The sequence below is a fragment of the Rattus norvegicus genome, chromosome 16 (assembly GCF_021556685.1).
Source record: "Rattus norvegicus strain SHRSP/BbbUtx chromosome 16, alternate assembly SHRSP_T2T, whole genome shotgun sequence".
Classification (NCBI taxonomy): domain Eukaryota; kingdom Metazoa; phylum Chordata; class Mammalia; order Rodentia; family Muridae; genus Rattus; species Rattus norvegicus.
Window position 1 is genome coordinate 21,394,060 of NC_141549.1, and position 144,179 is coordinate 21,538,238.

General features: G+C 40.6%; 2 protein-coding genes across 4 annotated transcripts; both read left to right on the forward strand.

Annotated features, from left to right (window-relative positions):
* The first annotated feature begins 52,873 nt into the window (after positions 1 to 52,873).
* On the forward strand, positions 52,874 to 88,052 carry LOC148000450 (uncharacterized). Of its 2 annotated transcripts, none has more exons than XM_087589347.1 (10): positions 52,874 to 52,936; positions 62,106 to 62,220; positions 62,949 to 63,122; positions 64,122 to 64,228; positions 66,239 to 66,291; positions 80,528 to 80,564; positions 82,722 to 82,783; positions 85,569 to 85,602; positions 86,060 to 86,102; positions 87,847 to 88,052. In XM_087589347.1, the coding sequence occupies exons 3-10, from the start codon at positions 63,015 to 63,017 to the stop codon at positions 87,991 to 87,993; spliced, it is 591 nt and encodes a 196-aa protein (XP_087445473.1). In that variant the 5' UTR covers positions 52,874 to 52,936; positions 62,106 to 62,220; positions 62,949 to 63,014; the 3' UTR covers positions 87,994 to 88,052. The 2 variants fall into 2 exon arrangements, with proteins under 2 accessions (XP_087445473.1, XP_087445472.1); XM_087589346.1 differs by lacking the exon at positions 52,874 to 52,936 and adding an exon at positions 57,189 to 57,616 and having other exon boundaries at positions 87,847 to 88,045.
* Positions 88,053 to 96,488: 8,436 nt separating this feature from the next.
* On the forward strand, positions 96,489 to 109,459 carry LOC148000451 (uncharacterized). 2 transcript variants are annotated; one of them, XM_087589349.1, is made up of 3 exons: positions 96,489 to 108,313; positions 108,416 to 108,738; positions 109,314 to 109,459. In XM_087589349.1, the coding sequence occupies exons 1-3, from the start codon at positions 99,180 to 99,182 to the stop codon at positions 109,334 to 109,336; spliced, it is 9,480 nt and encodes a 3,159-aa protein (XP_087445475.1). In that variant the 5' UTR covers positions 96,489 to 99,179; the 3' UTR covers positions 109,337 to 109,459. The 2 variants fall into 2 exon arrangements, with proteins under 2 accessions (XP_087445475.1, XP_087445474.1); XM_087589348.1 differs by having other exon boundaries at positions 96,489 to 108,738.
* The last annotated feature ends 34,720 nt before the right edge of the window (positions 109,460 to 144,179 follow it).

Genomic DNA, 144,179 nt, shown 5'->3' on the forward strand with positions numbered 1-144,179 from the left:
CATTTTCCAGTTCCATCCATTTGCCTCTGAATTTCATGAAATCATATAGTTGAGTAGTACTCCATTGTGTAGATGTACCACATTTTCTGTATCCATTCCTCTGTTGAAGGGCATCTGGGTTCTTTCCAGCTTCTGGCTATTATAAATAAGTCTGCTATGAACATAGTGGAGCATGTGTCTTTGTTATATGTTGGAGCACCATTTGGGTCTTTGCCCAGGAGAGGTGTAGCTGGGTCCTCAGGTAGTGGAATGTTCAATTTTCTGAGGAACCTCCAGACTGATTTCCAAATTGGTTGTACCAGTTTGCAATCCTACCAACAATGGAGGAGTGTTCCTCTTTGTCCACATCCTCACCAGCATCTACTGTCACCTGAGATTTTATCCTAGCCATTCTGACTAGTGTGAGGTGAAATTGTAGGGTTGTTTTGATTTGCATTGCCCTGATGACTAAGGATGTTGAACATTTCCTAAGGTGCTTCTCACCCATTCGATATTCCTCACCTTTGAATTTTTGTTTAGCTCTGTACCCCAGTTTTTGATAGTGTTATTTGGCTCTCTGGAACATAAGTTCTTGAGTTCTTTCTATATTTTTGATATTAGCCCTGTATCAGATGTAGTATTGGTAAAGATCTTTTCCCAATTTGTCGATTTCTATTTTGTCCTAACAACAGTGTCCTTTGCCTCATAGAAGCTTTGTAGTTTTATGAGATCCCATTTGTTGATTCCTGATCTTAGAGCATAAACCATTGGTGTTTTGTTCAGGAAATTTTTCCCAGTTCTCACGTGTTTGAGACAGTTCCCTACTTTTTCTTCTGTTACTTTCAGTGCATGTGGTTTGATTTGGAGGTCCTTGATCCATGTGTACTTAAGGTTTGTATAGGGAGATAAGAATGGACCCAAAGCCCTTGGTCCTCCGAAGGTTGGACTCCCAGTGCAGGGGTATGTGGGGGGGCAGTAAGGGGAATGTATGGGGTAATACCCATATGGGGGAGGATATTGGAGGGGATGGGGGCAGATGGACCGGAAACTGGGAAGGGGAATAACTTTTAAAATGTAAATAAGGAAACATATCTAATAAAAGATTAATAAAAAAGAACGTAACTATTTTCATTCTTCTACATGCTGTCCTCCATTGATCTAGAACCATATGTTGAAAACGCTTTTTTTCCATTGGATGATTTTAGCTCCTTTTTCAAAGATTAAGTGACCAACGGTGTGTGGAAAAATTTCTGGATTTTCAGTTTTATTTCGCTGATCTATCTGCAGGTCTCTGTACCAATACCATACAGTTTTTATGACTATTGCTCTGTAATACTGTTTGTGGTGAGGGATGGTGATTCCCCAGGAAGTTCTTTCATTGTTGAGTATAGTTTTTGCTATTCTTGTTTTTTTGTTCTTTCAACGGGCCTCTGTGTCAGCACTCAGGTGGAATTGTTTTCCTGTTTTCTTTCAGCCATTTCTGGGAAGAGGTGCTCTGCTCTCAGGTATGGAGGTGCTCCTGGTGACTGTCTTTGAGCTCTTGGCACAGGTAGGAATTGGAAGGATCCCCCACCCCCGACTGCTCCTATGTCCCTGCACCCAGCAGGCAGAGATGACACTAGACCATTCCCTCTTGGGCTGGGAATGTGGGCAGAGGGTAGTCTCCTTTGATTTCTCAGGAGTGTCCTCACTTCTGAGGGTCCAGCTATCTCCCCCACAGGATTTGGGAGCAGGGAGCTGTTTGACTCATTCAGTTCAGTTCTGGGCACCGACCAGAACTGCAGGTACCTGCTGCTAACAGTTCCTATATTACTGTGTCCAGAGGAACTATGCAGTTTCCTGTCTGACCAGGGATGTGGGCAGAGGTGAGCAGAAGTGTCCTGCGGTTTCAGGATGTTCTGCACTTCTCAGTTTTCAGCTCTCTTCCCCACGGGATTTGAGATTAGGGATCTACACTCTCATTCTCATTTCCTATTTTTTTGCTTGAAGGAGAATTGATGATACACCAGCATATTTTCTGAAGTCCACATGCTTCTTGATCATTTTGTTATTTTAGGGTGTTAATTAGTTGTTAAGGTAGAGATTCATGTAAATAATGCAAGGATGAATTATATTTGATATAATATAATGAAAATATTCTTTTGCTTATTGAATATTTTCTTTAAAACTCTGACTTGTCCAACTTTACTTTTTCATTCTGTCAGTCCATTTATTCCCCACATGTAACTTAAATATCTATTGTGTATAATACACATTCTAATATATCTCAAGATCTTCCCATTCCTCAACCTTTACATTCCTCTGCCCAGTCAAGCTTCCTTACATTATATGAATGTAAATATAACATGAAATGAACTTTGCTATTTGGAAACCTCGTTTCTTTTTGCTGAAACCTTTTGGACTCTCATGTATAGGAGATTGGATGCCATAGGTTATCTCCTTGTATTTATATTTACCCAATTTGTTGTAAGTCCAGGGACACATCGACCATTTTACCATAAAGCCTGAGGTCCTGCTTTACTACCTTTTAGCCCCTGTGTTATCATGGATACTTTATCTATAAGCAGTATGTGGTGATCCTAATGGCAGCAAATATGGAAACCTTAATCGTGGGTGTAAAAAAATGAAATTTGGAAATGAAAAGAGTCAAAGTATTGGTGACTGGGGGTTTCAATTTTTCATTTGTTGCTAAAATTTACGGAGATACAAATAGTCTGTAGATCTGCATCTGTAGGTCATGCCTATGTTGTGTCAGTCATCTAGCATAAGACCCACAACATGTCAGTCACCCACAAGTCATACAGGTTATCAAAAATCTGTCCCTAAAACCTACATAGCCTGTTAATTATCCAAAGGAAAAGCCCACAGCCTGGCAACCATCCATAAGAATTGCCCATGTCCTGTCAGTCATCCACTGGAAACCCCCTCATCCTGTCAATCATCTATCAGCAACTCACAAAACCTGTCAGTCACCCAGAAGAAATTATCACAGTCTGTCAATCAGACCTAACAAAAGGCCATAGTCTATTAATCACCCACAGGACATGCCCACAAAGTTATATACAAACCCCTCAGAGCCTGTTAGTCATTCATTAGAAACTCCCATAGCCTCTCATTCAATGGAGAGACCCACAGCTTGTCAGTCTTTCATAACATATCTTAGAGCCTGTCAATTATTCATAGGTAGAGTCAACAGCCTGTCTCTCAACCGTAGGAAACACATACCAACTTTGTCACTTGTCCAAAGTACAAGCCCACACTATGTCAGTCATTCACAGGAAATACCCACACCCTGTCCATCATTCATAAGGAACACCCAACGCCTGTCAACCATACATAGTACACATCTACAATTGTTCAATATGCATAGCAAACATGCACAGCCTTCCAGTCAGTCATCCATATTAGCTGACTGCTACCTGCAAATCATCCATAGAAAGTACCCACAACCTGTCAGGCATTCATAGGAAACACCTACAACATGTCAATCATCCGTAGGAAGGAGTTACAGCCTGTTTGTCACCTACATGGCAGACCCCCAACCTGGCAACCATCTGTGGGAAAAACCTGCAGCCTATCAAACACCCATAGGAATTGCCCACAGCCTTAGAACCATTTCTAAAAAATGCCCATATCCTCTGAAAATCCACAGAGAAAGTCAACAGCCTTTCAGTCATCTATTGGAAACACACACAGTCTGTTAGTCATCTAGAGGACACACACATTGCTTGAGAGTCATCCATAGGAAAAACTAAGTGCATGCCATTCATGCATAGGAAATGACCACAGCAAGCCAATTGTGCATAGGAATTTCCAATAGTCTGTCAGTTATCAAGAGAAAATTCACACAGTCTGTCAATTATACAAAGTAAATATCAACAGTATTCAATTAAATATTAAACATAGAAATGTTCAAAAACCCACAACCCCCACACACTCACAACATAAATAGGGACGTGATAAACCTGGGAGACAGCACACAATAAATCATGCTGATAGCAAAGATCCATCTCTGCCTCCGGCTCCTCTCCTACATCATTCAGACCTCAGGTTTGCCATGCAGAGCCGATCCTGTTACCATGCCTGCTTGAAATCAAATGGGGAGATGTTTGTGATGATGAACTTCATCAATGTATTCTAATAGCTTTATAAAAATCATGTAGTGAAGGAAGCGCAGGATTTTGTTTCTGTTGACAGCACATTTTCAGAAGGGTTTAGTCCACGGTTTTTCTGCATACAGTAGCTAATTCTTCAGAGCTCCTGATAAAGCAGAAAAGTGTGAAAACAAGGCCCTGCCTTGTGTGTCCATTCAAGAGTCCAACCTCACCTTATTTCAATTATATTGACAATAGCAACAAGAAACGTCAGAAAAATGAAAGGAAATGCCTCATTGTGAATATGATCACAGTTTACCAAGCATATAAACACAAATGTTTACACAATATGAACATAGAATTAATATTTATTTAATAAATCCCAGTGAGAGGTTTACAGCGTGCCTCAATTGTTTACATTCCTGAATGAAAGACACACACACACACACACACACACACACACACACACACACACACCCCTACACAAAGGGAGTATAAAATAGTCATAGGAGGGAATACAAAGTGTGAAGCAGAGACTGAAGGAAAGGCCATCCAGAGAGTGCAACATAAGGGGATCCATCACCAAACTCAGGCACTCTTGTGGATGCCAAGAGGTGCATGCTGACAGGAGCCTGATATAGGTGTCATCTGAGAGGCTCTGCCAGAGCCTGAGAAATTTAGAGGCAATGTTCTCAACAAACCATTGGACTGAGAAGTGGGACCACAATGGAGGAGTTAGAGAAAGGACCCCATAGGAAGAAAAACAATGTCAACCAACCAGATACCGCAGAGCTTCCAGGGACTAAAGCTCCAAGTAAAGCATACACATGGAGCAACCCCTGGCTCCAGCAGAATATGGAGCAGAAGATGGACTTTGTTGGGCATCAATGGGAAGGGAAGCCTGTGGTCCTGTGAAGACACAATGCCCCAGTGAAGGAGAATGCCAGGGCAGGGAAGCAGGTGGGAGTGGGTGGGAGGGTCGGGAGTGCCCTTATGGAGGCATGGTGTGGGGTGATGTGATGGGCTGAGGTTTTCTGGAGGGGAATCATTTCATATGTAAATAAAAAATCTTACGAATGAAATGAAAAAGAATAGAGGGCTATTCCTATAAAAACTGGAAATCAATGGAACTAAATATTTTCTGAGGGCAGTTTAAAGAAGAAAATGTCTGTGGAAATTTAGAAGATGGTAAGTGACCTCAAAACATTCCATGTTCTATGTTGAAGAGAATTTTGTCTTCTGAATTCTAAAACTGACTCTTTTTCCATTCTTAATCCTGTAGGAGAGCGAGGTCCACCTAATTCCTACTCTTTCATGCTTACTGATCAAGAAAATAGTTCTCTCCTTCTAAATTCACTGTTTATGAGTCTAGAACTTCTTTGTTGTTACTTTGGTTGCAACAATTGCATCCCCCTACACTCTGTTGCAACTCTGAGATTTTCAGTGCTCTTTAAAAATTGATTCTATAGTATTTTATCCTTTGGAATATTTTTAGGTCTAGAGATATGGCTCAGTCGTTAGGAGCAGTGGCTAACTGCACTTCTAGGAGACCTGAGTCTAATATGCAGCTGTACATTTTGGCCTTCAACTGTGTGTAACTACAGTTTGAAGGGGATGTGGAATTCTATTCTGGATGCTACAGACACTACATTCATTTGGTGCACAGAAATACATGCTAAGTATCTATACAGGTCAAATATCAAAATAATGCATACTTACCCATGGGTGTCTGTTTTTACCACCTATGTTGCACCTATAGTGTCCAGAAGAGAGGTTCAGGTCCCAGAGATGTAAGTGCTCTTAGGCACTGGATGATTCTGAGAATAGAAATAGGTTGTTGGAAAATGCAACCAACCCTTATCAATATTGAGTCATTCCTCTAAGCCCCACATTGATTTTCCCTATTTTATGGTGTAATTTTGCTTTGTTTTTGTCCATGGCAGTTGGAGCTCTTCAAGAGAGCACTACTTCTTAAGCCCTCCCAGGTCAGGCTTTCGGGTCCCTGGGTTTATCAATTAAAATTGGGGTACAAAGATAAGCAGAGAATTCTCAACAAAGGAATTTCAAATGGCCAAGAAGCACTTAAAGAAATCTTCAAAGTCCTTAACCATCTTTGAAATGAGAATCAAAATGATGCTGAGATTTCATATACACTGTTAGAAAGGCTAAGTCCATAATTTCAAGTGATAGTACATGCTGGTAAGGATGTGGAGCACAGAAAAGATTTTTTCATTGTTGCTGGAGTAGAAATTTGTACAATTAATTTGGAAAATTAATTTGGCATTTTCTCTGAATACTCAAAATAATTTTACCTCAAGACCTAGCTATACCATTCCTAGGCATTTACACAAACGGTTACCTACTATACAACAGGGACACTTGCTCAACTATGATCATAGTAGCTTTGTTCATAATACGCATAAACTAGAAACAATTCAATTGCCCCTAAAACAAGGATGGATAAAAAATAATGTGGTACATTTGCACTGTAGAATACTATTCAGCTATGAAAAACAAAGACATCTTGAATTTTGCAAGCAAATAGGTGGAAATTGAGAATATCATCCTGAGTTAGGTAACCCACACCCAAAAACATGCATTGAATGTACTGACTTATAAGTGCTTATTAGTCAAAATTACAGTGTAATCATAATATACCGTATATACAGAAAGATACTGAATATGAAGGAAAGCTCAATATAAAATACCTGATTCTCACTTAGGAGGGGGAATAAAATAGTCATAGGAGAAATATGTAGGGAGAGAACTGAGTAAGAGAGGGATAGGAAGAGGAATAGGGAATGAGTTGAGTATGAAGTTTGAGGAGAGACAGAAGAGAGGGCTGGAGAACCAGAAGTGTAAATGAAAACCTATAGCTGGAGAGAGGGAGAGAGAGAGAGAGAGAATAAGAGAGAATGAGAGAGAGAGAGAGAGAGAGAGAGAGACAGAGAGACAGAGAGACAGACAGAGAGAGAGACAGAGACAGAGAGACAGAGAGAGACAGACAGAGGCAGAGAGAGACAGAGTTGGGGGGTGCGGAAGGTGGGAACATCTTGAGGATATACCAGACACCTGGAGTGGGACATTTCCCACGGTAAATAGTGGTGACATTAGCTGATACTCCTGGCAGTGGGGATATGGAAACTGAAGATGCCACTTCTGTAGCCACACAGGAACTCCAGTGGGAATATAAGGACAACAACCCACAAGAAGACACAAAACTTTTGACCCCAAGTTTATCCTTCCTACAAGAAATGCAGAGAGAAATGTGGAGCAGAGACTATGGGAATGGACAACCTATAAAGGTCCTAAGTTTAGACCCATCCACAGGCAAGTAAAAGTTCCTGACAATATTAATGATACTTTGTTATACTAGAAGACAAAGGAATCACTTAACCCTCCGCTGACAGGTTCTACCTAGCAGCTGACTGAAACAGATTCAGAAACCCATAGTGAAACATTGTATCATGCCTACAGACTCTTATGGGAGATTTAGGGGAATGAGTGAGGGCCTGGAACAGAACATCAACTACACAGAATACCAACAGAGTCATCTAAACTGAACCTTTGGGACCTCTCAGAGACTGAACAATGTAGTACATGAAGCAGAACTTGTCTGACACACATTTGTTGAAGATGTGCAGCTCACACTTTATTTCGAGTGCTAAAAGTGGGGTGGGAGCTCTTTTTAAAGCCGTTTCTTGTCTGTGAAATCTGATACTTTTTCTAGACTCAGTAGGAGTGGATGAACGTAATCCTGCTGTTTCTTGATGTGGCAAGGTGCGGGAATACTCACGGGGCTGGGGAGTTCAACCTCTTAGAGGAGGAGGAGAGGTGGGATGGAAGGAAGAATGGTGTTAGGATGGTCTCAGAGGGGGCAATGATTGAGATATAAAGTGAATAAAAATATAAAAAATAAAACAAAAGTATATGTAATATATAGCAGAGGACCCCTTGGTCAGGCTTCTGTCACAGAAGATGCCACTAATCCTCAAGAGATTGGAGGCCCCAGGAAGTTTAGACGTTTTGTGGGTGTGGATATCCCCAGTAGAATTGGCGGGGGGTTATGGGATCCAGAATTCTTGGGGAATGGGCCAGGAGGGGAATAATATCTAGAGTGTAGAATTGATTAATTTATTTACTAATTAAAAATTCTTTGGATCTTTGTAGATGTAAAATTGTCAGTATAACCCTTTAAGAAATTATTCATATCTACATCAAAATGATAATTCACCATTATAAAGCTCTCATGATCCTAGAGATGCAGATAAGATCTTGTCTATCTAGAGGATTAAATATTATTTATTGCATTATTAAAGTCAGAGTCTATATGACCAACTGAGGAGAGGTAAAATGGTTTTGAAATTATTCAACGTTAGTATTGAAAGACATCCTTGAGAGAATAGGGATACCCAGTGTCCTAGTTAGGGTATTACTGCTGTGAATAGACACCATGACCAAGACAAATCTTATGAAGGACAACGTTTAATTGGGGCTGGTTTATGTGTTCAGAGGTTCACTTGATTATCATCAAGGTAGGGGTATGGTGGCATCCAGGGAGACATGGTGCAGGAGGAGCTGAGAGACTACATCTTTATGTGAAGGCTGTTAGTTTAAGACTGACTCCCATGCAGCTAGGATCAGGGTCCTAAAGCCTACACCTCAGTGACACACATTCCAACATGGTCACAACTTGGAATATTGCTATTCCCTGGGCTTCACACATATAAACCATCAGACCCAGGATACAGTTCAATATAATAAAGACAAGATAAGAATGGTACACAGCAAATATCATTCTAAAATATATATGCCCAAGCATTCACACTAAATCAGAAATCAGAAATGTGAAAAGTATATTTGATCTTCCCCTGTTCAATAAAATCATTGAAGTCTTAGCTAGAATAACAGCACAAGTGAATGAGATAGATGTACACCCTTGAAAGAATGAAGCCAATGTCACTTTATTTAGGCCTGGGTGGTTGATATACACAAAAGACTCTAAAGCCTCCACCAAAATTCCCCTGCAGCTATTCAATTGTTCAGCATTGTATTAGAGGAAAAGCAATGCATAAAACCAAGTTAGTTTCCTAAATCCAAATACCCAGCACACTCTGCAAATAAGCAAACTAACAGATTCTCACAGATATTATAGACTAAATATAACCAAGGAATTGAATGACTTGTATAGTTAAAAACTCTAAACTTAATGTAAATTAACAGAAGAAGATACAGTAACATGGAAAGGCCCCACGCTCCTAGGTCAGAAGGATTAATATGGTGGAGTTGGATGTGATGGTTTATATTTCCTTGGCTCAGGGGTGGCACTATTAGAAGCATGGTCCTGTTGTAGTAGGTGTGGCCCTGTTGGAGTAGGTGTGCGACTGTGTGTAAGGGGTTTAACACACTCATCCTAGCTGCCTAGAAGGCAGTATTCTGTAGGACCATCCAGATGAAGATCTACAGCTCTCAGATCCTCCTTCACCATGTCTGATTGGTGGCTGCAGTGATCCTGCTGTGATGATAACAGGTCTGAACCTCTGAAGTTGTAAACCAGCCCTAATGAAATGGTGTCCTTTTAAGAGTTGCCTTGGCCATGGTGTCTGTTCACACAACTAAAGTCCTAAGCTGAGGAATATTGAATGGCTGTGAAGTACCTATAGAAATGTTCAACAACCTTAGTCATCAGGGGAATGCAAATCAAAACAAAGCTGAGATTCCTCCTCACACCCCTCAGCATGGCTAAGAACAAAAACTCAGGTGATGACAGATGCTGGCAAGGATGTGGAGAAAGAGGAACACTCCTCCACTGTTACTTGGATAGCAAGCCAGTATAACTGCTCTGGAAATCAGTTGGGAGTTTCCTCAGAAAATTGGACATAGTACTACCCGAGGACCCAGGTATACTCATTCCTGGGCATAGAATCAATAGATGCTCCAACATATAACAGACAAACATGCTCCAGTAAGTCCATAGAAGCCTTATTTTTAATAGCTAGAATCTGGAAAGAACCCAGAAGTCCATCAACAAAAGAATGGATACAGAGAATGTGGTTCAATTACACAAACGCAGTACTACTCAGCTATTAAAAAGACAATGACTTCATGAAATTCATAGGCAAAAGGATGGAACTAGAAAATATCATCTTGAGTGAGGTGACCCCAGAAAATAACACAGATGGTGTGCACTCACTGATAAGTGAATAGTAGCCCTGAAGCTCAGATGAGCCAAGGTGCAATCCACAGACCACATAAAGCTCAAGAAGAAGGACAACCAAAATGTCTATGTGTCAGTATTTCTTAGAAGGGGGAACAAAAATATTTATAGTAGGAAATATGAAGCCAAAATTTGGAGAAGGGATTGAAGAAAAGTATAAATAAATAAATAAATTTAAAAAATCAAAATAAAAATAAAGAAAACATCCACAGTATATGGGGAATTGACAGCACTTTATCAAATTACACTGATCCATAGAGATAACTGCATGGAGAAGACAGAAACTTAGTCCATTTCAACACCAAGCACAGAAGTCAATGCCACATACATCACATACATACGGATCTGCATAATACTTCACACAACAAATGTGGCAGAGGAGAAAGTAGGAAATATGTTTGACTTTACTGTACAGAATGGTACTTCCTGAACATTAGTCCTATAGCACAGAGAATAAAAGCAACCATTCATAAATCATACCTCCTGAAATTTAAAACATGGCATAAATCAATGATCATCATCATTTGACTGAATATGATGCCTCTGCCATTCGTAAAAATCTTAATAGATTCTTATAAAAAATAAGTATATTTACAATACAAACCAAGATAAACCTCATCTATTAAGCTTCACACCTACCAAGTAGCATTCATGATACGTAAAGTAGTCTGCATGATTTCAGAACAGAAATGCAAACATGGTTATCCCAAAGCTACAAATACTGCAAAGTAAACCAGTTACTGGCTCGTAAGATGTTCTGGTACAGTAGTGGAACACATATTATGGAAATAATTCTATTTCCTGATTCTATTTCAGACACACTCTATGTGATGGAAGCCAGGCCTGAAACTGCTAAAGCAGCCAAAATCCTAAGAGTAGATATGTCCTGAGCCAAGAGGAAAACTCAGTACTCTTATCCGTATCAATGAAATGACTGTCATAGCTATAGATCTGTGTTTGGAACCCTCGTTAGAAAAGCATCATCTTCTTGTAGGCTATAGACACTAACACAGAGACCCCAACCTGGAAAGTGTACAGAGAAGGTGGTAACTCCATTTTAAATGGGATGACTTCTTTACGTCTCTCCCTCAAGACTTCATTATCTCTATAGCAAATAAACGTAGAGATTCTAAGAGATTGGGGTGATAGATTACTGTAGTGAGTGACTTACCGACATAATACCAAGTCCCTAGTAAAAGAGAAGAAAAAACAACATGGAATCTGAGAAGTAATACTAAGAAGTCAATAGGATTCAAACAAGGAATTGCTGAGTGGATGAAGGTAGAGGTCAGTACTTTCCCTTTCGTGCATTCAGAGGACCTGTGGGAGCATCACCTAAGGACGGCACAATGGCACCAGCCACCCTGTGTTTCCCTTCAGTATTTAGGTATTTTAGTAATATCTGCAATTTAATGAGTATAAATATCCTCCACTTGGGAGGACAGATGTGATGTTTGGATTCCACTGAGCATGGATGTTTGTTAAAATTTATTCTCAGTCTAATAGGTCAGGTCTGCACCTGAAGGGTGCACTGTGCACTCACTGATTTTGGTGAACAGGATTTTATGTGTGAAAAGAACAAATACTTCTCACGCACTTACCAGATGACACAATCCAGGAGACTTGACCCCCGATCAAGGAGAATCCATGTCTCTGTGAGACCACATTATCCTGAAAATGACTCATTTCTTCTGCTTTTTCGTGATTAGGCAGGTAGCAGGCCAGTAACAAGAATGAATATATATATATATATATATCCAATTGAATTAAATTTTTTCAGAGATAAGTGACATCATGAACAGCAGATGGCAATTGGAGAAATGGTATTTTATGGAGTCAGGTCTTCACATGTTATAAATTTGTAAAGGAAAGGCAGCAGAGCATTGTGAGAAAAACAGTCCAAGGAGATCAATGGACCCAGATATGTAACCATGTAGCTATCTGCCCAGGGTTTCAACAGAGGTCAATGTGTTGCATTGTTGAGATGGCAGCTCTGTCCCCCTTTGCACAAAATCAGATACCACTTAGGCTCATGCACTGCTTCCTCAGGACTTAGCCCTTCCTTTGGGTTAGTTGTCAGTGTCCACAGCCTGCACTAAGCCAACCTTATCAATCAGGCAACTGTTCAGTATTCATTTTAATCTCTCAGAGACTCTCAGTCCACTCCTTTGTAGCTTCCCATCACACATGTGCCTTCTTGCCTTTAGCTGTTTGTATGTAGTGCTTCTAGGTTTCTGGTTTGTGCTGTCTTCACTGTAACCCTCCACCATAGAGCCTATAGTTTGACCAAACACTGACCTCTAACTCTGTCTTTCAGTTAAATCTCTTCCCGATATATACTACATGCACTTAATATGTGAAGGGAGTGTACATTGCCTGTCCCTCTGATTTGTGAGGATATATCATAAAGTTGCTAAATAGAACACCTTGGTGTCACAGACTGTATTGTTTGTCCAAGGGACTTAGCATATGAGTTTTGAGTTAAACTGCTTGCCTCTTAATTGTAAGAGTTTCCCATTAAAATGTTCAAAGTGAAAGTCTTGCATTTTAAAATTTTTATTGCATCAGTAGCTTTTTAGTGTATTTTCAAGGGAAAACAATCTTTAACCCTACTCTTACTTCTCATATTATCAAGTCATGTGTTATTAGTTGGCAAAGAGAAGACAGTTGAAATGTGGCTTCTCTGAATTTTTGTTCTTTCCTTTCCTTCCTCCTTTCTTTCCTTTTTTTCTTTCTTTATTTTTGTAAAACGTTTATTCTGCTCCCTCCACAAGTGGCCATTAATGGTGACTTTATGAGCCATTCCAAATACCTGAGATGATGGTGATGCTCCATTCTCGTGTAGGGCGTTTTGAGGAAATCACCCTTATTATATTCATGACTGTCATTACTTTGTCACATCCAGAAGACCTAGTTTCACAGCACGTCTCCCCACATTTTGTCCTTATATCTTTTCTGACTCCCTCTTCCACAACAGTACCTGAGCCTTGGAGGATGTTGTGCTGTTTGATTTTAATGAACTTTCCATAAATCTACATATAATCTGGGAAGACTGAATCAGAGTAGAGGTTTCTTCTCCATCACATTGTCTTGAAGGAAGTCTGTGGGTCATTTTCTGTGGTTAATGTAGAATGTCCCCTGTAATTGTAGGTGGTGATACTAGATGTTGGTACTTCTGGGTGGATGGGCCTCAGTTGTATAAGAAAACAGGTTGAGGGGCTGGGGATTTAGCTCAGTGGTAGAGCGCTTGCCTAGGAAGCGCAAGGCCCTGGGTTCGGTCCCCAGCTCCGGAAAAATAAAAAAAAAAAAGAAAACAGGTTGAGCAAATCATGTGAACAAGGCAGTAATCTCTGCCCCTCCCCACTCTCTCTCTCTCTCTCTCTCTCTCTCTCTCTGTGTGTGTGTGTGTGTGTGTGTGTGTGTGTGTGTGTGTGTTTGTAAGTGACAAAGTCCATATGTAGAGGTGAGAGTGCAATGTCTTAGAATTGGTTTGATCCTCCTACCAAGATTGCAGGTCATCAGGCTTGAATGGAAAATGATCTTAGGTGCTGTGTCATCTCAATGGTTGCTTTTCTACAAATTTCTTCCCATTGACATTCTTTTCATTTAAAAAGCAGAAGCATTTCTAATATTTCTGTCACTTTCTAAGTACATCAAATCTTAGACAATATTAAGGAACACGTAAGGATGTGCAAGTACTTTAGAGGCAGTGCGAGTTTGCTTCACACATGGAAGGCAGCTCTCGAACTGTGAAGACAAGCACAACATTTTAAGGGAAGTAAATAATTTTTAGTACAATAAATAATTGTATAAGACACCAGGGCCTGACACTCAAGTTCCTGATTTTTTTAATTCATTTGTGTCCAGAAGAAGTCAGTGTGTTTTTCCTGCTGTTTGAAATATTTCCAGAAATTATGTAAAGGTATAGGCTTATAGCAATTTTTTGTCCAAAATATATAAAGATGTCTAAAATCTCAACAGTAAAAGGTCAGCATGGGCAATGGATTTCAAGACCTTTCTCCAGAGATTTCCAGCTAGATACCTAGCTAGAAGAACATACCAACCAGAAAAGCAACAACTCTTGGTCCAGCCCCTGCTCCAGTTGCTCAGGCCACACATGAATATCGAGCTGCATATCTTCTACACATGTACTGGGAGGCCTGTCTCCAACCCCTGTATGTTCTTTTGCTGGTGGTTCAGATGCTGAGAGCCCAAAGTGTCAAGTTTAGTTAACTCTGCTGGACGGCCTATGGAGTTTCATTCCCCTTGAGGGCTGCAATCCTTCTTCTGAATCTTGTATATGAGTCCTTAAGTTCTACCCAGTGTTTAGCTGTGGATGTCTGCATTTGTCTGAGTAAGCTGTTCAGTGGAGCCTCTCAGAGGACAGCCATGCTAAACACTTGTCTGTAATTGTTATAATTGTTATAAAATACTCTGTTATAGAGTATTATGAAATGTCAAGGATTGGTGCTTGCCCACGGATGGGTATCAAGTTTGGCTAGTATCCCTCAGTCTCCACTCTGTCATCAATTGCTGATTTTTTCTTTCAGTTTGTTTATATGGCAGATGACTTGTTGAGTGTTTGTAACTGAACCATCCCTGCTTTCCTGGTATAAAACCTACTTTGCAAGTATTTTCTGTAGTTGTTTTGAAGAGACTTCGATAGCTCAGTTCACAGAGCACTGGAGTGTAGTTGACACATACGTTTTATAAATACTCTTATAAGTTTCTCATTTATATATAACATATAGTATAATAAAATGATATATATATATATTCATATGCTGAGTGTGTAGGTCAGTGGTGGAGCACTTGTATGGCACATGTGAGACTGTAAAGGAACTGAGAAATAGCAACCTTCTATATTACTGTTGGAACTATATATATAAAATGGTTCAGCCTCAAGCAGCTGAATGTGCACAGAACTTATAAATGACAAAAGGGAGGAACCCCAAGAAGTATAGCATGATGAATAGGTAAACAAAGTGTGGCATATCAATACAATGGACTAGTATCTAGCAATGACAAGAGGTATTCATAATAATCCTAAAACATGAAAACACATTACAATCCGTAAACTCAGTGAAAATAGCATTTTTAATGACCAAAAAGCTTTATTTTTATATTAGATCATTAATTTCTATTAAATACCTAGAATGAACTGGTTGGTGGTGACATATGCCTTTAATCCCAGCACTCAGGAGGCTGAGACATGTAGTTCTCCATGAGTTTAAAGCCAGCCTGGTCTACAGAGTTAGGTATCGGACAGCCAGGGATGCTACACACACACACACACACACACACGCACACACACACACACACACACACACACACACACGGACATACACGCACTCACACAATCAATCAATCATTCAATCAATCAATCAATCAAACAAAAACCTCAAAAACAAGACAACAAAAAGAAATCAATCAATTAAACACAACAACTGCAGCAGCAGCAGCAGCAGCAACAACAGCAACAACAAACACTAACAGAATGAGAAACGTAAAGCAGAAGTTAGATTGGGTACCAGCTTGTTTCCTCATTAATCAAAGGGCCCCTCAGAAAACCATTCATATTATGGGCTATTGCAATGGCATTGGAGCTGTACACAATCTGATTTTAAGGTTGTATATTTGAAGGTCATACTTCTATCATCAAAGAGGGATAGTTGGAACTGGTGCCTAAAAAGTTGATAGGGGGTAGGCTGTGGAGTAAAAAAGAGTAACTTGTAATGGCCCAGGGTTTCCTGTCAAAGATGAGAATGTTTTTAAAACAATAGGGTGATGGGAGCATGACTTTAATAAAGTACTAAGAAACCACTACTACATTGTATGCTTGTAAGTAATGAACTTAGCACATAAGTTTACTACATACCTGTGAACCTATTATTATTGAAACATTATGCTTATTTCCTATGTGTGAAAGTTTTGCCTATGTGTCTGTCGGTGCACTATATGCATGTCTGGGCCTGTGAAGATATAAGAGGGGTCTAGATCACCTGGAATTAGATTTGAAGATGCTTTTGGGCTTCCACATAGGTGTCATTGTAGGTTGCAGGGTTTGTAGGTGACAGATATTGAGGATTACCTTTGCCCTCCAGTAGCAGACCGGTTATCTTCCAGTATTATGAACTCTGGTTAGTAGGGTGAAGAGTCTAGCTAGACCCCGGCTCAACATCTCCCACTGTGATGACAGAAGTGTTACCATCAGAAATCAGTCCTGAACATCAGATTGTGTAGACCAACCAATAGTCTTGACACAAGCCTGTGACAGTTGAGGCTTCCTATAGGACCCTATGGTTAATGACTCAGCAGTTTGTTACCCATTCCTGTTACTGGAGGTGAAATTGTGTGACACAAGATGTCTAGGTGGAGCCTTGTGTCTTCTGTTAGTTTTTGGCTCCGTATGTATTCCCTTGGCGCATGCATGCATATATATATATAAATATATATGTGTATATATATGTATTTATATATGTATTTTTTTTCATTTTTTTAACTTGGTGACAAATATTAAACTGTTATACTTGGCACTTTTTGCTTTTGTTCGCTGAGAGAAATGTAGAATAAACCCACAGTGTTTTTGGAATAGGTGAATGATTGCCTTTTAAGGTGACTGGCATTGACAGTAGTGGAAAATAAATAACCCCAAAATAACATACATGTATTAATAAATCATGTCAGGGAGAAAAGTACTGAGACAGAGGTCACAGAGACCTCTCGGTGATGATAAGAGAAGTGGCCTCGATCCTGGACATGCTTGGGGCGTTTACCTCCCTGGCCATTTTGAGACTGTCCATTCTAACCAGTGCTGGAGGACTCCTCCCCCGATCCATGTACTTCCGCTTCCTGGAGCTGTTGTGGGCCTTCACCAAGATGGCGGATGTGAGACTTGCTCCGTCTGGGCTGTCCAGTGTGGGTGAACCCCACATCAGCGGACTTCCAGAACACGCCCTATCCTTAAAGGCTTTGTGGTCTCTCGGGGCTGTCTGTCAGAACCAACAACTGCAGGATGGAGCTGCGGTCATCTCCACAAGGACTTCATCTGCTCAAGAGGTAAAGGGGCAGCGCGCAAGTCTGGAGTTTAGGAAGGAAGGATTTGGCCTGTGATACACAAGGAGCAAAGGCAGCCCTCACATACGTCCCTGTTTTCCTGCCTCATTACAAACAGCTCTGTAGCATCACATAAATCAGTCAGCAACCTTTCTACAAGGGCTCACAGAAGACATCTGAAGCAGATGACACCGTCTCTGGCAAGGTAACTTACTACTTCTGAGATAGAATCTCACTTTGTGGGCAGCCTGGTCTACAGAGAAATCCTGGCTCAAAACACCAAACCAAAGCAAAACCCCAAAAACATTAACAGAGCCCAGGCAATCTCACAAGTCTCTGCAGCACCATTTGCCAAACAGCAAGTCAAGGCGTTCTGCTGCTCTCCCTAGCTGCTTGTCTTTCTTCAGGATCCCTAAGCATCCTTTTCATGATGGGTACCAGGTGACCCATGATTTGAAGACAGAGCCCAAGCCTGGGGACTCCTGAGTCTATACCTGCTGAAAGCTCTTAGTCATATGAGACCTCAACCCTGTGTGACAGCAGGTCCTAGGCCTTAATGAAACTACCTAATTTTATTTTTATGTATAACTTAAGTTGTGTAAACATACAAAAAGGCACACAGATACAGACACACATGCACGCGGGCAAACACACACACACACACACACACACACACACACACACACACACACATACACACACACAATCGTTTTACCTCTGTGTATTTTCTGTGTACCATGTGTGGTAGAACATGGTGCTGGTTCCCCTGGGGCTGCAGCTATAAACAGTTGTGAGCTGCCCTGTGTGTCCTAGCAATCAGAACTGAGTGTTATTCAAACCAAAACTAGAGCTGGTCACTGCCATGCCCCCATGTAGATTTTCTTTTTGTTTTTCCTATTTTTGTTCTTTTTGTTCTTTTTTCTTTTTTTCTTAGATATTTTATGTATTTACATTTCAAATGTTATCCCCATTCCCCCTCCATAACCCCTGATTCTATGAAGACTTTATTAATATATAGAGCATTAATTATAATAGACAGCACTCGAAAATTTATCATAAGACAAATTGTCAACTTTAGGGCAATATCAATAATGAATATTAGATCAACATTACCTGTTTGCTAATGGATAAAAGACATTTTGAACAGGAACTGTGACCATGTCCCCCTCACAGAAGGTGAGTGAGGACCTTCTGTTCTGTTGATTTTGCACTGATATACATGTGAAGGTTAGAGATTGCCATTGTCTTTCTCTCACTTTCCAGTGCCCCACACATGTGGAGCTAAGTGTGTAGTGGTCAGAGGACAGAGCCAACTGACGGTTCTGTTCTGGCTTCTGAGGACTGAACTCAGGCCATCAGGCCTCCCTGTGGGTTCCACCCCTGGTCCCCCTGTTCTAGAGACAAACCTCACCCAGCCACGTCCCTCATGTGATTGATTTACTATCTTGGAGCACATTGATATTCACACTTGCAGGCAAGTAAGCCTTGGGGCTCCCCTTATCCCCACATCTACAGTCGGGTTTTCAGGGCAAATGTTTTACCAAGTGAGGTTTACCAACCGCAAAAGCGCTTCATTATTTTTCGGGGGGGGGCGATTTTTTCCTTTTCTTTTATTTCCCGGTCAATATTAAATTGGATGTATCTTATTTACATTTCAATTGTTATTCCCTTTCCCAGTTTCCAGGCCAACATCCCCCGAACCCCTCCTCCTCCTCTTCTATATGGGTGTTCCCCTCCCCATTCTCCCCCCATTACCTCACCCCAAGAATCCCATTACTTAAGGGTCCAGCCTTGGCAGGACCAATGGCTTCCCCTTCCACTGATGACCTTACTAGGCTATTCATTGCTACCTATGCAGTTGGAGTCCAGGGTCAGTCCATGTATAGTCTTTAGGTAGTGGCTTAGTCCCTGGAAGCTCTGGTTGCTTGGCATTGTTGTTCATATGGGGTCTCAAGTCCCTTCAAGCTCTTTCAATCCTTTCTCTGATTCCTTCAACGGGGGTCCCGTTCTCAGTTCAGTGGTTCGCTGCTGGCATCCACTTATGTATTTGCTGTATTCTGGCTGTGTTTCTCAGGAGAGATCTACATCTGGTTCCTGTCAGCCTGCACTTCTTTGCTTCATCCATCTTATCTAGTTTGGTGGCTGTATATGTATGGGCCACATGAGGGGCAGGCTCTGAATGGGTGTTCCTTCTACGTCTATTCTAAACTTAGCCTCCCTATTCTGGGGGTGGGGGGATTTTTATTTGATATTTTTGGTTCCCATTTCAAATGTTATCCCCTTTCCTAGTTTCCCATCCATGAACTGCCTATCACATTGCCCCTCCCCCTCTTCTATTAGGGTGTTTTCCCACCCATCCGTTCACCCCTTCCCACCTCCCTGTCTTAGCATTCCCTTACACTGGGAGGTGGAGCCTTGGCAAGACCAAGGGCTTCTCCTCTCATTGGTTCCCAAAAAGGTCATCCTCTGCTACATATGACCTGAAGACATGAGTGTGTCAATGTGTACTTTGTACATGGAGGGACATCTGGGTTCTTTCCAGCTCCAGGCAATTACAAAAAGGGTGCTATGATCATAATTTGAGCATGTGTCTTTGTTATATGTTGGAGCCCCTTTTAGATGTATGCCCAGGATGGGGTATAGCTGGGTCCTCAGGTAGTACTATGCCCAATTTTCTGAGGAACATCCTAAGTAATTTCTAGAGTTGTACCAGCTTGCTCTCCCACCTACAAGGAGGAGTGTTCCTCTTTCTCCACATCCTCACCAACATCTGTTGTCACCTGAGATTTTGTTCTTAGTCATTCTACTGGTGTGAGGTGGAATCTCTTCATTTTCTTGATTTACATTTCCCTGATGATTAAGGATGTTCAATAGTTCCTTAGGAGTTTCTGGGACATTTGATATTCCTCAGTTTAGAATTCTTTATTTAAGTTTGCACCTCCTCATTTTGTAATAGAGCTATTTGATTCTCTGGAGTCTAAACATAGATTTCTTTGTATACGTTGCATATTAGCCTTCTGTCAGATGTAGGAGTCGTAAAGATCTTTTTCTAATCTGTTAGTTTCCATTTTGTCCTAATGACAGTGTCCTTTTCCTTGCATAATCTTTGCAATTTTTTGAGGTCTCATTTTTTGATACTTGAAATTGGAGCCTAAGCTATTGGTGTTCTATTCAGGAAAATTTCCCCAGTGCCCATGTGGTCCAGGCTCTTCCCCAATTTTCCTTTTATTATTTTGAGTGTATCTGCTTCTATGTGGAGATCCTCAATTCACGTGGACTTTAGCTGTGTACAGGGTGACAAGAAAAGTTTGATTTGCATTCTACATGCTGACTGCCAGTTGATTCAACAGCATTTGCTGGAAATGCTGTCTTTTTTCCACTGAATGACTTCAGTGTCTTTGTCAAACATCAAGTGACCAAAGTTGTGTGGGTTCATTTCTCTGTCTCCAATTCTACTCCCTTGATCAACCTGCCTGTCTGTGTACCAAACCATGCAGTTTTTATCACTATTGATATGTAATACAGCCTGATACCTGGGATGGTGAGTCTCCCAGAAGTTCTTTCATTTTTGAGGACAGTTCTCACTACCCTGGATTTTTTATTATTCCAAATGAATTTGCACATTCCTCTTTCTACCTAAATGAGGAATAGAGTTGGAACTTTCATGGGAATTACATTGAATCTTAGATTGCTTTTGGTCAGATTTCCATTTTTACAATTTTAATCCTGCCAATATGTGAGCATGGGAAATCTTTCCATCTTATGAGATCTTGTTCAAGTTCTTTCTTTAGAAATTTAAAGTTCTTGTCAAAGAGATCATTCACTTGTTTGATTAGAGTCACAGCAAGGTATTTTATATCATTTGTTACTGTTGTGAAGGGTGTCATTTCCCTAATTCCTTTCTGAGCCTGTTTATCCTTTGAATAGAGGAAGGCCGTGGACTTTAGTGCTAATTCTTCAAGGTTTTCTCCATTTAGTTTGCTGTATATTGTTTTTACTATGTTTAGGTATGGGCCTTGAATTCCTGATCAATCCAAGAATTTTAAAATGAAGGCTAGCCCTCACTTTTTACTTTACATATATTATAGTTTTTATTGGATGGAAGATTACTTAGATTTGTGTTGATTGTTGTAATTTAACAGGCTCCACAGACATTGTTGTCAATTTCGAATCATTCACTAACTGTGAGCACACAGTGGCATTACTGAACTAATTAAAGTTCTCTAAGTGCCAGGAGCCATGTGGAGCTAGACAGGTTTAGTGTGTCAAGAGGGTTAGCTAGAAGCCCTGTTGGAGGCTTCCAGCCTATCCTACAGTGCCCATATTCAAAACAAACAAAGAAAGCAAAATCTCATAAATGAGTTAGTCAGTAAATAAATAGTGTGATACCTAGAAAAGCAACACACGGGTGTCAAGCTTCACTTTGGTTGCTGGTTTAGTCTCTGGGAGCTGTGGAGGGTCTGAATGGTTGATGTTGTAATTAATTTTATGGGGTTGAAACCCATTCAGCTCCTCCAGTCCGTTTTCTTCTTCTTCTTCTTCTTCTTCTTCTTCTTCTTCTTCTTCTTCTTCTTCTTCTTCTTCTTCTTCTTCTTCTTCTTCTTCTCCTCCTCCTCCTCCTCCTCCTCCTCCTCCTCCTCTTCCTCCTCCTCCTTCTTCTTCTTTTTTTTTGATGGGATATATTTCTTCATTTACATTTCAGATGTACATTCCTTTCCCATTTTCCTATCCATAAGCCTCCTATCCCCTCCTCCTTCACCATAACTGAGGCCCTCCCATTCATTCTCCCGTTCTACACCCCCAGACATTCCCCCACTCTGTGGTCCAACCTTGGCAGGACCAAGGACTTCCCCTTCCACTGGTGCCTAAGAAATGATATTCCAACTCTGCAACATATGCATTTGGAGTCCTGGGTCAGTCCATGTATGGTCTTTGGGTAGTGGTTTAGTCCCTGGAAGCTCTGGATGGTAGGCCTTGGTATTCTTATGGGGTGGCAAGAACCTTCAGATCTTTCAATTCCTTCTGGAATTTCCCCAAGGGAGTCCCGTTCTCAGTTGAGTGGGTTGGTGCTAGTGTTTACCTATGTATTTGACATGCTCTGGTTGTGTCTGTAGGAGAGACCTATATCTGGTTCCTGTCAGCATGCTCTTCTTAGCTTCATCAATCTTACCTAGTTTTGGTGGATACACACACACACACACACACACACACACACACACACACACACACACAAATTAAAAGGTGAGGAATATCGAATGGGCGAGAAGCACCTTAGGAAATATTCTTAGTTCAATATTCTTAGACATCAGGGAAATGCAAATCAAAAAATCCCTGAGATTCCACCTCACACGAGTCAGAAAGGCTAGGATAAAAATCTCAGATGACAGCAGATGCTGGTGAGGATGTGGAGAAAGAGGAACACTCCTCCATTGTTGGTGGAATTGCAAACTGGTATAACCACTTTGGAAATCATTCTGGAGGTTCCTCAGAAAATTGGACATTGCATTACCTAAAGTCCCAGCTATACCTCTCCTGGGCGTAGACCCAAATGATGCTCCAACATGCAACAAGAAAACATGCTCCATTATTTTCATAGCAACCTTATTTATAATAGCCAGAAACTGGAAAGGATTCAGATGCCTTAAACAGAGAAATTGATTCAGAAAATGTGGTACATCGACACAATGGAGTACTACTCAACTATCAAAAACAATGACTTCATGAAACTCAGAGGCAAATGGAAAGAACTAGAAAATATCAACCTGAGTGAGTTAACCCATTCACAGGAAAACACACATGTTCTACACTCAGTGATTATTGTATGTTAGCCCAAAAGCTCAAATTACCCAAGATGCAATCCCCAGACCCCATGAAGCTCAAGAAGAAGGATGACCAAAATGCAGACGCTTGCAATCCTTCTTAAAATGGGGGGGGTAGTATTCATAGGAGGGGATATGGAGGCAAACTTTACAACAGACACTCAAGGAATGGCCGTTCAGAGCCTGCCCCACATTTTTAAATAGTGTTATTTGGCTCTCTGGAGCCTAAGTTCTTGAGTTCATCTTTTTTTGATACTAGCCTTGTATCGGATGTAGTATTGGTAAAGATTTTTTCCCAATTTATAGGTTGCTGTTTTGTCCTAATGACAGTGTACATTGCCTTACAGAAGCTTTGCAGTTTTATAAGGTCCCATGTCTTGATTCTTGATCTTAGAGCATAAGCCATTGGCATTTTTTCAGGAAATTTTTCTCAGTCCCTACAAGTTTGACACAGTTCCCCACTATTTATTCTATAACTTCCAGTGTATGTGGTTTGATGTGGTGGTCCTTGATCCATGTGGACTTAAGCTTTGTACAGGGTGATAAGAATGGATCGATCTAAGATCAAGAATCGACAAATGGGATCTCATAAAACTGCAAAGCTTCTGTAAGGCAAAGGACACTGTGGTTAGGACAAAACGGCAACCAACAGATTGGGAAAAGATCTTTACCAATCCTAGAACAGATAGAGGCCTTATATCCAAAATATACAAAGAACTCAAGAAGTTAGACCACAGGGAAAGAAATAAGCCTATTAAAAATGGGGTTCAGAGCTAAACAAAGAATTCACAGCTGAGGAATGCCGAATGGCTGAGAAACACCTAAAGAAATGTTCAACATCTTTAGTCATAAGGGAAATGCAAATCAAAACAACCCTGAGATTTCACCTCACACCAGTGAGAATGGCTAAGATCAAAAACTCAGGGGACAGCAGATGCTGGCGAGGATGTGTAGAAAGAGGAACACTCCTCCATTGTTGGTGGGATTGCATACTGGTACAACCATTCTGGAAATCAGTCTGGAGGATCCTCAGAAAATTGGACATTGAACTGCCTGAGGATCCAGCTATACCTCTCTTGGGCATATACCCAAAAGATCCCCCAACATATAAAAAAGACACGTGCTCCACTATGTTCATTGCAGCCTTATTTATAATAGCCAGAAGCAGGAAAGAACCCAGATGCCCTTCAACAGAGGAATGGATACAGAAAATGTGGTACATCTACACAATGGAATATTATTCAGCTATCAAAAACAATGATTTTATGAAATTCGTAGGCAAATGGTTGGAACTGGAAAATATCATCCTGAGTGAGCTAACCCAATCACAGAAAGACATACATGGTATGCACTCATTGATAAGTGGCTATTAGCCCAAATGCTTGAATTACCCTAGATGCCTAGAACAAATGAAACTCAAGACGGATGATCAAAATGTGAATGCTTCACTCCTTCTTTAAAAGGGGAACAAGAATACCCTTGGCAGGGAAGAGAGAGGCAAAGATTAAAACAGAGACAGAAGGAACACCCATTCAGAGTCTGCCCCACATGTGGCCCATACATATACAGCCACCCAATTAGACAAGATGGATGAAGCAAAGAAGTGCAGGCCGACAGGAGCCGGATGTAGATCGCTCCTGAGAGACACAGCCAGAATACAGCAAATACAGGGGCGAATGCCAGCAGCAAACCACTGAACTGAGAATAGGACCCCCGTTGAAGGAATCAGAGAAAGAACTGGAAGAGCTTGAAGGGGCTCGAGACCCCATATGTACAACAATGCCAAGCAACCAGAGCTTCCAGGGACTAAGCCACTACCTAAGACTATACATGGACTGACCCTGCACTCTGACCTCATAGGTAGCAATGAATATCCTAGTAAGAGCACCAGTGGAAGGGGAAGCCCTGGGTCCTGCTAAGACTGAACCCCCAGTGAACTAGACTGGTGGGGGGAGGGCGGCAATGGGGGGAGGGTTGGGATGGGAACACCCATAAGGAAGGGGAGGTGGGAGGGGGATGTTTCCCCGGAAACCGGGAAAGGGAATAACACTCGAAATGTATATAAGAAGTACTCAAGTTAATAAAAAAAAAAAAAAAAGAATGGATCGATCTGCATTCCTCTACAGGCTGACCACCAGTTGAACCAGCACCATTTGCTGAAAATGCTCTTTTTTCCATTGGATGGTTTTGGCTCCTTTCTCAAAAATCAAGTGACCATAAGTGTATGGGTTCATTTCTGCATCTTCACTTCTATTCCACTTGTCTATCTGTCTGTCTCTGTAGCAATACCATGAAGTTTTTTTTTTTTTTTTTATCACTATTGCTCTGTATTACTGCTTGAGTTCAGGGATAGTGATTCCCCTGGAAGTGATTTCATTTTTGAGGATAGTTTTAGCTATCCTGGGTTTTTTGTTATTCCAGATGAATTTGCAAATTGTTCTGTCTAACTCTCTGGAGAACTGGATTGGTATTTTGATGGGGATTGCATTGAATCTGTAGATCGCTTTTGGTAAAATGGCCATTTTTACTATATTAATCCTGCCAATCCATGAGCATGGGAGATCTTTCCATCTTCTGAGGTCTTCTTCAATTTCTTTCTTCAGAGGCTTAAAGTTATTATCATACAGATCTTTCACTTGCTTGGCTAGAGTCACACCGAGGTATTTTTTATTATTTGGGACTATTAGGAAGGGTGTCATTTCCCTATTTCTTTCTTGGCTTGTTTCTCTTTTGTGTAGAGGAAGGCTACTGATTTATTTGAGTAATTTTAGACCCAGCCACTTTGCATAAGGTGTTTATCAGTTTTAGTAGTTCTCTGGTGGGACTTTTGGGTTCACTTAGATATACTATCATATCATCTGCAAATAGTGATATTTTGACTTCCTCTTTTCCAATCTTTATCCCTTTGATCTCCTTTTGTTGTCTGATTGCTCTGGCCAGAACTTCAAGAACTATATTGAATAAGTAGGGAGAGAGTGGGTAACCTTGTGTAGTCCCTGATTTTCGTGGGATTGCTTCAAGTTACTGTCTATTTAGTTTAATGTTAGCAACTGGTTTGCTGTATATGGCTTTTACTATGTTTAGGTATGGGCCTTCAATTCCTATTCTTTCCAGAACTTTGATTATGAAGGGGTGTTGAAATTTTGTCAAATGCTTTCTCAGTATCTAATGAAATGATCATGTGGTTTTGTTCTTTCGGTTTGTTTATATAGTGGGTTATGTTGATGGTTTTCTGTATATTAAACCATCTCTGCATGCCGGGGATGAAGCCTACTTGATCATGATGGATGATGGTTTTGATGTGTTCTTTGATTCTGTTTGCCATTTACAAGAATTTTATTGAGTATTTTTGTGTCAATATTCATAAAAGAAATTGGTCTGAACTTCTCTTTCTTCATGGGGTCTTTGTGTGGTTTCTGTATAAGAGTAATTGTAGCTTCATAGAAGGAATTTGGGAGTGCTCCATCTGTTTCTTTTTGGGGGAATAATCGGGATAGTATTGCTGTGATATCTTCTATTCTGATAGAATTCTGCACTAAATCCATCTCGTCCTGGGCTCTTTTTGGTTAGGCGACTCTTAATCACTGCTTCTATTTCTTTAGGAGTTACAGGATTGTTTAGATGGTTTATGTGTTCCTCATTTAACATTGGTAAATGGTATTTGTCTAGAAAATTGTCCATTTCCTCCAGATTTTCCAGTTATGCTGAATATAGGCTTTTGTTGGATGATCTAATGATTTTTTTTAATTTACTCAGATTTTGCTATGTCTCTCTTTTCATTTATGATTTTTTTGATTTGGCTACACTTCTCTGTGGTCTCTGATTAGTCTGTCTAAGTGTTTATCTATCTTGTTGATTTCTCAAAGAAACAGCTCCAGGTTTTGTTGAATCTTTATGTAATCCTTTTTGTTTCTACTTGCTTAATTTTAGCCTGGAGTTTGATTATTTGCTGCCTTCTACAAATACACCACTTGGGTGTATCTGTTTCTTTTGTTCTAGAGCTTTTAGGTGTGCTGTCAAGTAGCTGAGTATGCTCTCTCCTGTTTCTTTTGCAAGCACTCAGAGCTATGAGTTTTACTCTTAGCACTGCTTTCATTGTGTCCCTTATATTTCGATATGTTGTATCTTCATATTCATTAAATTCTAAGAAGTCTTTATTTCTTTAATTCTTCCTTGACCAAGTTGTCATTGAGGATAGAGTTGTTCAACTTCCATGAATATGTGAACGTTCTGTCAGTTTGATATTGCCCATTGGTTTGCTGTTCCTTGCTTTTATTATGTTTGGATTTGGGCCGTGAATTCCTGATTATTCAAGACTTTTAACATTAAGGGGTGGTGTATTTTGCCCAAGGCTTTTAATGATAATGTATTTTTTAGTTTGTTTATATAGTAGATTATGTTGATTGATATTCATATATTGAACCATCCCTGCATCTCTGGGCAGAACTCTGCTTTATCATGATGAATGGTTATTTTAAAGCGTTCTTGAAATAGGTTTGTTAGAAATTTATTGAGTATTTTTGCCTCAATATTCATAGGAAAAATTGGTCTGAAATTCTCTTTCTTTTTTGAGTCTTTGTGTGGTTTAGTTATCAACATAACTGTGGCTTCATGGAATTCCCAGAAGTTAAACTCCTGAGAGAAAAATAACCCTATTAAAAATGGGGTACAGAGGTAAAGAATTCTCAACTGATGAATTTCAAATGTCCAAGAAGCATCTAAAGAAGTGTTCAAAATCCTTAGTCATGAGGGAAATGAAACTCAAAATGACCATGAGATTCTACCTCATATCAGTCTGAATGGCAAAGAGTAAAAACTCATGTGACAGCATATGCTGGCCAACATGTGGAAAAAGAGGAACAGCCCTCCATTGCTGGTAGCATTGCAGGCTTGTTCAATCACTCCGGAAATCAGGCTGGAGGTTCTTCAGAAAACTGGACACCGTGCCTCAGAACCAGATATATAACCCTGGGCATATACCTACAAAGATTCCCCAACATTTAACAAGTACACATGATCCACTATGTTCCATAGCAGCCTTATTTATTTATTTATTTATTTATTTATTTACTTATTTTTAAATTTATTTATTTTTAATTTTTTATTATATGTTTCTTTACTTACATTTCAAAGGTTATTCCCCTTCCTGGTTTCCTGTCCATAAGCCCACATTCCTTCCCCTCCTTCTCCCCTATACAGGTATTCCTCCTATACATCCCCCTCATTGCCCTCCCCCATATTCCCCTGAACTGGCGGTCCAACCGTGGCAAGACCAAGGGCTTTCCCTTCCACTGGTGCCCCAACAAGGCTATTCTCTGCTACATATGCAGCTGGAGACCTGGGTCAGTCCATGTATAGTCTTTAGGTGATGGTTTAGTCCCTGGAGGCTCTGGTTGGTTGGCATTCTTGTTTTTATGGGGTTGCAAGCTCCTTCAAATCTTTCAATACTTCCTCTAATTCTGCCCAACAGGGTCCTCTTCTCAGTTTGGTGGTTTGCTGCTAGCATTGACCTCTGTATTAGACATGCTCTGGATTGTCTCTCAGGAGAGATCTATATCCGGTCCCTTTTTAGCTTCATCAATCTTATCTAGTTTTGGTGGTTGTATATACATGGGCCATATGTGTGTCAGGCTCTGAACAGCCATTTCTTGAGTCGCTGCTCTAAACTTCGCTTCCATATCCCATCACATGAATATTTTCCCCAATTTTAAGAAAATGTAGGAGCATCTGCAATTTGGTCATCCTTCTTCTTGAGCTTCCTGTGGTCTGTAGATTGTGTCTTGGGAAATTGGGTTTTTGACTAATATCCACTTATCAATGAGTGCATACCAAGTGTGTTTTTTGTCATTGAGTAACCTCACTCAGCATGATATTTTCTAGTTCATTCCATTTGCCTATGAATTTCATGAAGTCATTGTTTTTGATAGCTGAGTAATACTTCATTGTGTAGATTTACCACATTTTTTGAATCCTTTCTTCTGTTGAAGGGCATCTGGGTTCTTTCCAGCTCCTGGCTATTGTAAATAAGGCAGCTATGAACATAGTGGAGCATGTGTCTTTGTTGTATGTTTGAGCATCACTTGGGTATGTGCCCAAGGGTGGTAGAGCTGGGTCCTGAGGTAGTGTAATGTCCAATTTTCTGAGGAACCTCCAGCCTGATTTCCAGAGAGGTTGTAGAAGTTTGCAATCCCCCCAACAATGGAGGAGTGTTCCTCTTTCTCCACATCCTCACCAGTGTCTGCTGTCACCTGAGGTTTTTTTTTTTTTTTTTATCTCAGGGCTGTTTGATTTGCATTCACGTGATGACTAAGGATGTTGAACATTTCTTTAGATGCTTTTTGGCCATTTGATAATCCTCAGCTGAGAATGTTTTCTTTAGCTCTGTACCCTATTTTTTGATAGAGTGATTTGGCTCTCTGGAGTCTACCTCCTGAGTTCTTTGTATATTTTGGATTAATAATAGCTCTCTATCAGATGTAGGATTGGTAAAGATCTTTTCCCAATCTGCTGGTTGCTGTTTTGTCCTAATGACATTGTCTTTTGCTTTACAAAAGCTTTGTAGTTTTATGAGGTCCCATTTGTTGATTCTTGATCTTAGAGCATAAGCCATTTTTGTTTTGTTCAGGAAATTTTCCCCAGTGCCCATGTGTTTGAGACTCTTCTCCAATTTTTCTTCTATCAATTCGAGTGTATCTGGTTTGATGTGGAGGTTCTTGATCCACTTGGATTTAAGCTTTGTACAGGGTGATAAGAATGGATCCATTTCCATTCTTCTATATGCTGACCTCCAGTTGAACCAGCACCATCTGTTGAAAATGCTATCTTTCTTCCATTGGACAGTTTTAGCTCCTTTGTCAAAGATCAAGAGGCTACAGGTGTGTGGTTCATTGCTGGATCGTCAATTCTGTTGCACTGATCTACCTGCCTGTCTCTGTACCAATACCATAAAGTTTTGAAGATTATTGCTCTGTAATACTGCTTGAAGTCAGGGATGGTGATTCCCCCAGAATTTCTTTTATTGTTGAGTATAGTTTTCGCCATCCTGGGGTTTTGTTATTCCAAATGAATTTGCAAATTGCTCTATCTCTATAAAGAATTGAGCAGGAAATTTGATGGGGATTGCATTGACCTGTAGATTGATTTTGGCAAAATGGCCAACTTTAGCATATTAATCCTGCTAATCCTTGAGCATGGAAGATCTTGTCATCTTCTGAGATCTTCTTCAATTTCTTCAGAGATTTGAAATTCTTGTCATACAGATCTCTCACTCGCTTGGTTAACGTCACACCAAGGCATTTTATGTTATTTGGGACTATTGTTAAGGGAGCCATTCCCTAATTTCTCTCTCAGCTTGTTTATCCTTTGGGTAGAGTAAGGCTACTGATTTGTTTGAGTTAATTTTACACCCCGGCACTTTGCTGAAGTTGTTTATCAGGTTAAGGAGTTCTCTGGTGGGTCTTTTGTGTTCGCTTAAGTACACTATCATATCATCTGCAAATAGTGATATTTTGATTTCTTCCCTTCCAATTTGTATCCCTTTGACAGCTTTTGCTGTCTGATTGCTCTGACTAGGATTTCCGGTACTATATTGAATAAGTAGTGAGAGCGTGGGCAGCCTTGTGTAGTCCCTGATTTTAGTGGGATGGCTTCAAGTTTCTCTCCATTTAGTTTGATGTTAGCTACTGGTTTGCTGTATGTTGCTTTTACTATGTTTAGATAGGGGCCTTGAATTCCTGATCTTTCCAGGACTTTTATAATGAAGGAGTGTGGAATTTTGTGAAATGCTTTCTCAGTATTTAATGAAATGACCATGTGCTTCTTATCTTTGAATTTGTTTATATAGTGGGTTACATTGATGGTTTTCCGTATATTAAACCATCCCTGCATGCCTGGGATGAAGCCTACTTGATGATGATGGATGTTTTCTTAGATTTAGTTTGCAAGAGTTTTATTGAGTTTTTGCAGTTTTTTTTTTTTTTTTTGGTTCTTTTTTTCGGAGCTGGGGACCGAACCCAGGGCCTTGCGCTTCCTAGGTAAGCGCTCTACCACTGAGCCAAATCCCCAGCCCGAGTTTTTGCAGTTTTATGAGATCCCATTTGTCCATTCTTGATCTTAGAGTATAAGCCATTGGTGTTTTGTTCATGAAATCTTCTCCAGTGCCCATGTGTTCAAGACGCTTCCCCACTTTTTCTTCTATTAGTTTGAGTGTATTTGGTTTGATGTGGAGGTCCTTGATCCACTTGGACTTAAGCTTTGTACAGGGTGATTAGCATGGATTGATCTGCATTCTTCTACATGCTGACGTCCAGTTGAACCTGTACCATTAGCTGAAAAATGCTTTTTCCATTGGATGGTTTTGGCTCCTTTGTCAAAAATCAAGTGACCATATGTGTGTGGCTTCATTTCTGGGTCTTCAATTCTATTCCTCTGGTCTATCTGTCTGTCTCTGTACCAATACCATACAGTTTTTATCATTATTGCTCTGTAATACTGCTTGAGTTCACGAAAGTGATTCCCCTGGAAGTCCTTTTATTGTTGAGGATAGTTTTAGCTATCCTGGGTTTTTTGTAATTCCAGATGAATTTGCAAATTGTTCGGTCTAACTCTCTGAAGAATTGGATTGGTATTTTAATGGGGATTGCATTGAATCTGTAGATTGCTTTTAGTAAAATGGCCATTTTTACTATATTAATCCTGCCAATCTATGAGCCTGGGAGATCTTTCCATCTTCTGAGATCTTCTATTCCTTTCTTCAGAGGCTAGAAGTTTTTATCATACAGGTTTTTCACTTGCTTGGTTAAAGTCACTCCAAGTTATTTTATATCATTTGGGACTATTTTGAAGGGTGTCATTTCCCTAATTTCTTTCTTGGCTTGTATCTCTTTTGTGTTAGAGGAAGGCTATTGATTTATTCGAGTTAAATTTATACCCAGTCACTTTTCTGAAGGTGTTTATTAGGTTTAGTAGTTGTCTGGTTGAACTTTTGGGATCACTTAAATATACAATCTTATCGTGTGCAAATAGTGATATTTTGACTTCTTCCTTTCCAATCCGTATCCCGTTTATATTATTTTCTTGTCTGATTGCTCTGGGTAGAACTTCAAGAACTATATTGAAGAAGTAGGGAAAGAGTGGCCAGCCTTGTCTAGTCCCTGATTTTAGTGGGATTGCTTCATGTTTATTTCCGTTTAGTTTAATATTAGCTACTGGTTTGGTGTATATGAATTTTACTATGTTTAGATATGGGCCTTGAATTTCTGTTCTTTCCAGGTCTCTTATCATGAAGGGGGGTTGAATTTTGTCAAATTCTTTCTCAACATCTAATGAAATGATCATGTGGTTTTTATCTTTCAATTTGTTTATATAGTGGATTACGGTGACGGTTTTTCGTATATTAAACCATCCCTGCATTTCTGTGATGAAGCTGATTTGATCATAATGGATGATTGTTTGGATGTGCTCTTGGATTTGGTTTTCAAGAATTTTATTAAGTATCTTTGCGTCGATATTCGTAAGGGAAATTGATCTGAAGTTCTCTTTCTATGTTGGGTCTTTGTGTGGTTTAGGTATAATAGTAATTCTGTCTTCACAGAAGGAATTCGGTAGCGCTACGTCTGTTTTAAATTTCTGGAATATTTGGATAGTATTGGTATGAGGTCTTCTATGAAGGTCTGATAGAATTCTGCACTAAACCCGTCTGGACCTGGGCTCTTTTTGGTTGGGAGACTTTTAATGACTGCTTCTACTACTTTAGGAGTTATGGGGTTGTTTCAATGGTTTATTTGTTCCTGATTTAACTTTGGTAACTGGTATCTGTCTAGGAAATTGTCCATTACGTGCAGATTTTCAAGTTTTGTTGAATATAGGATTTTGTAGTAAAATCTGACGATTTTTTGAATTTCCTCTGATTCTGTTGTTATGTTTCCCTTTTCATTTCTGATTTTGTTAATTTGGACACACTCTCTGTGTCCTCTTGTTATTGTGGCTAAGGGTTTATCTATCTTGTTCATTTTCTCAAAGAACCAGCTTTTGGCTCTGTTGATTTTTTGTATAGTCCTTTTTGTTTCTACTTGGCTGATTTCAGCTCTGAGTTTCATTATTTCCTGCGTTCTACTCCTCCTGGGTGTATTTGCTCCTTTTTGTTCTAGAGCTTTTAGGTGTGCTGTCAAGCTGTTGACCTATGCTCTCTCCTGTGTCTTTCTGCAGGCACTCAGAGCTATGAGTTTTCCTCTTAGCACAACTTTCGTTTTGTCCCATAAGTTTGGGTATGTTGTACCCTCATTTTCATTAAATTCTAAGAAGTCTTTAATTTCTTTATTTCTTCCTTTTCTAGGATATCATTGAGTAGAGCATTGCTCATCTTTAATTTCTTTCTTCAGAAGCTTGAAGTTCTTATCATACAGATCTTTCTCTTGCTTGGTTAAAGTCACACCGAGTTATTTTATATCAATTGGGACTATTATGAAGGGTGTCATTTCCCTAATTTCTTTCTCGGCTTGTTTCTTTTTTGTATAGAGGAAGGCTACTGATTTATTTGAGTTAATTTCATACCCAGCCACTTTGCTGGAGGTGTTTGTGTATTTTATGTATTTACATTTCAAATGTTATCCCCTTCTTTGACTCTCCCATTCCTCTCCACAACCCCTGATTCTATGAAGACTTTCTTAATATATAGAGCATTAATGTTAATAGACAGTACTGGAAAATTAATCATAAGACAAATTGTCAACTTTGGGACAAAATATCAATAATGAATATTAGATCAATATTACCTGTTTGCTAATGGATAAAAGACATTTTGAACAGGAACTGTGACCATGCCCCCTCACAGAAGGTGAGTGAGGACCTTGTGTACTGTTGATTTTGCACTGATATACATGTGACGGTCAGAGATTGCCATTGACTTCCTCTCACTTTCCACACACGTGGAGCTAAGTGTGTAGTGGTCAGAGGGCAGAGCCAACTGACGGTTCTGTTCTACCACATTGTGGCTTCTGAGGACTGAACTCAGGCCATCAGGCCCCCCTGTGGGTTCCACCTCTAGTCCCTCTGTTCTGGAGACAAACTTTACTCTCCCACGTTCCTGGTGTTATTGATTTACTATCTTGGAGCACATTGATACTCACACTTGCAGGCAAGTAAGCTCTGGGGCTCCCGTTATCCCCACATCTACAGTCAGTTTCTCAGGGCAAATGTTTTACCAAGTGAGTTTTACCTGCCACCACAGCCCTTCATTTTTTTGGGAGGGGGTTGTTTGATATTTTTTTTATTTCCATTTCAAATGTTATCTCCTTTCCTGGTTTCCCATCCATGTACAGCCTATCACATCGCCCCTTCCCAATTTCTATGTGGGTTTTCCCCCACCCATCTACTCACCTCTTCCCACCTCACTGCTTTAGCATTTTCTTACACTGGGGGATAGAGCCTTGGCAAGACCAAGGGCTTCTCCTCCAATTAGTTCCCAATAAGGCCATCCTCTGCTACATATGCACCTGAGGCCATGGGTCAGCCAATGTGTACTCTGTAGATGGAGGGACATCTGAATTCTTTCCAGCGCCTGGCATTTACAAATAAGGGTTCTATGAACATAATGGAGCATGTTTCCTTGCTATATTTTGGAGCCCCTTTTGGGTATATGCCCACTAGGGGGTATAGCTGGGTCCTCAGGTAGTACTATGTCCAATTTTCTGAGGAACTTACAAACTAATTTCCAGAATTATTTTGCCAGCTTGCTCTCCCACATACAGTGGAGGAGTGTTCCTCTTTCTCCACATCCCCATCAACATTTGTTGTCACCTTAGATTTTGTCCTTAGTCATTCTGAGTGGTGTGAGGTCAAATCTCAGCATTTTCTTGGTTTGATTTTTTCTGATGATTAAGGATGTTTAATAGTTCCTTAGGAGCTTCAGGGCCATTTGATATTCCTCAGCTTAGAATTCTTTGTTTAGCTCTGTACCTCATTTTGTAGTAGAGTTATTTGATTTTCTGCAGTCTAAACTTCTAGATTTCTTTATATATATTACATATTACCCTTCTATCAGATATAGGATTGGTAAAGATCTTTTCCCAATCTGTTGTTTTCCATTTTGTCCTAATGACAGTGTCCTTTTCCTTGCATAATCTTTGCAATTTTTTGAGGTCCCATTTGTTGAATCTTGATCTTAAAGCATAAGCTATTGGTGTTCTATTCAGGAAATTTTCCCTAGTGCCCACGTGTTCCAGGGTCTTCCCCAATTTTCCTTTCATTATTTGGAGTGTATCTTCTTCTATGTGGAGATCCTCAATTCGCTTGGATTTTAGCTGTGTACGGGGTGATAAGAAACATTTGATTTGCATTGTCCATGCTGACTGCTGGTTGATCCAGCAACATTTGTTCAAAATGCCATATTTTTTCCAGTGGTTGGTTTTAGGTCCTTTGTCAAACATCAAGGGCCCAAAGGTGTGTGGGCTCATTTCTGGGTCTCCACTTCTATTCCATTGATCTGCCTGTCTGAATCTGTACCAAACCATACAGGTTTTATCACTATTGCTATATAATACAGCTTGAGGCCTGGGATGGTGATTCTCCCAGAAATTCTTTTATAGTTGAAGATAGTTTTCACTATCCTGGATTTCTTGTCATTTCAAACGAATTTGCAAATTGCTCTTTCTACCTCTATGAAGAATAGAGTTGAAATTTTCATGGGGATTACATTGAATTTGTAAATTCCCTTTGGTCAGATGGCCATTTTACATTTTTATTCCCGTCAATCCATGAGCATGGGAGATCTTCCCATCTTATGAGATCTTTTTCAAATTCTTTCTTCAGAAACTTGAAGGTCTTGTCAAAGAGATCATTCACTTGCTTGGTTAGAGTAACACCGAGGTATTTTTTTAACATCTGTTACTATTGTGAAGTGCATTATTTCCCTAATTTCTTTTTGAGCCTGTTTATCCTTTGAATAGAGGAAGGCTACTGATTTTAGTGGTATTTCTTCAAGTTTATCTCCATTTAGTTTGCTGTTGGCTACTGGTTTGCTGTATATTGTTTTTACTATGTTTAGATTTGGGACTTGAATTCCTGATCTTTCCAAGACTTTTAAAATGAAGGCTAGCCTTCATTCTTTTTTTTTTTACTTTAAATATATTATAGCTTTTATTAGATACAAGTTTATTTAGATTTGTTTTGACTGTGGCAATCTTAACTAGCTCCAGAGATAATGTTGGCAATTTTGAATCAATCCCTTTCTGTGAGCACACAGTGGCATTACTGAGCTAATTAATGTTCTCTAAATGCCTGGAGCCATCTGGAGCTAGACAGGATTAGTGTCTCAAGAGGGACAGATAAAAGCCCTTTTGGAGGCTTCTATCCTATTCTACAGTGCCCGTATCTAAAACAAACCACGAACAGCAAAATCCCATAAATCAGTTAGTCAGTAAATAGATAATGTGATACCTAGAAAAGCAATACATAAGTATCAAGCTACTCTTTGGTTGGTGTTTTAGTCTCTGGGGACTCTGCGATTCTGGTTGGTTGATAGTGTTGTTCTTCCTGTGGTGTTGAAACCCCTTCAGCTCCTCCAGTCTGTTTCCTCCTCCTCCTCCTCCTCCTCCTCCTCCTCCTCCTCCTCCTCCTCCTCCTCCTCCTCCTCCTCCTCCTCCTCCTCCTCCTCCTCAGGCTGCTGCTGCTGCTGCTTTATTCCCTTTCCTAGTTTCCTCTCCATATGACCCCATCCCCTCCCCCTTCCCTATAAGGGTATTCTCCCCCCAAACCCACACCCTTTACAACCTACCCCTATATTCCCCTGCACTGTGGGTCCACCCAGGGTAGGACCAAGGGTTTCCCCTTCCACTAGTGTTCAACAAGTCTATTCTCTGATACATATGCAGTTGGAGCCCTGGGTCCATGTATACTCTTTGGGTAGTGGTTTAGTCCCTGGGCATCTCTGACATTGTTGTTCTTATCGGGTTGCAAGCACCTTCAGCTCTTTCAATCCTTTCTCTAATTCCCCAAAAGGGAGTCCTGTTCTAAGTTCAGTAGTTTGCTGTTAGTGTTCACCTCTGCATTTGACATGCTCTGGTTGTGTCTCTCAGGAGACATCTATATCAGGTCCGTGTCATCACACATTTCTTAGCTTCATCAGTCAAATGTAGTTTTGGTGGCTGTATATGTATGGGCCACATGTGGGGCAGGCTCTGAATGGCTGTTCCTTCAGGCTCTGCTCTAAACTTTGCCTCTATTTCCCTCCTATGGATATTTTTGTTATCCCATTTCAGAAGGAGTGGAAGCATCTGTATTTTATTCATCCTTTGTCATGAGCTTCATGTGGTCTGTGGATTGCATCTAGAGTAATTCGAGGTTTTCGGCTAATATCCACTTATGAATGAGTGCATACCATGTGTGTTTTTCTGTGATTGGGTTACTTCACTCAGCATGATATTTTCTAGTTCATTCCATTTGCCTATGAATTTCATGAAGTCATTGTTTTTGATTGCTGAGTAGTACTCCATTGTGTAGATGTACCTTATTTTCTGAATCCACTCCCCTGTTGAAGGGCATCTGGGTTCTTTCCAGCTTCTGGCTATTATAAATAAGGCTGCTATGAACATAGTGGAGCGTGTTTCCTGGTTGTTTGTTGGGGCATCTATTGGGTATATGCCCAGGAGAGGTGTGGCTGGGTCCTCAGGTAGTGGAATTTTCTCAGGAACCTCCTGGCTGATTTCCAGAGTGGTTGTACCAGTCTGCAATCCTACCAACAATGGAAGAGTTTTCCTCTTTATCCACATCCTGGCCAGCATCTGCTGTCACCTGAGTTTTTTTATCGTAGCCATTCTTACTGGTGTGAGTGGAATCTCAGGGTTTTTTGATTTGTACACCCCTGATGACTAAGTATGCTAAACATTTCTATAGGTGCTTCTCAGCCATTTGATATTCCTCAGCTGAGAATTCTTTGTTTAGCTCTGAACCCAAATTTTAATAGGGTTATTTGGCTCTCTGGACTCTAAGTTCTTGGTTTTGTTTTTTGTTTTTTTTTTTTTTGTATATTTTCGATATTAGCCCTGCATCAGATGTAATATTGGTAAAGATCTTTTCCAAATCTGTTGGTTGCTGTTCTGTTCTATTGAAAAGTATCCATTGCATTACAGAAGCTTTGCAGTTTTATGAGGTTCCATTTGTCAATTTTTGACCTTAGCACATAAGCCATTGTTGTTTTGTTTAGGAAAATTTCCCCAGTGCCCATGTGTGTGAGTCTATTCTCCAGTTTTTCTTCCATTAGTTCCAGTGTATATGTTTTAATGTTGATGTTCTTGATCCACTTGGACTTAAGCTTTGTACAGGGAGATAAGAATTGTTTGATTTGTATCTTTTACATGCTAACCTATTGAATGAGCACCATTTATTGAAAATGCTATCTTTTTACAAATGGATGGTTTTTGCTCTTTGTCAAAGATCAATTGACCAAAGGTGGGTGGGTTCAGGTCTGGGTCTTCAATTATATTTCACTGATCTGTCTAGCTGTCTATGTTACTAAGCCATACAGCTTTTTTTCCACTATTGCTCTGTAATACTGCTTGAGGTCAGGAATGATGATTTCCCCAGAAGTTCTTTTATCATTGAGTATAGGTTTTGCTATCCTGGTTTTTTTTATTCCAAATGAATTAGTAAATTGCTCTTTCTATGTCTGAAGAATTGAGTTGGATTTTTGATGGGGATTGCAGTGAATTTGTAGATTGCTTTTGGCAAAATGGCCACTTTTACTATATTAATCCTGCTAATCCATGAGAATGTGAGGCCGTTCCATCTTCTGATATCTTCTTCAATGTCTTTTCAGAGACTTGAAGTTCTTGTTATACAGATCTTTCACTTATTTCGTTAAAGTCACACTGAGGTATTTTATATTATTGCGACTATTGTGAAGGGTGTCATTTCCCCTAATTTTACTCAGCCTGTTTTTCCTTTGAGTGGAGGAAGGCTACTAATTTTTTTGAGTCATTTTGTATCCAAAAATTTGCTGAAGTTAATATCAGGTTTTGTAATTCTCTGGTGGACCTTTTGGCGTCACTTAAATATAATATCCTATCGTTGGCAAATAGCCATATTGTGACATCTTCCCTCCCACTTTGTATCCCTTGACCTCCTTTTGTTGTCTGACTGCTCTGGCTCGGAATTCCAGGGCTGTATTGAATAAGTAGTTACAGTGCAGGCAGCCTTATCTAGTCCCTGATTTTAGTGGGATTTCATCAAGTTCCTCTCCATTTAGTTTGATGTTAGTTACTGGTTCACTGTATATTGTTTTTACTATGTTTAGTTATGGGTTTTGATTTCCTGATCTTTCCAGGACTTTTTTTTTTGTTGTTGTTTTCTCTTTATTACAAAATATAACATTTATGCAATGAAATATTGTACCTGAGCCATACCTTTTACATAATAAAGTATAAAATGTATGTGCTACTGAAAAAGATGAGTTCATTATCATATAATGGATAGAAGTTATATAATAATTATAAGATAAAACCATTAAATACACATATACTTTATAGTAGAGAAAACAATCTTTGAATTTTAGAAATGGTCCTGGGGTTAGAAACTTGTTGAAGTCAATTTTTTTTATTAATTTGAGTATTTCTTATTTACATTTCGAGTGTTATTTCCTTTCCCGGTTTCTGGGCAAATATCCCCCTAATCCCTCCCCCTCCCCTTCGCTATGGGTGTTCCCCCTCCCCATCCTTCCCCCATTGCTGCCCTCCTCCCAACAATCACGTTCACTGGGGGTTCAGTCTTAGCAGGACCCAGGACTTCCCCTTACACTGGTGCTCTTACTAGGATATTCATTGCTTCCTATGAGGTCAGAGTCCAGGGTCAGTCCATGTATAGTCTTTAGGTAGTAGCTTAGACCCTGGAAGCTCTGGTTGCTTGGCAGTGTTGTTCATAAGGGGTCTTGAGCCCCTTCGAGCTCTTCCAGTTCTTTCTCTGATTCCTTCAATGGGGTCCTATTCTCAGTTCAATGGTTTGCTGCTGGCATTCGCCTATGTATTTGCTGTACTCTGGCTGTGTCTCTCAGGAGAGATCTACATCCCGCATCTGTCAGCCTGCCCTTCATTGCTTCATCCATCTTGTCTGACTGGGTGGCTGTATATGTATGGGCCACATGTGGGGCAGGCTCTGAATGGGTGTTCCTTCTGTCTCTCTTTTAATCGTTGCCTCTCTATTCCCTGCCAAGGGTATTCTCGTTCCACATTTCAAGAAGGAGTGAAGCATTCACGTTTTAATCATCCGTCTTGAGTTTCCTTTGTTCTAGGCATCTAGGGTAATTCAAGCATTTGGGCTAATAGCCACATGTCAATGAGTGCATACCATGTGTGTTTTTCTGTGATTGGGTTACCTCACTCAGGATGATATTTTCCAGTTCCAACCATTTGCCTACGAATTTCATAAAGTCATTGTTTTTGATAGCTGAATAATATTCCATTGTGTAGATGTACCACATTTTCTGTATCCATTCTTCTGTTGAAGGGCATCTGGGTTCTTTCCAGCTTCTGGCTGTTATAAATAAGGCTGCTATGAACATAGTGGAGCACGTGTTTTTTTTATATGTTGGGGCATCTTATGGGTATATGCCCAAGAGAGGTATAGCTGGATCCTCAGGCAGTTCAATGTCCAATTTTCTGAGGAACCTCCAGACTGATATCCAGAAAGGTTGTACCAGTCTGCAACCCCACCAACAATGGAGGAGTGTTCCTCTTTCTCCACATCCTCTCCAGCATCTGCTGTAACCTGAGTTTTTGATCTTAGCCATTCTCACTGGTGTGAGGTGAAATCTGAGGGTTGTTTTGATTTGCATTTCCCTTATGACTAAAGATGTTGAACATTTCTTTAGGTGTTTCTCAGCTATTCGGCATTCCTCAGCTGTGAATTCTTCTTTAGCTCTGAACCCCATTTTCTAATAGGGTTATTTGTCTCCCTGCGGTCTAACTTCTTGAGTTCTATGTATATTTTGGATATAAGGCCTCTATCTGTTGTAGGATTGGTAAAGATCTTTTCCCAATCTGTTGGTTGCCGTTTTATCCTAACCACAGTGTCTTTTGCCTTACAGAAGCTTTGCAGTTTTATGAGATCCCATTTGTCGATTCTTGATCTTAGAGCATAAGCCATTGGTGTTTTGTTCAGGAAATTTTTTCCGGTGCCCATGTGTTCCAGATGCTCCCTTAGTTTTTCTTCTATTAGTTTGAGTGTATCTGGTTTGATGTGTAGGTCCTTGATCCACTTGGACTTAAGCTTTGTACAGGGTGATAAGCATGGATCGATCTGCATTCTTCTACATGATTACCTCCAGTTGAACCAGCACCATTTGCTGAAAATGCTATCTTTTTTTCATTGGATGATTTTGGCTCCTTTGTCAAAAATCAAGTGCCCATAGGTGTGTGGGTTCATTTCTGGGTCTTCAATTGTCTTCCACTGGTCTATCTGTCTGTCTCTGTACCAATACCATGCAGTTTTTATCACTATTGCTCTGTAATACTGCTTGAGTTCAGGGATAGTGATTCCCCCTGAAGACCTTTTATTGTTGAGGATAGATTTAGCTATCCTGGGTTTTTTGTTATTCCAGATGAATTTGCAAATTGTTCTAACTCTTTGAAGAATTGAATTGGTATTTTGATGGGGATTGCATTGAATCTGTAGATCGCTTTTGGTAAAATGTCCATTTTTACTATATTAATCCTGCCAATCCATGAGCATGGGAGATCTTTCCATCTTCTGAGGTCTTCTTCAATTTCTTTCTTCAGAGTCTTGAAGTTCTTATTGTACAAATCTTTTACTTGCTTGGTTAAAGTCACACCGAGGTACTTTATATTATTTGGGTCTATTATGAAGGGTGTCGTTTCCCGAATTTCTTTCTCGGCTTGTTTCTCTTTTGTGTAGAGGAAGGCTAGTGATTTATTTGAGTTAATTTTATACCCAGCCACTTTGCTTAAGTTGTTTATCAGCTTTAGTAGTTCTCTGGTGGAACTTTTGGGATCACTTAAATGTACTACCATATCATCTGCAAATAGTGATATTTTGACTTCTTCTTTTTCAATCTGTATCCCTTTTGCCTCCTTTTGTTGTCTGATTGCTCTGTCTAGAACTTCAAGAACTGTATTGAATAAGTAGGGAGAGAGTGGGCAGCCTTGTCTCGTCCCTGATTTTAGTGGGATTGCTTCAAGTTTCTCTCCATTTAGTTTAATGTTAGCAACTGGTTTGCTGTATATGGCTTTTACTATGTTTAGGTATGGGCCTTGAATTCCTATTCTTTCCCAGACTTTTATCATGAAGGGGTGTTGAATTTTGTCAAATGCTTTCTCAGCATCTAATGAAATGATCATGTGGTTTTGTTCTTTCAGTTTGTTTATATAATGGATCACATTGATGGTTTTCCATATAGTAAGCCATCCCTGCATGCCTGGGATGAAGCCTACCTGATCATGGTGGATGATTGTTTTGATGTGCTCTTAGATTCGGTTTGCCAGAATTTTATTGAGTATTTTTGCGTCTATATTCATAAGGGAAATTGGTCTGAATTTCTCTTTCTTTGTTGGGTCTTTGTGTGGTTTAGTTACAAGAGTAATTGTGGCTTCATAGAAGGAATTTGGTAGTGCTCCATCTGTTTCAATTTTGTGGAATAGTTTGGATAATATTGGTATGAGGTCTTCTATGAAGGTCTGATAGAATTCTGCACTGAATCCGTCTGGACCTGGGCCCTTTTTGGTTGGGAGACCTTTAATGACTGCTTCTATTTCCTTAGGAGTTATGGGGTTGTTTATCTGGTTCATCTGTTCCTGATTTAACTTCGGTACCTGGTATGGGTCTAGGAAATTTTCCATTACCCGCAGATTTTCAAGTTTTGTTGAATATAGGCTTTTATAATAAGATCTGATGATTTTTTTAATTTCCTCTGAATCTGTAGTTATGTCTCCCTTTTCATTTCTGACTTTGTTAATTTGGACACACTCTCTGTGTCCTCTCCTTAGTCTGGCTAAGGGTTTATCTGTCCCGTTGATTTTCTCAAAGAACCAACTTTTGGTTCTGTTGATTCTTTCTATGGTCCTCTTTTTTTCTACTTGGTTGATTTCAGCTCTGAGTTTGATTATTTCCTGCCTTCTACTCCTCCTGGGTGTATTTGCTTCTTTTTGTTCTAGAGCTTTCAGGTGTGCTGTCAAGCTGCTGATATATGCTCTCTCCTGTTTATTTCTGCAGGCACTAAGAACTATGAGTTTTCCTCTTAGCACAGCTTTAATTGTGTCCCGTACGTGTGGGTATGTCGTACCTTCATTTTCATTAAATTCTAAGAAGTCTTTAATTTCTTTCTTTATTTCTTCATTGCCCAGGTTATCGTTTAGTATATTGGACCATCCTTTCATCCCTGGGCTGAAGCCTAACTGATCATGATGGGTGATTATTTTGATGTGTTCTTGCATTCACTTTGCAAGATTTTTATTGAGTATTTTTACATCAATAATCATAAGGGTAAATGGTCTCAAGTTCTCTTTCTTTGTTGGATTTTTGTGTGGTTTAGTTATAACAGTAACTGTGGTTTCAAAGAAGGAATTTGGTAGTGCTCTGCCTATTTCTGTTTTGGGAACTAATCTGGACAGTATTGATATGAGGTCTTCTATGAAGGCCTGATAGAATTCTGCAGTAAATTCATGGAGTCCTGGGTTCTCTTTGGTTGGGAGACTCTTAATAACTGCTTCTACTTCTTTAGGAATTATGGTGTTGTTTAGATGTTTATCTGTTTCTGATTTAACTTTAGTACCTTGTATTTGTCTAGAAAATTGTCTATTTCCTCCAGATTTTCCAGTTTTGTTGAATATATGCTTTTGTAGTGGGATCTGTTGATATTTTTAATTTCCTCAGATTTTTTTGTTATGTCTCCCTTTTCCCTTCTGATTTTGTTAATTTGGATACACTCTGGGTATTCTTGCTAAGGGTTTATCTATCTTGTTGATTTTGTCGAAGAACCAGCTCCTGCTTTTGTTGATTCTTTGTGTACTCCTTTTTTTAAAACTTGGATGATTTTAGCTCTTAGTTTTATTATTTCTTCCCTTCTATTCCTCTTGTGTGTATTTACTTCTTTTGGCTCTAGACTTTTTAGATGTGCTGTCAAGCTGCTGAGTATGCGCTCTCCTGTTTCTTTTGGCAGCACTCAGAGCTATGATTTTTCCTTTTAGTACTGCTCTCACTGTGTCCTAAATGTTTGGGTGTGTTGTATCTTCATTTTTATTAAATTCTAAGAAATCTTTTTTTTAAACTGGCATTATTTATTTATTTTTTGGCTTGTGAAACTTCCTTAATTTGTTGATGTAGCAGCAAATTTGAACTCTGCTATGCAAATGACAGAAGAAATCTGCTCAGCAATTAACTTTAGAGTTCAATTTCATAAAGGCAACATGCTATATGTGAAAAAATTACTAACTGAACTACAGGTATTAAATACTGAAAAAAAATTAACAGTTTATTATAATTTATCTTATTTAACAATCTAAGAAGTTCACGGCCATCAGCAGTTCCAGTGCAATTTTAGGTGCAATTGGGAATTCAGGAATTTCAGTGGAGCTGTTAGTATAGCGGACCTTGTAGGTAAAATACATGCACACTTCCGATAGCACATGTGAAGGGTCTCTCTAAAGTTGACCTCATTGGTTTCATTCTCCGCAAACTGACCTGGACCACTCAACATGGCCTTTATTGTTCCTGATGTTAATGCATGTTCTCTTTTTACAATAAATTCATGACCATCAGAAGATATTAATTTCATATACATGGCATCAGGGCCTTCACAGCCACCATAGGTTTTCTCCTCTCCATCCATTATGTTCTTATAAAATTCTATTTGATCCCAGAGGAACTTACTAGTTTCCTGGCGAGGCCGAGAAGCAGTCATCTAGTAACTTGCATCCGAAGGAAGTGCTAAGAAATCTTTAATTTCTATCATTAATTCTTCCTTGACCAAGTTTTCATTGAGTAGTGTGTTGTTAAACTTCAATGTATCTGAGGGCATTCTGTCATTATTGTTTTTATTGAAGACCAGCCTTTGTCCATGGTTATCTGATAGGACAAATAGAATTATTTCTATCTTCCTGTATCTATTGATGCCTATTTTTTTGACAATTATATGGTCAATTTTCGAGGAGGTACTATGAGGTGCTGAGAAGAATGTAAATCCTTTTGTTTTATTATTTAATGTTCTATAAATATTTGTTAAATCCATTTAGTATATAACTTCTGTTAGTTTCTCTATGTCGCTGTTTAATTTCTGTTTCTCTTATCTGTCCATTGATGAGAATGTGGTGTTGAAAGTGGACAGATGTGTCTGTCTGTCCTGTGGTCTCAGGATGTTCCATACTTCTTGGTGTTTAGCTCTCTTCTCCATGGGATTTGAGATCAGGGAGCAGTGTGATGGGCTAGGCCCTCATTCGTATTTCATATTTTTTTGCTTGAAGGGGAATTGATAGCACACCAGCATATTTTCCGAAGTCCACATGCTTCTTAATCATTTTGTTATTTTAAGGTGTTTATTAGTTGTTAAGGTAGAGCTTCATATAAATAATCCAAGAATGAATTATAGTTTGAAAATATTCTTATGCTTATTGAATATTTTCTTCAAACTCTGATTTGTCCAACTATAGTTTTTCATTCTGTCAGTCCATTTATTCCTCACATGTAATTAAATGTCTATTGTGTATAATACACATTTTAATATATCTCAAGGTCAGGTTGGGGATTTGGCTCAGTGGTAGAGCCCTTGCCTAGCAAGCACAAGGTCCTGGGTTCGGTCCCCAGCTCCGAAAAAAAAATATAACTCAAGGACTTCCCATTCTTAAACCTTTATGTTTCTCTGCCCAGTCAAGCTTCCTTACATCATATAAATGTAAATATAGCATGAAATGACCCTTGCTTTTTGGAACTCTCATTTCATTTTGCTGAAACCTTTTTGAATCTCATATATAGGAGATTGGATGCCATAGTTTATCTCCTTCTACTTATATTTACCAAATTTAGTGTAAGTCCAGGGATACATTGACCATTTTAAAACAAAATGCAAGGTCCTGCTTTGCTACATTTTTGCTCCCGGGTTAACATGGATACTTTATTTATTACCTAAGCAATATGTTGTGATCCTAATGGTAGCAAATATAGAAAGCTTAATCATGGGCATAAAAAATGAAATTTGGATTGAAAAAGTCAAAGTATTGGTGACTGGGGATTTCAATTTTCATTTGTTTATAAAATTTACAGTGAAACAATTGGTCTGTAGATCTGCATCTGTAGGTCATGCCTATGATGTATCAATCATCCAGCTTAAGAAGCACAACATGTCAGTCACCCACAAGTCATACAGCTTATCAAAAATCTGTCCCCAACACCTACATCATCCAAAGTAAAAGCCCACAGCCTGGCTACCATCCATAAGAATTGCCCATGTCCTATCAGTCATCCACTGGAAATCCCCTCACCCTGTCAATCATCTACCAGCAACTCACAAAACCTGTCAGTCATCCAGAAGAAATTATCACAGTCTGTCAATCAGACATAACAAATGGCCATAGTCTGTTAATCACCCACAGGACATGGCGACTAACTTATATACAAACCTCTCAGAGCCGGTCAGTCTTACATTAGAAACTCCCATAGCCAGTCATTCAATGGAGAGACCCACAGCCTGTCAGTCTTTCACAACATATCTCAAAGCCTGTGGATTATTCATAGGTAGTGTCAACAGCCTATCACTCAGCCCCAGGAAACATATACCAACTTTGTCACTTGTCCAAAGGACAAGCCCACACTCTATCTGTCATTCATAGGAAATACCTACACCCTGTCCATCATTGATAAGAAATAGCCAAAGCCTGTCAACCATACATAGTATGTATCTACCATTGTTCAGTATGCATAACAAATATGCACAGACTTTCAGTCAGTCCTCCATGGTAAATGACTGCTACATGAAATCATCCATAGAAAGTACCCACAACCTGTAAGGCATTCATAGGAAAAACCAACAACCTGTCAATCATGTGTAGGAAAGAGTTGCCTGTTTGTCAGCTACATGGCACACCCCCAACTTGGTAGTCATCTGGGGGGAAAATCTACATCCTATCAATAACCCATAGGAATTGCCCATAGCCTTAGAACCATTTATAAGAAATTTCAATATCCTTTCAAACAGCCACAGTAAAGTCAACAGCCTCTCAGTCATCTATTAGAAACACGCACAGTCTGTCAGTCATCCACAGATCACATACATTGCGTGAGAGTCATCCATAGGAAAAGCTAAGTGCCTGTCATGCATACAAAGGAAATGAACACAACCAGTAAATCATGCATAGGAATCTTCAACAGTGTGTCAGTTATCAAGAGAAAATTCACACAGTCTTTCAATTATCCAACAGTATTCAATTAAGATTAAACAGAAAAATTTCCAAAATCCACAACCCTCACACACTGATATCATAAATAGGGACATGATAAACCTGGAGACAGCACACAATAAATCATGCCGAGAGCAAAGATCCATCTCTGCCTCAGGCTCCTCCTCCTACATCATTCAGACCTCAGGTTTGCCATGCAGAGCCGATCCTGTTACCATGCCTGCTTGAAATCAAATGGGGAGATGTTTGTGATGAGGAACTTCATCAATTTATTCTAATAGCTTTATAAAAATCATGTAGTGAAGGAAGCGCAGGATTTTGTTTCTGTTGACAGCACATTTTCAGAAGGGTTTAGTCCACGGTTTTTCTGCATACGGTAGCTAATTCTTCAGAGCTCCTGATAAAGCAGAAGAGTGTGTAATGTGAAAACAAGGCCCTGCCTTGTGTGTCCATTCAAGAGTCCAACCTCACCTTATTTCAATTATATTGACAATAGCAACAAGAAACGTCAGTAAAATGAAAGGAAATGCCTCATTGTGAATATGATCACATTTTACCATTGAAAGAAACACAGATGTTTAAACAATATGCACATAGAATTAATATTTAATTAATGAATTCTAGTGACAGGTTTACAACGTGCCTCAATGGTTTACATTCCTTTCTTTTATTCAGTATTTTTTCCTCCATCTTTATTAACTTGGGTATTTCTTATTTAAATTTCAACTGTTATTCCCTTTGCCGGTTTCTGGGCCAAATCCCCCAACCACTCCCCTTCCCCTACTATATGGGTGTTACCCTCCCCATCTTCCCCTGTTACTGCCCTCCCCCCAATAATCACGTTCACTGGGGGTTCAGTCATGGCAGGACCAAGGGCTTCCCCTTCCACTGGTGCTCTTACTAGGCTATTCATTGCTACCTATGCAGTTGGAGCCCAGAATCAGTCCATGTATAGTCTTTGGGTAGTGGCTTAGTCCCTGGAAGCTCTGGTTGGTTGGCATTGTTGTTCATATGGCGTCTCATCCCCTTCAATCTCTTTCAGTCCTTTCTCTGATTCCTTCAACGGGGGTCCTGTTCTCAGTTCAGTGGTTTGCTGTTCGCGTTCGCCAATGTTTTTGCCTTATTCTGGCTGTGTCTCTCAGGAAAGATCTATATCTGGTTCCTGTCAGCCTGCACTTCTTTGCTTCATCCATCTTATCTAGTTTGGTGGCTGTATATTTACGGGCCACATGTGGGGCAGGCTCTGAATGGGTGTTCCTTCAGCCTCTGTGCTAAGCTTTGCATCCCTATTCCCTCCCAAGGGTATTCTTGTTCCCCTTTTAAAGAAGGAGTGAAGCATTCACATTTTGGTCATCCCTCTTGAATTTCATGTGTTCTATGCATCTAGGGTAATTCGAGCATTTGGGCTAATATCTACTTATCAATGAGTGCATACATACCATGTGTGTTTTTCTGTGATTGGGTTACCTCACTCAGGATATTTTCCAGTTCCATCCACTTGCCTTTGAATTTCATAAAGTCATTGTTTTTTGATAGCTGAGTAGTCTACATGTTTACGTGAAGGCTGTTAGTTTAAGACTGACAGCCATGCAGCTAAGATCAGGGTCTTAAAGCCCACACCCACAGTGACATGCCTATTCCAACAGGGTCACAACTTCTAATACTGCTACTTCCTCGGCTTCACACATACAAACCATCAGACCCAGGATACAGTTCAATATAATAAAGACAAGATAAGAATGGTACACAGCAAATATCATTCTAAAATATTTATGCCAAGCATTCACACTAAATCAGAAATCAGAAATGTGAAAAGTATATTTGATCTTCCCCTGTTCAATAAAATCATTGAAGTCTTAGCTAGAATAACAGCACAAGTGAATGAGATAGATGTACACCCTTGAAAGAATGAAGCCAATGTCACTTTATTTAGGCCTGGGTGGTTGATATACACAAAAGACTCTAAAGCCTCCACCAAAATTCCCCTGCAGCTATTCAATTGTTCAGCATTGTATTAGAGGAAAAGCAATACATAAAACCAAGTTAGTTTCCTAAATCCAAATACCCAGCACACTCTGCAAATAAGCAAACTAACAGATTCTCACAGACATTATAGATTAAATATAACCAAGGAATTGAATGACTTGTACAGTAAAAACTCTAAACTTAATGTAAATTAACAGAAGAAGATACAGTAACATGGAAAGGCCCCACGCTCCTAGGTCAGAAGGATTAATATGGTGGAGTTGGATGTGATGGTTTATATTTCCTTGGCTCAGGGGTGGCACTATTAGAAGCGTGGTCCTGTTGGAGTAGGTGTGGCCCTGTTGGAGTAGGTGTGCGACTGTGTGTAAGGGGTTTAACACACTCATCCTAGCTGCCTAGAAGGCAGTATTCTGCAGGACCATCCAGATGAAGATCTACAGCTCTCAGATCCTCCTTCACCATGTCTGATTGGTGGCTGCAGTGATCCTGCTGTGATGATAACAGGTCTGAACCTCTGAGGCTGTAAACCAGCCCTAATGAAATGGTGTCCTTTTAAGAGTTGCCTTGGTCATGGTGTCTGTTCACACAACTAAAGTCCTACGTAAGACAGTGGCCATAACACAAAAATTTATCTAGATAATCTGTGCAACCCCCTAAGAATACTAACACGATTCTTTAATGACATTTAGAAATCCATCATTAATTTAACAGGTCAATATAAAGGAGCCATGTAGGTCAGCACAGTCATCAACATTAGCGCAGCTTGAGCCCTCACCGGCACAGATTTGGAGTTAATACACCATAGAGGTAAAGCAATAATGAAATCTGCAACAGTATTCAAAGGCTCATAGGTTGGGAAACGTAATTAAGCATCTGTCCATAAATTTGTACACAGACAGCCATGAGTCATTGAACACCCCTGTCTGGGTTCACGTAAAGCAGATGTCTACCCTTCAAGAGACTAGAGGCTCCAGGAAGCTTATACATATGGTGGAGTTGCTGGGCTGGGGATATCCTTGTGGAGGAGACAAGGGGTAGGGGGAGGAGGTATGCAATATTGAGATGTGGGACTGTCAGGGGGTGGATTGGGAGGGGAATGAAATCTGAAGTGTAAAAGTAAATAAATAAAAAATGGCTATCTTGCTGATAGCAATCTACTGATTCAATACAATCTATCAAAATTCCAATTCAATCCTTCATAGAGTCAGAAAGATGAATTTGGAAATTCACTTGGAATAACAACAAAAAAAAAAACAAGGATAGAGAAAACTATCCTCAACATAAAGAAATAATAACAATAAAAGATAGAATCACTGTCCTTGACCTCAAGCTGTATTACAGAGCAATAGTTTTAAAAACTGTATGGTATTAAAAACAGAGACAAGCAGGTAGATCAATGTAATAGAATTGAGGACACAGAAATGAACAAATACTCCTATGGTCCCTTGATGTTTGACAAAGGAAATATAACCATACAGTAGAAAAAAGATAGCTTTTTCAATAATTGTTGCTGGATCAACTGGAAGTTCGCACCCAGAAGAATGCAAATTGATCTTCTTCCCTAGTGCAAAGCTCAAGGGCAAGTGGATCAAGGACATCCACATAAAAAGAAAACACTCAAAGCCATAGGGGAAACTGTGGAGAAAAGCCTCGAACGCAGGGACTCTGCGGAAATTTTCCTGAAAAGAAACACCAATGGCTTCTGCTCAAGGACTTTCAAATGGGACCTCATAATATTGCAAAGCTTCTCCAAGGCAAAGGATACTGTCTTTAGGACAACACGGCAACCAAGAGATTGGGAAAAGGTCTTCACCTCTCCTACATTCAATAGAGGTCTAATATCCAATATGTACTAAGAACTCAAGAACTTAGACTCCAGAGAGCCAAATAATCCTATTAGAGAAATGGATATAGAACTAAACAGAGAAATCTCAGCTGAGGAATATCGAACAACTGAAAAGTACCTGTAGAAATGTTCTTCAACAACCTTAGTCATTAGGGGAATGCAAATCAAAACAATGCTGAGATTCTACTTCACACCCCTCAGCGTGGCTAGGAACAAAACTCAGGTGACCACAGATTCTGACAAGAATGTGGAGAAAGCAGAACACTCCTCCACTGTTACTTGGATAGCGAGCTGGTACAACTGCTCTGGTATTCAGCTGGGGGTTTCCTCAGAAAATTGGACATAGTACTACCTGAGGACCCAGGTATACCCATTTCTGGGCATAGAATCAATAGATGCTCCAACATATAACAGACAAACATGCTCCAGTAAGTCCATGGCAGCCTTATTTTTAATAGCTAGAAGCTGGAAAGACCCCAGAAGTCCATCAACAAAAGAATGGATACAGAGAATGTGGTACAATTACACAAACGCAGTACTACTCCGCTATTAAAAAACAATGACTTCATGAAATTCATAGGCAAAAGGATGGAACTAGAAAATATCATCTTGAGTGAGGTGACCCCAGAAAATAACACAGATGGTGTGCACTCACTGATAAGTGAATAGTAGCCCCAAAGCTCAGATGAGCCAAGGTGCAATCCACAGATCACATAAAGCTCAAGAAGAAGGACAACCAAAATGTGTTTGTGTCAGTATTTCTTAGAAGGGGGAACAAAAATATTTATAGCAGGAAATATGAAGCCAAAATTTGGAGAAGAGATTGAAGGAAAGTATATATTAATTAACTAATTAATTAAAAAATAAAAATTAAAAATAAATCCATGGTATATGGGGAATTGACAGCACGTTAACAAATTATACTGATGAATAGAGACAGCTTCATGGAGAAGACAGAAACTTGGTCCATTACACACAACAAGCACAAAAGTAAATGCCACATGCATCATGGAACAAAACATAAGACTTCATACCACAGATGTGGCAGAGGAGAAAATAGGAAATATGTTTGACTTCGCTGTGCAGAATGGTACTTCCTGAACATTAGTCCTATAGCATAGAGAATAAAAACATCCATTCATAAATCATACCTCCTGAAATTTAAAACATGGCATAAATCAATGATCATCATCATTTAGCTGAAAATGATGCCTCTACCATTCGTAAAAATCTTAATAGATTCCTATAAAAATAAGTATATTTACTCTATAAACACAAGAAAAGCCTTATCTATTAAGCTTCACACCTACCAAGTAGCATTCATGATACGTAAAGTAGTCTGCATGATTTCAGAACAGAAATGCAAACATGGTTATTCCAAAGCTACAAATACTGCAAAGTAAACCAGTTACTGGCTCTTAAGATGTTCTGGTACAGTAGTGGAACACATATTATGGAAATAATTCTCTTTCCTGATTCTATTTCAGACACACTCTATGTGATGGAAGCCAGGCCTGAAACTGCTAAAGCAGCCAAAATCCTAAGAGTAGGTATGTCCTGAGCCAAGAGGAAAACTCAGTACTCTTATCCGTATCAATGAAATGACTGTCATAGCTATAGATCTGTGTTTGGAACCCTCATTAGAAAAGCATCATCTTCTTGTAGGCTATAGACACTAACACAGAGACCCCAACCTGGAAAGTGTACAGAGAAGGTGGTAACTCCATTTTAAATGGTATGACTCCTTTACATCTCTCCCTCAAGACTTCATTATCTCTATAGCAAATAAACGTAGAGATTCTAAGAGATTGGGGTGATAGATTACTGTAGTGAGTGACTTACCGACATAATACCAAGTAACTAGTAAAAGAGAAGAAAAAACAACATGGAATCTGAGAAGTAATACTAAGAAGTCAATAGGATTCAAACAAGGAATTGCTGAGTGGATGAAGGTAGAGGTCAGTACTTTCCCTTTCGTGCATTCAGAGGACCTGTGGGAGCATCACCTAAGGACGGCACAATAGCACCAGCCACCCTGTGTTTCCCTTCAGTATTTAGGTATTTTAGTAATATCTGCAATTTAATGAGTATAAATATCCTCCACTTGGGAAGACAGATGTGATGTTTGGATTCCACTGAGCATGGATGTTTGTTAAAATTTATTCTCAGTCTAATAGGTCAGGTCTGCACCTGAAGGGTGCACTGTGCACTCACTGATTTTGGTGAACAGGATTTTATGTGTGAAAAGAACAAATACTTCTCACGCACTTACCAGATGACGCAATCCAGGAGATTGGAACCTTGATCAAGGAGAATCCATGTCTCTGTGACTGCAGTGTCCTGGAGGTGACTCATTTGTCCTTCTTTGCCATCGGGCAGGCAGCAGGCCAATACCATGACAGTAGATGTATCCATGTCCAAGGTGATCCTTAGTGAAGCTCAGTTTTTTTCAGAGATAAAGTGACGTCACGAACAGCAGATGACGTTTGCATACATGACGATTTATGGAGTCTGGTCTGCGTACGCTGTAAAGTTGTAAAAGAAAGCCAGCACAGCACTGTTAGTAAAACAGTCCAAGGAGAGCAGTGGGCCTCTGATTTGTGAGGGTTTATCATGACATTGCTAAGTAGGACTCCCTCTTGTCAAGGACTCTGCTGCTAGTCCTAGTGACTCATCCTATGAGTGTTGACCTAAACTGTTTGCCTTTTAATTAAGAGTTTCCCATTAAGAATATCCTTGTAAGAGCACCAGTGGAAGGGGAAGCCCTGGATCCTGCTAAGACTGAACCCCCAGTGAACTAATATTGTTGGGGGGAGGGCAGCAATGGGGGGGAGGATGGGGAGGGGAACACCCATAAAGAACAGGAGGGGGAGGGATTCGGGGGATGTTTACCCAGAAACCAGGAAAGGGAATAACACTTGAAATGTATATAAGAAATACTCAAGTTAATAAAAAAAAAAAGAGTTTCCCATTAAAATGTTTTAAGTGAAAGCCACAAGTTTCTATACTCTTTATTACATCAGTAGCTTTTTAGTGTATTTTTCAAGTGAAAACCAGTCTTCAACTGGTACCCTTTAAAACTTCAGGAGCTCCTTCCAGTACCTGATGGAATTAGGATGCCCCATTCTGTGTGGGGTGTTTTCAGCAAAGGCCCCTGTATTGGACTCATGACTGCTATCATTTGTTCCATCCAGAAGACCTAGTTTTACAGGAATGCCCCCAAAATTCACTCTTCCATCCTCTCTGACTCTGCTCAACAGCAGTACTGGAGCCTTGGAGGCTAGGATGCTGGTTGATTTTAAGCAACTCTACAAAATGTGGATATAATCTGGGAAAAGTGAATCACAGTAGAGGTATCTTCTCCATCACATTGTCCTGAGGGCAAGTCTGAAGCTCATTTTTTTGTGATTGATGTATAATTGCCCTGCTAAGTGTAAAAGACAAAAGAGAGAACCCCAAATGGTCCAGCATGATGAACGGGTAAACAGAGTTTATAATATTGATACAATGTCTCTAGAGATGGACAGAGGCATTGACACTATCTTATGATAAAAGAAGCTATTATTTAATGACCAAGAAAGGGGATATTTCTATATTAGATGACTTCATTTATGTTAAATATGCAAAATGACCTGGTCGGTGAGGGCATAGAACTTTATCCCAGCACTCAGGAGGCAGAGGCATGTAGATTTTCACGAGTTTGGGGCCAGCCTGGTCTACAGAGGTAGATTCAGGACAGCCAGAGCTACACACACTCAAACACACACACACACACACACAGAGAGAGAGAGAGAGAGAGAGAGAGAGAGAGAGAGAGAGAGAGAGAGAGAGAAGGGGGTGGGCAGAGACAAACTTTCTTGAAAAATCAACCAATCACTCACACAAGGAATCAATTAAACAAACAAAAACCTCAAAAAACCAGACACCAAAAAACCAATCAATCTATCAAACAATGTCAGAAGCAACAGCAGCAGCAGCAGCAGCAGCAGCAGCAGCAACAACAACAACAATGACAACAACAACAACGACGACAACATCTACACCAAAAACCAACCGAATGAGACCAAATGTTAGATTGGATTGCAGCCAGTTTACTCATTAACTCAAAGCATCCGTGAAACCTAGGCACACCATGGGCTAAGGTGTGCTCTACACATCCTGATCTTAAGTTCCTATACTTAAAGTAACACTTCTGTCATTAAAGAGGGATAGGCTGAGCTGGTGCCTAACAAGTTGATAGGCGGTAGGATCTGGAGGAATAAAGAGTACCTTCTAATGGCCACAGAGTTTTCTCAAACTTAAAATATTTTTAAAACCAATAGTATAAGGGATGCATAATTTTAATGACATAGTAAGAATGCACTCCTAGATTATATACTTGAAAAAGATGAATTTGCTGCATAAGTGTATTACATACCTGTAAACATGTTATTATTGAAAGATTATGCTTCTTTCACATGTATGAATGTTTTGCCTACGTGTCTGTGTGTGCACTATATGTATGTCTGGGCCTGTGAAGATATGAGGGTTCTAGATCGCCTATAATTAGATTTGAAGATGCCTTTGAGCTTCTTTGTAGGTGTTACTGTAGGTTTCAGGGTTTGAAGCTGACTGATGTTGAGGATTACCTTTGCCCTCCAGTAGCAGACAGGTTACCTTCCAGTATTATGAACTCTGGTTAGTAGTGTGAAGAGTCTAGTTAGACCCCGGCTCAACCTATCCCCCCCCCCCCTGTGATGACAGAAATGTTATCTTCAGAAGTCAGTCCTGAACATCAGATTGTGTAGAGCAACCAATAGTCTTGGCACTGGCTTGTGATGGTCAAGGTTTTCTATAGGACCCTTTGGATAATGACTCAACAGGTTGTCACCCATTCCTGTTGCTGGATTTGTAACTTGGTGGCACAAGATGTCTAAGTGGAGCCTCGTGTCATGTTAGTTTTTGGCTCCATATGTATTCCATACATATAGGAAGCTAATAGAGTAGCAGATTTCCATTTAATTTTTTCAAAGGGACTTTAGTGTTTGTTGTCCCTCCCCTTATTTCCTACTTTACCTAGGCTTGCATGCCAGGGCTGTGGGTGCCTGGTTAAGAAAAAGAAACTGACCCTCTTCCTTATCAAGTATGAATCTGTATGCCCATTCCAACATGCAGCCAGCAGGTGACCAGGATACACTGGAGAGAGTGATCAACTCCAGTCAACATCATGTTGATGAATATGAAAGGAGGGTAATGGGGCTTGAAAAATGCGAGGGAGGTAGAAGTGTGTACCCTTTGCCTCTACCCATTTCTCCCGGTTCCCTCTCATTAACCCCTCCTATTCTAGCTTTTATCTCTTCCCAACACTATACACTCCTTCCTCTTCCTGGGGCGATATTCTTCTGCTCCCTAGTTCCCTAGTAGATAGTCAGGAATCCTGTGTGGTTATCCAGATTGTAGTTCTCATATCAGATACTTAAAACCTAACATCCTTAACAGCAGACACATGAAATGTTTGTTGTTTTGGGTCTGGGTTTGCCAAATCAGGATGATTTTTTTAGGTCCATCAGGCCAGTCTTAGGGTTACAGATTGCAATGGCTGCCCTAACTGCCCTCAGTACTCCCTTTGAAGGCCATGCAAATAGATCTACTTCAGCGTCAACATTGACAGAGCTTTGAACAAGCACTGAGGGGGCTGGGCTCCTAACAGTGGAGTCTGAGGGGGGCACACATGGAGCATAAGCATAGGGTACAGTCCGTAAGCCAGCTCCATTGTGAGCTCAGAGCATGTCACTATGGTGGTGCCAGTGCAGCTGTGTTACTAGGTGATGAAGTATAGTTCAGTTAACCCTGAACGAGCAGGTCTTGCCTACACTTCTTTGGCAAGAATTGGTGATTTTAGCAAACTCTTATCGTATAATTTGGGAGGTGGAGAGTAGCTAAATGGGAGGGAAGAGAGGGTAAGAAGGTCCTGGGCGGCCCTAGAGCTCCATAATGGAGGAAGATTTTGAATATGATGCTCTGGCATTGAAGTTCCCCAGAAGGGGACGCTGGTACACCCGTCTGTGGCGCTCCTGTCCTGGTTTTGGATGCCTGCGTCAAAAGAAAACGACGAAATTTCCCCTCTATCTGATTGGGTATGATCCCGTGGGTCGATTACAAAGAGCGGCCTGTGTTGGGGACGTGGAGAAAATTGAAAGTATGATCCATGAGTGTCATCATCATGTGGATGAATCTGATTGGAGGGGCAGGTAATGGGGCTTCAAATTGATGAGGGGAGTAAAAGGAGGAGGGTAGGAACTGTTAGGGACACTCAGGGCTAAGGAGGAAGACAAATCAACTTCCAGGGCTACAATCTGAGGGTAGAGAGTGGTCATACATAGGCTCATTTTCACTGGGGACCCCTGGGTTTTATACCTGCTAAATGCTCTTAGTCGTATGAGACCTCCACACTGTGGAACAGCAGCTCCTAGGCCTTAATGAAACTACATAATTTTATTCTTATGTTAACCCTTACATTTTGTAAACATACAAAAAGACACACACACTCACACACATAAATACCGTTGTTTTGCCTCTGTGTATTTTCTGTGTACCATTGTGATAGAACCTGGTGCAGGATCCCCTGGAACTGCAGCTATAGACAGTTGTGAGCTGCCCTGTGTGTCTTAGCAATCAAACTGAGTTCTCTACTAAACAAAACTAGAGCTGTTATTGCCAAGACCCCTATCTAGATTTTCTTTCTTCTTTGTTGTTGTTGTTGTTTTCTGTTTTTTCATTTTTATTAGATAGTTCATACATTTACATTTCAATGTTATATCCTGTCCTGCCTCTTCCATCCCACTTCCCACTCCCCCTGATTCTATGACGACTTTCTTAATACATAATATGATGCAATATAATAATGTATAATATAATATAATGTATATGATACAATATAATAATATAGTATAAAATAATAATGGATCAAAGACATTTAGAACTGGAACTGTGACCATGCTCCCATGTAATCACCTTCTGTACTGTTGTTTTTACATCGATACACATGTGAAGGACAGAGATTGTCCTCATCTCACTTCCTGTGCCCCACACGTGTGGAGCTTAGGGTGTGGTGGTCAGAGACAATGTCGACTGCTAGTTATGTTGTACCACCATGGGGTTCTAAGGCCTGAGCTCAGGCAAGCAGGCCTCCCTGTGGGTTCCAGCCCATCGTCCCTCTGTTCTGGAGACTCCACTCAAGCAAGTCCATGGTGTGCTTTATTTACTGTCTTGGAGCACACTGATCCTCACACTTGTAGGCAAGTGACCTTTGCGGATCCCCTTATCCCAAGATCAGCAGTCAGGTTTTCAGGACAAATGCTTTACCAGTTGAGTTTTAACAACTACCCCAGCCCCTCATTCCTTTTTCTCTGTGTGTGTGTGGGTTCTTACCATGAACCCCCTTGCTCATCGTCCCTCCTCCTCTTATATGAGGGTTCACCCCCACCCGTTTGCCCACTCCTTCCGGATTCCCTGCCTTAGCATTCCGTTCCACTGGGGCTAGAGCCTTGGCAGGACCACGAGCTTCTCCTCTTATTGGTGCCCAACAAGGCCATCCTCTGCTACATATGCAGTTGAAGCCAGGGGTCTTTCCATGTGAACTCTTTAGATGAACGGATATCTGGGTTCTCTCCAGCTCCTGGCTATTGTAAATAAGGCTGTTGTGAATGTTATGGAATATGTTTCTTTGTTTTATGTTGGAGCCCTTTTTGTGTATATGCACAGGAGTGTGTAAAGCTGGGTCCTCCAAACAGATTTCCAGAGTTGTCCCAGCTTGCTCTCCCACCTACAAAGGAGGAGTGTTCCTCCTTCTCCAAATCCTCGCCTACCTCTGTTGCCTGAGTTTTGATCTTAGCCACTCTGACTGGTGTGGCGTTGAATCACAGGGTGGTACTGATTTGCATTTTCTCTGATGACTAAAGATGTTGACCAGTCATTTAGGTTCTTTTTGGCCATTTGATATTCCTCAATTGAGAATTCTTTGTTTAGCTCTGCTCCCCATTTTGTAATAGAGTAATTTGATTCTCTGGAGTCCAACTATTTGAATTCTATGTGTATATTGGATGTAAGCCTTCTATCAGATGTAGGATTCATAAAAATCTTTTCCAATCTGTTAGTAGCCATTTTCTTCTAATGACAGTACTCTTTGCCTTACAGAAGCTTTGCAATTTGATGAGGTCCCATTTGTTGATTCTTGATCTTGGAGAATAAACTATTGCTGTTCTGTTCAGGAAATTTTCCCAAGTATTCCAGGCTCATGTATTCTAGGCTCTTCCCCATGTTTTCTTCTTTTAAGTTGAGTATATCTGGTTTTATGTGGAGATCCTTGATTTGCTTGGATTTTAACTGTGTACAGGGTGATAAGAAAGGTTTGATTTGCAGTCTACATGCTGAGTGCCAGTTGATTCAGCACCAGTTGTTGAAAAAGCTATCTTTTTCCCACTAGATGGTTTTAGTTCTTTTGTTAAAAATCAAGTGACCATAGGTAGGTGTATGGGTTCATTTCTGGGTCTCCTATTCTATTCCATTGATCTACTTGCCTATCGCTGTACCAGTATCATAACATTTTTATCACTATTGCTCTGTAATACAGCTTAAGGTTAGGGAGGGTGATTCCCCCAGAATTTTTTTTTCTTGTTGAGTATAGTTCTCAGGATCCTGTTTTTTTGTTAATGCAAGTGAATTTCCAAATCGCTCTTTCTACCTCCATGGGGAATGGAGTTAGAATTTTGATGGAGATTGCGTCGAATCAGTAGATTGCTTTTGGACAGATGGCCAATTTTATAATGTTAATCCTGCCAATCTGTGAGAATGGGAGATCTTTCCATCTTATGAGATCTTCTATTCTTTCTTCAGAGACTTGAAGTTCTTACCAAACAGGATTTTCACTTGCTTGGTTAGAGTCACACTGGGTTATTTTATTTTATTTGTGATTATTCTGAAGGTGTTGTTTCCCTAATTCCTTTCTTAGCCTGTTCATCCTTTGAATAGAGAAAGGCTACTGATTTGTTTGAGTTAATTTTGTATCCAGCCACTTTGCTGAATTTGTTTAAGGGGGCATCCTTGACTACTCCCTGATTTTAGTGGTATTCCTTCAACTTTCTCTCAATTTAGTTTGATGTAGGCTATTGGTTTGCTGTATATTGCTTTTCCTATGTTTATAGTAAGCTTTGAATTCCTGATTTTTCCAAGACTTTTAAAGGTTAGCACCTCATTCTTATATCCTGTCTTTATGGTTGAAGGGGAATCGATGACACACCAGCATATTTTCCCTAGTTCACATGCTTCTTGATCATTTTGTTATTCTAAGATGTTAATTAGTCTTTAAGGTGGAGCTTCATATAAAGAATACAAGAATGAAGTTTAGTTTTAAAATATTCTTCTGTTCATTGAATATTTTCTTTAAAAACACTGAATTGTCCAATGGTAATTTTTCATTCTGTCAGTCCATTTATTCCCCACATGTAACTTAGATATCCCCTGTGTAGAATACACGTTCTAATATCTCTCAAGATCTTCCCATTTGTAAAACTTCATTTCTCTGCCCAGTCAAGCTTCCTTACATTCTATAAATTTAAATATAACATGAAATGAACATTACTCTTTGGAACCCTTCTTTCATTTTACTGAAACTCTATGAATCTCAAGCAAGGCAGCTATGCCACCATAGGTTATTACCTTGTAGCAATATTTACCTGATTTTGGTGTGAGTCCATGGGCACATTGATCAATATATGGCAAAGCATGAGGTCCTGGTTTCTATACCGAGTATAGAAGTGTTACATATGGGCATAAAAAATGAAATGTGAAAATAAAAATAAAAGAAAGTATTGAGGACTGAGGGCTTATATTTTGTTCACTGTTAAAAATGTACATAGATGCAAGTGACCGGTAAAATTGCCACTTACCTGTCGATTGTGACATATTTTTGTTTAATGTAGGCCACAATGGGTTGCATGATAATTACCTTTAATTTTGTAAAGTGCTAAAAGTATTGCTAATTATAGTTGTAAACTAATAAAAAGGTTAAATGACCTTCCATTCTTAGAGAGGGTAAAATGTGAATGAAAATGAAGGTAACCACAATGGATAAGATAGGAGGATTAAGAAATGTAAACTTCTTTTATATGAATTTTTTTATGTGTACTGCTGATAAAATCCTGTTTTTCTCTCACAGAATAGTTCTGTTTGTTATCACTAGGAAGAGAAATCATTACCATGATCAGGAAATGCTGAGCTCTCAGGAGCTGGAAATGCTTGTAGTGTTGTAGCAGATTTCTTCCCCATTCGAACTGAAACATCAGAGTAGCCCCTATTAAGATATGTTTAATGTTCATCCCTTGGATGGGGACATGGAGTCATGGAGCTCCTGAAAATACCGAGGAGTAACTAGTAAGTTCCAGATATTAGAGTATGACTTAAATTCAAGCTGAGATCAATTTGGGAACTTTTCTAGGATTCAGACAGGCTGCTTTGAGCAGCGAAGAAGGTCAGGATAGAACACCTGCCTTAAATAGGAAGAGTCATGTACCATATCCCTAGCACAGTAAATGAACATTTGAGTAGACCTCAATAAATAAGAACATTGTAGTTACTTTCTTCCATCAGATAGAAATCACCTTCATATTATGTAGTACTTACAGGTGATGATAGTCTTACTGGGAATTCAGAGATGTTGCTAAATGTGTTTTCAATTTGCAGGACATCGCTGCATTATGCGAGTGCCCACAACCATCCAGATGTAGTGACACTGTTATTAGAAAATAAGTCCAACATTAACATCCAGGATGATGAAGGCTGCACACCGTTGATTAAGGTAGCTATTGGCCATCTGTTTTGGTATGAAATGGATTAGAGGTGTCCTTGTTTGGTTTCTGTTGTTGTGAGAAAACACAGACCAAAACTTACTCAGGAGAGGAAAAAGTTATTTAGCTTACATTTATTCATCCCAGTTGATCCTCATGGGAAACCTGGTCAGGAACTCAAATCAGGAACTGGGGGGAAGAACTAAACTAGAGATCAGGGGAGAATGCAGCTTTCCATGGCTTTTACCCAGGTTTGCTCAGCTTTTTTTTTATACAACTTTGAACTCAGGCATGCCCCTACCACAAGACTTTGGGCTTTCCTACTTCTGTCTAAATAAAAAAAAAATAGTTCCACACAGTGCCCCAGAGGCCAGTCCAATTCCTCAAGTGAGGATCTTTCCAGGAGTATTAAGCATGTATCACATTGGCAAAAAGAACAAAATCTAAGCAAACAAGCAATCTCTGCATTGTGACAGCCAACCACACAGACCTGAGTGCTTAGGACATCTAGGTGGGTTGGTAGAACCCCTTAATTCTACCACTTGGAAAAAGATGTGGTGGGGAGATCATTAAATGAGTCAAGCCTGGAGTATTTAAGAAGACCTTGTGTCAAAATGGAAGGAAAATATGAATAACTAAAACTCTGTCTGATTTCAGAGAAACTATTCAGTGCCATTGTAGAAATGTCTCCCTTGGCTTCCTTGAAGTGAAGATGTATTTCTTTGTACAATTTCCACAGGCTGCGCAGCGGGACAACACACATTGTGTTTGTGTATTGCTCAGGCACAATGCTAATCCAAATTTGATGGATTACAGTGGGAATACAGCCTTTCACCATGCCATTTCCAGGGGCAGCATAGCAATTGTAAAGATGCTCCTGGAGTACAACGTAGATATTGAAGCCAAAACAGAGGTAAAGGTCATTCAACTTCATTCCCAATGCACTTCTAGCTACTTCTAGCTGGGACACTCAGACCTATTTTCTACATGCAGAACCTCAAGCATTCTCACTGAATGTTTTCAGAGGAACGCTTTTTCTCTTTAAATATATATGTGTGTGTGTGTGTGTGTGTGTGTGTGTGTGTGTGTGTGTGTCTGTGTGTGTGTGTATTTATAATTAGTGCCAAAAAACCCACAGAATAGCATACTTTGTCTCAGCGTTGACTTTAAGTTTGAAATTCAAGATTATAGGCTTTAGGATTACACACACACACACACACACACACAGACACACAGACACACACACACACACACATACACACACACATCACATCACATCACATCTACACCAACAAGGAAAAGAAATACATTTCAAGTTTAATGATTGTAGAATATATAGAACTGGGTTGCTGCTAAGAAGGTATTGATGTGTGTTTGGCTCAGGAATGAGGGCAGACTGGGAAAGGAGAGAGGTGTCAGGCAAATTAGAAAATCTGATCATTGAGAAAATATACAAAACATTTTTATGATTTTCAAAAGTTTTGGTATTCATAGAAGATGCTATTGCCCTTGGGAGATAATTCTTAGTTTAGAAAAGAAATATATTTGGAGTGCAGATTGAGAAACTCTGCTCCAGATACCTCTTGAGCACACTCCTTCAACAGGGGCATACCAAACTTTATATTTTGGGGTTGTGTCCATGGAGGTCCTAGTTTTTGGAGCTAAGAAGATTGGAACCATTGAGTGTTTGGGGAAAATTCTGGAAGGGATTGGTGTTCATATGCAGTGTTGTGTAGACAAAAGATGTGTCAAAGGGAAGAAGAGAGTTGTGTGTAGAAAGCACAGCAGGTGTTGTAGGAAAAATGATGCCTTGTGACTCAGTACAGTGTGTGTTTATGTTCACAAAATCTGTGATGAACTTTCAGTTGAGAAACAAGTTGTTTTATAAAATGTAATATTGTTTTCTTTACAGTATGGCTTGACACCACTGCAACTTGCAACATATGAAAATCAGACTGAAATGATAAACTTCTTAGAATCAATGAGTGCAGATGCACAGGCCGTGCAAGTGTCAAACAGGTACAGTTTCTTCTCTTCTACAATCTTAGTGTTGTTCTTGATGGTGAGAATTGCTTAAGTCAGGAATATTAATATGATATTAAATGATTTGAAAAACTCTGAGAGAAATATTTAGAAAGCTTATTACACACGAAATATGAGCTAGAAAAGAGACTGTTCCAACACAACAAAAGAACAGCAGTACCAGGAGTACTACATAGCTCAGTAGTTCAGTTCGTGAGTCATGAACCAAGACAAAGAATAAGCTAGATCAGCTGTTGGTCCACTTCAGTATTTTTTATTCTGACACAGTTTGCCACTGAATTAAAGGTCATGTGTGTCATTGGCAAATGTTCTACCATGAATAAACACCCCCAGTCCCTGAGTCTGAAATTTTATAATTTCTGACCTTAAAAATGACAGTATAAGCCATATCTTTAGAATTATATGTTACATAATCACAGGTAATAAATAGTGTTTCCTAATGATCTGTTTGAAATGTCCAATGCAGTAGAAAACAACCTTTTGCTAGGAGGTGTTCGGTAAACTTTCATCCTGTAATTAACTAGCAATGTTGGTGATATTGCACTCCAAGACATTTTTGTATCACATTTCAGATGGAGCTTTTAATGTGGATATATAAATAGTTCATTTCCTTCCACATATTCTGGTATTTTAGAATTATAAATCTTCTCCTAGATTTTGTGAATGTTTAGCTCTAAAAAAATTGATCTTACAAAGCTATATACCCTTCCATATGAAATAAAATTATTATGCTGAAATTCCATGTTTAGTACACATGTTTACCTAATGTTTATGTTGAGCCATTATTTCCAGACAATAGATCTGTGCTTTAAGGTGAGCCTTTCTAGAGAGAGCTCACTCTCCTTTCAAAACTTAATGCTCTTTGAAATATTTAATTTTATTTTTTCTTATTCATTTTACATCAAACTCACTGACCCTGTCTCAGTCTCCCTATTCCACAGTCCTTTCTGGTTCCCCTTCCCCTTCACCTCTGAGCAGTCATGGATCCCCTATGTATCCCCACACCCTGGCACTTCAAGTCTCTGCAAGGGTAGACACTTCCTCTCTCTCCAAGGTCAGACAAGGCAGCTCAGCTAGAAGGAGGTATCCCATGTATAAGCAACAGCTTTTTGATAGGCCCCATCCCAGTTGACTGGGACCCATATGAAAACCTAGCTGCTCTTCTGCTACATATGAGTGGGAAGGTGTGAGTCCAGCCCGTGTATGTTCTGTGGTTGGTGGTTCAGTCTCTGAGAGCCCCAGGCGTCCAGGTTATTTCACTTTGTTGTTTGTCCTCTGGAGTTCTTATCTCCTTGCAGACCTGGAATCTTTCCTCCTAGTGTTCCCTAAGAGTCTACTGCCATACATCCCTGAGCAAGGCAAATATTCTCTTTAGAGTTTTTAAGAGGGAGGGAGGAGAGAGAGACAGAGAGACAGAGAGAGAGAGAGAGAGACAGAGACAGAGACAGAGACAGAGACAGAGACAGAGACAGACAGAGAGAGACAGAGAGAGAGACAGAGAGAGACAGAGAGAGACAGAGAGAGAGACAGAGTGTCAGAGAGAGAGAGAGAGAGAGAGAGAGACAGAGAGAGAGATTGATTGATTGTGTGTATGCATGCTTGAGCCTTTTAGTTTGTGTTCTATTTAAAAGCTAACCATGCCTCATGTTTTCTCTTGAGAAAGTCGCAAGGATACCAGTCAACAGTCATAGTGAATTGCTGAAAAATAAATTCAAAATTGTTTGACTAGACCTGTAGTTCCATGAATTACATCCCAGACTGTGGGAGGTAGGAGACACACAGACCTTTGTGAGTTAAGTACAACATGGTCTATGGCGTGGGTTTCAGACCAGCATGGCTACATAGTGAGATCCGGTTTCAAAAAACATTGTTTGTGAACATCTAAACTAAGATACAGGGGACTGAAATATAAAGGGCTTCAAATGCTCGCTAAATGTTTTTCTTATGAATAGTACAATAACCATAACTTATAAATCTATGCCACAGTGCAAGAAGACCAGCACATAAAAAAGAAGTGAAGCATGTAAGATTTTTGGAAGGTAAGATTTTTTATATCATATATAAATTTACTATATTGTAGCTGGTCTTATTCACCCTAGATAAAATAGTGCGGACATTTTAGCTCCTCTCCTACTGTGACCACACAAGGCAGCCCAGCTAGCAGAAAGGAATCCAAATGCAGGCAACAGAATGAGAACCTGCCCTCACTTCAGTAAATCAGGAGTCCACATGAAGAGCACGTGAAGCTGCACGTCTGCTACCTCTGAATATGGGGTCTATGTGCAGCCCTGACGTGCTCTTTGATAGGTGGTTCAGTCCCTGTGAGCCCTCATGGGCCCCTGTTGGTTAATCTGTAGGTTTTCTTGTTGTGTTTCTGAACCTTCAATGGCACTGTCCTCCTTTGAATTCAATATCCTTCACCCAACTCTTTCACAAGACGCCCCAACCTCCACCTGATATTTATTTGGCTGTGGGTGTGTACATCTGTTTCTATCCAGGGCTTGATGAAGACTCTCAGAAGAATTATCCAAGGTTTCTGTCTGCAAGCATAGCAAAATATCATTAATGGAGTCAAAGACTGGCTCTCTCCCACAGGGTGGGTCTCAAGTTGGTCCAGTTATTGGTTTGGTATCTCCTTAATGTCCGTTCCATTTTAACCTGCATATCTTGCTGGTAGGATAAATTTTGGGTTGATGTTTTTCTGAGTGCTTTGGTGTTCTCCTCCTTCTCCTGGAAGTCTCCCCTGTGTACAGAAGATGACCACTGAAAGCTGCATATCACCTGCTGCTAGTAGGCTCTGCAAGTCTCAGCTCCATAGATAGACTGCTAAGAGCCCCCATGGTTCCTGGTCTTTGTTTCACCACAGAGATGCCTCTCCACTGGTATCTTCTGTCCCAGCTCCCACACCACACCTGCTCTGCACCTTAGTTCCCCTCCCCATCCTACTAATTTCCCTCCCTCAATCGAATCCTGATATCTATTTCATTTTCTCTCCTGAGTGAGATTCACGCATCTTCCCTTGGGCCCTCATTACTTAGGTTCTTTAGGTCTGTGCACTGTGGCCTGGTTATTCTGTAATTTATGGCTGCTAAGGTCCTCACCTTTAAGTGAGTACATACCATGCCTGTCCTTCTCGGTTTCAGTTACCTCATCCAATATGATGTTTGCCAATCCCATCCATTTGCCTGCAATTTTCTCAAATTCCATGTTTTTCATAGCTGAGTATTATTTCATTGTGCAAATATACCACATTTCCTTAATCAGTTTTTCAGTTGTCTCCTGTCCATGGCTATTACAAGGAGAGGTTTTATGAACATAGCTAAGCAAGTGTGCTTGGGTGGTATGGTGGAGCAAGTTTGGGGTATATGCCCATGATTGACATAGTTGTGTCTTAAGGTAAAAACTATTTCAAAATTTTTGGAAAAAAAAAACCCGCCAAATTGCTTTTCAAAAGGGATTTTAGGGGTTGGAGATTTAGCTCAGCGGTAGAGCACTTGCCTAGCAAGCGCAAGGCCCTGGGTTCGGTCCCCAGCTCTGAAAAAAAGAAAAAGAAAAAAAAAGAAAAGGGATTTTAATGTCTCTCCCACCAACAATGGAGGAATGTTCCCTTTGCTCAATATCCTTGTCAGCATGGCTGTCCCTTGAGGTTTTGATTCTGGCTGCTCTGACTGGTGTAGGATGGACTCAGGGTACTTCTGATCTGCATTCAGTGATGACTGAAGATGAGCATTTGATGTCTCTCGGCCTCCTGAGCATCCTCGGCTGGGAATGCTTCGTTTACCACTGTACACCATATTCAGATTGGTTTATTGCTGTCTAACTTTTTGGGCTTTTTATATATTTTAACCATTATTTCTCTGTGAAGTGTAAGACTGATGACGATCTTTTCCCAAAATGTAGGCTTCTCTTTTGTCCTTTTGATGGTGTCCTTTGCTTTACAGAGGTTTTTAAGTTTTGTGAGTCCCCATTTATCAATCATTGATATCAGAGGCTGGGACAGTGGTGTGCTGTTCAGGAAATTGTCTACTGTACCGATGTCCTCAGTATATTGAAGTTTCTGTTTCAATGTCAAGGTCTTTCATCCACATGAACTTGAGTTTTGTGCAGGTTGAGAAATACAGATCTATTTGCATTCTTCTTCATGCAGACATACAGTTACACCTGCACCATTTGTTGAAGAAACTTTCCTATTTTCCCCATTGTGTGGTTTTGCCTTTGTCAAAATCATGTGTTGGTAGGTATGTGTGTTTTTTCTTTGATTTGATTCCATCGGTCAACTTTTTGTTTCTATACTAATTCTATACAGCTTTTGTTATGATTGCTCTGTGATATGTCTTGATATCAGGGATGATGATACCTCCAAAAATTATTTAATTATTCAAGATATCTATCTATCTATCATCTATCTATCATCTATGTATCTATCATCTATCTATCATCTATCTGTCAGCTATCATGGGTTTTTTGTTTTTTAAAGAATTGCTCTTTCAAGGTCTGTAAATAATGGTCTTGCAATTTTGAAGAGAAATGCATTGACTGTGAAGATGCTTTTTGTAAGATGGCCATTTTCACCTTGTTAATCCTATCCATCTGTAGTATAGGAGATCTTTCCATCTTCAGATGTCCTGTTAATTCCTTTTTCAGAGACATAAAGTTTTTGACAGGCAGGTCTTTAAGTAGCTTGATTAGAGTTGTACTGGGCTATTTAATGTTATCTGTGGTTACTGTAAAGGGTTTTGCTTGACTAAATTTTTCTTATCCCTTTTAACTGTTGCATGAGGAAGGGCTGCTGGTTTTTTGAGTTAATCTTGTATTCAGACACTTTTCTGTAAGGGTTTATCACCTTTGGTGTAGGAGTTCTTTGGTAGATTTTGTGAGGTCTCTTTTGTATGTGGGCAGCTTTGCTTACTCTCTGGTTTTAAGTTTCTCTGCATATAAGTTGTTAGTGTTTATTGGCTGGTTCAGGTATGCAAATTTGATCACTGAGGTCTCTAAGACTTTTAACATGAAGGGGTGCTTGATTTTATCAACGACTTTATCAGCATCTAATGTGATGACCAAGTGAATTTTTTTGATATCTCCACCCCTGCCAGCTTCAGCTATCCATTCATTTTCATGGCTGTCAAGCCATCTCCCCTGTATCTCCCCAGACCCGATCCTGAAACACTCAGTTGTCTCAAATTTACCCACTCCCACCTAGTTCCTTCCTTCCTCTGCCTCCTCTGAGTATTTTCCGGTATGTTCTAAGTTAGATTCAAAATCCTCTCTTGGTCCTTTCTTCTTCATCTTCTTTTGGTCTTGAGTATAGTATTGATATCCTGTACTTTATTGCTAATATCCACTTAGAAGTGAGTATACGTCATCCATGTCTTTTGGGTCTGGGTTATGTCACTCAGGAAGTTATTCTCAAGTTCTATTCATTCACCTGCAAAGGTCATTATGTCTTTGTCTTTAGTAGGTGAATAGTATACCACATTGTCTTTTTTCATTAAAAAAAAAAACTTCACCCTTGTCAGTTGCAGATTTCCATTCACTTTCAGGACCATCCATCCATCTCTCCTCTTCCTTACCCACACCTGATTCCGAACCCATCCCATAGCCCTCTGTATCTCTTCTCTATTCAGTTCACTCCCTCCGTCTTCCTCTTAGGACTGCTTTATGCACTCCTTTAAGTGAGATACAGGCATCCTCACTTGTGCATTCCTTCTTGTGTAGCTTTTCTGAGTCTGTGGATAATAGCATGGTGTCTGTATTTTTGGCCAATAACCATCTATAAGTGAGTACATAACACACATGTCCTGTTTGGACTCCGGAGGATATTCTCAAGTTCCATTGATTTACCTGCAAAATTCATTCTGCCTTTGTTTGTAATAGTGGGATAATATGCCATTTTGAAAGTATACATCACTTTCTTTTTTTTATTAACTTATGTATTTCTTATTTACATTTCAAGTGTTATTCCATTTCCCAGTTTCCAGGCCAAAATCCCCCTAACCCCTCCCACTCCCCTTCTTTATGGGTGTTCCCCTCCCCATCCTCCCCCATTGCCGCCCTCCCCACAACAATCACGTTCACTGGGGATACAGTCTTGGCAGGACCCAGGGCTTCCCCTTCCACTGGTGCTCTTACTAGCCTATTCATTGCTACATATGAGGTCAGAGTCCAGGGTCAGTCCATGTATAGTCTTTAGGTAGTGGCTTAGTCCCTGGAAGCTCTGGTTGCTTGGCATTGTTGTTCATATGGGGTCTCGAGCCCCTTCAAGCTCTTCCAGTCCTTTCTCTGATTCCTTCAATGGGGGTCCTATTCTCAATTCAGTGCTGGCATTCACCTATGCATTTGCTGTATTCTGGCTGTGTCTCTCAGGAGAGATCTACATCCGACTCCAGTCTGCCTACACTTCTTTGCTTCATCCATCTTGTCTAATTGGGTGGCTGTATATGTATAGGCCACATGTGGGGCAGGCTCTGAATGGGTGTTCCTTCAGTCTCTGTTTTAATCTTTGCCTCTCTATTCCCTGCCAAGGGTATTCTTGTTCCCCTTTTAAAGAAGGAGTGAAATATTCACATTTTGATCATTCATCTTGAGTTTCAGGTGTTCTATGCATCTAGGGTAATTCAAGCATTTGGGCTAATATCCACTTATCAATGAGTGCATACCATATGTGTTTTTCTGTGATTGGGTTAGCTCACTCAAGATGATATTTTCCAGTTCCAACCATTGCCTATGAATTTCACAAAGGTATTGTTTTTGATAGCTGAGTAATATTCCATTGTGTAGATGTACCACATTTTCTGTATCCATTCCTCTGTTGAAGGGCATATGGGTTCTTTCCAGCTTCTGGCTATTATAAATAAGGCTGCTATGAACATAGTGGAGCACATGTCTTTTTTATATGTTGGGGCATCGTTTGGGTATATGCGCAAGAGAGGTATAGCTGGATCCTCAGGCAGGTCAATGTCCAATTTTCTGAGGAACCTCCAGACTGATTTCCAGAATGGTTGTACCAGTCTGCTTTCCCACCAACAATGGAGGAGTGTTCCTCTCTCTCCACATCCTCGCCAGCATTTGCTGTCACCTGAGTTTTTGATCTTAGCCGTTCTTACTGGTATGAGGTGAAATCTGAGGGTTGTTTTGACTTGCATTTCCCTTATGATTAAAGATGTTGAACATTTCTTTAGGTGTTTCTCAGCTGTTTGACATTCCTCAGCTGTGAATTCTTTGTTTAGCTCTGAACCCCATTTTTTAATAGGGTTATTGGTCTCCCTGCACTCTAACTTCTTGCGTTCTTTGTATATTTTGGATATAAGACCTCTATCTGTTGTAGGATTGGTAAAGATCGTTTCCCACTCTGTTGGTTGCCGTTTTGTCCTAACTACAGTGTCCTTTGCCTTACAGAAGGTTTGCAGTTTTATGAGATCCCATTTGTCGATTCTTGATCTTAGAGCATAAGCCATTGGTGTTTTGTTCAGGAAATTATTTCCAGTGCCCACGTGTTCCAGATTCTGCCCTAGTTTTTCTTCTATTAGTTTGAGTGTATCTGGTTTGATGTGGAGGTCCTTGATCCACTTGGACTTAAGCTTTGTACAGGGTGATAAGCATGGATTGATCTGCATTCTTCTACATGTTGACCTCCAGCTGAACCAGCACCATTTGCTGAAAATGCTATCTTTTTTCCATTGGATGGTTTTGGCTCCTTTGTCAAAAATCAAGTGCCCATAGGTCTGTGGGTTCATTTCTGGGTCTTCAATTCTGTTCCATTGGTCTATCTGTCTGTCTCTGTACCAATACCATGCAGTTTTTATCACTATTGCTCTGTAATACTGCTTGAGTTCAGGGATAGTGATTCCCCCTGAAGTCCTTTTATTGTTGAGGATAGTTTTAGCTATCCTGGGTTTTTGGTTATTCCAGATGAATTTACAAATTGTTCTGTCTAACTCTTTGAAGAATTGGATTGGTATTTTGATGGGGATTGCATTGAATCTGTAGATCGCTTTTGGTAAGATGACCATTTTTACTATATTAATCCTGCCAATCCATGAGCATGGGAGATCTTTCCATCTTCTGAGGTCTTCTTCAATTTCTTTCTTCAGAGTCTTGAAGTTCTTCTTGTACAGATCTTTTACTTGCTTGGTTAAAGTCACGCCGAGGTACTTTATATTATTTGGGTCTATTATGAAGGGTGTCGTTTCCCTAATTTCTTTCTCGGCTTGTTTCTCTTTTGTGTAGAGGAAGGCTACTGATTTATTTGAGTTAATTTTATACCCAGCCACTTTACTGAAGTTGTTTATCAGCTTTAGTAGTTCTCTGGTGGAACTTTTGGGATCACTTAAATGTACTATCATATCATCTGCAAATAGTGATATTTTGACTTCTTCTATTCCAATCTGTATCCCCTTGACCTCCTTTTATTGTCTGATTGCTCTGGCTAGAACTTCAAGAACGATATTGAATAAGTAGGGAGAGAGTGGGCAGCCTTGTCTAGTCCCTGATTTTAGTGGGATTGCTTCAAGTTTCTCTCCACTTAGTTTAATGTTAGCAATTGGTTTGCTGTGTATGGCTTTTACTATGTTTAGGAATGGGCCTTGAATTCCTATTCTTTCCCGGACTTTTATCATGACGGGGTGTTGAATTTTGTCAAACGCTTTCTCAGCGTCTAATCAAATGATCCTGTGGTTTTGTTCTTTCAGTTTGTTTATATAATGGATCACGTTGATGGTTTTCCGTATATTAAACCATCCCTGCATGCCTGGGATGAAGCCTACTTGATCATGGTGGATGATTGTTTTGATGTGCTCTTGGATTCGGTTTGCCAGAATTTTATTGAGTATTTTTGCGTCTATATTCATAAGGGAAATTGTTCTAAGTTCTCTTTCTGTGTTGGGTCTGTGTGTGGTTTGAGTAATTGTGGCTTCATAGAAGGAATTTTGTAGTGCTCCATCTGTTTTAATTTTGTAGAATAGTTTGGATAGTATTGGTATGAGGTCTTCTATGAAGGTCTGATAGAATTCTGCACTGAACCCGTCCGGACCTGGGCTCTTTTTGGTTGGGAGACCTTTAATGACTGCTACTATTTCCTTAGGAGTTATGGGGTTGTTTAACTGGTTTATCTGTTCCTGATTTAACTTCGGTACCTGGTATCTGTCTATGAAATTGTCCATTTCCTGCAGATTTTCAAGTTTTGTTGAACATAGGATTTTATAGTAAGATCTGATGATTTTTTTAATTTTGTCTGAATCTGTAGTTATGTCTCCCTTTTCATTTCCGATTTTGTTAATTTGGAAACGCTCTCTGTGTCCTCTAGTTAGTCTGGCTAAGGGTTTATCTATCTTATTGATTGTCTCAAAGAACCATCTTTTGGTTCTGTTGATTCTTTCTATGGTCCATTTGTTACTACTTGGCTGACTTCAGCTTTGAGTTTGATTATTTCCTGCCTTCTACTCCTCCTGGGTGTATTTGCTTCTTTTTGTTCTAGAGTTTTTGGTGTGCTCTCAAGCTGGTGACATATGCTGTTTCCTGTTTCTTTCTTCAGGCACTCTGAGCTATGGGTTTTCCTCTTAGCACAGCTTTCATTGTGTCCCATAAGTTTGGGTATGTTGTACCTTCGATTTCATTAAATCTAAGAAGTCTTTAATTTCTTTCTTTATTTCTTCCTTGACCAGGTTATCATTGAGTAGAGCATTGTTCAACTTCCACGTATAAGTAGGCATTCTTCCATTATTGTTATTGAAGACCAGATTTAGGCCGTGGTGGTCTGATAGCACCCATGGGATTATTTCTATCTTTCTGTACCTGTTGAGGCCTGTTTTTTGACCAATTATATGGTCAATTTTGGAGAAAGTACCATGAGGACCTGAGAAGAAGGTATATCCTTTTGCTTTAGGATAGAATGTTCTATAAATATCTGTTAAGTCTATTTGGTTCATGATTTCTCTTAGTCTGTCTACGTCTCTGTTTAATTAGTGTTTCCATGATCTGTCCATTGATGAGAGTGGGGTGTTGAAATCTCCTACTATTATTGTGTGAGGTGCAATGTGTGTTTTGAGCTTTAGTAAGGTTTCTTTTATGTATGTCGATGCCCTTGTATTTGGGGCATAGATATTTAGGATTGAGAGTTCATCTTGGTGGATTTTTCCTTTGATGAATATGAAGTGTCCTTCCTTATCTTTTTTGATGATGTTTAATTGGAAATTGATTTTATTTGATATTAGAATGGCTACTCCACCTTGCTTCTTCAGACCATTTGCTTGGAAAGTTGATTTCCAGCCTTTCACTCTGAGGTAGGGTCTGTCTTTGTCTCTGAGGTGTGTTTCCTGTAGGGAATGCAGGGTCCTCATTGCATATCCAGTGTGTTAATCTATGTCTTTTTATTGGGGAGTTGAGGCCATTGATGTTGAGAGATATTCAGGAATAGTGATTATTGCTTCCTGTTATGTTCATATTTGGATGTGAGGTTATGTTTGTGTGCTTTTCTTCTCTTTGTTTTGTTGCCAAGACGATTTGTTTCTTGCTTTTTCTAGGGTGTAGCTTGCCTCCTTATGTTGGACTTTACCATTTATTATCCTTTGTATTGCTGGATTTGTAGAAAGATATTGTGTAAATTTGGTTTTGTCCTGGAATATCTTGGTTTCTTCATCTATGTTAATTGAGAGTTTTGCAGGATAAAGTAACCTGGGCTGGCATTTGTGTTCTCTTAAGGTCTGTAGGCCATCTGTCCAGGATCTTTTGGCTTTCACAGTTTCTGGTGTGATTCTGATAGTTCTGCCTTTATTTTACTTGATCTTTTTCCCTTACTGCTTTTAATATTCTTTATTTTGTGCGTTTTGTGTTTTGACTATTATGTGACGGGAGCTGTTTCTTTTCTGGTCCAATCTATTTGGAGTTCTGTAGGCTTCGTGTATGCTTATGGGTATCTCTTCCTTTAGGTTAGGGACGTTTTCTTCTATGATTTTGTTGAAGATATTTACTGGTCCTTTGAGCTAGGAGTCTTCACTCTCTTCTATACCTATATCCTTAGGTTTGATCTTCTCATTGAGTCCTGGATTTCCTGTATGTTTTGGACCAGTAGCTTTTTCTGCTTTACATTATCTTTCACAGTTGAGTCGATAGTTTTCTATAGAATCGTCTGCTCCTGAGATTCTCTCTTCTATCTCTTGTATTCTGTTGGTGAAGCTCGTATCTACAGCTCCTTGTCTCTTCTTTTGGTTTTCTATATTCAGGGTTGTTTCCATGTGTTCTTTCTTGATTGCTTCTATTTCCATTTTTAATTCCTTCAAGTGTTTGTGCTTTCCTGGAATCCTTTCAGGGATTTTTGTGATTCCTCTCTGTAGGCTTCTACTTGTTCATTTATGTTTTCCTGCATTTCTCTAAGGGAGTTCTTCATGTCTTTCTTGAAGTCCTCCAGTATCGATCAAATATGATTTTGAAAATAGATCTTGCTTTTCTGGTGTGTTTGGATATTCCGTGTTTGCTTTGGTTGGAGAATTGGGATCCGATGATGTCATGTAGTCTTGGTTTCTGTTGCTAGGGTTCCTGTGCTTGCCTCTCGCCATCAGATTATCTCTAGTGTTTATTTGTTCTGCTATTTCTGACAGTGGCTTGACTGTCCTATAAGCCTGTGTGTCAGGAGTGCTGTAGACCTGTTTTCCTGTTTTCTTTCAGCCAGTTATGGGAACAGAGTGTTCTGCTTTGGGGCGTGTAGTTTTTCCTATCTACAGGTCTTCAGCTGTTCCTGTGGGCCTGTGCCCTGAATTCACCAGGCAGGTCACTTGGAGCAGAAAAGTTGGTCTTATCTGTGGTCCCGAGGCTCAAGATTGCTCGTGGGTGTTGCTCATGATCTCTCCTCAGGGGCAGCAACCAGGAGGACCTGCGCCGCCCTTTCTTGGAGCCCCCTGTGCACCAGAGTCCCAGATGGCGTTTGGTGTTTTCCTCTGGAGTCAGAGATGTGGGCACAGTGTAGTCTTTTCTGGTCTCCCAGGCATGTCTGCCTCTCTGACGGTTTAGCTCTCCCTCTCCCAGGATTTGGGTGCAGAGAACCGTTTATCTGGCTGGTCTCTTCAGGTTCCTGCGGTGTCTCAGATGCAGCGGACCTGCTGCTCCTGTGCCCTTATCTACGGGAACCCACAGACCGTTCCTCTTGGGCCAGGTATATGGGCAGGGGTGGACAGTGTTGGTGGTCTCTTCTGCTCTGCAGTCTCAGGAGTGCCCACCTGTCCGGGCGGTGAGCTCTCTCTCCCACGGGGTTTGGGAGCAGTGAGCTGGAGGCAGGGAGCACGAGATTCGGACTCCCGCTAAAAACCAGAAGTGTCCGGACCTCCCACGGGGTTTGGGAGCCATACATCACTTTCTTTATTCATTGTTCAGTAGAGGCACATCCAGGTTGTTTCCAGATTCTGGTTAGTATGAACAAAGCTACTATGAACATAGTTTGACAAGTGGTTCTTTGGTACAGTGTGACATCTTTATGACTACACACCCAGGAGCGTTATAGCTGGCCCTTGAGGTAGAACAGTTTTTTTCTCTCAGTTTTGTGAGAAACCACCCAATTGATTTCCAAAGTTGTTGTTCAAAGTTTCACGTCCATCAGTGATGGATTAGTGTTCCCTTTGCTCCACAACCTGCCAGCATTCACTCTCACTTGAGTTTTTCATCTTTGCTTTTGTGATGGGTGTCAAATGACATGTCAGAGTGGTTTTGAGTAAGCAGCTCTTGGTTTTGTTCATTCTTTGTATTGTTTCCCATGTTTCTATGTTTAATTTTCATACCATCTTCTCTTGAGCGTGTATGCTTGTTTTTATTTTTAATATTGCATATGTGCTGATTAGCTGCTATTATGAAATCTCTCCATTTCTTTTGAAGGGACATAGTGTTATGAACTTTCCTTTTGCACTGCTTTTATTGTGTTCCCTAAGTTTGTATGATTTGTGCCTTCACTTTCATTGAACTCTAGAAAGACTTTGATTTCTTCTTTCAACAGTGGTCACTTAGCATAGAGTTGTTCAGTTTCCATGAGATTGTAGGCTTTCCATTGTTTTTGTTGTTGACATAGTCCAACTTTAGTCCATGGTGACCTTATCAGACACAAAAGCATTTTGGTGTTCTTTTGTTGTTGTTGTTGTTGTTGTTGTATTTTCTTGTATCTGTTGTAGATCTGTATCTGTACATGTTCAATTTTGGAGAAGGTTCCATGAGGTGCTGAGAAGATACATATTTTTTCATTTGAGTGACAGCTTCTATAGATATCTGTTGTTGTAAAAATATTAAAATAAAAACTAAAAGTTGTCTTTTACCCCGCTAGGTCCGCACCTCGGTGTCCCAAGATATCTGCTAGATATCTTGGCGGAAACACAGCCCAGCCGCACATTTTCCTACACTCAAACCCTCACATAAAAGAACACACAACACAATAATCTTTGATCCAATTGGTAAGGTATAGTTGCCACTTAAACATACAAGGCCTGGTACCATCCATCCCTTAGGAAGATTGATAACAACCTGTAAATACACAGAGCAGAATCTTAACATCACCTGCCATGGCTCCTCCCCCCTCTCTCTCCTCTTCTCTGTGTTAATCCCCTTCTCTTCCTTCAAGCTTCTCTCCTGCCCAACCTTGCTTCTCCTCCAATGTCAGGTCTCCTACTATCCTGTACCTGCCCCTCACCTGTATTTTACAAATTCAGTGGGGAGGTGGTTCTGGTGAAGTCATCTGAGTTCTGAGTATGTGACTAGGCAGCTGTCCTTGGGGCAGTGGAATTAGCATCAAAATACAGAAACTTAAGGGCAAACCACCACAGATATCTGTTAGGTCCATTTGATTCATGACATCTACTAGTTGCATTACATTTCAGTTTAGTTTCTCTTTTGGTGACATGCCTGTTGGTCATTAACGTGATAATATGTAGGTGATGTCCCCTACTATTAATGTGTGGAATTGGAGGTGTGGTTTAAGCTTTAACAAAATTAGTAAATGTTTCTTTTGTAAAGGAGGATGCACTTGTATCGCAAGCATTGATGTTTAGAATTGAAGCATCATCTTGTTGGATTTTCCTTTGATTTATATGCAGTGTCCTTTCCCATCTCTTTTGATTATTTCTCATTGAAAGTCTATTTTACCAGATATTAGATTGGCTGCTGCAGCTTGACTCTTGGGTCCATTTGCTTTACAGACCTTTTGTCCAGTCCTTTATTCTGTGGCAGTGATTATCTTTGTGGCTGAGTTGCATTTCTATATGCAACAGAAGTATAGATTCTGTTTATGCATCTACTCTCTTAGACTATGTCTTTTTATTTGGTAAGTGAATCTGTTCCTGTTCAGAGATATTAATAATTAATGATTGCTTTTACTTGGTATTTTGATTTTGGTTTGCATGTGTTTCTCTTGGTTGGTTTTACTATGCGATTATTAGTTTCTCGTGTTAATTGAGTTCAGTTACTCTCCTTGTCTTGGAGTTTTGCTTGTAGCATCCTGATTAGTGATGGGTTAGTAGAAAGATATAGTTTGCGTTTGGTTTTGTCACAGAATAGCTTTTTACTCCACCTTGAGTAAAATTGATTGAAAATTTTGCTAAGTATTGTAGTCTGGGCTGACAGCTATAGTCTCTTAGGGTCTGTAAGACATCTCTCTGGCTCTTCTGGCTTTTAATTCTCTGTTGAGAAGTTTGGTATAATTCTGATTGTTCTGTCTTTATATGTAATATGTTACTTGCCTCTTTCTCCTTGTGGCTTTTTAATTTTCTCTCTTTTCTTTGGGGATTTAATGTTTTGGTTATTATGTAGCTGGAGGATTTATTTTCTGACACAGTAAATTCTTATTTGTAGTGTAAGCTTCTTGTGTGTATGTAGGCATCTTTTTCTTGAGGTTTGGGATGTTTTCTTCTATGATGTTGTTGAAGATATTTTCTGGGCCTTTAATCTGGGAATCTTCTTCTCCTGTTCCTATTTTTCTTAAGTTTGGCCCTGATTCCACATCGAGCCTATCAGGCTGTGCCTTTTTAATGGGGAAGATGAGTTCACTGATATTGAGAGATATTAACAACAAATGAGTGTTAATTCCTGCCATTCTCATTTTGTGAATGAGTGATTATTATTTATTTTTGTTAACACCAATCAATTTGGTGTTCTGTAAGGTTCCTCTAAGTTTATAGGCATTCTTCCTTTATGTTGTACAAATTTCCTTCTATGATTTTGTTGAACATATGTTCTCATCTTTGGAGCTGGTACTCTCTTCACTTTTGAACAATTCCTATTATCCTTAGTACAAAATTTCACAGTGTCTCAGACTACCTGAATATTTTGAGTCAGTAACTTTTTAGGTGATATTTTCTTTGGTTGACGTATTAATTTCTTTGAGTATATCATGTATGCCTGAGATCATCTCTTCCAATTCTTTTATTGTGTTGGCTGTGCTTCTGTTCTTGTTCTCTTTTGGAGTATTTCTGTCTCCAAGGTTCCATCATTTTGGGTTGCCTTTATTGCTTCTTTAATCATTTGCAGGTGTTGACATATTTTATTCATTTTGCTCACCTGTTTGATTGTATTTTCCTGTATATTTTAAGGGATTTGATAATTTCTCCTTTAAATTCCTCTATCATATTCATAAGATTGGATTCAATGTCATTTTATTGTGTTTTGATTTTGTTAGCATATCCAGGTCTTGATGTAGTAGGATAGCTGGGCTCTAGGTGTGTTATATTGTTTTGTTCTTGTTGAGTGTATTCTCATGCTGGCCTTTAGCCAACTCTTTGTCCATGGGTGTTTACTGGTGCAAGAGTCATGAAGTGGGCTCTGGGTTTTTCTCTTTTTAGGGGTTAGGTTAAGATATGGTCTCACTAAATTGTAGCTCTCTTTGTCTAAGGAATCACAGTGATCCATATGCTTTTGCTTCCTCAGTGTTGGGATTCATGTTGTGCGCCACCAGACCCAATCTGTTATTCTTTCAAGAATCATTAGCCCAGAGTAAAAGGAATCACAGTTGATTGTTTTTATACTGGCAGGGATGGGGTTTTCTGTCATTCTGAGAGAGTTCAGTTAGGATCATCACAATTGTTCACGGGTATTTATTTCTAGACATTGATGTTTGATAAATTACTGCCATCTTTGATTTGAAATATACAGGGAATGGATTGGTTCTAAGTGACGTAATTGGCTACAAATGAATATTTACTCTAGAGTACTCAATAGATTGTTCTCATAGACATTGATACTAAAAATGAGTTTCATAATTTTATTTGTAATATTCTTCTATACTTGTAATAATACATATTTTGTTTTTATTTTCAGAAGTCTTGTTTTTTAAAGATGAAAGGCCTATGTCCTGGTAAGGCTTAACAGTACATTAGTACTAGAGGAGTGCAAAGATAAAAAGCAAATTCTTTTTGGGTATACTTTGAGACTTGTATCTTACAGGTCCCACAGTATTCTGAATATAATTTTAGCCTAAAATTTGTTCAGTGTACTTTATATGAATGTGAAAAGTATGCTCACAAGTATGCCATTTCCAAGAAAAAACTATGCAGTTTTTAAAAAGAGCCTGCTAGGATTAACTCTGAAAGTTAATGTCCACTTAAGATTCTTTAGCTTTTCAAAGCCTTACTAAATTGTATTTGTGGACTAAGACCCACACTCATAGTTATCATTTCAGGCATTCATCTCTCTGACACGGTACATAATGTGGGATGATTCTCAGTTGTCAGTCATTACTACAAGATAGCAACCATTTCTTTCCTCCTTTGACACCAGCTATGAAGGCAAAGGAACTTTTTGTCAGGTGTAGCATATATCATATATCTTAGAAGAAACGCATGAGTTGCAGTCCATCCAATGAAAGGCTGAGATTCCATGAAGGTGGATATTAACATTTCTCACTTTACATTTATAGGTTGTTATGGCTATTCTTAAGGGATGGATATGTACTGGTTTGTGTGTGTCTAGATGAACTAACTATATCTTACCTAAGTGGGTGGTTTATGTCCTTATCAATTGGTTGTAAGTTGATTGTGCAAATGTATTGTTCATTAAGTAATTAACATATGACTCTGGGTTACAGTTGCTGGGTTACAGTTTGTTGAGTCATGACTTCACTGGATTGTTGGGAGTGTGAGAAGAGTCTGTGACAGGAAGCGGTGCTAGGCTATGGAATGCTTGGGGCTAGCTTGGCATGTGGCCACACTAGCATGGCCCACAGAACAACCCGCTATGGAGACAGTGTGTGAAAATGGATGACAGAGAAACATCTAGAGCATGTGATTGCACCTGGCATGGGAACTCATGGGAACCAGTCATTCACCTTTTAATTATTCCACAAGACCCATGTCTTTCTGAAAGCTCCACCCATCAAATATCCATTCATATGATCAGTTTTCCACAGGAATGGATCCTTTGAATCTCAATAGATTAGCTGAATGTATAGAACTAAGTGACCATGTGACTATTATTTATCTCTCTATAAAGGAGGTTTTTGCCTTCCATATCAGTTGGACATGAACATTTAGGTGAAGGCCCATCCATTCCTGTCCAGGATGCTAGGTTAGACACTGGTTTGGTAGAATATTAAAAGGTGTATTTCAAGCTCATTCTGTGCTCATTAGGATTACTTACCTCCACAAGAGAGGACAATTATGTTGTTCTCTTTATTTGGGCTCTGCATCAGGAAATCATTTTATAAATACTATCACATGACTTATTCCCTCCATGTTTAAGATTCCCTAAATCATACAAGCTAATGTCAAAATCAAGATTCAAACTTTTCCATACTAAAACTGTTCAAAGACTCCTTGCAAAATACGCATGTTAACTTATACTTGGAAGTGCAAACAGTTTCACAGTCTCAATGCAATTAGTCTTATTGTTCTTTGTTTCTGTTATTACCTTATTATGTTCATAAAAATGGATAAATGGCACAGAAACAGGCAGATTGTGACTTCGGGATTCATTCATGCGTGTGTTAAGAAGGAGCAGCTTGAACATTACAAATGCAGTGGTGGGTTTTGAAGAGCTCTAGCAGCAACAGAAATCTATTTGATGTTCGACAAGCAAACCACTTGGGTGGTACCATCATAGATAGTGAAATATTCACAAAGTATCATGGGAATAGGTGCCTTACTGCATCAGGGGCAAAGACTGTTATGATTAATGTAGTCAGGGGACTAATTCCATTGCATCTATAGATTAAAAATATCACTCAGTATAGCTATGAGAGCAAAAGCTAGAGAGGTGGTTGTGTGTATATATGTATCTGTATAATGGTTTCATTGGGCTAATTTTTGGGCCTAATTTCCTTCCCTTTCTTCTACATGGGGAAAAGTTGGAAGTAAAGTATTCCCAGACATACTCAACTGGTTAAAGAACAAATGAATAGCTTTTTAAAACAATTTATAATGTAATATAAGTTAGAAAATCAAGCAAGAAGTAATCCAATGCATTGGATTAATGTTTAGTATGAATATTAACATAACATTCTTAAAATACACCACAGTGGAGTAAGACCACCAGGACAGCTAAAATGCATTTTGAAAAACTCTAACCGGCATAATTCAGGTAAGATTAAGTGTAAGTCCTCTACTGATTCTACCCTAACTATAGAAAGAACTTTGTTTGTGCTAGGAAAGTAAGGAAATCAAATATGAATATATTTATATCCATTCTTCACTTCCTGGCAACCATTTTTAGAATTCAGATTTACTTAAGATATTGTTTCTAAGAAATTTCTTTTTTTCTTTTAAAGTTGTTTTATGTATTTGCATTCTTTTTATTGAATTACATTTTATTTCTTTACACAACTTTTCCATAGGCATTCTAGACATCAATCCAGTGGTTGGCTGTCTCTGCGTCTGTCTTAGTCAGCTTCTGGAAGAGCCTCTTAGCGGACAGCCATGCTAGGCTCCTGTTTGCCAGCACAACATGGCATCAGTAATAGTATCAGGGTTTGGTGCCTATGCATGGGATAGATCCCAAGTTAGGCCGGTCACTGGACAGCCTTTCCTTTCCTCTCTGCTCCATTTTTTACCCTGTATTTCTTTTTTTTTCTTTTTTTTCCTTTTTTCTTTTATGGGATTTTTAAAAATTTATACAACCACCAAACTAGATAAGATGGATGAAGCAAAGAAGTGCAGGCCGACAGGAACCGGATGTAGATCTCTCCTGAGAGGCAAAGCCAGACTACAGCAAATACATAGGCAAATGCCATCATTAAACCACTGAACTGAGGACGGGACCCCCGTTGAAGGAATCAGAGAAAGGACTGAAGGAGCTTGAAGGGGCTTGAGACCCCATATGAACAACAATGCCAACCAACCAGAGCTTCTAAGAAATTTCAAATTCAAATTATATCATCTGCAATGCTACTATATTCAAATCGAACTATTGATGCATGTAGTGACCTTTGATTAAAAAAAAAAACTATTCCATGATTTGTGTCCTCTCTAGACACATAGCAGCAAGTTGACTTTGATATAAAATACATTTTTATTTCAGGTTTTAGCATATATACTATATATATGATTATTGCTACATGTCATAGGTGTCAGTGTGTGAAAATATTATCATATTAAAAAGCAAACCAAAAACAGTATTCAATTAATTTCATTATGTTTTGGAGACTAAATATCATTAGCATAATCTGGAATTTTTCCCTCCATAATATTTCAATCATACTTATTTTATAATTCACAGATTATCTTATAGTCATTTTTAGTTGTCTTCCACTTAATGTGAATATCTTGATATTATAAATATCTGGCTCACTCAGGAACCTTTGGAGAAGTGAATGGTGTGTGAGATTTGTAGGTAGTGCTGGGGAATGAAAACTGATATTCTTAGCATTCAATGAAAGCAGCCTCCATATGGGCTACTCTGACAGCACCTTTTCCCTGTAGTTCTATTAATTAGCAAAAGATATAGTGATACTTGATTTATATGCTGCAAGACATAATTTCCAGTAAAAAAAAAAAACATTGGCACAGTAGATGGAAGGTAGAAAAACCACATCATTCTCCAGTACACAGCACTGAATGATCCATTGAGTGAGTCTGAATAAGATTAGATTCCAACAGTGGGAGAAGCACCACAGAATTTATCCTTTCAGCAACCTACACCACAGCATCTCTCATACCTACTTTGGAGAGAGCCAGCCAGAGAATAGTGTAGAGGAACCTAAATGACCCTCTTCACATAACCCTGAGGGAAACAGAATTATCATAATGTGGGTGTCTTTCTTTAAAATGTATTTCAGCACTGGAGTTTTGTTTGTGTTGTCGAGGACTGAAAGAGGCCCCACACATGCTGAGCATATGGTCCACCATAGAGACATTTTCTCAGCCCATTTGTTGATAGGACAAAAACTTGCTCTGGTCATGGGCAATGCCAAGGGGCGTGCAGTGGAGTTTTACATACTGTAAAGGAAATGAACTAGGGTTGTTCATTCTCTGAAGCATGTTTCGAGGACAGGCTTTATCCAGAGAGTGAAACTTGAGACACACTATGGTTTATATGTGGAAATATATTTTAAAAATGTTTTATGTGAGATTGCTGCTCTATCTGCAAGTTTCTTTCATGCTTCTCTCTGGAGTAATAATTCATGTTGCATAACTACTAAGGAAGTCTTTCCAGTTGCTCTTGCCATGGCCGGCAATGGAAGTTGATGTTGAACTTCTTTTTGCTGGAAATGAGCTAGGGGTCAATGCTAGATCTGAGGGCCCTTAACATCTTCTTCAGAAGATCTCGACTACAGTAACACACTGATCTCTCAAGAGCTTTGTCACACTTGCAGCTGGAAATACTTTGTAAAGGTCTTTGGGTCTCCTATATTTGACTGTCCTGCAACGACAGTCACCAGAGACTGTGCTTCCCGGTGGTAGTAATGAATGTTCCCCTACAGTGAAGGAAGTTCAAGTCGACCTTTGTAGCAGCCCCTTTCACTACTGTACGAGTTGAGCATGCTCACCTAGAGTGCTGCAAACATCCCTAGTCCAGAGGCAAAAAGCAGCAGTGGCAACATGACGCTGTCCTTTTAACCCTTCACTATGGGACAACAGTTCAGGCTAAGATGATAATTTCTGTGTCTGATAGTGATCAGGATCATAGGTAATTTGCACAACAATTTTTATAAGTAGTAACTTTTGATGAAATTTTCTCTTTGTCTTTAAAATACACTAGGAAATGGGAAGAAAGGTTTTTGCATATATTTATTATTTACCAATAATTATTCACTTTAAAGGCTTTTCATAAATGGTGCCAAAGGATATAGGGTCACAAATATTAGCCTTTGTACTTATTGTCATGTTTCCTATAGTTGTTTTGTGACAAATTTTGCTTCCCTCTTTAGAAGCTGGTAAGAGACTTACAGGAACATCACCATGGTAAGAATCTGTGCATTTTACAATAAATTAATCTGTAAAAAGTATAATGTTCAGAACCTGACATTCTCTTTGCCTCTGTGTACTCCGATTTCAGCTTCTTTATTTCTTCTATAATCACAAGCTGAACAATTATCTCCCACACAGCATGAGTTATGGACAAACATCCTTAGGAAGGGAGATGATTCAGTGGATAAAGTGCTTGCCATGAGTCTGTGAGAATGGAAGTTTGGATTCTCAGAATCCACATGAGGTCTTGAGGATCTCATGTGCATCTGAATCCTGGGGCACTTATGGTGAGGCAGGAGGTGGTGAGAGAGAATCCCCTGAAGTTTACTGGATAGTTTGCCTGGGTTTCTTATTCATGAAGAAGGGATTGAGCCACAAAACCAAGGTTGGAAGAATGTTGCATGCTGTTATTCTAAAGGCTCCCTGACAAGCCCTCCTTTCTTGTTCCTAGGTGTGTGAATGTGGATAATGTCAGCTCTACCTCCTCTGTGAAGGTAAAATTCTTCTTTGTGAGTTTAATTTTCTTATGAATTTTGTTACAATTCAGCAATAGTGTAACTATCCCAGTTTTATATGGAAAGATTGCTCAAGGGAGTCCACATTGTAGATGTGGAGATTTCTACAAACTGTAAGTGAGCAGTAAGTCCTTGTGGGTAGTGGTGGCCAATAAGAGAATGGACTCAAAAGACATAGTGAGTGGAAGACTGAGCGCAGTCCTCGTACAATAGAAGATGTCTGATGTTTGACAAGTATTGTTTGCAGAAATGAGTACATGTTCGACTGATTTTAAAATGTGACTGTTACTAGACCATAATATTTCTTTTTTAAAAAATTTTTATTAGATATATTTCTTTACTTACTTTTCCAATGTTTTTCCCCTTCCTGGTTTCCGGTCCATGAGCCCCCATCCCTTCCCCCTCACCCTCTCCCATATCGGTTTTCCTGGGCTGGAGAGATGGCTCAGTGGTTAAGAGCACTGACTGAAAGAACCAAAAAAAAAAAAAAAAAAAAAAAAAAAAAAAAAAAAAAACCAAAAAAAAAAAAAAAGAGCACTGACTGCTGTTCCAGAGGTCTTGATGAATCCAATTCCCAGCAACCACATGTTGACTGACGACCATCTATAATGAGATCTGATGATCTCTCCTGGTGTGTCTGAAGATAGCTACTGTATACTTATATATAATAAGTACTTCTTAGTAAGTCCAGACATTTCTATAATCCATGAATCTCCTAAGTGACTTTACCCTCAGGAAAATGCATGCAATTTTTATCTACCTTTGGACACTGCTATTTTAGGATCCTGTATGAGAGAATCTCCTTGGTTTCTCTATTTCATGTGTATTTACACTAAGGAGAAATTGTGGCTATGTAGCAGTTTGTAATATGTTCATCAAATTTGTCTTATGAGAATAGAGCATTTTCTATTTGATTCTATGAGGGTATGTTGAAAGCTCTTCATCTAGAAAAACAAGTGTTTTTCCCAATTATCCAGCATTTTTAGATGCAGGGAGTCAATTACTGTATATTTCCATTTAAGTTCTTCTTTATGGATTTTAAAATAATATAAACTTATATTCTTTGTGCCACATTCAAACAGTTAAAATATTGTAGTGCTTTACTTAGATATTTCCATATCCAGTCTGAGGATGCTTTATCACTGTGAGCTGCTCAAGGTTAAGAAACCTGTTTCTATATAACCTATAGCCCTATAGTGAGGGGCTGTGTGAATGAAGAGTGGCAATTTAATGATTTTTGAATGTGACTCAGTGGACCAATGTGTTTCTATAAAGCAGTTTCACCGGTTCTATGGTATGGACAGTGCTAGCAATTAAATTGCCATTTATTTGTAAATGAAAAATGTGCATTTTGTGATTCCCCACAATGGAAGAGTAAGACTGTTAGAAGGGGCCTCATTAATATTAATAATCATCTTAAACTAGAAGCAGAATAATTGACTGATAGTGAATTAAGCTTAGTCTCAACAAGAACAAGGTCAAGTTTGTCAGTTAATGATTTTCTCTTAATCTAGGCTAGCATAAATATTTTAACTTCTTGATGGTATCCTATTAAGTTGTAAATAGGCATATAAGAGATATTTTATATTTAATAATTTTGATTTTCATGTGTCAATATCCTGTAATTCCTACAGAACATTGTTGATTTGAAAGCATGCATCCTAAAAGAATAGAGTTAATTTCGAGACCAAATAAAAAGTAAACTCTCTTCTCTGCATTGCAGGGAGAATCGGGAAGTAAATTCCATATAATACCTAAGAAGATCCAGAACATTTTTAGAAAATCTGGAGTTTATGTGTGTTCTCGAGGAGAGCCAGTACCTGATGTATGGAAAGCAAAAAAATCCATAATGGTAATACCCCTAATTTGAGAAGTAACCTATTTCCTTTTGTGAAGGGGAGTGATGGGTGTTTGTGCCTATGCCTTCCTAGTGCAAGTAGTGAACAAGTAGAGAAAGATCAGCCTTGAGCATTCCCTTCACACTCTCCATATCCTCACTCCTTGCCAGTCACTGCATTAGGCAGTGCTTCTCAACCTTCCTAATGCTGTGACCTTTAATACAGTTCCTCATGCTGTGGTGATTCCCAATCATACAACTGTTTTGTTGCTACTGCATCAGTGTCAAATTGAAAATATCATCAACTGTAATGTCGTATTGGTATTTTCAGAAGGTCTTTGCCAACCTGTGTGAGACTGTTCTATGCCCTCCTCCAATAGGGTATGACAGACAGGTTGAGAATCACTGTCATAAAATGTAATAATAGTAAATTAGACTATGGAAACAGAAGAAAAAACAGAAAATGAGCATGTTTTTAACTCACTGAGGAGAACTCATAAAAATACAGAAACCAAATAGTACATGCTCCTGGAAATAGGTACAGTAAACATGAAAGCAACCACCATAGTTGTGTTTCATTTACTTTGGATTGACTGACTTTATGTGTGTGAATGTTTTGCGTGTATTCTGTCTGTATACCATGTGCGTGTGCTTCCCACAAAAGTCAGAAGAGGTCATTTCATCCTTTGTTCTTGTTGTTCCAGAATTTTGTCAACCAATATTATGTGTTTTACAAAGCAAAGCCAGGTGTCCTGGAGGAGCAATGAATGTTTTAAACATCTCAGCCCCTTTTCCAGCACACAGATTTAATATGTTTGATAGGCAAAAAGATTAAATTTATCGTCAGGGGAAATAAGAAGTCAGTCTTCTGATATTTCTTAACTTCCTGGACAGGACCTCAGCATTCTGGTTTTACCCAATGAAGTCCAAAGTACTTATAGGCGGGGTGCCCACAACAGGAGGCTGGGTATGTTTGTGTACACAGTTAATTCATGAACTCATAAATCAGGCAGGATGGTCTCTGTCAGTTCAAGGACATTCTGTACTTAATTTATTTGGGGAGTAGGAGAATGTAAGTTGAATTGTAGGTATCAAAAGATAACTTGTATGAATCAATCTTTCCCTTCCTCTGTTTCCAGTCTCAGGTATCAAATTCAAGTTGTCAGTCAGGCTTCCAAGTAGGTTTATCACATTGGTAGTATGATTTACACTTTGGTTAGCATTAACAGACAAACAGTAGATAAACTCTGCATGTGTGTGTGTGTGTGTGGGGGGGGGTTATTTAACATTAACACAAATGCTAAGCAGTGCATGGGAGGATCAGACAAAGAGATGGGAGTTCATGTGATTGAACACTTGGCCACTGATGGGAGATTGTTTAACTTTCGGGGTCTGGCCTTGCTAGCAGAAGGTTTTCAGTGGTAGATTTTAATGGCTATGACTACTTGTGGTACCAGTACTGTGTTATCTGCTTCCCGGTCTACCAGCATGTGAGAACCAACAATGTACTGCCAAAAGTCAGGCCTCCCTGTTCCTTCCTTGAAATAAGTGACTGGTTTTCCCCATCAGATATTTTGTCACAGAAAGTACAGAAACAAATTCAAAAGTAACAGCCATCTTTCCTGTTTAAATCCCCTTTCAGAAGTTACAAAGCAAGCAGAAGGGTGTGTCTGCTGATCTTACACACACTACTTACTCCTTACTCCACTGCATACTGTCAACACGTAGCTAACTACCTTCCTCTAGACCTCTAATTTCATCATTAGGAAAGAGGAAGTTCAGATATAATTATTACACATAATGGAATCATTAGAAACTGTAATTTACAGAAACCAAACTCAAATGCTCTTCGTTTATGCCTAGATCAATTTGGTTTCCAATTAACTACTACAGGTGATGAACCTGAGTAATTTTTATTCTAGGAAGAACTTAGCAAAGACATAGAACTCAGGTACTTTAATAAACAGAAATTCACTCGGCAATCACCTTCTATTGCAGTGAAAAGTCATTAGAATTTTCTAAACTAAAATTTCTAATGCAAACACATTTTATCCTAACTAGAATTTTATGATGCTATGGAATGTACAAATAATGGTGATGAATATAGTAACTAAATTTTATATGCCCATGATTAGAATACAATCCACAATATCATTACAGCAGTGGGATCTTACAGAGACAACTAAGACAAAGGTAGTTTCCATTCTTCCAAGGAATAAATGTCACTGAAGTAAAACTAAACATCATTTCTGATGTTAAATTTGAATAAAACCAAACGAACACAAGACTTCCCACAAGACTACATGGGAAATGCAGTGTAATGAGGATAAAATAAAAAAATGAAAGACCTTAGCTAGTTAATACCAGTTCTTTACCCCATGCTAGCGGAATACCAGGTATAAGTCATTATAAACAAGTACAGCCAGCAGGATTTACAATGACACAGGCACATTTCAAAGGTGATGCCTAGTTTGGCTGAAAGAAAAAGATCACATGAATGAGAAATTCACACTTACTACATTTCATTTTTATTATAAACGGCTATACACCAATCTTTCTCCTTTTATTTTAAAAGCAGTAAATATATATACATATATATACATATATACATATACTTGCATATATATGCATGTATACACATCTTCTCACGTACACATATGTAGTTACAAATACATACATGCGTATAAGTGCACACACATGTGTATATGCATATTTGCCAGCCAGATGGTTCAATGGGGTAGTGATAAGTAGTCTGGTAACACATTGCATATGAAAACATGACTATGTGTGTAACATACCCCATGGTTTGCTATATTCAAGTCTGTCTTTCTCAGGAAATCCAAGGAACTTAAATTCTCTCATGATCCATTTTAATAGTGTGAACACTAAGAGGAAATGCATGCTTCTTCAACATTATTCTTTGATCAACAGTCCTCCTTCACCTGTTCTGTTGAATCTTCTCTGTGATATATTGCTTGTTGATGCAGAGAATGTTTGACGTGTCAGTTTTGCAAGTAAGAAACGTAAATCATCCTCAAACCTGGCACTGAAAGTCAAAAGTAGACTGCCATGTTATGGGTTTCCCTGAGGTGTAAGGAAGAACAAACATGTGAAGATCTTATTTCTTATGCAGTATGAGTCAATGAGGCTTCCCATTTACAATGCAGCATCAAACCCATTCACAAGCCCAACTTCCTGAATTTATCTATTTAAATCAACGAGTGTTCCGGGCATCCTATCTAAGCTAGCTTTATGGAATTTGATAACACATTTTGTGACCAAATCCCCTGGGTAACACCACTTCACAGCTTTGAATGAATCCTTCAGACTCTGTTAAATACACTCTTATTGTAACTAGCTGATGCTTATGTTAGTCACTTTCTATAGTTGTAAAAAATATCATGGGAAAGAAAATGTTTAGAAGAAAGAGATGGTGTGAAGTGGGTCTCTTGGTTAAATTGGATACAGAAATCACCATCATGATTCAGGCAGACAAGCATGACGATGAAGCAGCAGCTGAGAGATCACATCTTGACCTACACAGGAAAGAGAGAACTTAGTGGAAATGACACCAGTCTATTGAAATCTTTTTTTTTATTAACTTGAGTATTTCTTATTTACATTTCGAATGTTATTCCCTTTCCTGGTTTCTAGGCCAACATCCCCCTAATCCCTCCCCCTCCCCTTCTTTATGGGTGTTCCCCTCCCCATCCTCCCCCCATTGCTGCCCTCCCCCCAACAATCACGTTCACTGGGGGTTCAGTCTTAGCAGGACCAAGGGCTTCCCCTTCCACTGGTGATCTTACTAGAATATTTATTGCTACCTATGAGGTCAGAGTCCAGGGTCAGTCCATGTATAGTCTTTAGGTAGTGGCTTAGTCCCTGGAAGCTCTGGTTGCTTGGCATTGTTGTTCATAAGGGGTCTCGAGCTCCTTCGAGCTCTTCGAGTTCTTTCTCTGATTCCTTCAACGGGGGTCCCGTTCTCAGTTCAGTGGTTTGCTGCTGGCATTCGGCTATGTATTTGCTGTATTCTGGCTGTGTCTCTCAGGAGAGATCTACATCCGTATCCTGACGGCATGCACTTCATCGCTTTATCCATATTGTCTAATTGGGTGGCTGTATATGATTGGGCCACATGTGGGGCAGGCTCTGAATGGGTGTTCCTTCTGTGTCTGTTTTAATCTTTGCCTCTCTATTCCCTGCCAAGGGTATTCTTGTTCCCCTTTTAAAGAAGGAGTGAAGCATTCACATTTTGATCATCCGTCTTGAGTTTCATTTGTTCTGTGCATCTAGGGTAATTCAAGCATTTGGGCTACTAGCCACTTATCAATGAGTGCATACCATGTGTGTTTTTCTGTGATTGGGTTGCCTCACTCAGGATGATATTTTCCAGTTGCAGCCATTTGCCTATGAATTTCATAAAGTCATTGTTTTTGATAGCTGAGTAATATTCCATTGTGTAGATGTACCATATTTTCTGTATCCATTCCTCTGTTGAAGGGCATCTGGGTTCTTTCCAGCTTCTGGCTATTATAAATAAGGCTGCTATGAACATAGTGGAGCACGTGTCTTTTTTATATGTCGGGGCAACTTTTGGGTATGTGCCCAAGAGAGGTATAGCTGGATCCTCAGGCAGTTCAATGTCCAATTTTCTGAGGAACCTCCAGACTGATTTCCAGAATGGTTGCACCAGTCTGCTTTCCCACCAACAATGGAGGAGTGTTCCTCTTTCTCCACATCCTCGCCAGCATTTGCTGTCACCTGAGTTTTTGATCTTACCCATTCTCACTGGTGTGAGGTGAAATCTCAGGGTTGTTTTGATTTGCATTTCCATTATGACTAAAGATGTTGAACATTACTTTAGATGTTTCTCAGCCATTTCGCCTTCCTCAGCTGTGAATTCTTTGTTTAGCTCTGAACCCCATTTTTTAATAGGGTTATTTGTCTCGCTGCGGTCTAACTTCTTGAGTTCTTTGTATATTTTGGATATAAGGCCTCTATCTGTTGTAGGATTGGTAAAGATCTTTTCCCAATCTGTTGGTGGCCGTTTTGTCCTACCCACAGTGTCCTTTGCCTTACAGAAGCTTTGCAGTTTTATGAGATCCCATTTGTCGATTCTTGATCTTAGAGCATAAGCCATTGGTGTTTTGTTCAGGAAATTTTTTCCAGTGCCCATGTGTTCCAGATGCTTCCCTAGTTTTTCTTCTATTAGTTTGAGTGTATCTGGTTTGATGTGGAGGTCCTTGATCCACTTGGACTTAAGCTTTGTACAGGGTGATAAGCATGGATCGATCTGCATTCTTCTACATGTTGACCTCCAGTTGAACCAGCACCATTTGCTGAAAATGCTATCTTTTTTCCATTGGATGGTTTTGGCTCCTTTGTCAAAAATCAAGTGCCCATAGGTGTGTGGGTTCATTTCTGGGTCTTCAATTCTGTTTCATTGGTCTATCTGTCTGTCTCTGTTCCAATACCATGCAGTTTTTATCATTATTGCTCTGTAATAGTGCTTGAGTTCAGGGATAGTGATTCCTCCTGAAGTCCTTTTATTGTTGAGGATAGTTTTAGCTATCTTGGGCTTTTTGTTGATGAATTTGCAAATTGTTCTTTCTAACTCTTTGAAGAAATGGATTGGTATTTTGATGGGGATTGCATTGAATCTGTAGATTGCTTTCGGTAAGATGGCCATTTTTACTATATTAATCCTGCCAATCCATGAGCATGGAAGATCTTTCCATCTTCTGAGGTCTTCTTCAATTTCTTTCTTCAGAGTCTTGAAGTTCTTATTGTACAGATCTTTTACTTGCTTGGATAAAGTCACACCGAGGTACTTTATATTATTTGGATCTATTATGAAGGGTGTTATTTCCCTAATTTCTTTCTCAGCTTTTTCTCTTTTGTGTAGAGGAAGGCTACTGATTTATTTGAGTTAATTTTATACCCAACCACTTTGCTGAAGTTGTTTATCAGCTTTTGTAGTTCTCTGGTGGAACTTTTGGGATCACTTAAATGTACTATCATATCATCTGCAAATAGTGATATTTTGACTTCTTCTTTTCCCATTTGTATCCCCTTGACCTCCATTTGTTGTCTGATTGCTCTGGCTAGAACTTCAAGAACTATATTGAATAAGTAGGGAGAGAGTGGGCAGCCTTGTCTAGTCCCTGATTTTAGTGGGATTGCTTCAAGTTTCTCTCCATATTGTTTAATGTTAGCAACTGGTTTGCTCTATATGGCTTTTACTATGTTTAGGTATGGGCCTTGAATTCCTATTCTTTCCAGGACTTTTATCATGAAGTGGTGTTGAATTTTGTCAAATGCTTTCTCAGCATCTAATGAAATGATCATGTGGTTCTGTTCTTTCAGTTTGTTTATATAATGGATCACGTTGATGGTTTTCCGTATATTAAACTATCCCTGCATGCCTGGGATGAAGCCTACTTGATCATGGTGGATGATTGTTTTGATGTGCTCTTGGATTTGGTTTGCCAGATATTTATTGAGTATTCTTGTGTCGATATTCATAAGGGAAATTGTTCTGAGGTTCTCTTTCTTTGTTGGGTCTTTGTGTGGTTTAGGTATAAGAGTAATTGTGGCTTCATAGAAGGAATTCGGTAGTGCTCCGTTTGTTTCATTTTTGTGGAATAGTTTGGAGAATATTGGTATGAGGTCTTCTATGAAGGTCTGATAGAATTCTGCACTGAATCCGTCTGGACCTGGGCCCTTTTTGGTTGGGAGACCTTTAATGACTGCTTCCATTTCCTTAGGAGTTATGGGGTTGTTTATCTGGTTTATATGTTCCTGATTTAACTTTGGTACCTGGTATCTGTCTAGGAAATTGTCCATTTCCTGCAGATTTTCAAGTTTTGTTGAATACAGGCTTTTATACTAAGATCTGATGATTTTTTGAATTTCGTCTGAATCTGTAGTTATGTCTCCCTTTTCATTTCTGATTTTGTTAATTTGGACACACTCTCTGTGTCCTCTAGTTAGTCTGGCTAAGGGTTTATCTATCTTAATGATTGTCTCAAAGAACCATCTCTTGGTTCTGTTGATTCTTTCTATGGTCCATTTGTTTCTACTTGGCTGATTTCAGCTCTGAGTTTGATTATTTCCTGCATTCTACTCCTCCTGGGTGTGTTTGCTTCTTTTTGTTCTAGAGCGTTTAGGGGTGTTGTCAAGCTGCTGACATATGCTCTTTCCTGTTTCTTTCTGCAGGCACTCAGCGTTATGAGTTTCCTCATAGCACAGCTTTCATTGTGTCCCATAAGTTTGGGTATGTTGTACCTTCGTTTTCATTAAATTCTAAGCAATCTTTAATTTCTTTCTTTATTTCTTCCTTGACCTGGTTATCATTGAATAGAGCATTGTTTTATTTCCACGTATATGTGGACATTCTTCCATTATTGTTATTGAAGACCAACTTTAGGCCATGGTGGTCTGATAAGATGCATGGGATTATTTCTATCTTTCTGTACCTGTTGAGGCCCGTTTTTTGACCAATTATATGGTCAATTTTGGAGAAAGTACCATGAGGAGCTGAGAAGAAGGTATATCCTTTTGCTTTAGGATAGAATGTTCTATAAATATCCGTTAAGTCCATTTGGCTCATGAATTCTCTTAATCTGTCTAGGTCTCTGTTTAATTTCTATTTCCATGATCTGTCCATTGATGAGAGTGGGGTGTTGAAATCTCCTACCATCATTGTGTGAGGTGCAATGTGTGTTTTGAGCTTTAGTAAGGTTTCTTTTATGTATGTAGGTGCCCTTGTATTTGGGGCATAGATATTTAGGATTGAGAGTTCATCTTGGTGGATTTTTCCTTTGATGAATATAAAGTGTCCTTCCTTATCTTTTTTGATGACTTTTGGTTGAAAATTGATTTTATTTGACATTAGAATGGCTACTCCAGCTTGCTTCTTCTGACCATTTGCTTGGAAATTTGTTTTCCAGCCTTTCACTCTGAGGTAATGTCTGTCTTTGTCTCTGAGGTGTGTTTCCTGTAGGCAGCAGAATGCAGGGTCCTCGTTGCGTATCCAGTTTGTTAATCTATGTCTTTTCATTGGGGAGTTGAGGCCATTGATGTTGAGAGATATTAAGGAATAGTGATTATTGCTTCCTGTTATATTCATATTTGGATATGAGGTTATGTTTGTGCACTTTTCTTCTCTTTGTTTTGTTGCCAAGACGATTAGTTTCTTGCTTCGTCTAGGGTATCTCTTGCCTCCTTATGTTGGGCTTTACCATTTATTATCCTTTGTAGTGCTGGATTTGTAGAAAGATATTGTGTAAATTTGGTTTTGTCCTGGAATATCTTGGTTTCTTCATCTATGTTAATTGAGAGTTTTGCAGGATGCAGTAACCTGGGCTGGCATTTGTGTTCTCTTAGGTTCTGTATGACATCTGTCCAGGATCTTCTGGATTTTATAGTTTCTGGCGAAAAGTCTGTATGATTCTGATAGGTCTGCCTTTATGTTACTTGATCTTTTTCCCTTACTGCTTTTAATATTCTTTCTTTATTTTGTGCGTTTGGTGTTTTGACTATTATGTGACGGGAGCTGTTTCTTTTCTGGTCCAATCTATTTGGAGTTCTGTAGGCTTCTTGTATGCTTATGGGTATCTCTTTCTTTAGGTTAGGGAAGATTTCTTCTATGATTTTGTTGAAGATATTTACTGGTCCTTTGAGCTGGGAGTCTTCACTCTCTTCTATACCTATTATCCTTAGGTTTGATCTTCTCATTGAGTCCTGGATTTCCTGTATGTTTTGGACCAGTAGCTTTTTCCACTTTACATTATCTTTGACTGTTGAGTTGATGATTTCTATGGAATCTTCTGCTCCTGAGATTCTCTCTTCCATATCTTGTATTCTGTTGGTGAAGCTCGTATCTACAGCTCCTTGTCTCTTCTTTAGGTTTTGTATTTCCAGGGTTGTTTCCATGTGTTCTTTCTTGATTGCTTCTATTTCCATTTTCAATTCCTTCAACTGTTTGATTGTGTTTTCCTGGAATTCTTTCAGGGATTTTTGTGACTCCTCTCTATGGGCTTCTACTTGTTTATTTATGTTTTCCTGGAATTCTTTCAGGGATTTTTGCGATTCCTCTCTGTCGGCTTCTACTTGTTCTCTAAGGGAGTTATTCACGTCTTTCTGGAAGTTCTCCAGCATCATGATCAAATATGATTTTGAAACTAGATCTTGCTTTTCTTGTGTGTTTGGATATTTTGTGTTTGCTTTGGTGGGAGAATTGGGCTCCGATGATGCCATGTAGTCTTGGTTTCTGTTGCTTGGGTTCCTGTGCTTGCCTCTCGCCATCAGATTATCTCTAGTGTTACTTTGTTCTGCTATTTCTGACAGTGGCTAGACTGTCCTATATGCCTGTTTTTCAGGAGTGCTGTAGACCTGTTTTCCTGTTTTCTTTCAGCCAGTTATGGGAACAGAGTGTTCTGCTTTGGGGCGTGTAGTTTTTCCTATCTACAGGTCTTCAGCTGTTCCTGTGGGCCTGTGCCCTGAATTCACCAGGCAGGTCACTTGGAGCAGAAAAGTTGGTCTTACCTGTGATCCGGAGGCTCAAGGTTGCTCATGGGGTGTTGCTTATGAGCTCTCCGCGGCGGCAGCCACCAGGAAGTTCTGAGCCGCCCTTTCTGGGAGCTTCTGTGCACCAGGGTTCCAGATGGCGTTTGGTGTTTTCCTCTGGAGTCAGTAATGTGTGCAGAGTGCAGTCTCTTCTGGTTTCCCAGGCATGTCTGCCTCTCTGAAGGTTTAGCTCTCCCTCCCACAGGATTTGGGTGTAGAGAACTGTTTATATGGTCAGTCCCTTCAGGTTCTGGCAGTGTCTCAGATGCCAAAAGAAAGCACTGTTGTTCTACTCTGTTTCCAGCTCTGTCTCTCTATTGAAATCTTAAACCTCATCCTGGCAACAGTTTTACTACAAAACAGCCCCACCACCTACTCCTTTTGAAAATAATTCAGCGCTCTGCACAGCAAGCATAATGTGAGCCTATGGGGCTGTTGACATTCAAGCCACCACAGAGGTGCTGGATGAGGTCTTAATATACATCCTGTAAGTGTAGCAATAGTCATGATGTTACAGAATAGTTGACGATACTGTGCCCTCCTCCCAGATTGCGTTGTTTACTTATAAACAAATTTCTACTAATTGCTGTGGTTCAGCCTTTGCACAGACCTTTAATCTCTCAAACTGGAATGTAGACATTTCCTTAGTACCCACCCTTAATGCTAAGTAATCAATGTAACCTTAGTTTATAGAATGAAGTACCTCGTTTAAAAGTGATGCGTAATTGCATGAAAGAGAAGGTGATTATCCAGAGAAAGATTTGGTATAAAGAATATTCCCATCTCTCTCACGAAGGAATAAGAAAAGTGGCTACTTGAGGGGTAGTGCAGCAGAAAGTACAAAAAGACGGGGGGAGAGAGAGAGAGAGAGAGAGAGAGAGGGAGGAGGGAGGAGGGAGGGAGGGGCGGAGGGAGGGAGGTGGCCTTTTTACTTGGAGAGTTTTAGAGAGAAACAGTGCAGAATGAACCATAGAATATGAAGGAAAGAGAATATTACAAAATCACTATTTAGAGGAAGAGTAGAGCAAAACATCAGAGGCCAAGAGTCACATTTTGTCCTTTCTATTTATATATTTCCATCTTACAAGGAAAAATGACTTCAGGTAGCAAAGAGCAGAAGAAATCTAAGTATAAACCTAAAGAGATCCACAGTAAAGACTTTGAAAAACTCTGGGCCAATTACTCAAGCAGACAGGAAGCAGACTTCACTGAATGTCACTGAATGTCGTGCTAACTTTCGACAGAATACACAAATAGTTTGGGGACTATGAATCCAGGTTCTGACATTATCAGAAGGGTGATAGAATGAATAAAATCAGTAAATTTTCAATCAAAAGTATCACTGCTAATTTTCGTTTTAGGATGAAAAATATAAAACAGATAATTTCTATGCGGTGTCTTCTGAGCATAGAAATTCTATTCCTAAGGATACTGCTGATCGTGAAGCTTCCACCTCTACTGCTGACAGCCTGGATGCTGCCGAGCCTGACCCAACAAATTCTACAAATGCTACTGACTGTCTGGCTGCTCTTGAGCGTGAGCTGACTAATTCCAACAACACTGCTGACTGTCTGGCTGACCTTGAGCCTGATCCGACGATTTCTACCAATGCCGCTGACTTTCAGGCTGCTGTTGCACCAGAGCCAACTATGTCCACCCACCCTGCTGACTGTCTGCCTGATGTGGAACCAGAGCCAACTATGTCCACCCACCCTGCTGACACTCTGGCTGCTCTTGAGCCTGAGCTGACCAATTTCAACAACACTGCTGACTGTCTGGCTGACCTTGAGCCTGATCCGACTATTTCTACCAATGCCGCTGACTTTCAGGCTGCTGTTGCACCAGAGCCTGCTATGTCCACGTACCCTGCTGACTGTCTGCCAGATGTGGAACCAGAGCCAACTATGTCCACCCACCCTGCTGACACTCTGGCTGCTCTTGAGCCTGAGCTGACTAATTCCAACAACACTGCTGACTGTCTGGCTGACCTTGAGCCTGATCCGACGATTTCTACCAATGCCGCTGACTTTCAGGCTGCTGTTGCACCAGAGCCTGCTATGTCCACCAACCCTGCTGACAGTATGGCAGCTGTTGAGCCTGAGCCGACTATGTCCACCCACCCTGCTGACATTCTGACTGCTGACGAGCCTGAACATAATAATTCTACCAAAGCTGCTGACTGTCGGGCTGACCTTGAGCCTGAGCCAAACATGTCCACCCACCCTGCTGACAGTCTGCCTGATGTGGAACCAGAGCCAACTATGTCCACCCACCCTGCTGACACTCTGGCTGCTCTTGAGCCTGAGCTGACGAATTTCAACAACACTGCTGACTGTCTGGCTGACCTTGAGCCTGATCCGACTATTTCTACCAATGCCGCTGACTTTCAGGCTGCTGTTGCACCAGAGCCAACTATGTCCACCTACCCTGCTGACTGTCTGCCAGATGTGGAACCAGAGCCAACTATGTCCACCCACCCTGCTGACACTCTGGCTGCTCTTGAGCCTGAGCTGACTAATTCCAACAACACTGCTGACTGTCTGGCTGACCTTGAGCCTGATCCCACGATTTCTACCAATGCCGCTGACTTTCAGGCTGCTGTTGCACCAGAGCCTGCTATGTCCACCTACCCTGCTGACTGTCTGCCAGATGTGGAACCAGAGCCAACTATGTCCACCCACCCTTCTGACACTCTGGCTGCTCTTGAGCCTGAGCTGACTAATTCCAACAACACTGCTGACTGTCTGGCTGACCTTGAGCCTGATCCGACGATTTCTACCAATGCCGCTGACTTTCAGGCTGCTGTTGCACCAGAGCCTGCTATGTCCACCAACCCTGCTGAAAGTATGGCAGCTGTTGAGCCTGAGCCGACTATGTCCACCCACCCTGCTGACATTCTGACTGCTGATGAGCCTGAACATAATAATTCTACCAAAGCTGCTGACTGTCGGGCTGACCTTGAGCCTGAGCCAAACATGTCCACCCACCCTGCTGACAGTCTGCCTGATGTGGAACCAGAGACAACTATGTCCACCCACCCTGCTGACACTCTGGCTGCTCTTGAGCCTGAGCTGACCAATTTCAACAACACTGCTGACTGTCTGGCTGACCTTGAGCCTGATCCGACTATTTCTACCAATGCCGCTGACTTTCAGGCTGCTGTTGCACCAGAGCCAACTATGTCCACCCACCCTGCTGACTGTCTGCCTGATGTGGAACCAGAGCCAACTATGTCCACCCACCCTGCTGACACTCTGGCTGCCCTTGAGCCTGAGCTGACTAATTCCAACAACACTGCTGACTGTCTGGCTGACCTTGAGCCTGATCCGACTATTTCTACCAATGCCGCTGACTTTCAGGCTGCTGTTGCACCAGAGCCTGCTATGTCCACCAACCCTGCTGACAGTATGGCAGCTGTTGAGCCTGAGCCGACTATGTCCACCCACCCTGCTGACATTCTGACTGCTGACGAGCCTGAACATAATAATTCTACCAAAGCTGCTGACTGTCGGGCTGACCTTGAGCCTGAGCCAAACATGTCCACCCACCCTGCTGACAGTCTGCCTGATGTGGAACCAGAGCCAACTATGTCCACCCACCCTGCTGACACTCTGGCTGCTCTTGAGCCTGAGCTGACGAATTTCAACAACACTGCTGACTGTCTGGCTGACCTTGAGCCTGATCCGACTATTTCTACCAATGCCGCTGACTTTCAGGCTGCTGTTGCACCAGAGCCAACTATGTCCACCTACCCTGCTGACTGTCTGCCAGATGTGGAACCAGAGCCAACTATGTCCACCCACCCTGCTGACACTCTGGCTGCTCTTGAGCCTGAGCTGACTAATTCCAACAACACTGCTGACTGTCTGCCTGACCTTGAGCCTGATCCGACGATTTCTACCAATGCCGCTGACTTTCAGGCTGCTGTTGCACCAGAGCCTGCTATGTCCACCTACCCTGCTGACTGTCTGCCAGATGTGGAACCAGAGCCAACTATGTCCACCCACCCTTCTGACACTCTGGCTGCTCTTGAGCCAGAGCTGACTAATTCCAACAACACTGCTGACTGTCTGGCTGACCTTGAGCCTGATCCGACGATTTCTACCAATGCCGCTGACTTTCAGGCTGCTGTTGCACCAGAGCCTGCTATGTCCACCAACCCTGCTGACAGTATGGCAGCTGTTGAGCCTGAGCCGACTATGTCCACCCACCCTGCTGACATTCTGACTGCTGATGAGCCTGAACATAATAATTCTACCAAAGCTGCTGACTGTCTGGCTGACCTTGAGCCTGAGCCAAACATGTCCACCCACCCTGCTGACAGTCTGCCTGATGTGGAACCAGAGCCAACTATGTCCACCCACCCTGCTGACACTCTGGCTGCTCTTGAGCCTGAGCTGACGAATTTCAAGAACACTGCTGACTGTCTGGCTGACCTTGAGCCTGATCCGACTATTTCTACCAATGCCGCTGACTTTCAGGCTGCTGTTGCACCAGAGCCAACTATGTCCACCCACCCTGCTGACTGTCTGCCTGATGTGGAACCAGAGCCAACTATGTCCACCCACCCTGCTGACACTCTGGCTGCTCTTGAGCCTGAGCTGACTAATTCCAACAACACTGCTGACTGTCTGGCTGACCTTGAGCCTGATCCGACTATTTCTACCAATGCCGCTGACTGTCGGGCTGCTGTTGCACCAGAGCCCGCTATGTCCACCAACCCTGCTGACAGTATGGCAGCTGTTGAGCCTGAGCCGACTATGTCCACCCACCCTGCTGACATTCTGACTGCTGACGAGCCTGAACATAATACTTCTACCAAAGCTGCTGACTGTCGGGCTGACCTTGAGCCTGAGCCAAACATGTCCACCCACCCTGCTGACAGTCTGCCTGATGTGGAACCAGAGCCAACTATGTCCACCCACCCTGCTGACACTCTGGCTGCTCTTGAGCCTGAGCTGACGAATTTCAACAACACTGCTGACTGTCTGGCTGACCTTGAGCCTGATCCGACTATTTCTACCAATGCCGCTGACTTTCAGGCTGCTGTTGCACCAGAGCCAACTATGTCCACCTACCCTGCTGACTGTCTGCCAGATGTGGAACCAGAGCCAACTATGTCCACCCACCCTGCTGACACTCTGGCTGCTCTTGAGCCTGAGCTGACTAATTCCAACAACACTGCTGACTGTCTGGCTGACCTTGAGCCTGATCCGACTATTTCTACCAATGCCGCTGACTGTCGGGCTGCTGTTGCACCAGAGCCCGCTATGTCCACCAACCCTGCTGACAGTATGGCAGCTGTTGAGCCTGAGCCGACTATGTCCACCCACCCTGCTGACATTCTGACTGCTGACGAGCCTGCACATAATACTTCTACCAAAGCTGCTGACTGTCTGGCTGACCTTGAGCCTGAGCCAAACATGTCCACCCACCCTGCTGACAGTCTGCCTGATGTGGAACCAGAGCCAACTATGTCCAATCACCCTGCTGACACACTGGCTGCTCTTGAGCCTGAGTCGACTAAATCCTCCAATGCTGCTGACTGTCTGGCCTATGTTGAGCCAGAGCCAGCTATGTCCACCCACCGTGCCGACAGTCTGGCTGCTCTTGAGCGTGAGCTGACTAATTCCAACAACACTGCTGACTGTCTGGCAGACCTTGAGCCTGATCCGAGGATTTCTACCAATGCCGCTGACTGTCGGGCTGCTGTTGCACCAGAGCCCGCTATGTCCACCAACCCTGCTGACAGTATGGCAGCTGTTGAGCCTGAGCCGACTATGTCCACCCACCCTGCTGACATTCTGACTGCTGACGAGCCTGCACATAATACTTCTACCAAAGCTGCTGACTGTCTGGCTGACCTTGAGCCTGAGCCAAACATGTCCACCCACCCTGCTGACAGTCTGCCTGATGTGGAACCAGAGCCAACTATGTCCACCCACCCTGCTGACACTCTGGCTGCTCTTGAGCCTGAGCTGACCAATTTCAACAACACTGCTGACTGTCTGGCTGACCTTGAGCCTGATCCGACTATTTCTACCAATGCCGCTGACTTTCAGGCTGCTGTTGCACCAGAGCCAACTATGTCCACCCACCCTGCTGACTGTCTGCCTGATGTGGAACCAGAGCCAACTATGTCCACCCACCCTGCTGACACTCTGGCTGCTCTTGAGCCTGAGCTGACTAATTCCAACAACACTGCTGACTGTCTGGCTGACCTTGAGCCTGATCCGACTATTTCTACCAATGCCGCTGACTGTCGGGCTGCTGTTGCACCAGAGCCCGCTATGTCCACCAACCCTGCTGACAGTATGGCAGCTGTTGAGCCTGAGCCGACTATGTCCACCCACCCTGCTGACATTCTGACTGCTGACGAGCCTGAACATAATACTTCTACCAAAGCTGCTGACTGTCGGGCTGACCTTGAGCCTGAGCCAAACATGTCCACCCACCCTGCTGACAGTCTGCCTGATGTGGAACCAGAGCCAACTATGTCCACCCACCCTGCTGACACTCTGGCTGCTCTTGAGCCTGAGCTGACCAATTTCAACAACACTGCTGACTGTCTGGCTGACCTTGAGCCTGATCCGACTATTTCTACCAATGCCGCTGACTTTCAGGCTGCTGTTGCACTAGAGCCAACTATGTCCACCTACCCTGCTGACTGTCTGCCTGATGTGGAACCAGAGCCAACTATGTCCACCCACCCTGCTGACACTCTGGCTGCTCTTGAGCCTGAGCTGACTAATTCCAACAACACTGCTGACTGTCTGGCTGACCTTGAGCCTGATCCGACTATTTCTACCAATGCCGCTGACTTTCAGGCTGCTGTTGCACCAGAGCCCGCTATGTCCACCAACCCTGCTGACAGTATGGCAGCTGTTGAGCCTGAGCCGACTATGTCCACCCACCCTGCTGACATTCTGACTGCTGACGAGCCTGCACATAATACTTCTACCAAAGCTGCTGACTGTCTGGCTGACCTTGAGCCTGAGCCAAACATGTCCACCCACCCTGCTGACAGTCTGCCTGATGTGGAACCAGAGCCAACTATGTCCAATCACCCTGCTGACACACTGGCTGCTCTTGAGCCTGAGTCGACTAAATCCTCCAATGCTGCTGACTGTCTGGCCTATGTTGAGCCAGAGCCAGCTATGTCCACCCACCGTGCCGACAGTCTGGCTGCTCTTGAGCATGAGCTGTCTCATGCCAACAAAGATGCTGACTGTCTGGCTTCTCTCAAGGCTGAGCTGATTAATTCCACCAATGCTACTGATTGTCTGGCTTCTGTTGGGACTGAGACAACCATGTCCACCCAGCCTACTGACAATTTGGCAGCTGTTGAGCCTGAACATAATTCCACCAATACTGCTGACGGTAAGGACTCTGTTGAACAAGAGCCATCTAAGCCCACCTACCGTGCCGACAGTCTGGCTGCTCTTGAGCATGAGCTGACTAATTCCAACAACACTGCTGACTGTCTGGCTTCTCAGAAGGCTGAATCAATTGATTCTACCAATGCTACTGATTGTTTGGGTTCTGTTGGGACTGAGACAACTATGTCCACCCACCCGGCTGACAATATGGCTACTGATGAGCTTGAGGCTACACATTCCACCAATGCTGCTTACTTTCTGGCGGCTCTTGAGCCCCAGTCGACTAATTCCTCCAATGCTGCTGATATTCTGGCTTCTGTTGGGTCTGAGACAACCATGTCTACCCACCTTGCTGATATTCCTATTGCTCATGAGCCTGACCATAATGATTCTACCAATGCTGCTGACAGTCTGGACTCCGTTGAGCCAGAGCCAGCTATGTCCACCCACCATGCCGACAGTCTGGCTGCTCTTGAGCATGAGCTGTCTCATGCCAACAAAGCTGCTGACTGTCTGGCTTCTCTCAAGGCTGAGCCAACCATGTCCACCCAGCCTGCTGACAGTTCGGCAGCTGTTGAGCCTGAGCCTACAATTTCCACCAGAGCTGCTGATTTTCTGGCTACTGTTCTGCCAGAGCTAACTAGGTCAAACCACCCTGCTGACTGTCTGGACTCTGTTCAGCCTGAGTCATCTATGTCCACACACCCTGCTGATAATATGGCTACTGATGAGCTTGAGCCTACAAATTCGACCAACGCTGCTTACTGTCTGGCTGCTCTTGAGCCTGAGTCGACTAAATCCTCCAATGCTGCTGAATGTCTGGCCTATGTTGAGCCAGAGCCAGGTATGTCCACCCACCGTGCCGACAGTCTGGCTGCTCTTGAGCATGAGCTGTCTCATGCCAACAAAGATGCTGACTGCCTGCCTTCTCTCAAGACTGAGCTGATTAATTCCATCAATGCTACTGATTGTCTGGCTTCTTTTGGGACTGAGACAACCATGTCCACCCAGCCTACTGACAGTGTGGCAGCTGTTGAGCCTGAACATAATAGTTCCACCAATGCTGCTGATGGTCTGGGCTCTGTTGAACAAGAGCCAGCTAATCCCACCCACCGTTCCAACAGTCTGGCTGCTCTTGAGCATGAGCTGACTAATTCCAACAACACTGCTGACTGTCTGGCTTCTCAGAAGGCTGAGTCAATTGATTCTACCAATGCTACTGATTGTTTGGCTTCTGTTGGGACTGAGACAACTATGTCCACCCACCCTGCTGACAATATGGCTACGGATGAGCTTGAGCCTACACATTCCACCAATGCTGCTTACTTTCTGGTCGCTCTTGAGCCCCAGTCGACTAATTCCTCCAATACTGCTGATATTCTGGCTTCTGTTGGGTCTGAGACAACCATGTCTACCCACCTTGCTGATATTCCTATTGCTCATGAGCCTGACTATAATGATTCTACCAATGCTGCTGACAGTCTGGACTCCGTTGAGCCAGAGCCAGCTATGTCCACCCACCATGCCGACAGTCTGGCTGCTCTTGAGCATGAGCTGTCTCATGCCAACAAAGCTGCTGACTGTCTGGCTTCTCTCAAGGCTGAGCCAACCATGTCCACCCAGCCTGCTGACAGTTCGGCAGCTGTTGAGCCTGAGCCTACAATTTCCACCAGAGCTGCTGATTTTCTGGCTACTGTTCTGCCAGAGCTAACTAGGTCAAACCACCCTGCTTACTGTCTGGACTCTGTTCAGCCTGAGTCATCTATGTCCACACACCCTGCTGATAATATGGCTACTGATGAGCTTGAGCCTACAAATTCGACCAACGCTGCTTACTGTCTGGCTGCTCTTGAGCCTAAGTCGACTAAATCCTCCAATTCTGCTGACTGTCTGGCCTATGTTGAGCCAGAGCCAGGTATGTCCACCCACCGTGCCGACAGTCTGGCTGCTCTTGAGCATGAGCTGTCTCATGTCAACAAAGATGCTGACTGTCTGGCTTCTCTCAAGGCTGAGCTGATTAATTCCATCAATGCTACTGATTGTCTGGCTTCTGTTGGGACTGAGACAACCATGTCCACCCAGCCTACTGACAGTTTGGCAGCTGTTGAGCCTGAACATAATTCCACCAATGCTGCTGACGGTCTGGACTCTGTTGAACAAGAGCCAGCTAAGCCCACCCACCGTGCCGACAGTCTGGCTGCTCTTGAGCATGAGCTGACTAATTCCAACAACACTGCTGACTGTCTGGCTGCTCAGAAGGCTGAGTCAATTGATTCTACCAATGCTTCTGATTGTTTGGCTTCTGTTGGGACTGAGACAACTATGTCCACCCACCCTGCTGACAATATGGCTACTGATGAGCTTGAGCCTACACATTCCACCAATGCTGCTTACTGTCTGGCTGCTCTTGAGCCTGAGTCGACTAAATCCTCCAGTGCTGCTGACTGCCTGGCCTATGTTGAGCCAGAGCCAGCTATGTCCACCCACCGTGCCGACAGTCTGGCTGCTCTTGAGCATGAGCTGTCTCATGCCAACAAAGATGCTGGCTGTCTGGCTTCTCTCCAGGCTGAGCTGATTAATTCCACCAAAGCTACTGATTGTCTGGCTTCTATTGGGACTGAGACAACCATGTCCACCCAGCCTGCTGACAGTTTGGCAGCTGTTGAGCCTGAACATAATAATTCTACCAATGCTGCTGACGGTCTGGACTCTATTGAACAAGAGCCAGCTATGCCCACCCCCCGTTCCGACAGTCTGGCTGCTCTTGAGCATGAGCTGTCTCATGCCAATAAAGCTGCTGACTGTCTGGCTTCTCTCAAGGCTGAGCCAACCATGTCCACCCAGCCTGCTGACACTTTGGCATCTGTTGAGCCTGAGCCTACTTTTTCCACCAAAGCTGCTGATTGTCTGGCTACTGTTCAGCCTGAGCTAACTAGGTCAAACCACCCTGCTGACTGTCTGGATTCTGTTCAGCCTGAGTCATCTATGTCCCCACACCCTGCTGACAGTTTGGTAGCTATTGAGCCTGAACTGACTAATTCCACCAAAGCTGCTGACTGTCTGGACTCTGCTGAGCCAGAGCCAACTATGGCCACCCACCATGCTGACATTCTGACTGCTGTTGAGCCTGAACATACTAATTGCTCCAGTACTGCTGACTGTCTGCCTGCTGTTCAGCCTGAGTCCAGTATGTCCACCCACCCTGCTGACAGTATGGCTGCTATTGATGCTGAGCCTACAGATCCTGCCATTGTTGCTGACTGTCTGGCTGCTCTTGAACCTCGGCTGTCTGTTACATGTGCTGCTGACAGTAGTGTGTTAGTTGAGAGTCATGACTCAGGACCAGCTAGTCACATTGGATTGGATTATGTAGTTGATTTACCTCTTTACAAGGAGAGTACAAGGTACAAACCCCATGCTGACCCAGAGCCCACTCCTGGTTCCTGCACTTGTTATTCCCTTGACTCCATTCAAATGACTAACCTGACTCTTTTGATATCCCTTAGTGAAGAAGAAATATTTGATTCTGCTACTTCAGATGAGGAATCTTCTTTTACTCCTGACGTAGAAGAAGGTCTGCCTGCTACTCAGGGTGCTGAGGATATTTTTCATGCTTCCGCACGAGCTGAACCAATAAACCACAGCTTGATCCTTCTCAGGGAGAGTGGATATCTTCGGGCAACAGAGATACCACGCATACCTTTTTTGCTCTTCATATGGCTTATATCCTCACTCTTATCCATCATAACATGGATGAAAATCCAAATTCAACAAGCATGGCATGAAGAAAATGGCCAAGGAGCTCCCACTAAGAAGAGAGTCGGACCAGGTAAGTTAAACTAAAATAGTAGCTTAAAATAGATTAAGATTGTTTTACTAGAAACCTAGGTCTCTTTTGTTAATAAATTTCATACTTCTATAGGGCTATTTACGCATAACCTAGAACCTGAAAACTTTATTTTTTCTCAATTTATAGAAAATAATTTTCATAATGTAACAAATCCAGTTTAGAGAAATACAACTGACCAGGTAATATTTTTTCCTACTTGGATGTTTCCTATTCTAGAATGAGGAGATTATTGTCACTTCCAGTGAAAACATGTGTTTCCTGAATGACTAAGCCGGGAAAACTTCCTGTTAAATGTTATTGTCTATTTATCGCTGTCATTCTGAACTCTGACTTCTGAAGTTAGCATAGCCTTTGACCGCAACATTCCAAAAGAAGCAACTTCTGAGATTAAAAATAACAAGAGAAGCATCCACCTTCTCACTGTTTCTCTCTACATTGATATGTCTACATTGATATCTACATGATAATGACACTGATGTTGTTGATGCTGGGCATGACAATATCACCAGAGATGTGCCTGATGATACTGTTAATAATTCTTCTTTTTCTTCTAGTGGCTGCGGCTCCTGATCCCTAGACCCTTGATGCTCCTCCAGGATCGATTGGAATATCAAAACACAGTCTGTGTGGGAGAATTGATCATATATATAAATTTTAAAATAAAATGTTCAGTCTGATTGTAGACTGAAGTAAAAATTGATTGTTTCATTGGAGTCTCAGTTGTGCCATGTGATGCTTCCTGGAAACTTTTTTCAATTATTTTCAATTTTAATATTTTCAATTTTAATATTTACTTATTTACTTTACATCCTGCTCACTGCCCCCTCCCTGTCAGCCTCTCCCATAATTGTTCCCTTGTGCCCCACTCTCCTTCTCCTCTCAGTGGGTAGGGGCCATTTGGTTATCTTCCCACCCTGGAACATGAAGTCTCTGTGAGACTAATCTAGGACACAATCTAGCTAGAAGAACCTATTCTGCATACAGGCAACATCCTTTAGGATAACCCATGCTGTAATTGTTTGGGACTCACACAAAGATCAAGCTGCACATCTCCTACCTATGTGTGTGGAGGCTTAGGACCAGCCTCTGTATGTTCTTTGGTTGGTGGTTCAGTCTCTAAGAGCCCTAAGAGTCCAGGTCAGGTGATTTGGTTAGTCTTCCTGTGGCGTTCTTATCGTCTGAGGGACTGCAATCCTTCCACTTATTTTTCCATGACAGTCTTCAAGATCCATCCAATTTTAGCTGGGAGTGTTCATCTAAGTCAGCTTCTGGGTGAACCCTCTCATGGGACAGCCTATGCTAGACTCTGTCTGCAAGCATAACAGGATATCATTAATAGTGTCAGGGACTGTTGCTTGACAATGCGATGGGTTTCAAGTTGGGTAGGCTGGTGGTTGGCTTTTCCCTCAGTCTCTCCTCCAGCCCTGTTCCTTCATTGACTGTAGACAGGAAAAAAATTGGATTTAAAGTTTTGTGGTTGGGTTGATGTTCGAATTGCTCCAGTGGGCTTGCTGCGTAGCTAGAAGAGCCAGTCACCCCAGGCTCTGTATCCCCAAGGCTATGATTCACAACCTCCACTGATTCTTGTGTGCCTCCCCTATCCCATTCTCTGTCTCTCTCTCTGAGGTTGTACCCTCACTCAACACCCTTACAAGTTACAGATCTCCATTCATTATCATGGTTCCCTCCTCCTTCCCACACTGAACCCTGCCTGACCCTATCCCTTTCTATCTCCTTTCTTAATCAGCTCCTTTCATCCATCCATATGCCTTCCATGACCATTCTATATTCTCAAATATCCTTTCTTGTGCCCTTCTTTTTCTACCTTCTTGGGTCTGTAGAGTCTATCATGGGCATCCTGTATTTTATGGGCTGCCTCCTGAGAGGGAGGGGTCATGCTTACCTTCCTTTTCACTGAGCCCCACTGGATTGCATTCCTATTTAGGGCTCCTAGGCATAAGAGGCCTGTATAACTAAAGAGAGCCAATCCTAGGCCTTCTATAAGAAAACATAATCATTGAATTAAGTCATAAATACTTTTCCAATGTTTCTTTTAGAGCCCATCTATTCAGCACTTTAACATGTTTAAGTTAAAGAAATTACATTTTTTTTATATCATTAAATTGATTAGATTTATATGTAGGAGATTTTGCTGCTGTGCATTTTCTATGCAGTATGTGTGATAGAATTCAGTACTGGTTCCCCTGGAATTGGAGTTACAGATAGTTGTGAGTGACCAGCAATGTGCTAGCAATTAAAACTGAGAGCTCTACAGTCAAAACTAGAACTCTTAACAGCCCATCCATCTCTAAAGGTATATATATATATATATATATATATATATATATATATATATATATGTATGTATGTATGTATGTATGTATGTATATATATATATATATATATATATATCTCAACATGGTAAATTTTATCATAAAATCTTATGAAATTTCAATACATTGTCTAGTTTATGTAAAAAAAAATTCACTAAGAACATTTTACTCTAATATGACCTGTGTTTGCAGATGGGTCAAAGACATTTTGAATTGGATCTATGACCCTGAACCCCAGTACTCACATTGTGTACATGTGTACATCTTGTTTGTGCATTGATCCACATATGAAAGATAGAGACTGATATTGTCTTTCTCTCACTTTACCCCCCACACGTGGATTACTGTGTTTGGGCCAAAGGACAATGCCACTTTACAGTTCTGTTCTGCTATACTGTGGGTTCTAGGGACTGAATACAGACCATCAACCCTCATTTTCGTTCCACCCCTGGTCCCTCCATTTTGGAGACTGTTCACTCACTCAAATCCCTAGTGTGTTTGATTTTCTGTCTTGGAGCAAAATTATCTTCATACTTGCAGGAAAGTAAGCTTTGGGGATCCCATTATACCCACATCTGCAATGAGGTTTTCAGGACAAGTGTTTTGCCAATTGAGTTTTACCAAGCACCCCAGTCTCTATCCCTTATTTCCTATTTTTAGGCTGTACTAGCTTAGGAAGGAGAACCAGTAGCACAGTAGTAGACATTCCATTGTCCACATGCTTCTTGATCATCTTGTAGTTCTAAAGGCTTAATTAATTAGTCTTTAAGCTGCAGTTTCATATAAATAATAAATTATGCATTCTAATTCCAAAATATTCCTCTGTTTATTGAACATATTCTTTAAATACTCCGACTTGATGAACTGTAGTTTTTCATTCTGTCAGTCCATTTACTCCCCACATGTAACTTCCCACATGTACTGTGTAGAATCCCCATTCTACTATTTCTCAAGATTGTCCCATTCTTACACCTTTTTGTTTCTTTAGCCAGTCAAGATCCTTACAGTTCATAAATTTAAATATTATGAAATGAACCCTGGTCTTTGGGACCCTCATTTCATTTTGCTTAAACCATTTTGAATCTAAAATCCAGGAGCTGGGGTGCCATTGTTTCTCACCTCATAGTGATATTTACCAATTTTGGTGTAAGTCCAGGCACACACTGACCATTTTACCATAAAGCGTGAAGTCCTGCTTTGCTACCTTTTAGTCCCTGTGTTACCATTGATACTGTATCTATTACCTAAGAAGCATGTTGTGATCCTGATGGAAGCAAATACAGAAACATTACTCCTGGGCATAAAAAATGAAATTTGGAAATGAAAAAAAAATCAAAGTACTAGTGACTGGGGGTTTCCTTGTTCATTTGTTGGTAAGAATTTACATAGATACACGTGGTCTGAAAACTGCATCCATAGGTCATGTCTACATTGTGTCAATCATCCAGCCTAAGACCCACAGCCTGTCACTCATCCACAAGACACACAGCTTATCAAAAAATCTGTCCGCAAACCCTCCATAGTCTGTCAATTATCCATAGGGCAATCCCACAGCCTGGCAATCATCAATAAGAATTGCCTAAGTCCTGTCAATCATCCACTGGAAACCTCCTTGTCCTGTCAGTCATCTACAAGCAACTCTCAACTCTCTGTCATCCAGAAGAAATTTTCACAGCCTGTCAATCACGCATAAAAAATGGCCATAGTCTGTTAATCATCCACAGGTCATGTCCACAAGCTTACATACAAACCTTACATGGAGATCTGTAACTTGTAAGGGTGTTGAGTGAGGGTACAACCTCAGAGAGAGAGACAGAGAATGGGATAGGGGAGGCACACAAGAATCACTGGAGGTTGTGAATCATAGCCTTGGGGATACAGAACCTGGGGTGACTGGCTCTTCTAGCTACGCAGCAAGCCCACTGGAGCAATTCGAACATCGACCCAACCACAAAACTTTACATCCAATTTTTTTCCTGTCTACAGTCAATGAAGGAACAGGGCTGGAGTGTAGAGGGCCGCAATAACATTCGCCACCACAAGATGGCGCGGGCCTCCGCCGCGCCAGCCGACTTCCTTTCAGGAAGTTAACTGTGTGTGCATGTGCAAGAGTGCCTTCGTGCCAGGTCTTTGCCCACTCCGGGGCGTGCCTAATGAGATCTTGGGTAAGCGACCAATCAGGTGTGGATGTGCCGCGCTAGGGTGTATATAAGCCTCGCCCTGCCGGCGTCCCGGGCCTCTCCTTAAGATTCAAAAAATGTTTAGCTGCAGTAAGAATTCGTGTGTTCCCATGTATTCTTGCTGGCGAGCTCGCGCGGGACACTGGAGGAGAGACTGAGGGAAAAGCCAACCACTAGCCTACCCAACTTGAAACCCATCACATTGTCAAGCAACAGTCCCTGACACTATTAATGATATCCTGTTATGCTTGCAGACAGAGTCTAGCATAGGCTGTCCCATGAGAGGGTTCACCCAGAAGCTGACTTAGATGAACACTCCCAGCTAAAATTGGATGGATCTTGAAGACTGTCATGGAAAAATAAGTGGAAGGATTGCAGTCCCTCAGACGATAAGAACGCCACAGGAAGACTAACGAAATCAACTGACCTGGACTCTTAGAGCTCTTAGAGACTGAACCACCAACCAAAGAACATACAGAGGCTGGTCCTAAGCCTCAACACACATAGGTAGGAGATGTGCAGCTTGATCTTTGTGTGAGTCCCAAACAATTACAGCATGGGTTATCCTAAAGGATGTTGCCTGTATGCAGAATAGGTTCTTTTTTTTTTTTTTTATTAACTTGAGTATTTCTTATATACATTTCGAGTGTTATTCCCTTTCCTGGTATCCGGGCAAGCATCCCCCTCCCCACTCCCCTTCCTTATGGGTGTTCCCCTCCCAACCTTCCCCCCATTGCCGCCCTCCCCCCACCAGTCTAGTTCACTGGGGGTTCAGTCTTAGCAGGACCCAGGGCTTCCCCTTCCACTGGTGCTCTTACTAGGATATTCATTGCTACCTCTCCCTTCCCTACAATCTTAGTGTTGTTCTTGATGGTGACAATTACTTAAGTATGAATATTAAAATGATATTAAATGATTTGAAAAACTCAGAGACAAATATTTAGAAAGCTTATGACACAGGAAATACGGAGACTGTTCCAACACAACAAAAGAACAGCAGTACCAGGATTACTACATAGTTCAGTAGTTCAGTTCATGAGTCATGAACCAAGACAAAGAATAAGCTAGATCAGCTGTTGGTCCACTTCAGTATTTTTTATTTTGACACAGTTTGCCACTGAATTAAAGGTCATGTGTGTCATTGGCAAATGTTCTACCATGAATAAACACCCCCAGTCCCTGAGTCTGAAATTTTATAATTTCTGACTCTAAAAATGACAGCATAAGCCACATGTTTAGAATTATACATACATAATCACAGGTAATAAATAGTGTTTCCTAATGATCTGTTTGAGTTTTGAAATGTCCAATGCAGCAGAAAACTACCTTTTGCTAGGAGGTTTTCTGTAAACTTTCATCCTGTAATGAACCAGCAATGTTCTTGATACTGCAGTCCAAGACATTTTTTTGTCATATTTCAGATGGAGCTTTCAATGTGGATATATAAATAGTTCATTTCCTTCCATATATTCTGGTATTGTAGAATTATAAATCTTGTCCTAGACTTTGTTAATGTTTAGCTCTACAAAATGATCTTACAAAGCTATATTCCTTTCCATATGAAATAAAATTGTTTATGCTGAAATTCCCTGTTTAGTACACATGTTTACCTATTGTTTATGTTGAGCCATTATTTCCAGACAACAGATCTGTGCTTTAAGGTGAGCCTTTCTAGAGAGAGCTCACTCTCATTTCAAAACTTTAATGCTCTTTGAAATATTTAATTTTATTTTTTCTTATTCACTTTACATCAAACTCACTGACCCTGTCTCAGTCTCCCTATTCTACAGTCCTTTCCGGTTCCCCTTCCCCTTTACCTCTGAGCAGTCATGGATCCCCTATATATCCCCACACCCAGGCACTTCAAGTCTCTGCAAGGGTAGACACTTCCTCTCTCTCCAAGGTCAGACAAGGCAGCTCAGCTAGAAGGAGGTATCCCATGTATAAGGAAAAGCTTTTCGATAGGCCCCATCCCAGTTGACTGGGACCTATATGAAAATCCAGCTACTCTTCTGCTACATATGAGTGGGAAGGTGTGAGTCCAGCCCGTGTATTTTCTGTGGTTGGTGGTTCAGTCTCTGAGAGCCCCAGGTGTCCAGGTTATTTCACTCTGTTGTTTGTCCTCTGGAGTTCTTATCTCCTTGCAGACCTGGAATCTTTCCTCCTAGTGTTCCCTAAGAGTCTAATGCCATACATCCCTGAGCAAGGCAAATCTTGTCATTAGAGTTTTTAAGTGGGAGGAAGGGAGGGAGGGAGGGAGGGAGGGAGGGAGGGAGGGAAAGAGGGAAAGATTGTGTGTATGCTTTCTCGAGCCTTTTAGTTTGTGCTCTATTTAAAACTTAACCATGCCTCATGTTTTCTCTTGTGAAATTCGGGAGGATACCAGTCAATAATCATAATCATTTGCTGAAAAATGAATTAAAGATTATTTGCCTAGACCTGTAGTTCCATGAATTACATCCCAGACTGTGGGAGGTAGGAGACACACAGACCTTTGTGAGTTAAGTCCAACATGGTCTATGGGGTGGGTTTCAGACCAGCATGGCTACATAGTGAGATCCGGTTTCAAAAAAGAATGTTTGTAAACATCTAAACTAAGACACAGGGGACTCAAATATAAAGGGCTTCAAATGCTCGCTAAATGTTTTTCTTATGAATAGTACGATAACCATAACTTTAAAATCTATGCCACAGTGCAAGAACACCAGCACATAAAAAAAAAAAAAAGTGAAGCATGTCAGATTTAACAAAGGTAAGATTTTTATATCATATATAAATTTACTATATTGTAGCTGGTCTTATTCACCCTAGATAAAATAGTGCAGACATTTTAGCTCCTCTCCTACTGTGACCACACAAGGCAGCCCAGCTAGCAGAAAGGAATCCAAATGTGAACAGAATGTGAACCTGCCCTCAGTTCAGTAAACCAGGAGTCCACATGAAGAGCACATGAAGCTGCACATCTGCTACCTGTGAATATGGGGTCTATGTGCAGCCTTGCGTGCTCTTTGATTGGTGGTTCAGTCCCTGTGAGCCCTCATGGTCCCCTGTTGGTTAATCTGTAGGTTTTCTTGTTGTGTTTCTGAACCTTCAATGGCACTGTCCTCCTTTGAATTCAATATCCTTCACCCAACTCTTTCACAAGACGCTCCAACCTCCACCTGATATTTATTTGGCTGTGGGTGTGCACATCTGTTTCTATCCAGGGCTTGATGAAGACTCTCAGAACAATTAGCCAAGGTTTCTGTCTGCAAGCATAGCAAAATATCATTAATGGAGTCAAAGATTGGCTCTCTTCCACAGGGTGGGTCTCAAGTTGGTCCAGTTATTGGTTTGGTATCTCCTTAATGTCCGTTCCATTTTAACCTGCCTATCTTGCTGGTAGGATAAATTTTGGGTTGATGTTTTTCTAAGTGCTTTGGTGTTCTCCTCCTTCTCCTGGAAGTCTCCCCTGTGTACAGAAGATGACCACTGAAAGCTGCATATCACCTGCTGCTAGTAGGCTCCGCGAGTCTCAGCTCCATAGATAGACTGCTAAGAGCCCCCATGGTTCCTGGTCTTTGTTTCACGATAGAGATGCCTCTCCACTGGTATCTTCTGTCCCAGCTCCCACACCACACCTGCTCTGCACCTTAGTTCCCCTCCCCATCTCCCACAAATTTCCCTCCCTCAATTGAATCCTGATATCTATTTCATTTTCTCTCCTGAGTGAGATTCACGCATCTTCCCTTGGGCCCTCATTACTTAGCTTCTTTAGGTCTGTGCACTGTGGCCTGGTTATTCTGTAATTTATGGCTGCTAAGGTCCTCACCTTTAAGTGAGTACATACCATGCCTGTCCTTCTCGGTTTCAGTTACCTCATCCATTATGATGTTTGCCAATCCCATCCATTCTTAATTTTTAGAAAAAAAAAACTGTCAAGTTCCTTTTCAAAGGGGGTTGTAAATGTGTCCTCCCACCAACAATGGAGGAGTGTTTCCTTTGCTCAATATCCTTGCCAGCATGTGCTGTCACTTGTGTTTTCTATTTTAGCCATTCTGACTGGGGTAGGATGGAATCTAAGAGTTCTTTTTATTTGCATTCAGTGATGACTGAAGACTGAACATTTACTATTTCTCTGCCTCCTGAGATTCCTCTGTTGAGAATTCTCCATCTACCACTTTACCTCACTTTCCAATTGGTTTATTGGTGTCTAACTCCTTGGGTTTTTATATATAATTTGACCATTATTTCTCTTTCAAGTGCAGGACTGGTGAAGATCTTTTCCCAATGCGTAGGCTTCTGTTTTGTCCTTTAATGGTTTCCTTTGCTTTACAGAAGGTTTTCAGTTTCATGAGTCCCCATTTATCAGTTGTTGGTCTTAGAGGCTGGGACATTGGTGTTCTGTTTAGGAAATTGTCTACTGTACTAATGTTCCAAGGATATTAATGTTTCTGCTTCAATGCTGAGGTCTTTCATCCATGTGAACTTGAGTTTTGTGCAGGGTGATAAATACTCATCTATTTGCATTCTTCTTCATGCAGACATCCAGTTACACCTGCATCATTTGTTGAAGATACTTTCATTTTTCCCCCATTGTATGGTTTTGCCTTCTTTGTCATAATCATGTGTTGGTAGATATGTGTGTCTTTTCTTTGATTTGATTCCACCTATCAACTTTTTGTTTCTGTACTAATTCTATACAACTTTTGTTATGATTGCTTTGTGATATGTCTTGAGATCAGGGATGGTGATACCTCCAAGAATTATTTTATTATTCAAGATCTATATCTATATCGATATCTAACTCTATCTATCTATCTATCTATCTATCTATCTATCTATCTATCTATGTCTTAGCGATCTTGGGTTTTTTTTTTTTTTTGAAAGAATTGCTCTTTCAAGGTCTGTAAATAACTGTCTTGCAATTTTGATGGGAAGTGCAGTGAATGTGATGATGCTTTTTATAAGATGGCCATATTCACCTTGTTAATCCTATCCATCTGTAGCATAGGAGACCTTTCCATCTTCAGATGTCCTGTTAATTCCTTTTTCAGAGACATAATGTTTTTGACAGACAGGACTTTAAGTAGCTTGATTAGAGTTGTACTGGGCTATTTAATGTTCCCTGTGGTTACTGTGAAGGGTTTTGCTTGGCTAAATTTTTTCTTATCTCTTTTAACTATTGTATGAGGGAGGGCTGCTGGTTTTCAGAGTTAATCTTGTATCCAGACACTTTTCTGTAAGGGTTTATCACCTTTGGTGTAGGTGTACTTTGGTAGATTTTGCGAGGTCTCCTTTGTATGTGGGCAGCTTTGCTTACTCTCTGGTTTTAAGTTTCTCTGCATTTAAGTTGTTATTGTCTATTGGCTGGTTTAGGTATGCAAATTTGATCACTGAGGTCTCTAAGACTTTTAACATGAAGGGGTGTTTGTTTTTATATGGCTTTATCAGCATCTAATGTGATGATCAAGTAAAATTTTTCCATAACCCCACCCCTACCAGCTGCAGCTATCCATTCATTTTCATGGCTGTCAAGCCATCTCCTCTGTATCTCCCCAGACCCGATCCTGAAACACTCAATTGTCCCAAATTTACCCACTCCCACCTAGTTCCTTCCTTCCTCTGCCTCCTCTGACTATTTTACAGTATGTTCTAAGTTAGATTCAAAATCCTCTCTTGGTTCTTTCTTGCTCATCTTCTTTCGGTCCTGAGTATAGTAGTGATATCCTGTACTTTATTGCTAATATCCACTTAGAAGTGAGTATACACCATCCATGTCTTTTGGGTCTGGGTTATGTCACTCAGGAAGATACTCTCAAGTTCTATTCATTCACCAGCAAAATTCATTATCTTTGTCCTTAGTAGGTGAATGGTATCCCACATTGTCTTTTTTCATTTTAAAAATTTATTTTTTTAAGATTTATTTTATTTATATGAGTACACTGTAGCTGTCTTCAGACACACAGAAGAGGGCATCGGATCCCATTTCAGATGGTTATGAGCCACAATGTGGTTGCTGGGAATCAAACTCAGGACCTCTGGAAGAGCAGACAGTGCTCTTAACTGCTGAGCCAACTCTCCAGCCCATAGCAGCCTTATTTATAATAGCCAGAAGCTGGAAAGAACCCAGATGCCCTTCAACAGAGGAATGGATACAGAAAATGTGGTACATCTACACAATGGAATATTACTTACCTATCAAAAACAATGCCTTTATGAAATTCATAGCAAAGCTACTAGAACATAGTTTAAGATGTGGTTCTTTGGTATCGTGTGACATCTTTCTGACTACACCCAGGAGAGTTATAGCTGGCCCTGGAGGTAGAACTATTCTCAGTTTTCTGAGAAACCACCCAATTGATATCCAGTTATTGTTGACACCCACCAGTGATGGAGTAGACTTCCCTTTGCTCCACATCCTGCCAGCATTTACTCTCACTTGAGTTTGTCACCTTGTTTTGTGATGGGTGTCAAATCACATGTCAGTGGGTTTGAGTAAGCAGCCCTTGGTTTTGTTCTCTGTATTGTTTGCCATGTTTCTATGTTTAATTTTCATACCATCTTCTCTTGAGCCTGTTTGCTTCTTTTTTTCAATATTTCAGATTTGATGTTTAGCTGCTTTTATGAAATTGCTCCATTTTATGAAGGGACATAGTGCTATGAACTTTCCTTTTGCACTGCTTTTATTGTGTTCCCTAAGTTGGGATGTTTTGTGCCTTCATTTTCATTGAATTCTAGAAAGTCTTCGATTTCTTCTTGCACCAGTGGTCACTGAGCATAGCATTGTTCAGTTTCTATCAGATTGTATGCTTTCTGTTGTTTTCTTGTTGATGTAGTCCAGCTTTAGTCCATGGTGACCTTATTAGATGCAAGAGTTTTTTGGGGGGATTGTTGTTGGTTCTTTTTTTCCCTTTTCTTTTATCTGTTGATGTAGATCTGTATCTATATATGTTCAATTTTGGAGAACATTCCATGAGATGCTGAGACGGTACATATTTTTTATTTGTGTGAAAGGTTCTGTAGATATCTGTTAGGTCCATTTGGTACATGCCATCTATGAGTTGCATAATTTTTCAGTTTAGTTTCTCTTTTGGTGACATGTCCTTTGGTCATAATAGTGATAATATGTAGTTGATGCCCCCTACTCTTAATTTGTGAGGTTTGAGGTGTGGTTTAAGCATTAGCCAAATTAGTAAATGTTTCTTTTATGAAGCAGGATGCCCTTGCATCTCAGGCATTGTTCAGAATTGAGACATCATGTTGGTGTATTTTCCTTTGATTTGTATGCAGTGTCCTTTCCCATCTCTTTTGATTATTTCTGATCGAAGGTCTATTTTACCAGTTATTAGATTGACTGCTTCAGCTTGTGTCTTGGGTCCATTTGCTTTTCAGTCCTTTGGTTCAGCCCTTTATTTTGTGGTAGTTTTTATCTTTGTGGCTGAGTTCCGTTTCGATATGCAACAGAACGATAGATTCTGTTTATACATCTGCTCTCTTAGACCCTGTCTTTTTGTTTGGCAAGTGAATCTGTTCCTGTTCAGAGGTATTAATGACTAACGATTGCTTTTACTTATTATTTTGATGTTGGTTTGCATGTCTTTCTCTTCTATTGGTTTTGCTGTGTGATTATTAATTTCTTCTGTTTTGTTGAGTTCAGTTACTCTACTTGTCTTGGAGTTTTGCTTGTAGCATCCCTGGTAGGTATGGATTAGTAGAAAGATATAGTTTGTATTTGGTTTTGTCACAAAATATCTTTTTACTCCATGTATGTTGTTTGAAAATTTTGTTAAGTGTTGTAGTCTGGGCTGACAGTTGTAGTCTCTTAGGTTCTAGAAGACATCTCATTGGCACTTCTGGCTTTTAATTCTCTGTTGAGAAGTTCGGTATATTTCTGATTGGTTTGCCTTTATATGTAATATGTTACTTGCCTCTTTCTCCTTGCCGCTTTTTAATTTTCTCTCTTTTTTGGTGGATTTACTGTTTTGGTTATTATGTAGCTGGAGGATTTTCTTTTCTGGCACAATAAAGTACTATTTGTACTTTAAGCTTCTTGTGTGTAGATAGGCATCTTTTTCTTGAAGTTTGGGATGTTTTCTTCTATGATGTTGTTGAGGATATTTTCTGTGCCTTTAATCTGGGAAACTTCTTCCATTCCTATTTTTCATAGATTTGGTCCTAATTTCACATCCTGCTTGTCAGGCTGTGTCTTTTTAGTGGGGAAGATGAGTTCACTTATATTGAGAGATATTAATAGCCAATGAGTGTTAATTCCTACCATTCTCGTTTTGTGAAGAGATTATTATGTGTTGGGAACACTAATCAATTTGGTGTTCTGTGAGGTTCTTTTATGTTCATAAGCATTCTTTCTTTACGTTGTATAAATTATCTTCTATGATTTTGCTGAACATATGTTCTCATCCTTGGAGCTCGTACTCTCCACTTTTGTTCATGGCTATTATTCTTAGTAGGAAATTTCACAGTGTCTCAGACTACCTGAACATTTTGGGTCAGTCATTTTTTTAGGTAACCTTTTCTTTGGATGATGTATTAATTTCTTAAAGTATATATTCTATGCCTGAGATCATCTCTTCCAATTCTTTTATTGTGTTGGCTGTGCTTCTGTTCTTGTTCTCTTTTGTAGATTTTCCATCTCCAAGGTTCCATCAGTTTGTTTCTTTTATTTCTTTTTTTATCATTTGCAGGTATTGACATGTTTTATTCATTTTTCACCTGTTTGATTATATTTTCCTGTACATTTTAAGGGATTTATTAATTTCTCCTTTAAATTCCTCTATCATATCAATAAGATTGGTTTCAAAGTAATTTCATTGTGCTTTGATTGTGTTAGGATATCCAGGTCTTGCTGTAGTAGGATATCTGGGCTCAGGATGTGTCATGTTGATTTGGCTCCTGTTGAATGTATTCTCATGCTGGCCCTCAGCCAACTGTTTATCCCTGGGTGTTTTTCAGGTGCAGTGTCCTGAGGTGGGCTCTGGGTTTTTCTCTTTTTACGGGTGAAGTTGAGACATTGTCTCACTAAATTATAGTTCTGTTTGTCTAAGGAATCACAGTGATCAATGTGTTTTTGCTTCCTCAGTGTTGGTATTCATGTTATGCACCACCAGACCCAATCTGTTATTCTTTCCAGAATCATTAGCCCAGAGTAAAAAGAATCACAGTTGATTATATTCATACTGGTAAGGATTGGGCTTCCTGTCATTCTGAGAGAGTTCAGTTAGGATCATCGCAATTGTTTACGGCTATTTATTTCTAGACATTAATGTTTGATAAATTGCTGTCATCCTTGATTTGAAATATATAGGGAATGGATTGGTTCTAAGTGAAGTAATTGGCTACAAATGAATATTTACTCTAGAATACTCTCTAGATTGCTCTTATAGACATTGATACTAATAATGAGTCTGATTATTCGTAATATTCTTCTATACTTGTAATAATACATTCTTTGTTTTTATTTTCAGAAGTATTTGTTTTTAACAATGAAAGGCCTTTGTCCCGGTAAGGTTTAACAATACATTAATACTAGAGAAATGCAAAGATAATAAGTAAATTATTTTGGGTATACTTTGAGACTTGTGTAGTACAGGTCCCACAATATTCTGAATATAATTTTAGGTTGAAAACTTGTTCGGTGTATTTCATAAGAAAATGAAAATTATACTCACCCACCATTTCCAAGAACAAACTATACAGTTTTTAAAAAGAGCCTGCTAGGATTAACTGTGCAAGTTAGTGTCTACTTAAGATTCTTTGGCTTTTCAAAGCCTTACTAAATACTTGTACACTAAGACCCACACTCATAGTTATCATTTCAGTCATTCATCTTGTCTGACATGTTACATAATTTGGAATGATTCTCAGTCAGTCATTACTAGAGGATGGCAACAATTTCTTTCCTCCTTTGGCGCCAGCTATGAATGCAAAGGTGTAGCATATATCATAGATGTTGGAAGACACCCATGAGTTGCAGTCCATCCAATGACAGGCTGAGAGAATTTGAAGGTGGATGTTAAGAATTCTCTCTGTACATTTATTGGGTGTTATGGTTATTCTGAAGGGATGGATATGTACAGGATTTTGGGTGTCTAGATGAACAAACTATATCTTATCTTGGTGGGCGGTTTATGTCCTTATAAGTTAGTTATAAGTTAATTGTGCGAATGTATTGTTCATTAAGTAATTAACATATGACTCTGGTTGCTGGGCTACAGTTTGTTGAGTCATGACTTCACTGGGTTGTTGGGAGTGTGAGAAGAGTCTGTGACAGGAAGCCGTGCTAGGCTATAGAATGCTTGGGGCTAGCTTGACATTTGGCCACACTAGCATGGCCCACGGAACGTGATGTGGGTTTCAGGTTGGGAACAACCCTTTATGGAGACAGTGTGTGAAAATGGAGGACAGAGAAACATCTAGAGCATGTGATTCCACCTGGCATTGGAACTCGAGGGAATCATTCACCTTTTAATTATTCCACAAGTCCAATGTCTTCCTGAAAGTTCCACCCGTCAATTATCCATTCATATGATCTGCTTTCCACAGTAACAGATCCTTTGAATCTCAATAGGTTAGCTGAATGTATAGAACTAAATGACCATGTGACAATTATTTATCTCTGTATAAAAGGGGTTTTTGCCTTCCACATCAGTTGGACATGAACATACAGGTGAAGGCCCATCCATTCCTGTCCAGGATGCTAGGTTAGACACTGGTTTGGTAGAAAATTAAAAGGTGTATTTCAAGCTAATTCTGTGCTCATTAAGAGTAATTACCTCCACAAGAGAAGACAATTATGTTGTTCTCTTTATTTGGGCTCTACATCAGGAAAACATTTTATAAATACTATCAAATGACTTATTTCCTCCATGTTTAAAATTTCCTAAATCATACAAGCTAATGTCAAAAATCAAGATTCAAACTTTTCCATACTAAAACTGTTCAAAGACTCCTTGCAAAATATGCATTTTAACTTATACTTGGAAGTGCAAACAGTTTCACAGTCTCAATGCGCTTAGTCTTATTGTTCTTTTTTTCTGTTATTACCTTCTTATGTTCATAAAAACGCATAAATGGCACAGAAACAGGCATATTGTGACTTCAGGATTCATTCATGCATGAGTTAAGAAGGAGCAGCTTGAACATTACAAAAGCAGTGGTGGGTTTTGAAGAGTTCTAGCAGCAACAGAAATCTATTTGATGTTCGACAAGCAAACCACTTGGGTGATACCATCATAGATAGTGAAATATTCACAAAGTATCATGGGAAAAGGTGCTTTGTTGCATCAGGGGCAGAGACTGTTATGATTAATGTAGTCAGGGGACTAATTCCATTGCATCTACAGATTAAAAATATCACTTGGTATAGCTATGAGAGCAAAAGCTGGAAAGGTGTGTGTATGTGTGTGTGTGTGTGTGTGTGTGTGTGTGTGTGTGTGTGTGTGTGTGTGTAACTGTGTAATGGTTTCATTTGTGTTGCTAAATTCCTTCCCTTTTTTCCACATGGGGAAAAGTTGAAAGGAAAGTATTCCCAGACTTGTAATGTAATATAAGTTAGGAAATCAAACAAGAAGTAATTCAATGCATTGGATTAATGTTTAATATGAATATTAACATAACATTCTTAAAATACCCCACAGTCGAGTAAGATCACCAAGACAGCTAAAATCCATTCTGAAAACATCTATCCAGCATAATTCAGGTAAGATTAAGTGTAAGTCCTCTACTGATTCTACCCTTACTATAAAAAGAATAAGGAAATCAAATACGAATATATTTATATTCTTTGTTCACTTGCTGGCAACCATTTTTAGACTATAGATTTATTAAGGTATTGTTTCTAAGAAATGTCAAATTCAAATTATACCGTCTGACGTGTTAGCTTCTTCAAATTGAACTACTCATGCGTGTAGTGTCTTATGATACAAAAAATACACTATTCCATGATTTGTGTCTTCTCTAGACACATAGCAGTAAGTTGACTTTGTAATAAAATACATTTTTATTTCAGTTTTTATATATAATATATATATGATTAATGCTACGTATTATAGGTGTTAGTGTCTGTAAAATGTGATAAGGTTAAAAAACAAACCAAAACAATATTCAATTACTTTCATTATGTTTTGGAGACTAAATGTTTTTAGCATAATCTGGAATTTTTCCCTTCATAATATTTCAATCATACTTATTTGATAATTCATAGATTATCTTATAGTTATTTTTAGATGTCTTCCATTTAATGTAATTATCTTGATATTATAAATATCTGGCTCACTCAGGAACCCTTGGAGAAGTGAATAGTGTGTGAGATTTGTAGGTAGTGCTGGGGAATAAAAACTGATATTCTTAGCATTCAATGAAAGCGGCCTCCATATGGGCTACTCTGACAGCACCTTTTCCCTGTAGTCCTATTAATTAGCAAAAGATATAGTGCTACTTGATTTATATGCTGCAAGACAAAATTTCCAGTAAAAACAACATTGACACAGTAGATGGAAGGTTGAAAAACCACATCATTCTCCAGTACACAGCACTGAATGATCCCTTGATTGAGTCTGAATAAGATTAGATTCCAACAGTGGGAGAAGCACCACAGAATTTATCCTTTCAGCAACCTACACCACAGCATCTCTCATACCTACTGTGCCTTTGGAGAGAGCCAGCCAGAGAATAGTGTAGAGGAACCTAAATGACCCTCTTCACATAACCCTGAGGGAAACAGAATTATCATAATGTGGGTGTCTTTTTTAAAAATGTATTTCAGCACTGGAGTTTTGTTTGTGTTGTCGAGGACTGAAAGAGGCCCCACACATGCTGAGCATACGGTCCACCATAGAGACATTTTCTCAGCCCATTTGTTGATAGGACAAAAAACTTGCTCTGGTCATGGGCAATGCCAAGGGGTGTGCAGTGGAGTTTTACATACTGTAAAGGAAATGAACTAGGGTTGTTCATTCTCTGAAGCATGTTTCGAGGGAAGGCTTTATCCAGAGAGTGAAACTTGAGACACACTATGGTTTATATGTGGAAATATATTTTAAAAATGTTTTATGTGAGATTGCTGCTCTATCTGCAAGTTTCTTTCATGCTTCTCTCTCTGGAGTAATAATTCATGTTGCATAACTACTAAGGAAGTCTTTCCAGTTGCTCTTGCCATGGCCGGCAATGGAAGTTGATGTTGAACTTCTTTTTGCTGGAAATGAGCTAGGGGTCAATGCTAGATCTGAGGGCCCTTAACATCTTCTTCAGAAGATCTCGACTACAGTAACACACTGATCTCTCAAGAGCTTTGTCACACTTGCAGCTGGAAATGTTTTGTAAAGTTCTTTGGGTCTCCTATACTTGACTGTCCTGCAATGACAGTCACCAGAGACTGTGCTTCCCGGTGGTAGCAATGAATGTTCCTCCACAGTGAAGGAAGTTCAAGTCGACCTTTGTAGCAGCCCCTTTCACTACTGTATGAGATGAGCATGCTCACTTAGAGCGCTGCAAACAACCCTAGTCCAGAGGCAAAAAGTTGCAGTGGCAACATGACGCTGTCCTTTTAACCCTTCACTATGGGACAACAATTCAGGCTAAGATGGTAATTTCTTTGTCTGATAGTGATCAGGATCATAGGTAATTTGCACAACAATTTTTATAAGTAGTAACTTTTGATGAAATTTTCTCTTTGTCTTTAAAATATACTAGGAAATGGGAAGGAAGGTTTTTGCATATATTTATTATTTACAAATAATTATTCACTTTAAATGCTTTTCATAAATGGTGCCAAAAGATATAGGGTCACAAATATTAGCCTTTGCACTTATTGTCATGTTTCCTATAGTTGTTTAGTGACAAATTTTGCTTCCCTATTTAGAAGCTGGTATGCAACTTACAGGAAGATCACCGTGGTAAGAATGTGTGCATTGTACAATACATTAATCTGTAAAAAATATAATGTTCAGAACATGACACTGTCTTTGCCTTTGTGTACAACGATTTCAGCTTCTTTATTTCTTCTATAATCACAAGCTAAACAATTATTTGTAGAGCAAACCATGTTCAAACTACTAGACCTATCTCCCACACAGCATGAGATATGGACAAACATCCTTAGGTAGGGAGATGATTCAGTGGATAAAGTGCTTGCCATGAGTCTGTGAGAATGAAGGTTGGATTCTCAGAATCCACATGAAGTCTGATGATCTCACGTGCATCTGAATCCTGGGGCACGTACGATGAGGCAGGAGGTGGTGACAGAGAATCCCCTGAAGTTTACTGGATAGTTTGCGTGGGTTTCTTATTCAAGAAGAAGGGATTGAGCCACCTAACTGAGGTTGGAAGAATGTTGCATGCTGTTATTCTAAAGGCTCCCTGACAAGCCCTCCTTTGTTGTTCCTAGGTGTGTGAATGTGGATAATGTCAGCTCTACCTCCTCTGTGAAGGTAAAATGCTTCTTTGTGAAATTAATTTTCTTATGAATTTTGTTATAATTCAGCAATAGTGTAACTGGGATCAGTTTTATATGGAAAGATTGCTCAAGGGAGTCTACATTGTAGATGTGGAGATTTCTACAAACTGCAAGTGAGCAGTAAGTCCTTGTGGGTAGTGGTGGCCAATAAGAGAATGGACTCAAAATACATAGTGAGTGGAAGATTGAGCACAGTCCTTGTACAATAGAAGAAGTCTGATGTTTGACAAGTATTGTTTGCAGAGATGAGTACACATTTGACTGATTTTAAAATGTGACTCTTACTAGACCATAATATTTCTTTTTTAAAAATTCTTTATTAGATATATTTCTTTACTTTTCCAATGTTTTTCCCCTTCCCGGTTTCCTGTCCATGAGCCCCCATCCCTTCCCCCTCACCCTCTCCCATACGGGTTTTCCTGGAGTGGAGAGATGGCTCAGTGGTTAAGAGCACTGACTGCTCTTCCAGAGGTCTTGATGAATCCAATTCCCAGCAACCACATGGTGGCTCACAACCATCTATAATGAGATCTGATGATCTCTCCTGGTGTGTCTGAAGACAGCTACAGTGTACTTATATATAATAAGTACTTCTTAGTAAGTCCAGACATTTCTATAATCCAGGAATCTCCTAAGTGACTTGACCCTCAGGAAAATGCATGCAATTTTTTTCATCTTTATTAACTTGGGTATTTCTTATTTAGATTTCGATTCTTATTCTGTTTTCGGGTTTCTGGCCAACATCTCCCTAAAACCTCCCCATCCCCCTAGCCCCTCCCTGTCGCCTTCTCTATGTGTGTTCCCCTCCCCATCCTCCCCCCATTACCGTCCTCCTCTGCTAAGTTGTAAGTAGGCATATTAGAAGATATTTTATATTTAATAATGAATTTTAATTTTCATGTGTCAATATCCTGTAATTCCTAAGTAATAAAGTTGATTTAAAAGCATGCATCCTAAAAGAAAAGAGTTAATTTCGGGACCAAATAAAAAGTTAACTGTCCCCTCTGCATTGCAGGGAGAATCAGGGAGAAAGATCCACATAAAACCTAAGAAGAGCCAGAACAGTTTTAGAAAATCTGGAGTTTATGTGTCTTCTCGGGTAGACCCAATTCTTGAAGTATGGGAAGAAAATACATCTGCAACGGTAATCCCCACTGATGTGAGAAGTAACCTATTTCCTTTTGTGAAGGGGAGTGATGGGTGTTTGTGCCTATGCCTTCCTAGTGCAAGTAGTGAACGAGTAGAGAAAGATCAGCCTTGAGCATTCCCTTCACACTCTCCATATCCTCACTCCTTGCCAGTCACTGCATTAGGCAGTGCTTCTCAACCTTCCTAATGCTGTGACCTTTAATACAGTTCCTCATGCTGTGGTGATTCCCAACCATACAACTGTTTTGTTGCTACTGCATCAGTGTCAGATTGATAATATCATCAACTGTAATGTCGTATTGGTATTTTCAGAAGGTCTTTGCCAACCTGTGTGAAACTGTTCTATGCCCTCCTCCAATAGGGTATGACAGACAGGTTGAGAATCACTGTCATAAAATGTAATAATAGTAAATTAGACTATGGAAACAGAAGAAAAAACAGAAAATGAGCATGTTTTTAACTCACTGAGGAGAACTCATAAAAATACAGAAACCAAATAGTACATGCTCCTGGAAATAGGTACAGTCAACATGAAAGCGACCACCATAGTTGTGTTTCATTTACTTTGGATTGACTGACTTTATGTGTGTGAATGTTTTGCGTGTATTCTGTCTGTATACCATGTGCGTGTGCTTCCCACAAAAATCAGAAGAGGTCATTTCATCCTTTGTTCTTGTTGTTCCAGAACTTTGTCAGCCAATATTATGTGTTTTACAAAGCAAAGCCAGGTGTCCTGGAGGAGCAATGAATGTTTTAAACTCCTCAGCCCCTTTTCCAGCACACAGATTTAATATGTTTGATAGGCAAAAAGATTAAAATTATCATCAGGGGAAATAAGAAGTCAGTCTTCTGATATTTCTTAACTTCCTGGACAGGACCTCAGCATTCTGGTTTTACCCATTGAAGTCCAAAGTACTTATAGGCAGGGTGCCCACAACATGTGGCTGGGTATGTTGGAGTACACAGTTAATTCACGAACTCATAAAGCAGGCAGGGTGGTCTCTGTCAGTTCAAGGACGTCCTGTTCTTAATTTATTTGGGGAGTAGGAGAATGTAAGTTGAATTGTGGGTATCAAAAGATAACTTGTATGAATGAATCTTTCCCTTCCTCTGTTTCCAGTCTCAGGTATGAAATTCAAGTTATCAGTCAGGCTTCCAAGTAGGTTTATCACATTTGTAGCATGATTTACACTTTGGTTAGCATTAACAGACAAACAGTAGATAAACTCTGCATGTGTGTGTGTGGGGCGGGGTTATTTAACATTAACACAAATGCTAAGCAGTGCATGGGAGGATCAGACAAAGAGATGTGAGTTCATGTGTTTGAACACTTGGCCACTGTTTGCGAGATTGTTTAACTTTTGGGGTCTGGCCTCGCTAGCAGAAGGTTTTCAGTGGTAGATTTTAATGGCTGTGACTACTTGTGGTACCAGTACTGTGTTATCTGCTTCCCGGTCTACCAGCCTGTGAGAACCAATAATGTACTGCCAAAAGTCAGGCCTCCCTGTTCCTTCCTTGAAATAAGTGACTGGTTTTCCCCATCAGATATTTTGTCACAGAAAGTACAGAAACAAATTCAAAAGTAACAGCCATCTTTCCTGTTTAAATCCCCTTTCAGAAGTTACAAAGCAAGCAGAAGGGTGTGTCTGCTGATCTTACACACACTACTTACTCCTTACTCCACTGCATACTGTCAACACATAGCTAACTACCTTCCTCTAGACCTCTAATTTCATCATTAGGAAAGAGGAAGTTCAGATATAATTATTACACATAATGGAATCATTAGAAACTGTAAATTTATAGAAACCAAACTCAAATGCTCTTCGTTTATGCCTAGATCAATTTGGTTTCCAATTAACTACTACAGGTGATGAACCTGAGTAATTTTTATTCTAGGAAGAACTTAGCAAAGACATGGAACTCAGGTACTTTTTATTTTTATTTTTATTTTTTTTCTTTATTAACTTGAGTATTTCTTATTTACATTTCGATTGTATTTCCCTTTCCCGATTTCCAGGCCAACGTCCCCCTAGCCCCTCCCCCCTGTTCCCCTCCCCATCCTCCTCCCATTACCTCCCTCCCCCTAACAATCTTGGTCACTGGGAGTTTAGTCTTAGTAGGACTAAGGGCTTCCCCTTCCACTGGTGCTCTTACTAGGATATTCATTGCTACCTATGAGGTCGGAGCCCAGGGTCAGTCCATGTATAGTCTTTGGGTAGTGGCTTAGTCCCTGGAAGCTCTGGTTGCTTGGCCTTGTTGTTCATATGGGGTCTCAAGCCCCTTCATGCTCTTCCAGTCCATTCTCTGATTCCTTCAACGGGGGTCCCGTTCTCAGTTCAGTGGTTTCATGCTGGCATTCGCCTATGTATTTGCTGTATTCTGGCTGTGTCTCTCAGGAGAGATCTACATTCGGCCCCTGTCGGCCTGTACTTCTTTACTTCATCCATCTTGTCTAACTGGACTGCTGTATATGTGTGGGCCACTTGTGGGGCAGGCTCTGAATGGGTGTTCCTTCTGCATCTGTTTTAAACTTTGCCTCTCTATTCCCTGCCAAGGATATTCTTGTTCCCCTTTTAAAGAAGGAGTGAAGCATTCACATTTTGATCATCCATCTTGAGTTTCATTTGTTCTAGGCATCTAGGGTAATTCAAGCATTTGGGCTAATAGCCACTTATCAATGAGTGCATGCCATGTGTGTTTTTCTGTGATTGGGTTACCTCACTCAGGATGATATTTTCCAGTTCCAACCATTTGCCTATGAATTTCATAAAGTCATTGTTTTTGATAGCTGAGTAATATTCCATTGTGTAGATGTACCACATTTTCTGTATCCATTCCTCTGTTGAAGGGCATCTGGGTTCTTTCCAGCTTCTGGCTATTATAAATAAGGCTGCTATGAACATAGTGGAGCACGTGTCTTTTTTATAAGTTGGGGCATCTTTTGGGTATATGCCCAAGAGAGGTATAGCTGGGTCCTCGGGTAGTTCAATGTCCAATTTTCTGAGGAGACTCCAGACTGATTTCCAGAATGGTTGTACCAGTCTGCAATCCCACCACATCCTCGCCAGCATTTGCTGTCACCTGAGTTTCTGATCTTAGCCATTCTCACCGGTGTGAGATGAAATCACAGGGTTGTTTTGATTTGCATTTCCCTTATGACTAAAAATGTTGAACATTTCTTTAGTTTTTTTCCCAGCCATTTAGCATTCCCCAGCTGTGAATTCTTTGTTTCGCTCTGAACCCCATTTTTTAGTAGGGTTATTTGTCTCCCTGCGGTCTAAATTCTTGAGTTCTTTGTCTATTTTGGATATAAGCCCTCTATCTGTTGTAGGATTGGTAAAGATCTTTTCCCAATCTGTTGGTTGCTGTTTTGTCCTAACAACAGTGTCCTTTGCCTTACAGAAGCTTTCCAGTTTTATGAGATCCTGTTTGTCCATTCTTGATCTTAGAGCATAAGCCATTGGTTTTTTGTTCAGGAAATTTTCTCCAGTGCCCATGTGTTCCAGATGCTTCCCCACTTTTTCTTCTATTGTTTGAGTGTATCTGGTTTGATGTGGAGGTCCTTGATCCACTTGGACTTAAGCTTTGTACAAGGTGATAAGCATGGATCGATCTGCATTCTTCTACATGTTGACCTTCTGTTGAACTGCACCATTTGCTGAAAATGCTATGTTTTTTTCTATTGGATGGTTTTGGCTCCTTTGTCAAAAATCAAGTGCCCATAGGTGTGTGGGTTCATTTCTGGGTCTTCAATTCTAGTCCGTTGGTCTATCTGTCTGTCTCTGTACCAATACCATGCAGTTTTTATCACTATTACTCTGCAATACTGCTTGAGTTCAGAGATAGTGATTCCCCCTGAAGTCCTTTTATTGTTGAGGATAGTTTTAGCTATCCTGGGTTTTTTGTTATTCCAGAGGAATTTGCAAATTGTTCTAACTCTGTGAAGAATTGGATTGATATTTTGATGGGGATTGCATTGAATCTGTAGATCACTTTTGGTAAAATGGCCATTTTTACTATATTAATCCTGCCAATCCATGAGCATGGGAGATCTTTCCATCTTCTGAGGTCTTCTTAAATTTCTTTCTTCAGAGACTTGAAGTTCTTATTGTACAGATCTTTTACTTGCTTGGTTAAAGTCACACTGAGGTACTTTATATTCTTTGGGACTATTATGAAGGGTGTCGTTTCCCTAATTTCTTTCTCGGCTTGTTTCTCTTTTGTGTAGAGGAAGGCTACTGATTTATTTGAGTTAATTTTATACCCAGCCACTTTGCTGAAGTTTTTTATCAGGTGTAGTAGTTCTCTGGTGGAACTTTTGGGATGAACCATAGAATGTGAAGGAGAGAGAATATTACAAAATCGTTATTTCGAGGAGAAGCAGAGCAAAACATCAGAGGCCAAGAAACACATTTTGTCACTTCTTTTTATATATTTCCATCTTAAAAGGTACCATGAGTTTAGATCCCAAAGAGCAGAATAGTGGTAAGTTTAAACCTAAGCATGTCCACATTAAAGATTTTTAAAGACTCTGGGCCGTTTACTCATCCTGAAAGGAAGCAGACGTTACTGAATATCATTGAATGTATTGCTAAATATCGACGGAATACAGAAATAGTTTGGGGACTATAAATCAAGGTCCTGACTTTATCAGAAGGGTGATGAAATGAATAAAATCAGTGAATTTTAAATCAAAAATAACAATGATAATTTTCCTTATAGGATGAAAAAACTAAAATGGAAAATTTCCATTCCGTGCCTTCTGAGGCTGCTGCTGATGTTGGACCTTCCACTTCTACTGCTGACAGCCTGGATGCTGCTGAGCCTGCGTAGAATAAGTCCACCAAGGAGGCTGCCAGTCTGACTGCAGTTGAGCCTGAGCCAACTAAGTCCACCATTGCCGCTGACAGTCTGACTGCAGTTGAGCCTGCGCCAACTAAGTCCACCATTGCCACTGACAGTCTGACTGCAGTTGAGCCTGCGCAGACTAAGTCCCCCTAGGAGGCTGCCATTCTGACTGCAGCTGAGCCTGCACTGACTAAGTCCACCAAGGATGCTGCCAGTCTGACTGCAGCTGAGCCTGCGCCGACTAAGTCCACCACTGCCGCTGACAGTCTGACTGCAGTTGAGCCTGTGCCGACTAAGTCCACCACTGCCGCTGCCAGTCTGACTGCAGCTGAGCTTGCGCTGACTAAGTCCACCAATTCCGCTGACGGTCTGACTGCAGATGAGCCCGAGCTGTCCCATACAAATGCTGATGACAGTACTGTGTCAGGTGACTCAGGACCAGCTAGTCACATTGGATTGGATTATGTAGTTGATTTACCTCTTTACAAGGAGAGTACAAGGTACAAACCCCATGCTGACCCAGAGCCCACTCCTGGTTCCTGCACTTGTGATTCCCTTGACTCCATTCAAATGACTAACCTGACTCTTTTGATATCCCTTAGTGAAGAAGAAATATTTTATACTGCTTCTTCAGATGAGGAATCTTCTTTTATTCCTGACATAGAAGAAGGTCTGCCTGCTACTCAGGCACCTGTTGATAATTTTGATGCTTCTGCGTCAGCTGAACCAATAAACCACAGCATGAACCCTCTCAGGGTGGGTGGATATCTTCCGGCACCAGCGATAGCACACATCCCCTTTTTGCCTTTTTTATGGCTTGTATCCTCACTTTTCTCTGTCATAACATGGATGAAAATCCAAATTCAACATGCATGGCATGAAGAAAATGGCCAAGGAGCTCCCACTGACAAAAAAGTTGGATCAGATTAGTTAGACAAAAATAGTAGCTTAAAATAGATGAATTTTTTTCCCTTGAAACCTAGGTCTGTTTTGTTAATAAATTTCATGCTTCTATAGGGCTATTCATGAATAACCTAGAACCTGAAACTTTTTTTCAATTTATATATTTTTAGTAACATGATAAATCCAGTTTGGACAAATACAAGTGACATGTAAAACTGTTTTCTGATTGGTTGTTTTCTAGTCTAGAATGAGGAGATTATGGTCACTCCCAGTGAAGACCTTGTGTTTCCTGAATGACTAAGCAGGGGTAACTTCCTGTTAAATGTTATTGTCTATTTAATGCTGTCATTCTGAACTCTGACTTCTGAGGTTAGCATAGCCTTTGACCGCAACATTCCAAAAGAAGCAACTTCTGAGATTAAAAATAACAAGAGAAGCATCCACCTTCTCACTGTTTCTCACTACATTGATCCCGATGATAATGATACTGATGTTGTTGATGCTGGGCATGACAATATCACCAGTGATGTGCCTGATGATGCTGTTGATAATTCTTGTTTTTCTTCTAGTGGCTGCGGCTCCTGATCCCTAGACCCTTGATATTCCTCCAGGATCGATTGGAATGCCACAGCAGTCTGTGTGGGAGAATTGATCATATATATAAATTGTAGAGTTAAAGGTATAATGTGATAGTAGACTGAAGTAAAAATTTATTGTTTCACTGGAGACTCAGTTGTGCCATGTGATGCTTCCTAGAAAAAATGTTCAATTATTTTCAATTTTATTTTTTACTTGTTTACTTTACATCCTGCTCACTGCCCCCTCCCTGTCAGCCTCTCCCACAATCCTTCCCTTGCGCCCCACCTCCTTCTCCTCTGAGAGGGTAGGGGCCACTTGGTTATCTTCCCACCCTGGAACATGAAGTCTCTGTGAGACTATGCCCTTCCTCTCCCACTGAGTCCAGACAAGGCCGTCTAGATAGAAGGACATATCCCGCATAGGGGCAACAGCTTTAAGGATAGTCCCTGCTGCAGTTTTTTTTGGGACTCACACGAAGATCGAGCTCCATATGTGCTACCTATGTGTGTGGAGGCTTAGGACCAGCCTCTGTATATTCTTTGGTTGGTGGATCAGTCTCTAAGAGCCCTAAGAGTCCAGGTCAATCGATTTTGTTAGTCTTCCTGTTGCGTTCTTATCCTCTGAGGGACTGCAATCCTTCTACTTTTTCTTCCATAAGAGTCTTCAAGATCCATCCAATTTTAGCTGTGGGTGTGTACATCTAAGTCAGCTGCTGGGTGCAACCTCTCCAGACAGCCTGTGCTAGACTCTGTCTGCTAGCATAACAGGGTATCATTCAGAGTCAGGGACTGTCGCTTGTTCAAGGGATCAGTTTCAAGTTGGGTGGGTTATTGGTTGGCTGTTCCCTCAGTCTCCCCTCCAGCCCTATTCCTTCATTTCCTGTAGACAGGAAAAAATTTGGATTTAAAGTTTTGTGGTTGGGTCGATGTTCCAGTTGCTCCACTGGGCTTCCTGCATAGCGAGAAGAGCCAGGATCCCCATGCTCTGTATCCCCAGTGCAGTGAGTCACAAGCTCCAGTGATTCTTGTTGCCTCCCCTACCTCAGTCTCTGTCTCTCTCTGAGGTCGCCTCCTCACTCACCACCCCTATCTGTTGCAGATTTCCATTCATTATCATAGTTCCCTCCCCCTCCCCACACTGGACCCTCAGTGACCCTATTCCTTCCTTTCTCCTTTCCCAACTGCTTCCCTTCATCCATATGCCTTCCATGACCCTTCCATATTCTCAATTATCCTTTCTTGTGCCCTTCTTTTGTTCAGTCTTCTTGGCTCTGTGGAGTGTAGCACTGGGCATCCTTTATTTTATAGGCTCCTTACTGAGAGGGGAGAGGTCATGCTTAGTTTCCTTTTCACTGAGCCCCACTGGATTGCATACCTACTTTAGGCTCCTAGGCATATGAGAGCTGCGTACCTGAAGACAGCAGCTCATAGGCCTTCTGTACAGAAAACAGAAACATTGAGTTAGTTTATCAATTCTTTTCCATGGTCTCCTTTAGAGCCCATTATTGGGCACATGTTTTAGGTCAAGAAGTTAATACATTTTATTTTCTTTGTCTATCATTAAATTGATTAGATTTATATGTAGGAGTTTTTACTGCTGTGCGTTTTCTATGCAGTATGTGTGATAGAACCCAGTGCTGGTTCCCCTGGAACTGGATTTACAGATGGTTGGTTTTGAGTGACCAGCGATGTGCTAGCAATTAAAACTGAGTGCTCTACAAACAAAACTAGAACTCTTAACTGCGTCTCCATCTCTCTAGGCCATATGTGTGTATGTATGTGTGTGTGTGTGTGTATGTATATGTATATGTATGTTAATATTATACAACATGGTAAATTTCACCATAAGATAAATTTTTATCATGAAACTTCAATAAATTTTCTAGTATAGTGCAAAAATTTTCACCAAGAGATATTTACACCAATATGACTTGTGCTTGCAGATGGGTCAAACAAAGACATTTTGAATTGGATCTATAACCCTGAACCCCAGTATAAACCTTGTGTACATCTTGTGTGTGCATTGATCCACATGTGAAGGATAGAGACTGATATTGTCTTCCTCTCTATTTCCTGTACCCCACTCACATGTGTAATTGTGTGGGTCAAAGGACAATGCCACTCTACAGTTCTGTTCCGCCACATTGTGGGTTCTAGGGACTGAACTCAGGCCATCATCCCTCTGTATGGGTTCCACCCCTGGTCCCTCAGTTCTGGGGACATGTTCATTCACTCAAATCCTAGTGTCTTGGAGCACACTGATCTTCATCCTTGCATGAAAGCAAGTTTTGGGGATCCCCTTATTTCCACATCTGCAGTGAGGTTTTCAGGAAACGTGTTTTACCAAACACCTCAGGCTCTAATCCTTATTTCCTATTGTTAGGCTGTACTAGGTTATGAAGGAGAACCATAGCACAGTAGTAGATATTCCATAATCCACATGCTTCTTGATAATTTTGTAGATCTAAAGGCCTTTAGTCTTTAAGTTACAGTTTCATATAAATAATAAATTCTGAATTAGAATTCCAAGATCTTCCTCTTTATTGAATATTTTCTTTAAATACACTGACTTGTCCTACTGTAGTTTTTCATTCTGTCAGTCCATTTACTCCCCACATGTAACTTAGATGTGTACTGAGTACAATACACATTCTACTATCTCTCAAAATCGTCCCATTCTTAACCTTTTGTTTCTGTGCCCAGTCTCAGAGCCTGTAAATCATTCATAGGTAATGTCAACAGCCTGTGAATCAACCCCAAGAAACACATACCAACTCTGTCACTTCTCTAAAGGACAAGCCTACAGTCTGTCAGTCATTCATAAGAAATGACTACACCCTGACCATCATTCATAAGAAACACCCAACACGAATCACTATCCCTGAACTCAAGCAGTATATCCTCCATTGTTGGTGGGATTGCAGACTGGTACAACCATTCTGGAAATCAGTCTGGAGGTTCCTCAGAAAATTGGACATTGAACTGCCTGAGGACCCAGCTATACCTCCCTTGGGCATATACGCAAAAGATGCCCCAACTTATAAAAAAGACACGTGCTCCACTATGTTCATCACAGCCTTATTTATAATAGCCAGAAACTGGAAAGAACCCAGATGCCCTTAAACAGAGGAATGGATACAGAAAATGTGGTACATCTACACAATGGAATATTACTCAGCTATCAAAAACAATGAGTTTATGAAATTCGTAGGCAAATGGTTGGAACTGGAAAATATCATCCTGAGTGAGGTAACCCAATGACAGAAAAACACACATGGTATGCACTCATTGGTAAGTGGCTATTAGCCCAAATGCTTGAATTACCCTAGATGCCTAGAACAAATGAAACTCAAGACGGATGATCAAAATGTGAATGCTTCACTCCTTCTTTAAAAGGGGAACAAGAATATCCTTGGCAGGGAATAGAGAGGCAAAGATTAAAACAGAGACTGAAGTAACACCCATTCAGAGCCTGCCCCACATGTGGCCCATACATATACAGCCACCCAATTAGACAAGATGGATGAAGCAAAGAAGTGCAGGCTGACAGGAACCAGATATAGATCTCTCCTGAGAGACACAGCCAGAATACAGCAAATACATAGGCGACTGCCAGCAGCAAAGCACTGAACTGAGAATAGGACTCCCATTGAAGGAATCAGAGAAAGAACTGGAAGAGCTTGAAGGGGCTCGAGACCCCTTATGAACAACAAGGCCAAGCAACCAGAGCTTCCAGGGACTAAGCCACTACCTAAAGACTATACATGGACTGACCCTGGACTCTGACCTCATAGGTAGCAATGAATATCCTAGTAAGAGCACCAGTGGAAGGGGAAGCCCTGGGTCCTGCTAAGACTGAACCCCCAGTGAACTAGATTGTTGGGGGAGGGCGGCAATGGGGGGAGGATGGGGAGGGGAACACCGATAAGAAAGGGGAGGGGGGGAGGGGAGGGGGATGTTTGCCTGGAAACCGGGAAAGGGAATAACACTCGAAACGTATATAAGAAATACTCAAGTTAATTAAAAAAAAAACAAAAAAAAACCACCCAATGCCTGTCAACCATACATAGTACATATCTACAATTGTTCAATATGCACAGTAAACATGTACAGCCTTCTAGTCAGTCATCCATATTAACTGAGTGCTACCTGCAAATCATCCATAGGAAGTACCCACATCCTGTCAGGCATTCATAGGGAATGCCCACAGCCTGTCAATCATTTATAGGAAATAGCTACAGCTTGTTAGTCATCAATACACATGGCACACCCCCAAGCTGGCAATCATCTGGAGGAAGAACCTACGTCCTATCAATCATCCATAAGAATTCCCTACAGCCTTAGAATCATTTATAAGAAATGACCATATCCTGTCATCTATTAGAAACACACACAGTCTGTCAGTCATCCACACATCACATACGTTGCGTGAGAGTCATCCATAGGAAAAGCTAAGTGCCTGTCATGCATACAAAGGAAATGAACACAACCAGTAAATCATGCATAGGAATCTCCAACAGTCTGTCAGTTATCAAGAGAAAATTCACACAGTCTTTCAATTATCCAAAGTAAACAGCAACAGTATTCAATTAAGGTTAAACAGAAAAATTTCAAAAACCCACAACCCTCACACACTGATATCATAAATAGGGACGTGATAAACCTGGGAGACAGCACACAATAAATCATGCCGAGAGCAAAGATTCATCTCTGCCTCAGGCTCCTCCTCCTACATCATTCAGGCCTCAGGTTTGCCATGCAGAGCCGATCCTGTTACCATGCCTGCTTGAAATCAAATGGGGAGATGTTTGTGATGATCAACATCATGTATTTATTCTTTATAAAAAATCCTGTAGTGAAGGAAGCGCAGGATTTTGTTTCTGTTGACAGTACATTTTCAGAAGGATTTAGAACACTTTTTCTGCATACAGGTAGCTAATTCTTCAGAGCTCCTGATAAAGCAGAAGATTGTATAATAGGAAAACAAGGCAGCAAGTTTGTGTCCATTCAAGAGTTCATCCTCATATTATTTTGATTATATTGACAATAGCGAAAAGTTCAGAAAAAATAAAGGAAACTCCTCATTCTGAATGATCACAGGTTACCATGGACACACAAACACCAATGTTTTTAACAATGTGAGCGTAGAATTAATATTTTATGAGTAAATCACATTGACAGGTTTGTAACCTGCTTTAACGGTTTACGTTCCTGTATGAAAGGCACACACACACACCGACACACAGACACACACACAGACACACACACACACACAAAGGTTTTATGTTTTGATATATCTTGATCAGTACCGTAGATAGGCCATTGCTTAATCTCCACATGGTTAATTCACCTTCTGCCAATAATTCTGAGTTTTTACTTACTAAATGCTGAAACAAGATGCCATTTAAGACAGTCAGAGAGTGAAACATTCAAGGTTTTGTGTGTAGTTATTTCAGAGAGAATCACAGAGACTAGGTGCAAAATAATTCTTTATAACAATGGATGTAAGTTGAATGTGCTTCCTGAAGTATTTTCAGGGGGAAAATCGGGATCACATTAGGAGTCAGTGTTCTTTCTGCAGTTTTTCCCTGGCTCTTTGCCAGGCACACCTTTCTTATTGCAGTTCGTTTGAACGGGCAGCACTCATTTTCCTACCCTAGGTTTTGATGTTCTTGGGCTGGATCCTGCTACTCTGTCTCTATTTCCTCATTCACACAATTTGCTTTAAGTTCTTCTTAGAAATGTTACTTCTTCAAATATTAATTTGTGGATCTACACTATTCCTCTCATATGAAAGCCACAGACTTCAGGCTGTCTGGTAAGCTTTTCTTTATAAAACTTTCTGGGATATTTATCATGGCTGTAATTATAATAGATTTTTTAACTTGATTCTTCATAATCTTAATGTTTTTATTCCTTGATAATACTCACTAAATCTTTAGTTAATAGCTAAGGAAACCTGAGTTTTCTGGTGGATAACGGAGCAGTCCCACTGATGTCCACATCCTAAAATTCCCTAATTTGCCTAAACCGCAGCATGCTTGGTGAATCTAAACATACAGTGGAGTGGTGGATATTATCCCAAAATTTCAGCATACTGACCATATAATTTAGAGACTATTTGTAGCTCAAGAAGACGAACGACAAAAATCTGATGCTTCAGTACTTCTTAGAAGGGGGTACAAAATAGTCACAGGAGGAAATACGAAGACAAAGTATGGAGCAGAGACTGAAGGAAAGGCCATCCAGAGAGTAACACATATGTGGATCCATCCCACATGCAGTCACCAAACCCATTCACTATTGGGGTGACAAGAGGTACATGCTGACAGGAGCCTGATACAGCTGCCTCCTGAGAGAATATGCCAGAGCCTGACAAATCAGAGGCAGATGCTCTCAGCAAGCCATTGGATTGAGAACTGGGACCTCAATGGGGGAGTTAGTGAAAGGACTGAGGTAATTGAGGGGATGTGCAACCCCATAGGAAGAACTACAGTATCAACCAACCAGATACCGCAGAGCTTCCAGGGACTAAAGCACCAAGTAAAGAGTACACTTGGAACGAGCCCTGGCTCCAGCAGCATGTGTAGCAGAAGATGGGCCTTGTTGGGCATCAATGGGAGGAGAGACCCGTGGTCCTGTGAAGGCTCAATGACAAGTATAGGGGAATGCCAGGGCAGGGAGGCAGGAGGGAGTGTGTGGGTGTGTGGGAGTTCACCCTCATGGAGGCAGGGGTTGAGGAGATGGGATGGAGTAGCGGTTTTCTGGACTGGAAGCAGAGAAGCAGGATAACATTTGAAATGTAAATAAAGCAATTATCTAATAAAAGCAATAAAAAACAGTGGAGGGCTATTCCTATAAAAACTTAAATTCAAGGGAGCTAAATCATTCGCTAAGAGTAGTTTAAAGAAGTACATGGCTGTGGCAATTTTAGACGATGTCAAGAGACTTCAAAACATTTCATTTTGTATGTTGAACACAAATTTGTCTTCTGCATTCTTAAGGTTAATCTCTCTCACTGACTGTCACCTTTCTCAATTCTGTAGGAGAGTGAGGTCCACTTGATTCCTACACTTCCATGCTTAGTGATCAAGAAAGTGGTTCTCTCATTAAATTCCCTGTTTATGAGTCTAGAAAAGTTTGTTGTTTCTTTGGTTGCAATAATCGCAACCCCCTACACTCTTATGCAACTCTGAGATTTTCTGAGCACTTTTAAAATTGATTCTATAGTATTTTATCTTTTAGAATATTTTTAGGAGATGTGGCCCAGTGGTTAAACGCACTGGCTAACTGCCCTTCTAGGAGACATGAGCCTAATATCTAGCTGTACATGGTGGCCATCAGCTGTCTGTAACTACAGTTTGAAGGAGATCTGGCAGTGGCACCCACTTCTGAATGCTTCAGGCACTACATTCATTTGGTGCACAGAAATACATGCAGACAAAATATCTATACAGGTCAAACATCAAAATAATAAACGCTTGTCATGTGCGTCTGTGTTTGCCACCTATGTCATATCTAGAGCATCCAGAAGATAAGGTCAGGTACTCTTGAGCCACTGGATAAGTTCTGAGAATAGAACATAGATTTTTGGCAAATGCACCAGGCCCTTATCAATACTGAGCCATCCCTGCAACCCCCATATAGGTTCTTCCTATGTCACAGTGCAATCATCTTTGGCTTTCATTTTGGCAATTGGAGCTCATTACGCTAGAACTACTTCTTAAGCCCTGCCAGGTCAGGATTTCTGGTCCCTGGGTTTATCAATTTAAAATGGCATACAAAGATAAGCAGGGAATCCTCAACAACGGAACCTCAAATGGCCAAGAAATCTTCAAAGTACTTAGCCATCTTGGAAATGAGTATCAAAATGACCCTGAGATTCCATATCCACTGTTAGAATGGCTAAGTCCAAAAATTCAAGTGATAGCACATGCTGGTAAGGATGTAGAGCACAGGAAAGAGTTTCTCAGTGTTGCTGGAGTGGAAACTTGTACAATGAATTTGGAAAATTAATTTGGAGGTTTCTCAGAAAACTAAAAATTGTTTTACCTCAAGACCCAGGTATACCACTCCTAGGCATATACCAAAAAGATAACCAACCATACGACAGGGACACCTGCTCAACTCTCACTTTCCAGTGCCCCACACATGTTGAGCTAAGTGTGTAGTGGCCAGAAGGCAGGGTCAACTGACCGTTCTGTTCTGCCACATTGTGGCTTCTGAGGACTGAACTCAGGCCATCAGGCCGCCCTGTGGGTTCCACCCCTGGTCCCTCTGTTCTGGAGACAAACCTCACTCACCCACGTCCCTGGTGTGATTGATTTACTATCTTGGAGCGCACTGATATTCACACTTGCAGGCAAGTAGCTTTGGGGATCCCCTTGTCCCCACATCTGCAGTTGGGTTTTCAAGGCAAGAGTTTTACCAAGTGAGGTTTACCAACCACCCCTTCCCCTCATCCTTTTTTGGGGAGGAGTATTTGATTTTTTTTATTTCCATTTCAAATGTTATCCCCTTTCCTGGTTTCCCACCCATGAACGCCCATCCCATCTTCCTTTTCCCTCTTCTATGAGGCTGTTCCCCCACCTATCCACTCACCCCTTCCCACCTCCCTCCCTGTCTCAGCATTCCTTTACACTGTGGAGGTAGAGCCTTGGCAAGACCAAGGGCTTCTCCTCCCATTGGTTCCCCACAAGGCCATCCTCTGCTACATGTGCACCTAAGACATGGGTCTGTCAGTGTACTCTGTAGATGGCGGGACATCTGGGTTCTTTCCAGCTCCTGGCAATTACAAATAAGGGTTCTATGAACATAATGGAGCATGTTTCCTTGCCACATGTTGGCGCCCCTTTTGGGTATATGCCCAGGAGGGTGTATAGCTAGGTCCTCAGGTAGTACTATGTCCGAATTCTGAGGAACTTACAAACTAATTTCCAGAGTTAGTATAAGAGCTTGCAATCCCACCTACAGT

Excerpts from the sequence above, each read along its gene's own strand:
- LOC148000450 (XM_087589346.1), top strand. The coding sequence starts at position 57,360 with ATGGAGGAAGATTTTGAATATGATGCTCTGGCATTGAAGTTCCCCAGA. Across the intron at positions 85,603-86,059 it reads CTTACAGGAACATCACCATG|GTGTGTGAATGTGGATAATG; the intron begins GTAAGAATCTGT and ends TCTTGTTCCTAG. Across the intron at positions 86,103-87,846 it reads GCTCTACCTCCTCTGTGAAG|GGAGAATCGGGAAGTAAATT; the intron begins GTAAAATTCTTC and ends TCTGCATTGCAG.
- LOC148000451 (XM_087589348.1), top strand. The coding sequence starts at position 99,180 with ATGTCCACCCACCCTGCTGACTGTCTGCCTGATGTGGAACCAGAGCCA. Across the intron at positions 108,739-109,313 it reads TAAGAAGAGAGTCGGACCAG|TGGCTGCGGCTCCTGATCCC; the intron begins GTAAGTTAAACT and ends TTTTTCTTCTAG.